The sequence below is a fragment of the Lissotriton helveticus genome, chromosome 8, assembly GCF_964261635.1.
Source record: "Lissotriton helveticus chromosome 8, aLisHel1.1, whole genome shotgun sequence".
Lineage (NCBI taxonomy): Eukaryota > Metazoa > Chordata > Amphibia > Caudata > Salamandridae > Lissotriton > Lissotriton helveticus.
Window position 1 is genome coordinate 825,526,407 of NC_136069.1, and position 144,179 is coordinate 825,670,585.

Genomic DNA, 144,179 nt, shown 5'->3' on the forward strand with positions numbered 1-144,179 from the left:
TCAGGTCGCGGGTCATCGGTTGTTTTGCATGAAAAATTGAACGTTCTCGCATGAACATTAATTTACTCTAAATGTTCTTTATATCTCTTCCCGCAGTGAATAAACACATTTTAAGCCCTCGAAGTGAGCATTTGGGTCCTTTTAAGTCACTTTTAACCATGAGCCAAATCTTGAGTTTTGGCTCCCTAGAAGCATGAAAATGACGATAACGATGCTCATTTTGTCTCCAAAAGTAATGATCCACCTCTGAGAGTCAAAATTAGTTGAAAGATGAAAATTTTCAAAACGGACCATTTTGGTCATCTCAGAGCAATTTCATCAGGACGCGGGTCATCGATCGTTTGGCATGAAAAATTGAACGTTCTCACATTAACAATAATTTACTCTAAATGTTGTTTATATCTCTTCCCGCAGTGAATAAACACGTTTTAAGCCCTCGAAGTGAGCATTTGGGTCCTTTTAAGTCACTTTTAACCATTAGCCAAATCTTGAGTTTTGGCTCCCCAGAAGCATAAAAATTACTATGAAGATGCTCATTTTATCTCCAAAAGTGAAGATCCACCTCTGAGAGTCAATATTAGTTAAAAGATGAACATTTTCAAAATGGACCATTTTGTTCACCTCAGAGCAATTTCATCAGATCGCGGGTCATCGATTGTTTTGCAGGATAAAATTGAACCTTCTCGCATGAACATTAATTTACTCTAAATGTTGCTTATATCTCTTCCCGCAGTGAATAAACACGTTTTAAGGCCTCGAAGTGAGCATTTGGGTCCTTTTAAGTCACTTTTAACCATGAGCCAAATCTTGAGTTTTGGCTCCCTAGAAGCATGAAAATGACGATAACGATGCTCATTTTATCTCCAAAAGTGATGATCCACCTCTGAGAGTCAAAATTAGTTGAAAGATGAAAACTTTCAAAACGGACCATTTTGGTCATCTCAGAGCAATTTCATCAGGTCGCGGGTCATCGATTGTTTTGCATGAAAAATTGAACGTTCTCGCATGAACATTAATTTACTCTAAATGTTCTTTATATCTCTTCCCGCAGTGAATAAACACGTTTTAAGCCCTCGAAGTGAGCATTTGGGTCCTTTTAAGTCACTTTTAACCATGAGCCAAATCTTGAGTTTTGGCTCCCTAGAAGCATGAAAATGATGATAACGATGCTCATTTTATCTCCAAAAGTGATGATCCACCTCTGAGAGTCAATATTAGTTGAAAGATGAAAACTTTCAAAACGGACCATTTTGTCATCTCATCGCAATTTCATCAGGACGCGGGTCATCGATCGTTTGGCATGAAAAATTGAACGTTCTCGCATTAACAATAATTTACTCTAAATGTTGTTTATATCTCTTCCCGCAGTGAATAAACACGTTTTAAGCCCTCGAAGTGAGCATTTGGGTCCTTTTAAGTCACTTTTAACCATTAGCCAAATCTTGAGTTTTGGCTCCCCAGAAGCATAAAAATTACTATGAAGATGCTCATTTTAAATCCAAAAGTGAAGGTCCACCTCTGAGAGTCCATATCAGTTAAAAGATGAACATTTTCAAAATGGACCATTTTGTTCACCTCAGAGCAATTTCATCAGGTCGCGGGTCATCGATTGTTTTGCATGAAAAATTGAACGTTCTCGCATGAACATTAATTTACTCTAAATGTTGTTTATATCTCTTACCGCAGTGAATAAACACGTTTTAAGCCCTCGAAGTGAGCATTTGGGTCCTTTTAAGTCACTTTTCACCATGAGCCAAATCTTGAGTTTTGGCTCCCTAGAAGCATGAAAATGACGATAACGATGCTCATTTTATCTCCAAAAGTGATGATCCACCTCTGAGAGTCAAAATTAGTTGAAAGATGAACATTTTCAAAACGGACCATTTTGGTCATCTCAGAGCAATTTCATCAGGTCTTCGATTGTTTTGCATGAAAAATTGAACGTTCTCGCATGAACATTAATTTACTCTAAATGTTGTTTATATCTCTTCCCGCAGTGAATAAACACGTTTTAAGCCCTCGAAGTGAGCATTTGGGTCCTTTTAAGTCACTTTTAACCATGAGCCAAATCTTGAGTTTTGGCTCCCCAGAAGCATAAAAATTACTATGAAGATGCTCATTTTATCTCCAAAAGTGAAGATCCACCTCTGAGAGTCAATATTAGTTGAAAGATGAACATTTTCAAAATGGACCATTTTGTTCACTTTAGAGCAATTTCATCAGGTCGCGGGTCATCGATTGTTTTGCATGAAAAATTGAACGTTCTCGCATGAACATTAATTTAATCTAAATGTTGTTTATATCTCTTCCCGCAGTGAATAAACACGTTTTAAGCCCTCGAAGTGAGCATTTGGGTCCTTTTAAGTCACTTTTAACCATGAGCCAAATCTTGAGATTTGGCTCCCCAGAAGCATAAAAATTACTATGAAGATGCTCATTTTATCTCCAAAAGTGAAGATCCACCTCTGAGAGTCAATATTAGTTGAAAGATGAACATTTTCAAAATGGACCATTTTGTTCACCTCAGAGCAATTTCATCAGGTCGCGGGTCATCGATTGTTTTGCATGAAAAATTGAACGTTCTCGCATGAACATTAATTTACTCTAAATGTTGTTTATATCTCTTACCGCAGTGAATAAACACGTTTTTAGCCCTCGAAGTGAGCATTTGGGTCCTTTTAAGTCACTTTTAACCATGAGCCAAATCTTGAGTTTTGGCTCCCTAGAAGCATGAAAATGACGATAACGATGCTCATTTTATCTCCAAAAGTGATGATCCACCTCTGAGAGTCAAAATTAGTTGAAAGATGAAAACTTTCAAAACGGACCGTTTTGGTCATCTCAGAGCAATTTCATCAGATCGCGGGTCATCGATTGTTTTGCATGAAAAATTGAACGTTCTCGCATTAACAATAATTTACTCTAAATGTTGTTTATATCTCTTCCCGCAGTGAATAAACACGTTTTAAGCCCTCGAAGTGAGCATTTGGGTCCTTTTAAGTCACTTTTAACCATTAGCCAAATCTTGAGTTTTGGCTCCCCAGAAGCATAAAAATTACTATGAAGATGCTCATTTTAACTCCAAAAGTGAAGGTCCACCTCTGAGAGTCAATATCAGTTAAAAGATGAACATTTTCAAAATGGACCATTTTGTTCACCTCAGAGCAATTTCATCAGGTCGAGGGTCATCGATTGTTTTGCATGAAAAATTGAACGTTCTCGCATGAACATTAATTTACTCTAAATGTTGTTTATATCTCTTCCCGCAGTGAATAAACACGTTTTAAGCCCTCGAAGTGAGCATTTGGGTCCTTTTAAGTCACTTTTCACCATGAGCCAAATCTTGAGTTTTGGCTCCCTAGAAGCATGAAAATGACGATAACGATGCTCATTTTATCTCCAAAAGTGATGATCCACCTCTGAGAGTCAAAATTAGTTGAAAGATGAACATTTTCAAAACGGACCATTTTGGTCATCTCAGAGCAATTTTCTCAGGTCTTCGATTGTTTTGCATGAAAAATTGAACGTTCTCGCATGAACATTAATTTACTCTAAATGTTGTTTATATCTCTTACCGCAGTGAATAAACACGTTTTTAGCCCTCGAAGTGAGCATTTGGGTCCTTTTAAGTCACTTTTAACCATGAGCCAAATCTTGAGTTTTGGCTCCCTAGAAGCATGAAAATGACGATAAGGATGCTCATTTTATCTCCAAAAGTGATGATCCACCTCTGAGAGTCAAAATTAGTTGAAAGATGAAAACTTTCAAAACAGACCATTTTGTCATCTCAGAGCAATTTCATCAGGACGCGGGTCATCGATCGTTTGGCATGAAAAATTGAACGTTCTCGCATTAACAATAATTTACTCTAAATGTTGTTTATATCTCTTCCCGCAGTGAATAAACACGTTTTAAGCCCTCGAAGTGAGCATTTGGGTCCTTTTAAGTCACTTTTCACCATGAGCCAAATCTTGAGTTTTGGCTCCCCAGAAGCATAAAAATTACTATGAAGATGCTCATTTTATCTCCAAAAGTGAAGATCCACCTCTGAGAGTCAATATTAGTTGAAAGATGAACATTTTCAAAATGGACCATTTTGTTCACTTTAGAGCAATTTCATCAGGTCGCGGGTCATCGATTGTTTTGCATGAAAAATTGAACGTTCTCGCATGAACATTAATTTAATCTAAATGTTGTTTATATCTCTTCCCGCAGTGAATAAACACGTTTTAAGCCCTCGAAGTGAGCATTTGGGTCCTTTTAAGTCACTTTTAACCATGAGCCAAATCTTGAGATTTGGCTCCCCAGAAGCATAAAAATTACTATGAAGATGCTCATTTTATCTCCAAAAGTGATGATCCACCTCTGAGAGTCAAAATTAGTTGAAAGATGAAAACTTTCAAAACGGACCATTTTGGTCATCTCAGAGCAATTTCATCAGGTCGCGGGTCATCGATTGTTTTGCATGAAAAATTGAACGTTCTCGCATGAACATTAATTTACTCTAAATGTTGTTTATATCTCTTCCCGCAGTGAATAAACACGTTTTAAGCCCTCGAAGTGAGCATTTGGGTCCTTTTAAGTCACTTTTCACCATGAGCCAAATCTTGAGTTTTGGCTCCCTAGAAGCATGAAAATGACGATAATGATGCTCATTTTATCTCCAAAAGTGATGATCCACCTCTGAGAGTCAAAATTAGTTGAAAGATGAAAACTTTCAAAACGGACCATTTTGGTCATCTCAGAGCAATTTCATCAGGTCGCGGGTCATCGGTTGTTTTGCATGAAAAATTGAACGTTCTCGCATGAACATTAATTTACTCTAAATGTTCTTTATATCTCTTCCCGCAGTGAATAAACACGTTTTAAGCCCTCGAAGTGAGCATTTGGGTCCTTTTAAGTCACTTTTAACCATGAGCCAAATCTTGAGTTTTGGCTCCCTAGAAGCATGAAAATGACGATAACGATGCTCATTTTGTCTCCAAAAGTAATGATCCACCTCTGAGAGTCAAAATTAGTTGAAAGATGAAAATTTTCAAAACGGACCATTTTGGTCATCTCAGAGCAATTTCATCAGGACGCGGGTCATCGATCGTTTGGCATGAAAAATTGAACGTTCTCACATTAACAATAATTTACTCTAAATGTTGTTTATATCTCTTCCCGCAGTGAATAAACACGTTTTAAGCCCTCGAAGTGAGCATTTGGGTCCTTTTAAGTCACTTTTAACCATTAGCCAAATCTTGAGTTTTGGCTCCCCAGAAGCATAAAAATTACTATGAAGATGCTCATTTTATCTCCAAAAGTGAAGATCCACCTCTGAGAGTCAATATTAGTTAAAAGATGAAAACTTTCAAAACGGACCATTTTGGTCATCTCAGAGCAATTTCATCAGATCGCGGGTCATCGATTGTTTTGCAGGATAAAATTGAACCTTCTCGCATGAACATTAATTTACTCTAAATGTTCTTTATATCTCTTCCCGCAGTGAATAAACACGTTTTAAGGCCTCGAAGTGAGCATTTGGGTCCTTTTAAGTCACTTTTAACCATGAGCCAAATCTTGAGTTTTGGCTCCCTAGAAGCATGAAAATGACGATAACGATGCTCATTTTATCTCCAAAAGTGATGATCCACCTCTGAGAGTCAAAATTAGTTGAAAGATGAAAACTTTCAAAACGGACCATTTTGGTCATCTCAGAGCAATTTCATCAGGTCGCGGGTCATCGATTGTTTTGCATGAAAAATTGAACGTTCTCGCATGAACATTAATTTACTCTAAATGTTCTTTATATCTCTTCCCGCAGTGAATAAACACGTTTTAAGCCCTCGAAGTGAGCATTTGGGTCCTTTTAAGTCACTTTTAACCATGAGCCAAATCTTGAGTTTTGGCTCCCTAGAAGCATGAAAATGATGATAACGATGCTCATTTTATCTCCAAAAGTGATGATCCACCTCTGAGAGTCAATATTAGTTGAAAGATGAAAACTTTCAAAACGGACCATTTTGTCATCTCATCGCAATTTCATCAGGACGCGGGTCATCGATCGTTTGGCATGAAAAATTGAACGTTCTCGCATTAACAATAATTTACTCTAAATGTTGTTTATATCTCTTCCCGCAGTGAATAAACACGTTTTAAGCCCTCGAAGTGAGCATTTGGGTCCTTTTAAGTCACTTTTAACCATTAGCCAAATCTTGAGTTTTGGCTCCCCAGAAGCATAAAAATTACTATGAAGATGCTCATTTTAAATCCAAAAGTGAAGGTCCACCTCTGAGAGTCCATATCAGTTAAAAGATGAACATTTTCAAAATGGACCATTTTGTTCACCTCAGAGCAATTTCATCAGGTCGCGGGTCATCGATTGTTTTGCATGAAAAATTGAACGTTCTCGCATGAACATTAATTTACTCTAAATGTTGTTTATATCTCTTACCGCAGTGAATAAACACGTTTTAAGCCCTCGAAGTGAGCATTTGGGTCCTTTTAAGTCACTTTTCACCATGAGCCAAATCTTGAGTTTTGGCTCCCTAGAAGCATGAAAATGACGATAACGATGCTCATTTTATCTCCAAAAGTGATGATCCACCTCTGAGAGTCAAAATTAGTTGAAAGATGAACATTTTCAAAACGGACCATTTTGGTCATCTCAGAGCAATTTCATCAGGTCTTCGATTGTTTTGCATGAAAAATTGAACGTTCTCGCATGAACATTAATTTACTCTAAATGTTGTTTATATCTCTTCCCGCAGTGAATAAACACGTTTTAAGCCCTCGAAGTGAGCATTTGGGTCCTTTTAAGTCACTTTTAACCATGAGCCAAATCTTGAGTTTTGGCTCCCCAGAAGCATAAAAATTACTATGAAGATGCTCATTTTATCTCCAAAAGTGAAGATCCACCTCTGAGAGTCAATATTAGTTGAAAGATGAACATTTTCAAAATGGACCATTTTGTTCACTTTAGAGCAATTTCATCAGGTCGCGGGTCATCGATTGTTTTGCATGAAAAATTGAACGTTCTCGCATGAACATTAATTTAATCTAAATGTTGTTTATATCTCTTCCCGCAGTGAATAAACACGTTTTAAGCCCTCGAAGTGAGCATTTGGGTCCTTTTAAGTCACTTTTAACCATGAGCCAAATCTTGAGATTTGGCTCCCCAGAAGCATAAAAATTACTATGAAGATGCTCATTTTATCTCCAAAAGTGAAGATCCACCTCTGAGAGTCAATATTAGTTGAAAGATGAACATTTTCAAAATGGACCATTTTGTTCACCTCAGAGCAATTTCATCAGGTCGCGGGTCATCGATTGTTTTGCATGAAAAATTGAACGTTCTCGCATGAACATTAATTTACTCTAAATGTTGTTTATATCTCTTACCGCAGTGAATAAACACGTTTTTAGCCCTCGAAGTGAGCATTTGGGTCCTTTTAAGTCACTTTTAACCATGAGCCAAATCTTGAGTTTTGGCTCCCTAGAAGCATGAAAATGACGATAACGATGCTCATTTTATCTCCAAAAGTGATGATCCACCTCTGAGAGTCAAAATTAGTTGAAAGATGAAAACTTTCAAAACGGACCGTTTTGGTCATCTCAGAGCAATTTCATCAGATCGCGGGTCATCGATTGTTTTGCATGAAAAATTGAACGTTCTCGCATTAACAATAATTTACTCTAAATGTTGTTTATATCTCTTCCCGCAGTGAATAAACACGTTTTAAGCCCTCGAAGTGAGCATTTGGGTCCTTTTAAGTCACTTTTAACCATTAGCCAAATCTTGAGTTTTGGCTCCCCAGAAGCATAAAAATTACTATGAAGATGCTCATTTTAACTCCAAAAGTGAAGGTCCACCTCTGAGAGTCAATATCAGTTAAAAGATGAACATTTTCAAAATGGACCATTTTGTTCACCTCAGAGCAATTTCATCAGGTCGCGGGTCATCGATTGTTTTGCATGAAAAATTGAACGTTCTCGCATGAACATTAATTTACTCTAAATGTTGTTTATATCTCTTCCCGCAGTGAATAAACACGTTTTAAGCCCTCGAAGTGAGCATTTGGGTCCTTTTAAGTCACTTTTCACCATGAGCCAAATCTTGAGTTTTGGCTCCCTAGAAGCATGAAAATGACGATAACGATGCTCATTTTATCTCCAAAAGTGATGATCCACCTCTGAGAGTCAAAATTAGTTGAAAGATGAACATTTTCAAAACGGACCATTTTGGTCATCTCAGAGCAATTTTCTCAGGTCTTCGATTGTTTTGCATGAAAAATTGAACGTTCTCGCATGAACATTAATTTACTCTAAATGTTGTTTATATCTCTTACCGCAGTGAATAAACACGTTTTTAGCCCTCGAAGTGAGCATTTGGGTCCTTTTAAGTCACTTTTAACCATGAGCCAAATCTTGAGTTTTGGCTCCCTAGAAGCATGAAAATGACGATAAGGATGCTCATTTTATCTCCAAAAGTGATGATCCACCTCTGAGAGTCAAAATTAGTTGAAAGATGAAAACTTTCAAAACAGACCATTTTGTCATCTCAGAGCAATTTCATCAGGACGCGGGTCATCGATCGTTTGGCATGAAAAATTGAACGTTCTCGCATTAACAATAATTTACTCTAAATGTTGTTTATATCTCTTCCCGCAGTGAATAAACACGTTTTAAGCCCTCGAAGTGAGCATTTGGGTCCTTTTAAGTCACTTTTCACCATGAGCCAAATCTTGAGTTTTGGCTCCCCAGAAGCATAAAAATTACTATGAAGATGCTCATTTTATCTCCAAAAGTGAAGATCCACCTCTGAGAGTCAATATTAGTTGAAAGATGAACATTTTCAAAATGGACCATTTTGTTCACTTTAGAGCAATTTCATCAGGTCGCGGGTCATCGATTGTTTTGCATGAAAAATTGAACGTTCTCGCATGAACATTAATTTAATCTAAATGTTGTTTATATCTCTTCCCGCAGTGAATAAACACGTTTTAAGCCCTCGAAGTGAGCATTTGGGTCCTTTTAAGTCACTTTTAACCATGAGCCAAATCTTGAGATTTGGCTCCCCAGAAGCATAAAAATTACTATGAAGATGCTCATTTTATCTCCAAAAGTGATGATCCACCTCTGAGAGTCAAAATTAGTTGAAAGATGAAAACTTTCAAAACGGACCATTTTGGTCATCTCAGAGCAATTTCATCAGGTCGCGGGTCATCGATTGTTTTGCATGAAAAATTGAACGTTCTCGCATGAACATTAATTTACTCTAAATGTTGTTTATATCTCTTCCCGCAGTGAATAAACACGTTTTAAGCCCTCGAAGTGAGCATTTGGGTCCTTTTAAGTCACTTTTCACCATGAGCCAAATCTTGAGTTTTGGCTCCCTAGAAGCATGAAAATGACGATAACGATGCTCATTTTATCTCCAAAAGTGATGATCCACCTCTGAGAGTCAAAATTAGTTGAAAGATGAAAACTTTCAAAACGGACCATTTTGGTCATCTCAGAGCAATTTCATCAGGTCGCGGGTCATCGGTTGTTTTGCATGAAAAATTGAACGTTCTCGCATGAACATTAATTTACTCTAAATGTTCTTTATATCTCTTCCCGCAGTGAATAAACACGTTTTAAGCCCTCGAAGTGAGCATTTGGGTCCTTTTAAGTCACTTTTAACCATGAGCCAAATCTTGAGTTTTGGCTCCCTAGAAGCATGAAAATGACGATAACGATGCTCATTTTGTCTCCAAAAGTAATGATCCACCTCTGAGAGTCAAAATTAGTTGAAAGATGAAAATTTTCAAAACGGACCATTTTGGTCATCTCAGAGCAATTTCATCAGGACGCGGGTATTCGATCGTTTGGCATGAAAAATTGAACGTTCTCACATTAACAATAATTTACTCTAAATGTTGTTTATATCTCTTCCCGCAGTGAATAAACACGTTTTAAGCCCTCGAAGTGAGCATTTGGGTCCTTTTAAGTCACTTTTAACCATTAGCCAAATCTTGAGTTTTGGCTCCCCAGAAGCATAAAAATTACTATGAAGATGCTCATTTTATCTCCAAAAGTGAAGATCCACCTCTGAGAGTCAATATTAGTTAAAAGATGAACATTTTCAAAATGGACCATTTTGTTCACCTCAGAGCAATTTCATCAGGTCGCGGGTCATCGATTGTTTTGCATGAAAAATTGAACGTTCTCACATTAACATTAATTTACTCTAAATGTTGTTTATATCTCTTCCCGCAGTGAATAAACACGTTTTAAGCCCTCGAAGTGAGCATTTGGGTCCTTTTAAGTCACTTTTCACCATGAGCCAAATCTTGAGTTTTGGCTCCCTAGAAGCATGAAAATGACGATAACGATGCTCATTTTATCTCCAAAAGTGATGATCCACCTCTGAGAGTCAAAATTAGTTGAAAGATGAAAACTTTCAAAACGGACCATTTTGGTCATCTCAGAGCAATTTCATCAGATCGCGGGTCATCGATTGTTTTGCAGGATAAAATTGAACCTTCTCGCATGAACATTAATTTACTCTAAATGTTCTTTATATCTCTTCCCGCAGTGAATAAACACGTTTTAAGGCCTCGAAGTGAGCATTTGGGTCCTTTTAAGTCACTTTTAACCATGAGCCAAATCTTGAGTTTTGGCTCCCTAGAAGCATGAAAATGACGATAACGATGCTCATTTTATCTCCAAAAGTGATGATCCACCTCTGAGAGTCAAAATTAGTTGAAAGATGAAAACTTTCAAAACGGACCATTTTGGTCATCTCAGAGCAATTTCATCAGGTCGCGGGTCATCGATTGTTTTGCATGAAAAATTGAACGTTCTCGCATGAACATTAATTTACTCTAAATGTTCTTTATATCTCTTCCCGCAGTGAATAAACACGTTTTAAGCCCTCGAAGTGAGCATTTGGGTCCTTTTAAGTCACTTTTAACCATGAGCCAAATCTTGAGTTTTGGCTCCCTAGAAGCATGAAAATGATGATAACGATGCTCATTTTATCTCCAAAAGTGATGATCCACCTCTGAGAGTCAATATTAGTTGAAAGATGAAAACTTTCAAAACGGACCATTTTGTCATCTCATCGCAATTTCATCAGGACGCGGGTCATCGATCGTTTGGCATGAAAAATTGAACGTTCTCGCATTAACAATAATTTACTCTAAATGTTGTTTATATCTCTTCCCGCAGTGAATAAACACGTTTTAAGCCCTCGAAGTGAGCATTTGGGTCCTTTTAAGTCACTTTTAACCATTAGCCAAATCTTGAGTTTTGGCTCCCCAGAAGCATAAAAATTACTATGAAGATGCTCATTTTAAATCCAAAAGTGAAGGTCCACCTCTGAGAGTCCATATCAGTTAAAAGATGAACATTTTCAAAATGGACCATTTTGTTCACCTCAGAGCAATTTCATCAGGTCGCGGGTCATCGATTGTTTTGCATGAAAAATTGAACGTTCTCGCATGAACATTAATTTACTCTAAATGTTGTTTATATCTCTTACCGCAGTGAATAAACACGTTTTAAGCCCTCGAAGTGAGCATTTGGGTCCTTTTAAGTCACTTTTCACCATGAGCCAAATCTTGAGTTTTGGCTCCCTAGAAGCATGAAAATGACGATAACGATGCTCATTTTATCTCCAAAAGTGATGATCCACCTCTGAGAGTCAAAATTAGTTGAAAGATGAACATTTTCAAAACGGACCATTTTGGTCATCTCAGAGCAATTTCATCAGGTCTTCGATTGTTTTGCATGAAAAATTGAACGTTCTCGCATGAACATTAATTTACTCTAAATGTTGTTTATATCTCTTCCCGCAGTGAATAAACACGTTTTAAGCCCTCGAAGTGAGCATTTGGGTCCTTTTAAGTCACTTTTAACCATGAGCCAAATCTTGAGTTTTGGCTCCCCAGAAGCATAAAAATTACTATGAAGATGCTCATTTTATCTCCAAAAGTGAAGATCCACCTCTGAGAGTCAATATTAGTTGAAAGATGAACATTTTCAAAATGGACCATTTTGTTCACTTTAGAGCAATTTCATCAGGTCGCGGGTCATCGATTGTTTTGCATGAAAAATTGAACGTTCTCGCATGAACATTAATTTAATCTAAATGTTGTTTATATCTCTTCCCGCAGTGAATAAACACGTTTTAAGCCCTCGAAGTGAGCATTTGGGTCCTTTTAAGTCACTTTTAACCATGAGCCAAATCTTGAGATTTGGCTCCCCAGAAGCATAAAAATTACTATGAAGATGCTCATTTTATCTCCAAAAGTGAAGATCCACCTCTGAGAGTCAATATTAGTTGAAAGATGAACATTTTCAAAATGGACCATTTTGTTCACCTCAGAGCAATTTCATCAGGTCGCGGGTCATCGATTGTTTTGCATGAAAAATTGAACGTTCTCGCATGAACATTAATTTACTCTAAATGTTGTTTATATCTCTTACCGCAGTGAATAAACACGTTTTTAGCCCTCGAAGTGAGCATTTGGGTCCTTTTAAGTCACTTTTAACCATGAGCCAAATCTTGAGTTTTGGCTCCCTAGAAGCATGAAAATGACGATAACGATGCTCATTTTATCTCCAAAAGTGATGATCCACCTCTGAGAGTCAAAATTAGTTGAAAGATGAAAACTTTCAAAACGGACCGTTTTGGTCATCTCAGAGCAATTTCATCAGATCGCGGGTCATCGATTGTTTTGCATGAAAAATTGAACGTTCTCGCATTAACAATAATTTACTCTAAATGTTGTTTATATCTCTTCCCGCAGTGAATAAACACGTTTTAAGCCCTCGAAGTGAGCATTTGGGTCCTTTTAAGTCACTTTTAACCATTAGCCAAATCTTGAGTTTTGGCTCCCCAGAAGCATAAAAATTACTATGAAGATGCTCATTTTAACTCCAAAAGTGAAGGTCCACCTCTGAGAGTCAATATCAGTTAAAAGATGAACATTTTCAAAATGGACCATTTTGTTCACCTCAGAGCAATTTCATCAGGTCGCGGGTCATCGATTGTTTTGCATGAAAAATTGAACGTTCTCGCATGAACATTAATTTACTCTAAATGTTGTTTATATCTCTTCCCGCAGTGAATAAACACGTTTTAAGCCCTCGAAGTGAGCATTTGGGTCCTTTTAAGTCACTTTTCACCATGAGCCAAATCTTGAGTTTTGGCTCCCTAGAAGCATGAAAATGACGATAACGATGCTCATTTTATCTCCAAAAGTGATGATCCACCTCTGAGAGTCAAAATTAGTTGAAAGATGAACATTTTCAAAACGGACCATTTTGGTCATCTCAGAGCAATTTTCTCAGGTCTTCGATTGTTTTGCATGAAAAATTGAACGTTCTCGCATGAACATTAATTTACTCTAAATGTTGTTTATATCTCTTACCGCAGTGAATAAACACGTTTTTAGCCCTCGAAGTGAGCATTTGGGTCCTTTTAAGTCACTTTTAACCATGAGCCAAATCTTGAGTTTTGGCTCCCTAGAAGCATGAAAATGACGATAAGGATGCTCATTTTATCTCCAAAAGTGATGATCCACCTCTGAGAGTCAAAATTAGTTGAAAGATGAAAATTTTCAAAACTGACCATTTTGGTCATCTCAGAGCAATTTCATCAGGTCGCGGGTCATCGATTGTTTTGCATGAAAAATTGAACGTTCTCGCATGAACATTCATTTACTCTAAATTTTCTTTATATCTCTTCCCGCAGTGAATAAACACGTTTTAAGCCCTCGAATTGAGCATTTGGTCCTTTTAAGTCACTTTCAACCATGATTCAAATCTTGAGTTTTGGCTCCCTAGAAGCATGAAAATGACGATAACGATGCTCATTTTATCTCCAAAAGTGATGATCCACCTCTGAGAGTCAATATTAGTTGAAAGATGAACATTTTCAAAATGGACCATTTTGTTCACCTCAGAGCAATTTCATCAGGTCGCGGGGTCATCGATTGTTTTGCATGAAAAATTTAACGTTCTCGCATGAACATTAATTTACTCTAAATGTTCTTTATATCTCTTCCCGCAGTGAATAAACACGTTTTAAGCCCTCGAAGTGAGCATTTGGGTCCTTTTAAGTCACTTTTAACCCTTAGCCAAATCTTGAGTTTTGGCTCCCCAGAAGCATAAAAATTACTATGAAGATGCTCATTTTAACTCCAAAAGTGAAGGTCCACCTCTGAGAGTCAATATCAGTTAAAAGATGAACATTTTCAAAATGGACCATTTTGTTCACCTCAGAGCAATTTCATCAGGTCGCGGGTCATCGATTGTTTTGCATGAAAAATTGAACGTTCTCGCATGAACATTAATTTACTCTAAATGTTGTCTATATCTCTTCCCGCAGTGAATAAACACGTTTTAAGCCCTCGAAGTGAGCATTTGGGTCCTTTTAAGTCACTTTTCACCATGAGCCAAATCTTGAGTTTTGGCTCCCTAGAAGCATGAAAATGACGATAACGATGCTCATTTTATCTCCAAAAGTGATGATCCACCTCTGAGAGTCAAAATTAGTTGAAAGATGAACATTTTCAAAACGGACCATTTTGGTCATCTCAGAGCAATTTCATCAGGTCTTCGATTGTTTTGCATGAAAAATTGAACGTTCTCGCATGAACATTAATTTACTCTAAATGTTGTTTATATCTCTTCCCGCAGTGAATAAACACGTTTTAAGCCCTCGAAGTGAGCATTTGGGTCCTTTTAAGTCACTTTTAACCATGAGCCAAATCTTGAGTTTTGGCTCCCCAGAAGCATAAAAATTACTATGAAGATGCTCATTTTATCTCCAAAAGTGAAGATCCACCTCTGAGAGTCAATATTAGTTGAAAGATGAACATTTTCAAAATGGACCATTTTGTTCACCTCAGAGCAATTTCATCAGGTCGCGGGTCATCGATTGTTTTGCATGAAAAATTGAACGTTCTCGCATGAACATTAATTTACTCTAAATGTTGTTTATATCTCTTACCGCAGTGAATAAACACGTTTTTAGCCCTCGAAGTGAGCATTTGGGTCCTTTTAAGTCACTTTTAACCATGAGCCAAATCTTGAGTTTTGGCTCCCTAGAAGCATGAAAATGACGATAACGATGCTCATTTTATCTCCAAAAGTGATGATCCACCTCTGAGAGTCAAAATTAGTTGAAAGATGAAAATTTTCAAAACTGACCATTTTGGTCATCTCAGAGCAATTTCATCAGGTCGCGGGTCATCGATTGTTTTGCATGAAAAATTGAACGTTCTCGCATGAACATTCATTTACTCTAAATTTTCTTTATATCTCTTCCCGCAGTGAATAAACACGTTTTAAGCCCTCGAAGTGAGCATTTGGTCCTTTTAAGTCACTTTCAACCATGATTCAAATCTTGAGTTTTGGCTCCCTAGAAGCATGAAAATGACGATAACGATGCTCATTTTATCTCCAAAAGTGATGATCCACCTCTGAGAGTCAAAATTAGTTGAAAGATGAAAACTTTCAAAACTGACCATTTTGGTCATCTCAGAGCAATTTCATCAGGTCGCGGGTCATCGATTGTTTTGCATGAAAAATTGAACGTTCTCGCATGAACATTAATTTACTCTAAATGTTCTTTATATCTCTTCCCGCAGTGAATAAACACGTTTTAAGCCCTCGAAGTGAGCATTTGGGTCCTTTTAAGTCACTTTTAACCATTAGCCAAATCTTGAGTTTTGGCTCCCCAGAAGCATAAAAATTACTATGAAGATGCTCATTTTATCTCCAAAAGTGAAGATCCACCTCTGAGAGTCAATATTAGTTAAAAGATGAACATTTTCAAAATGGACCATTTTGTTCACCTCAGAGCAATTTCATCAGGTCGCGGGTCATCGATTGTTTTGCATGAAAAATTGAACGTTCTCACATGAACATTAATTTACTCTAAATGTTGTTTATATCTCTTCCCGCAGTGAATAAACACGTTTTAAGCCCTCGAAGTGAGCATTTGGGTCCTTTTAAGTCACTTTTCACCATGAGCCAAATCTTGAGTTTTGGCTCCCTAGAAGCATGAAAATGACGATAACGATGCTCATTTTATCTCCAAAAGTGATGATCCACCTCTGAGAGTCAAAATTAGTTGAAAGATGAAAACTTTCAAAACGGACCATTTTGGTCATCTCAGAGCAATTTCATCAGATCGCGGGTCATCGATTGTTTTGCATGAAAAATTGAACGTTCTCGCATTAACAATAATTTACTCTAAATGTTGTTTATATCTCTTCCCGCAGTGAATAAACACGTTTTAAGCCCTCAAAGTAAGCATTTGGGTCCTTTTAAGTCACTTTTAACCATTAGCCAAATCTTGAGTTTTGGCTCCCCAGAAGCATAAAAATTACTATGAAGATGCTCATTTTAACTCCAAAAGTGAAGGTCCACCTCTGAGAGTCAATATCAGTTAAAAGATGAACATTTTCAAAATGGACCATTTTGTTCACCTCGGAGCAATTTCATCAGGTCGCGGGTCATCGATTGTTTTGCATGAAAAATTGAACGTTCTCGCATGAACATTAATTTACTCTAAATGTTGTTTATATCTCTTCCCGCAGTGAATAAACACGTTTTAAGCCCTCGAAGTGAGCATTTGGGTCCTTTTAAGTCACTTTTCACCATGTGCCAAATCTTGAGTTTTGGCTCCCTAGAAGCATGAAAATGACGATAACGATGCTCATTTTATCTCCAAAAGTGATGATCCACCTCTGAGAGTCAAAATTAGTTGAAAGATGAACATTTTCAAAACGGACCATTTTGGTCATCTCAGAGCAATTTCATCAGGTCTTCGATTGTTTTGCATGAAAAATTGAACGTTCTCGCATGAACATTAATTTACTCTAAATGTTGTTTATATCTCTTACCGCAGTGAATAAACACGTTTTTAGCCCTCGAAGTGAGCATTTGGGTACTTTTAAGTCACTTTTAACCATGAGCCAAATCTTGAGTTTTGGCTCCCTAGAAGCATGAAAATGACGATAAGGATGCTCATTTTATCTCCAAAAGTGATGATCCACCTCTGAGAGTCAAAATTAGTTGAAAGATGAAAATTTTCAAAACTGACCATTTTGGTCATCTCAGAGCAATTTCATCAGGTCGCGGGTCATCGATTGTTTTGCATGAAAAATTGAACGTTCTCTCATGAACATTCATTTACTCTAAATTTTCTTTATATCTCTTCCCGCAGTGAATAAACACGTTTTAAGCCCTCGAAGTGAGCATTTGGTCCTTTTAAGTCACTTTCAACCATGATTCAAATCTTGAGTTTTGGCTCCCTAGAAGCATGAAAATGACGATAACGATGCTCATTTTATCTCCAAAAGTGATGATCCACCTCTGAGAGTCAATATTAGTTGAAAGATGAACATTTTCAAAATGGACCATTTTGTTCACCTCAGAGCAATTTCATCAGGTCGCGGGGTCATCGATTGTTTTGCATGAAAAATTGAACGTTCTCGCATGAACATTAATTTACTCTAAATGTTCTTTATATCTCTTCCCGCAGTGAATAAACACGTTTTAAGCCCTCGAAGTGAGCATTTGGGTCATTTTAAGTCACTTTCAACCATGAGCCAAATCTTGAGTTTTGGCTCCCTAGAAGCATGAAAATGACGATAACGATGCTCATTTTATCTCCAAAAGTGATGATCCACCTCTGAGAGTCAAAATTAGTTGAAAGATGAAAATTTTCAAAACGGACCATTTTGGTCATCTCAGAGCAATTTCATCAGGTCGCGGGTCTTCGATTGTTTTGCATGAAAAATTGAACGTTCTCGCATGAACATTAATTTACTCTAAATGTTGTTTATATCTCTTCCCGCAGTGAATAAACACGTTTTAAGCCCTCAAAGTGATCATTTGGGTCCTTTTAGGTCACTTTTAACAATGAGCCAAATCTTGAGTTTTGGCTCCCTAGAAGCATGAAAATGACGATAACGCTGCTCATTTTATCTCCAAAAGTGATGATCCACCTCTGAGAGTCAAAAATTAGTTGAAAGATGAAAATTTACAAAACGGACCATTTTGGTCATCTCAGAGCAATTTCATCAGCACGCGGGTCATCGATCGTTTGGCATGAAAAATTGAACGTTCTCGCATTAACAATAATTTACTCTAAATGTTGTTTATATCTCTTCCCGCAGTGAATAAACACGTTTTAAGCCCTCGAAGTGAGCATTTGGGTCCTTTTAAGTCACTTTTAACCATTAGCCAAATCTTGAGTTTTGGCTCCCCAGAAGCATAAAAATTACTATGAAGATGCTCATTTTATCTCCAAAAGTGAAGATCCACCTCTGAGAGTCAATATTAGTTAAAAGATGAACATTTTCAAAATGGACCATTTTGTTCACCTCAGAGCAATTTCATCAGGTCGCGGGTCATCGATTGTTTTGCATGAAAAATTGAACGTTCTCACATGAACATTAATTTACTCTAAATGTTGTTTATATCTCTTCCCGCATTGAATAAACACGTTTTAAGCCCTCGAAGTGAGCATTTGGGTCCTTTTAAGTTACTTTTCACCATGAGCCAAATCTTGAGTTTTGGCTCCCTAGAAGCATGAAAATGACAATAACGATGCTCATTTTATCTCCAAAAGTGATGATCCACCTCTGAGAGTCAAAATTAGTTGAAAGATGAAAACTTTCGAAACGGACCATTTTGGTCATCTCAGAGCAATTTCATCAGATCGCGGGTCATCGATCGTTTGGTATGAAAAATTGAACGTTCTCGCATTAACAATAATTTACTCTAAATGTTGTTTATATCTCTTCCCGCAGTGAATAAACACGTTTTAAGCCCTCGAAGTGAGCATTTGGGTCCTTTTAAGTCACTTTTAACCATTAGCCAAATCTTGAGTTTTGGCTCCCCAGAAGCATAAAAATTACTATGAAGATGCTCATTTTAACTCCAAAAGTGAAGGTCCACCTCTGAGAGTCAATATTAGTTAAAAGATGAAAATTTTCAAAATGGACCATTTTGTTCACCTCAGAGCAATTTCATCAGGTCGCGGGTCATCGATTGTTTTGCATGAAAAATTGAACGTTATCGCATGAACATTAATTTACTCTAAATGTTGTTTATATCTCTTCCCGCAGTGAATAAACACGTTTTAAGCCCTCGAAGTGAGCATTTGGGTCCTTTTAAGTCACTTTTAACCATGAGCCAAATCTTGAGTTTTGGCTCCCCAGAAGCATAAAAATTACTATGAAGATGCTCATTTTATCTCCAAAAGTGAAGATCCAAATCTGAGAGTCAATATTAGTTGAAAGATGAACATTTTCAAAATGGACCATTTTGTTCACCTCAGAGCAATTTCATCAGGTCGCGGGTCATCGATTGTTTTGCATGAAAAATTGAACGTTCTCGCATGAACATTAATTTACTCTAAATGTTGTTTATATCTCTTCCCGCAGTGAATAAACACGTTTTTAGCCCTCGAAGCGAGCATTTGGGTCCTTTTAAGTCACTTTTAACCATGAGCCAAATCTTGAGTTTTTGCTCCCCAGAAGCATAAAAATTACTATGAAGATGCTCATTTTATCTCCAAAAGTGAAGATCCACCTCTGAGAGTCAATATTAGTTGAAAGATGAACATTTTCAAAATGGACCATTTTGTTCACCTCAGAGCAATTTCATCAGGTCGCGGGTCATCGATTGTTTTGCATGAAAAATTGAACGTTCTCGCATGAACATTAATTTACTCTAAATGTTGTTTATATCTCTTACCGCAGTGAATAAACACGTTTTAAGCCCTTGAAGTGAGCATTTGGGTCCTTTTAAGTCACTTTTAACCATGAGCCAAATCTTGAGTTTTGGCTCCCTAGAAGCATGAAAATGACGATAACGATGCTCATTTTATCTCCAAAAGTGATGATCCACCTCTGAGAGTCAAAATTAGTTGAAAGATGAAAATTTTCAAAACAGACCATTTTGGTCATCTCAGAGCAATTTCATCAGGTCGCGGGTCATCGATTGTTTTGCATGAAAAATTGAACGTTCTCGCATGACCATTCATTTACTCTAAATTTTCTTTATATCTCTTCCCGCAGTGAATAAACACGTTTTAAGCCCTCGAAGTGAGCATTTGGTCCTTTTAAGTCACTTTCAACCATGATTCAAATCTTGAGTTTTGGCTCCCTAGAAGCATGAAAATGACGATAACGATGCTCATTTTATCTCCAAAAGTGATGATCCACCTCTGAGAGTCAAAATTAGTTGAAAGATGAAAACTTTCAAAACGGACCATTTTGGTCATCTCAGAGCAATTTCATCAGGTCGCGGGTCATCGATTGTTTTGCATGAAAAATTGAACTTTCTCGCATGAACATTAATTTACTCTAAATGTTCTTTATATCTCTTCCCGCAGTGAATAAACACGTTTTAAGCCCTCGAAGTGAGCATTTGGGTCCTTTTAAGTCACTTTTAACCATGAGCCAAATCTTGAGTTTTGGCTCCCTAGAAGCATGAAAATGACAATAACGATGCTCATTTTATCTCCAAAATTGATGATCCACCTCTGAGAGTAAAAATTAGTTGAAAGATGAAAATTTTCAAAACGGACCATTTTGGTCATCTCAGAGGAATTTCATCAGGACGCGGGTTATCGATCGTTTGGCATGAAAAATTGAACGTTCTCGCATTAACAATAATTTACTCTAAATGTTGTTTATATCTCTTCCCGCAGTGAATAAACACATTTTAAGCCCTCGAAGTGAGCATTTGGATCCTTTTAAGTCACTTTTAACCATTAGCCAAATCTTGAGTTTTGGCTCCCCAGAAGCATAAAAATTACTATGAAGATGCTCATTTTATCTCCAAAAGTGAAGATCCACCTCTGAGAGTCAATATTAGTTAAAAGATGAACATTTTCAAAATGGACCATTTTGTTCACCTCAGAGCAATTTCATCAGGTCGCGGGTCATCGATTGTTTTGCATGAAAAATTGAACGTTCTCACATGAACATTAATTTACTCTAAATGTTGTTTATATCTCTTCCCGCAGTGAATAAACACGTTTTAAGCCCTCGAAGTGAGCATTTGGGTCCTTTTAAGTCACTTTTCACCATGAGCCAAATCTTGAGTTTTGGCTCCCTAGAAGCATGAAAATGACGATAACGATGCTCATTTTATCTCCAAAAGTGAAGATCCACCTCTGAGAGTCAAAATTAGTTAAAAGATGAAAATTTTCAAAACGGACCATTTTGGTCATCTCAGAGCAATTTCATCAGGTCGCGGGTCATCGATTGTTTGGCATGAAAAATTGAACGTTCTCGCATTAACAATAATTTACTCTAAATGTTCTTTATATCTCCTCCCGCAGTGAATAAACACGTTTTAAGCCATCGAAGTGAGCATTTGGACCCTTGTAAGTCACTTTTAACCATGAGCCAAATCTTGAGTTTTGGCTCCCTAGAAGCATGAAAATGACGATAACGATGCTCATTTTATCTCCAAAAGTGATGATTCACCTCTGAGAGTCAAAATTAGTTGAAAGATGAAAACTTTCAAAACGGACCATTTTGGTCATCTCAGAGCAATTTCATCAGATCGCGGGTCAACGATTGTTTTGCAGGATAAAATTGAACCTTCTCGCATGAACATTAATTTACTCTAAATGTTCTTTATATCTCTTCCCGCAGTGAATAAACACGTTTTAAGGCCTCGAAGTGAGCATTTGGGTCCTTTTAAGTCACTTTTAACCATGAGCCAAATCTTGAGTTTTGGCTCCCTAGAAGCATGAAAATGACGATAACGATGCTCATTTTATCTCCAAAAGTGATGATCCACCTCTGAGAGTCAAAATTAGTTGAAAGATGAAAACTTTCAAAACGGACCATTTTGGTAATCTCAGAGCAATTTCATCAGGTCGCGGGTCATCGATTGTTTTGCATGAAAAATTGAACGTTCTCGCATGAACATTAATTTACTCTAAATGTTCTTTATATCTCTTCCCGCAGTGAATAAACACGTTTTAAGCCCTCGAAGTGAGCATTTGGGTCCTTTTAAGTCACTTTTAACCATGAGCCAAATCTTGAGTTTTGGCTCCCTAGAAGCATGAAAATGACGATAACGATGCTCATTTTATCTCCAAAAGTGATGATCCACCTCTGAGAGTCAAAATTAGTTGAAAGATGAAAATTTTCAAAACGGACCATTTTGGTCATCTCAGAGCAATTTCATCAGGTCGCGGGTCATCGATTGTTTTGCATGAAAAATTGAACGTTCTCGCATGAACATTAATTTACTCTAAATGTTGTTTATATCTCTTCCCGCAGTGAATAAACACATTTTAAGCCCTCGAAGTGAGCATTTGGGTCCTTTTAAGTCACTTTTAACCATGAGCCAAATCTTGAGTTTGGGCTCCCCAGAAGCATAAAAATTACTATGAAGATGCTCATTTTATCTCCAAAAGTGAAGATCCACCTCTGAGAGTCAATATTAGTTGAAAGATGAACATTTTCAAAATGGACCATTTTGTTCACCTCAGAGCAATTTCATCAGGTCGCGGGTCATCGATTGTTTTGCATGAAAAATTGAACGTTCTCGCATGAACATTAATTTACTCTAAATTTTCTTTATATCTCTTCCCGCAGTGAATAAACACGTTTTAAGCCCTCGAAGTGAGCATTTGGTCCTTTTAAGTCACTTTCAACCATGAGTCAAATCTTGAGTTTTGGCTCCCTAGAAGCTGGGAAAATGACGATACCGATGCTCATTTTATCTCCAAAAGTGATGATCCACCTCTGAGAGTCAAAATTAGTTGAAAGATGAAAATTTTCAAAACTGACCATTTTGGTCATCTCAGAGCAATTTCATCAGGTCGCGGGTCATCGATTGTTTTGCATGAAAAATTGAACGTTCTCGCATGAACATTCATTTACTCTAAATGTTGTTTATATCTCTTCCCGCAGTGAATAAACACGTTTTAAGCCCTCGAAGTGAGCATTTGGTCCTTTTAAGTCACTTTCAACCATGATTCAAATCTTGAGTTTTGGCTCCCTAGAAGCATGAAAATGACGATAACGATGCTCATTTTATCTCCAAAAGTGATGATCCACCTCTGAGAGTCAAAATTAGTTGAAAGATGAAAACTTTCAAAACGGACCATTTTGGTCATCTCAGAGCAATTTCATCAGGTCGCGGGTCATCGATTGTTTTGCATGAAAAATTGAACGTTTTCGCATGAACATTAATTTACTCTAAATGTTCTTTATATCTCTTCCCGCAGTGAATAAACACGTTTTAAGCCCTCGAAGTGAGCATTTGGGTCCTTTTAAGTCACTTTTAACCATGAGCCAAATCTTGAGTTTTGGCTCCCTAGAAGCATGAAAATGACGATAACGATGCTCATTTTATCTCCAAAAGTGATGATCCACCTCTGAGAGTCAAAATTAGTTGAAAGATGAAAATTTTCAAAACGGACCATTTTGGTCATCTCAGAGCAATTTCATCAGGTCGCGGGTCATCGATCGTTTGGCATGAAAAATTGAACATTCTCGCATTAACAATAGTTTACTCTAAATGTTCTTTATATCTCCTCCCGCAGTGAATAAACACGTTTTAAGCCATCGAAGTGAGCATTTGGACCCTTGTAAGTCACTTTTAACCATGAGCCAAATCTTGAGTTTTGGCTCCCTAGAAGCATGAAAATGACGATAACGATGCTCATTTTATCTCCAAAAGTGATGATCCACCTCTGAGAGTCAAAATTAGTTGAAAGATGAAAACTTTCAAAACTGACCATTTTGGTCATCTCAGAGCAATTTCATCAGGTCGCGGGTCTTCGATTGTTTTGCATGAAAAATTGAACCTTCTCGCATGAACATTAATTTACTCTAAATGTTGTTTATATCTCTTCCCGCAGTGAATAAACACGTTTTAAGCCCTCAAAGTGATCATTTGGGTCCTTTTAGGTCACTTTTAACCATGAGCCAAATCTTGAGTTTTGGCTCCCTAGAAGCATGAAAATGACGATAACGCTGCTCATTTTATCTCCAAAAGTGATGATCCACCTCTGAGAGTCAAAAATTAGTTGAAAGATGAAAATTTACAAAACGGACCATTTTGGTCATCTCAGAGCAATTTCATCAGGACGCGGGTCATCGATCGTTTGGCATGAAAAATTGAACGTTCTCGCATTAACAATAATTTACTCTAATGTTCTTTATATCTCCTCCCGCAGTGAATAAACACGTTTTAAGGCCTCGAAGTGAGCATTTGGGTCCTTTTAAGTCACTTTTAACCATGAGCCAAATCTTGAGTTTTGGCTCCCTAGAAGCATGAAAATGACGATAACGATGCTCATTTTATCTCCAAAAGTGATGATCCACCTCTGAGAGTCAAAATTAGTTGAAAGATGAAAATTTTCAAAACGGACCATTTTGGTCATCTCAGAGCAATTTCATCAGGTCGCGGGTCATCGATTGTTTTGCATGAAAAATTGAATGTTCTCGCATGAACATTAATTTACTCTAAATGTTGTTTATATCTCTTCCCGCAGTGAATAAACACGTTTTAAGCCCTCGAAGTGAGCATTTGGGTCCTTTTAAGTCACTTTTAACCATGAGCCAAATCTTGAGTTTTGGCTCCCCAGAAGCATAAAAATTACTATGAAGATGCTCATTTTATCTCCAAAAGTGAAGATCCACCTCTGAGAGTCAATATTAGTTGAAAGATGAACATTTTCAAAATGGACCATTTTGTTCACCTCAGAGCAATTTCATCAGGTCGCGGGTCATCGATTGTTTGGCATGAAAAATTGAACGTTCTCGCATGAACATTAATTTACTCTAAATTTTCTTTATATCTCTTCCCGCAGTGAATAAACACGTTTTAAGCCCTCGAAGTGAGCATTTGGTCCTTTTAAGTCACTTTCAACCATGAGTCAAATCTTGAGTTTTGGCTCCCTAGAAGCATGAAAATGACGATACCCATGCTCATTTTATCTCCAAAAGTGATGATCCACCTCTGAGAGTCAAAATTAGTTGAAAGATGAAAACTTTCAAAACGGACCATTTTGGTCACCTCAGAGCAATCTCATCAGGTCGCGGGTCACCGATTGTTTTGCATGAAAAATTGAACGTTCTCGCATGAACATTAATTTACTCTAAATGATGTTTATATCTCTTCCCGCAGTGAATAAACACATTTTAAGCCCTCGAAGTGAGCATTTGGGTCATTTTAAGTCACTTTTAACCATGAGCCAAATCTTGCGTTTTGGCTCCCTAGAAGCATGAAAATGACGATAACGCTGCTCATTTTATCTCCAAAAGTGATGATCCACCTCTGAGAGTCAAAATTAGTTGAAAGATGAAAATTTTCAAAACGGACCATTTTGGTCATCTCAGAGCAATTTCATCAGGACGCGGGTCATCGATCGTTTGGTATGAAAAATTGAACGTTCTCGCATTAACAATAATTTACTCTAAATGTTGTTTATATCTCTTCCCGCAGTGAATAAACACGTTTTAAGCCCTCGAAGTGAGCATTTGGGTCCTTTTAAGTCACTTTTAACCATTAGCCAAATCTTGAGTTTTGGCTCCCCAGAAGCATAAAAATTACTATGAAGTTGCTCATTTTAACTCCAAAAGTGAAGGTCCACCTCTGAGAGTCAATATTAGTTAAAAGATGAAAATTTTCAAAATGGACCATTTTGTTCACCTCAGAGCAATTTCATCAGGTCGCGGGTCATCGATTGTTTTGCATGAAAAATTGAACGTTATCGCATGAACATTAATTTACTCTAAATGTTGTTTATATCTCTTCCCGCAGTGAATAAACACGTTTTAAGCCCTCGAAGTGAGCATTTGGGTCCTTTTAAGTCACTTTTAACCATGAGCCAAATCTTGAGTTTTGGCTCCCCAGAAGCATAAAAATTACTATGAAGATGCTCATTTTATCTCCAAAAGTGAAGATCCACCTCTGAGAGTCAATATTAGTTGAAAGATGAACATTTTCAAAATGGACCATTTTGTTCACCTCAGAGCAATTTCATCAGGTCGCGGGTCATCGATTGTTTTGCATGAAAAATTGAACGTTCTCGCATGAACATTAATTTACTCTAAATGTTGTTTATATCTCTTCCCGCAGTGAATAAACACGTTTTTAGCCCTCGAAGCGAGCATTTGGGTCCTTTTAAGTCACTTTTAACCATGAGCCAAATCTTGAGTTTTGGCTCCCCAGAAGCATAAAAATTACTATGAAGATGCTCATTTTATCTCCAAAAGTGAAGATCCACCTCTGAGAGTCAATATTAGTTGAAAGATGAACATTTTCAAAATGGACCATTTTGTTCACCTCAGAGCAATTTCATCAGGTCGCGGGTCATCGATTGTTTTGCATGAAAAATTGAACGTTCTCGCATGAACATTAATTTACTCTAAATGTTGTTTATATCTCTTACCGCAGTGAATAAACACGTTTTAAGCCCTTGAAGTGAGCATTTGGGTCCTTTTAAGTCACTTTTAACCATGAGCCAAATCTTGAGTTTTGGCTCCCTAGAAGCATGAAAATGACGATAACGATGCTCATTTTATCTCCAAAAGTGATGATCCACCTCTGAGAGTCAAAATTAGTTGAAAGATGAAAATTTTCAAAACAGACCATTTTGGTCATCTCAGAGCAATTTCATCAGGTCGCGGGTCATCGATTGTTTTGCATGAAAAATTGAACGTTCTCGCATGACCATTCATTTACTCTAAATTTTCTTTATATCTCTTCCCGCAGTGAATAAACACGTTTTAAGCCCTCGAAGTGAGCATTTGGTCCTTTTAAGTCACTTTCAACCATGATTCAAATCTTGAGTTTTGGCTCCCTAGAAGCATGAAAATGACGATAACGATGCTCATTTTATCTCCAAAAGTGATGATCCACCTCTGAGAGTCAAAATTAGTTGAAAGATGAAAATTTTCAAAACGGACCATTTTGGTCATCTCAGAGCAATTTCATCAGGTCGCGGGTCATCGATCGTTTGGCATGAAAAATTGAACGTTCTCGCATTAACAATAATTTACTCTAAATGTTCTTTATATCTCCTCCCGCAGTGAATAAACACGTTTTAAGCCATCGAAGTGAGCATTTGGACCCTTGTAAGTCACTTTTAACCATGAGCCAAATCTTGAGTTTTGGCTCCCTAGAAGCATGAAAATGACGATAACGATGCTCATTTTATCTCCAAAAGTGATGATCCACCTCTGAGAGTCAAAATTAGTTGAAAGATGAAAACTTTCAAAACGGACCATTTTGGTCATCTCAGAGCAATTTCATCAGGTCGCGGGTCTTCGATTGTTTTGCATGAAAAATTGAACGTTCTCGCATGAACATTAATTTACTCTAAATGTTGTTTATATCTCTTCCCGCAGTGAATAAACACGTTTTAAGCCCTCAAAGTGATCATTTGGGTCCTTTTAGGTCACTTTTAACCATGAGCCAAATCTTGAGTTTTGGCTCCCTAGAAGCATGAAAATGACGATAACGCTGCTCATTTTATCTCCAAAAGTGATGATCCACCTCTGAGAGTCAAAAATTAGTTGAAAGATGAAAATTTACAAAACGGACCATTTTGGTCATCTCAGAGCAATTTCATCAGGACGCGGGTCATCGATCGTTTGGCATGAAAAATTGAACGTTCTCGCATTAACAATAATTTACTCTAAATGTTCTTTATATCTCCTCCCGCAGTGAATAAACACGTTTTAAGGCCTCGAAGTGAGCATTTGGGTCCTTTTAAGTCACTTTTAACCATGAGCCAAATCTTGAGTTTTGGCTCCCTAGAAGCATGAAAATGACGATAACGATGCTCATTTTATCTCCAAAAGTGATGATCCAACTCTGAGAGTCAAAATTAGTTGAAAGATGAAAATTTTCAAAACGGACCATTTTGGTCATCTCAGAGCAATTTCATCAGGTCGCGGGTCATCGATTGTTTTGCATGAAAAATTGAACGTTCTCGCATGAACATTAATTTACTCTAAATGTTGTTTATATCTCTTCCCGCAGTGAATAAACACGTTTTAAGCCCTCGAAGTGAGCATTTGGGTCCTTTTAAGTCACTTTTAACCATGAGCCAAATCTTGAGTTTTGGCTCCCCAGAAGCATAAAAATTACTATGAAGATGCTCATTTTATCTCCAAAAGTGAAGATCCACCTCTGAGAGTCAATATTAGTTGAAAGATGAACATTTTCAAAATGGACCATTTTGTTCACCTCAGAGCAATTTCATCAGGTCGCGGGTCATCGATTGTTTGGCATGAAAAATTGAACGTTCTCGCATGAACATTAATTTACTCTAAATTTTCTTTATATCTCTTCCCGCAGTGAATAAACACGTTTTAAGCCCTCGAAGTGAGCATTTGGTCCTTTTAAGTCACTTTCAACCATGAGTCAAATCTTGAGTTTTGGCTCCCTAGAAGCATGAAAATGACGATACCCATGCTCATTTTATCTCCAAAAGTGATGATCCACCTCTGAGAGTCAAAATTAGTTGAAAGATGAAAACTTTCAAAACGGACCATTTTGGTCACCTCAGAGCAATCTCATCAGGTCGCGGGTCACCGATTGTTTTGCATGAAAAATTGAACGTTCTCGCATGAACATTAATTTACTCTAAATGATGTTTATATCTCTTCCCGCAGTGAATAAACACATTTTAAGCCCTCGAAGTGAGCATTTGGGTCATTTTAAGTCACTTTTAACCATGAGCCAAATCTTGCGTTTTGGCTCCCTAGAAGCATGAAAATGACGATAACGCTGCTCATTTTATCTCCAAAAGTGATGACCCACCTCTGAGAGTCAAAATTAGTTGAAAGATGAAAATTTTCAAAACGGACCATTTTGGTCATCTCAGAGCAATTTCATCAGGACGCGGGTCATTGATCGTTTGGTATGAAAAATTGAACGTTCTCGCATTAACAATAATTTACTCTAAATGTTGTTTATATCTCTTCCCGCAGTGAATAAACACGTTTTAAGCCCTCGAAGTGAGCATTTGGGTCCTTTTAAGTCACTTTTAACCATTAGCCAAATCTTGAGTTTTGGCTCCCCAGAAGCATAAAAATTACTATGAAGATGCTCATTTTAACTCCAAAAGTGAAGGTCCACCTCTGAGAGTCAATATTAGTTAAAAGATGAACATTTTCAAAATGGACCATTTTGTTCACCTCAGAGCAATTTCATCAGGTCGCGGGTCATCGATTGTTTTGCATGAAAAATTGAACGTTATCGCATGAACATTAATTTACTCTAAATGTTGTTTATATCTCTTCCCGCAGTGAATAAACACGTTTTAAGCCCTCGAAGTGAGCATTTGGGTCCTTTTAAGTCACTTTTAACCATGAGCCAAATCTTGAGTTTTGGCTCCCCAGAAGCATAAAAATTACTATGAAGATGCTCATTTTATCTCCAAAAGTGAAGATCCACCTCTGAGAGTCAATATTAGTTGAAAGATGAACATTTTCAAAATGGACCATTTTGTTCACCTCAGAGCAATTTCATCAGGTCGCGGGTCATCGATTGTTTTGCATGAAAAATTGAACGTTCTCGCATGAACATTAATTTACTCTAAATGTTGTTTATATCTCTTCCCGCAGTGAATAAACACGTTTTTAGCCCTCGAAGCGAGCATTTGGGTCCTTTTAAGTCACTTTTAACCATGAGCCAAATCTTGAGTTTTTGCTCCCCAGAAGCATAAAAATTACTATGAAGATGCTCATTTTATCTCCAAAAGTGAAGATCCACCTCTGAGAGTCAATATTAGTTGAAAGATGAACATTTTCAAAATGGACCATTTTGTTCACCTCAGAGCAATTTCATCAGGTCGCGGGTCATCGATTGTTTTGCATGAAAAATTGAACGTTCTCGCATGAACATTAATTTACTCTAAATGTTGTTTATATCTCTTACCGCAGTGAATAAACACGTTTTAAGCCCTTGAAGTGAGCATTTGGGTCCTTTTAAGTCACTTTTAACCATGAGCCAAATCTTGAGTTTTGGCTCCCTAGAAGCATGAAAATGACGATAACGATGCTCATTTTATCTCCAAAAGTGATGATCCACCTCTGAGAGTCAAAATTAGTTGAAAGATGAAAATTTTCAAAACAGACCATTTTGGTCATCTCAGAGCAATTTCATCAGGTCGCGGGTCATCGATTGTTTTGCATGAAAAATTGAACGTTCTCGCATGACCATTCATTTACTCTAAATTTTCTTTATATCTCTTCCCGCAGTGAATAAACACGTTTTAAGCCCTCGAAGTGAGCATTTGGTCCTTTTAAGTCACTTTCAACCATGATTCAAATCTTGAGTTTTGGCTCCCTAGAAGCATGAAAATGACGATAACGATGCTCATTTTATCTCCAAAAGTGATGATCCACCTCTGAGAGTCAAAATTAGTTGAAAGATGAAAACTTTCAAAACGGACCATTTTGGTCATCTCAGAGCAATTTCATCAGGTCGCGGGTCATCGATTGTTTTGCATGAAAAATTGAACTTTCTCGCATGAACATTAATTTACTCTAAATGTTCTTTATATCTCTTCCCGCAGTGAATAAACACGTTTTAAGCCCTCGAAGTGAGCATTTGGGTCCTTTTAAGTCACTTTTAACCATGAGCCAAATCTTGAGTTTTGGCTCCCTAGAAGCATGAAAATGACAATAACGATGCTCATTTTATCTCCAAAATTGATGATCCACCTCTGAGAGTAAAAATTAGTTGAAAGATGAAAATTTTCAAAACGGACCATTTTGGTCATCTCAGAGGAATTTCATCAGGACGCGGGTTATCGATCGTTTGGCATGAAAAATTGAACGTTCTCGCATTAACAATAATTTACTCTAAATGTTGTTTATATCTCTTCCCGCAGTGAATAAACACATTTTAAGCCCTCGAAGTGAGCATTTGGATCCTTTTAAGTCACTTTTAACCATTAGCCAAATCTTGAGTTTTGGCTCCCCAGAAGCATAAAAATTACTATGAAGATGCTCATTTTATCTCCAAAAGTGAAGATCCACCTCTGAGAGTCAATATTAGTTAAAAGATGAACATTTTCAAAATGGACCATTTTGTTCACCTCAGAGCAATTTCATCAGGTCGCGGGTCATCGATTGTTTTGCATGAAAAATTGAACGTTCTCACATGAACATTAATTTACTCTAAATGTTGTTTATATCTCTTCCCGCAGTGAATAAACACGTTTTAAGCCCTCGAAGTGAGCATTTGGGTCCTTTTAAGTCACTTTTCACCATGAGCCAAATCTTGAGTTTTGGCTCCCTAGAAGCATGAAAATGACGATAACGATGCTCATTTTATCTCCAAAAGTGAACATCCACCTCTGAGAGTCAAAATTAGTTGAAAGATGAAAATTTTCAAAACGGACCATTTTGGTCATCTCAGAGCAATTTCATCAGGTCGCGGGTCATCGATTGTTTGGCATGAAAAATTGAACGTTCTCGCATTAACAATAATTTACTCTAAATGTTCTTTATATCTCCTCCCGCAGTGAATAAACACGTTTTAAGCCATCGAAGTGAGCATTTGGACCCTTGTAAGTCACTTTTAACCATGAGCCAAATCTTGAGTTTTGGCTCCCTAGAAGCATGAAAATGACGATAACGATGCTCATTTTATCTCCAAAAGTGATGATTCACCTCTGAGAGTCAAAATTAGTTGAAAGATGAAAACTTTCAAAACGGACCATTTTGGTCATCTCAGAGCAATTTCATCAGGTCGCGGGTCATCGATTGTTTTGCATGAAAAATTGAACGTTCTCGCATGAACATTAATTTACTCTAAATGTTCTTTATATCTCTTCCCGCAGTGAATAAACACGTTTTAAGCCCTCGAAGTGAGCATTTGGGTCCTTTTAAGTCACTTTTAACCATGAGCCAAATCTTGAGTTTTGGCTCCCTAGAAGCATGAAAATGACGATAACGATGCTCATTTTATCTCCAAAAGTGATGATCCACCTCTGAGAGTCAAAATTAGTTGAAAGATGAAAACTTTCAAAACGGACCATTTTGGTCACCTCAGAGCAATCTCATCAGGTCGCGGGTCACCGATTGTTTTGCATGAAAAATTGAACGTTCTCGCATGAACATTAATTTACTCTAAATGATGTTTATATCTCTTCCCGCAGTGAATAAACACATTTTAAGCCCTCGAAGTGAGCATTTGGGTCATTTTAAGTCACTTTTAACCATGAGCCAAATCTTGTGTTTTGGCTCCCTAGAAGCATGAAAATGACGATAACGCTGCTCATTTTATCTCCAAAAGTGATGATCCACCTCTGAGAGTCAAAATTAGTTGAAAGATGAACATTTTCAAAACGGACCATTTTGGTCATCTCAGAGCAATTTCATCAGGACGCGGGTCATCAATCGTTTGGTATGAAAAATTGAACGTTCTCGCATTAACAATAATTTACTCTAAATGTTGTTTATATCTCTTCCCGCAGTGAATAAACACGTTTTAAGCCCTCGAAGTGAGCATTTGGGTCCTTTTAAGTCACTTTTAACCATTAGCCAAATCTTGAGTTTTGGCTCCCCAGAAGCATAAAAATTACTATGAAGTTGCTCATTTTAACTCCAAAAGTGAAGGTCCACCTCTGAGAGTCAATATTAGTTAAAAGATGAAAATTTTCAAAATGGACCATTTTGTTCACCTCAGAGCAATTTCATCAGGTCGCGGGTCATCGATTGTTTTGCATGAAAAATTGAACGTTATCGCATGAACATTAATTTACTCTAAATGTTGTTTATATCTCTTCCCGCAGTGAATAAACACGTTTTAAGCCCTCGAAGTGAGCATTTGGGTCCTTTTAAGTCACTTTTAACCATGAGCCAAATCTTGAGTTTTGGCTCCCCAGAAGCATAAAAATTACTATGAAGATGCTCATTTTATCTCCAAAAGTGAAGATCCACCTCTGAGAGTCAATATTAGTTGAAAGATGAACATTTTCAAAATGGACCATTTTGTTCACCTCAGAGCAATTTCATCAGGTCGCGGGTCATCGATTGTTTTGCATGAAAAATTGAACGTTCTCGCATGAACATTAATTTACTCTAAATGTTGTTTATATCTCTTCCCGCAGTGAATAAACACGTTTTTAGCCCTCGAAGCGAGCATTTGGGTCCTTTTAAGTCACTTTTAACCATGAGCCAAATCTTGAGTTTTGGCTCCCCAGAAGCATAAAAATTACTATGAAGATGCTCATTTTATCTCCAAAAGTGAAGATCCACCTCTGAGAGTCAATATTAGTTGAAAGATGAACATTTTCAAAATGGACCATTTTGTTCACCTCAGAGCAATTTCATCAGGTCGCGGGTCATCGATTGTTTTGCATGAAAAATTGAACGTTCTCGCATGAACATTAATTTACTCTAAATGTTGTTTATATCTCTTACCGCAGTGAATAAACACGTTTTAAGCCCTTGAAGTGAGCATTTGGGTCCTTTTAAGTCACTTTTAACCATGAGCCAAATCTTGAGTTTTGGCTCCCTAGAAGCATGAAAATGACGATAACGATGCTCATTTTATCTCCAAAAGTGATGATCCACCTCTGAGAGTCAAAATTAGTTGAAAGATGAAAATTTTCAAAACAGACCATTTTGGTCATCTCAGAGCAATTTCATCAGGTCGCGGGTCATCGATTGTTTTGCATGAAAAATTGAACGTTCTCGCATGACCATTCATTTACTCTAAATTTTCTTTATATCTCTTCCCGCAGTGAATAAACACGTTTTAAGCCCTCGAAGTGAGCATTTGGTCCTTTTAAGTCACTTTCAACCATGATTCAAATCTTGAGTTTTGGCTCCCTAGAAGCATGAAAATGACGATAACGATGCTCATTTTATCTCCAAAAGTGATGATCCACCTCTGAGAGTCAAAATTAGTTGAAAGATGAAAATTTTCAAAACGGACCATTTTGGTCATCTCAGAGCAATTTCATCAGGTCGCGGGTCATCGATCGTTTGGCATGAAAAATTGAACGTTCTCGCATTAACAATAATTTACTCTAAATGTTCTTTATATCTCCTCCCGCAGTGAATAAACACGTTTTAAGCCATCGAAGTGAGCATTTGGACCCTTGTAAGTCACTTTTAACCATGAGCCAAATCTTGAGTTTTGGCTCCCTAGAAGCATGAAAATGACGATAACGATGCTCATTTTATCTCCAAAAGTGATGATCCACCTCTGAGAGTCAAAATTAGTTGAAAGATGAAAACTTTCAAAACGGACCATTTTGGTCATCTCAGAGCAATTTCATCAGGTCGCGGGTCTTCGATTGTTTTGCATGAAAAATTGAACGTTCTCGCATGAACATTAATTTACTCTAAATGTTGTTTATATCTCTTCCCGCAGTGAATAAACACGTTTTAAGCCCTCAAAGTGATCATTTGGGTCCTTTTAGGTCACTTTTAACCATGAGCCAAATCTTGAGTTTTGGCTCCCTAGAAGCATGAAAATGACGATAACGCTGCTCATTTTATCTCCAAAAGTGATGATCCACCTCTGAGAGTCAAAAATTAGTTGAAAGATGAAAATTTACAAAACGGACCATTTTGGTCATCTCAGAGCAATTTCATCAGGACGCGGGTCATCGATCGTTTGGCATGAAAAATTGAACGTTCTCGCATTAACAATAATTTACTCTAAATGTTCTTTATATCTCCTCCCGCAGTGAATAAACACGTTTTAAGGCCTCGAAGTGAGCATTTGGGTCCTTTTAAGTCACTTTTAACCATGAGCCAAATCTTGAGTTTTGGCTCCCTAGAAGCATGAAAATGACGATAACGATGCTCATTTTATCTCCAAAAGTGATGATCCACCTCTGAGAGTCCAAATTAGTTGAAAGATGAAAATTTTCAAAACGGACCATTTTGGTCATCTCAGAGCAATTTCATCAGGTCGCGGGTCATCGATTGTTTTGCATGAAAAATTTAACGTTCTCGCATGAACATTAATTTACTCTAAATGTTGTTTATATCTCTTCCCGCAGTGAATAAACACGTTTTAAGCCCTCGAAGTGAGCATTTGGGTCCTTTTAAGTCACTTTTAACCATGAGCCAAATCTTGAGTTTTGGCTCCCCAGAAGCATAAAAATTACTATGAAGATGCTCATTTTATCTCCAAAAGTGAAGATCCACCTCTGAGAGTCAATATTAGTTGAAAGATGAACATTTTCAAAATGGACCATTTTGTTCACCTCAGAGCAATTTCATCAGGTCGCGGGTCATCGATTGTTTGGCATGAAAAATTGAACGTTCTCGCATGAACATTAATTTACTCTAAATTTTCTATATATCTCTTCCCGCAGTGAATAAACACGTTTTAAGCCCTCGAAGTGAGCATTTGGTCCTTTTAAGTCACTTTCAACCATGAGTCAAATCTTGAGTTTTGGCTCCCTAGAAGCATGAAAATGACGATACCCATGCTCATTTTATCTCCAAAAGTGATGATCCACCTCTGAGAGTCAAAATTAGTTGAAAGATGAAAACTTTCAAAACGGACCATTTTGGTCACCTCAGAGCAATCTCATCAGGTCGCGGGTCACCGATTGTTTTGCATGAAAAATTGAACGTTCTCGCATGAACATTAATTTACTCTAAATGATGTTTATATCTCTTCCCGCAGTGAATAAACACATTTTAAGCCCTCGAAGTGAGCATTTGGGTCATTTTAAGTCACTTTTAACCATGAGCCAAATCTTGCGTTTTGGCTCCCTAGAAGCATGAAAATGACGATAACGCTGCTCATTTTATCTCCAAAAGTGATGACCCACCTCTGAGAGTCAAAATTAGTTGAAAGATGAAAATTTTCAAAACGGACCATTTTGGTCATCTCAGAGCAATTTCATCAGGACGCGGGTCATCGATCGTTTGGTATGAAAAATTGAACGTTCTCGCATTAACAATAATTTACTCTAAATGTTGTTTATATCTCTTCCCGCAGTGAATAAACACGTTTTAAGCCCTCGAAGTGAGCATTTGGGTCCTTTTAAGTCACTTTTAACCATTAGCCAAATCTTGAGTTTTGGCTCCCCAGAAGCATAAAAATTACTATGAAGTTGCTCATTTTAACTCCAAAAGTGAAGGTCCACCTCTGAGAGTCAATATTAGTTAAAAGATGAAAATTTTCAAAATGGACCATTTTGTTCACCTCAGAGCAATTTCATCAGGTCGCGGGTCATCGATTGTTTTGCATGAAAAATTGAACGTTATCGCATGAACATTAATTTACTCTAAATGTTGTTTATATCTCTTCCCGCAGTGAATAAACACGTTTTAAGCCCTCGAAGTGAGCATTTGGGTCCTTTTAAGTCACTTTTAACCATGAGCCAAATCTTGAGTTTTGGCTCCCCAGAAGCATAAAAATTACTATGAAGATGCTCATTTTATCTCCAAAAGTGAAGATCCACCTCTGAGAGTCAATATTAGTTGAAAGATGAACATTTTCAAAATGGACCATTTTGTTCACCTCAGAGCAATTTCATCAGGTCGCGGGTCATCGATTGTTTTGCATGAAAAATTGAACGTTCTCGCATGAACATTAATTTACTCTAAATGTTGTTTATATCTCTTCCCGCAGTGAATAAACACGTTTTTAGCCCTCGAAGCGAGCATTTGGGTCCTTTTAAGTCACTTTTAACCATGAGCCAAATCTTGAGTTTTGGCTCCCCAGAAGCATAAAAATTACTATGAAGATGCTCATTTTATCTCCAAAAGTGAAGATCCACCTCTGAGAGTCAATATTAGTTGAAAGATGAACATTTTCAAAATGGACCATTTTGTTCACCTCAGAGCAATTTCATCAGGTCGCGGGTCATCGATTGTTTTGCATGAAAAATTGAACGTTCTCGCATGAACATTAATTTACTCTAAATGTTGTTTATATCTCTTACCGCAGTGAATAAACACGTTTTAAGCCCTTGAAGTGAGCATTTGGGTCCTTTTAAGTCACTTTTAACCATGAGCCAAATCTTGAGTTTTGGCTCCCTAGAAGCATGAAAATGACGATAACGATGCTCATTTTATCTCCAAAAGTGATGATCCACCTCTGAGAGTCAAAATTAGTTGAAAGATGAAAATTTTCAAAACAGACCATTTTGGTCATCTCAGAGCAATTTCATCAGGTCGCGGGTCATCGATTGTTTTGCATGAAAAATTGAACGTTCTCGCATGACCATTCATTTACTCTAAATTTTCTTTATATCTCTTCCCGCAGTGAATAAACACGTTTTAAGCCCTCGAAGTGAGCATTTGGTCCTTTTAAGTCACTTTCAACCATGATTCAAATCTTGAGTTTTGGCTCCCTAGAAGCATGAAAATGACGATAACGATGCTCATTTTATCTCCAAAAGTGATGATCCACCTCTGAGAGTCAAAATTAGTTGAAAGATGAAAATTTTCAAAACGGACCATTTTGGTCATCTCAGAGCAATTTCATCAGGTCGCGGGTCATCGATCGTTTGGCATGAAAAATTGAACGTTCTCGCATTAACAATAATTTACTCTAAATGTTCTTTATATCTCCTCCCGCAGTGAATAAACACGTTTTAAGCCATCGAAGTGAGCATTTGGACCCTTGTAAGTCACTTTTAACCATGAGCCAAATCTTGAGTTTTGGCTCCCTAGAAGCATGAAAATGACGATAACGATGCTCATTTTATCTCCAAAAGTGATGATCCACCTCTGAGAGTCAAAATTAGTTGAAAGATGAAAACTTTCAAAACGGACCATTTTGGTCATCTCAGAGCAATTTCATCAGGTCGCGGGTCTTCGATTGTTTTGCATGAAAAATTGAACGTTCTCGCATGAACATTAATTTACTCTAAATGTTGTTTATATCTCTTCCCGCAGTGAATAAACACGTTTTAAGCCCTCAAAGTGATCATTTGGGTCCTTTTAGGTCACTTTTAACCATGAGCCAAATCTTGAGTTTTGGCTCCCTAGAAGCATGAAAATGACGATAACGCTGCTCATTTTATCTCCAAAAGTGATGATCCACCTCTGAGAGTCAAAAATTAGTTGAAAGATGAAAATTTACAAAACGGACCATTTTGGTCATCTCAGAGCAATTTCATCAGGACGCGGGTCATCGATCGTTTGGCATGAAAAATTGAACGTTCTCGCATTAACAATAATTTACTCTAAATGTTCTTTATATCTCCTCCCGCAGTGAATAAACACGTTTTAAGGCCTCGAAGTGAGCATTTGGGTCCTTTTAAGTCACTTTTAACCATGAGCCAAATCTTGAGTTTTGGCTCCCTAGAAGCATGAAAATGACGATAACGATGCTCATTTTATCTCCAAAAGTGATGATCCACCTCTGAGAGTCAAAATTAGTTGAAAGATGAAAACTTTCAAAACGGACCATTTTGGTCATCTCAGAGCAATTTCATCAGGTCGCGGGTCTTCGATTGTTTTGCATGAAAAATTTAACGTTCTCGCATGAACATTAATTTACTCTAAATGTTGTTTATATCTCTTCCCGCAGTGAATAAACACGTTTTAAGCCCTCGAAGTGAGCATTTGGGTCCTTTTAAGTCACTTTTAACCATGAGCCAAATCTTGAGTTTTGGCTCCCTAGAAGCATGAAAATGACGATACCCATGCTCATTTTATCTCCAAAAGTGATGATCCACCTCTGAGAGTCAAAATTAGTTGAAAGATGAAAACTTTCAAAATGGACCATTTTGTTCACCTCAGAGCAATTTCATCAGGTCGCGGGTCATCGATTGTTTGGCATGAAAAATTGAACGTTCTCGCATGAACATTAATTTACTCTAAATTTTCTATATATCTCTTCCCGCAGTGAATAAACACGTTTTAAGCCCTCGAAGTGAGCATTTGGTCCTTTTAAGTCACTTTCAACCATGAGTCAAATCTTGAGTTTTGGCTCCCCAGAAGCATAAAAATTACTATGAAGATGCTCATTTTATCTCCAAAAGTGAAGATCCACCTCTGAGAGTCAATATTAGTTGAAAGATGAACATTTTCAAAATGGACCATTTTGTTCACCTCAGAGCAATTTCATCAGGTCGCGGGTCATCGATTGTTTGGCATGAAAAATTGAACGTTCTCGCATGAACATTAATTTACTCTAAATTTTCTATATATCTCTTCCCGCAGTGAATAAACACGTTTTAAGCCCTCGAAGTGAGCATTTGGTCCTTTTAAGTCACTTTCAACCATGAGTCAAATCTTGAGTTTTGGCTCCCTAGAAGCATGAAAATGACGATACCCATGCTCATTTTATCTCCAAAAGTGATGATCCACCTCTGAGAGTCAAAATTAGTTGAAAGATGAAAACTTTCAAAACGGACCATTTTGGTCACCTCAGAGCAATCTCATCAGGTCGCGGGTCACCGATTGTTTTGCATGAAAAATTGAACGTTCTCGCATGAACATTAATTTACTCTAAATGATGTTTATATCTCTTCCCGCAGTGAATAAACACATTTTAAGCCCTCGAAGTGAGCATTTGGGTCATTTTAAGTCACTTTTAACCATGAGCCAAATCTTGCGTTTTGGCTCCCTAGAAGCATGAAAATGACGATAACGCTGCTCATTTTATCTCCAAAAGTGATGACCCACCTCTGAGAGTCAAAATTAGTTGAAAGATGAAAATTTTCAAAACGGACCATTTTGGTCATCTCAGAGCAATTTCATCAGGACGCGGGTCATCGATCGTTTGGTATGAAAAATTGAACGTTCTCGCATTAACAATAATTTACTCTAAATGTTGTTTATATCTCTTCCCGCAGTGAATAAACACGTTTTAAGCCCTCGAAGTGAGCATTTGGGTCCTTTTAAGTCACTTTTAACCATTAGCCAAATCTTGAGTTTTGGCTCCCCAGAAGCATAAAAATTACTATGAAGATGCTCATTTTAACTCCAAAAGTGAAGGTCCACCTCTGAGAGTCAATATTAGTTAAAAGATGAACATTTTCAAAATGGACCATTTTGTTCACCTCAGAGCAATTTCATCAGGTCGCGGGTCATCGATTGTTTTGCATGAAAAATTGAACGTTATCGCATGAACATTAATTTACTCTAAATGTTGTTTATATCTCTTCCCGCAGTGAATAAACACGTTTTAAGCCCTCGAAGTGAGCATTTGGGTCCTTTTAAGTCACTTTTAACCATGAGCCAAATCTTGAGTTTTGGCTCCCCAGAAGCATAAAAATTACTATGAAGATGCTCATTTTATCTCCAAAAGTGAAGATCCACCTCTGAGAGTCAATATTAGTTGAAAGATGAACATTTTCAAAATGGACCATTTTGTTCACCTCAGAGCAATTTCATCAGGTCGCGGGTCATCGATTGTTTTGCATGAAAAATTGAACGTTCTCGCATGAACATTAATTTACTCTAAATGTTGTTTATATCTCTTCCCGCAGTGAATAAACACGTTTTTAGCCCTCGAAGCGAGCATTTGGGTCCTTTTAAGTCACTTTTAACCATGAGCCAAATCTTGAGTTTTTGCTCCCCAGAAGCATAAAAATTACTATGAAGATGCTCATTTTATCTCCAAAAGTGAAGATCCACCTCTGAGAGTCAATATTAGTTGAAAGATGAACATTTTCAAAATGGACCATTTTGTTCACCTCAGAGCAATTTCATCAGGTCGCGGGTCATCGATTGTTTTGCATGAAAAATTGAACGTTCTCGCATGAACATTAATTTACTCTAAATGTTGTTTATATCTCTTACCGCAGTGAATAAACACGTTTTAAGCCCTTGAAGTGAGCATTTGGGTCCTTTTAAGTCACTTTTAACCATGAGCCAAATCTTGAGTTTTGGCTCCCTAGAAGCATGAAAATGACGATAACGATGCTCATTTTATCTCCAAAAGTGATGATCCACCTCTGAGAGTCAAAATTAGTTGAAAGATGAAAATTTTCAAAACAGACCATTTTGGTCATCTCAGAGCAATTTCATCAGGTCGCGGGTCATCGATTGTTTTGCATGAAAAATTGAACGTTCTCGCATGACCATTCATTTACTCTAAATTTTCTTTATATCTCTTCCCGCAGTGAATAAACACGTTTTAAGCCCTCGAAGTGAGCATTTGGTCCTTTTAAGTCACTTTCAACCATGATTCAAATCTTGAGTTTTGGCTCCCTAGAAGCATGAAAATGACGATAACGATGCTCATTTTATCTCCAAAAGTGATGATCCACCTCTGAGAGTCAAAATTAGTTGAAAGATGAAAACTTTCAAAACGGACCATTTTGGTCATCTCAGAGCAATTTCATCAGGTCGCGGGTCATCGATTGTTTTGCATGAAAAATTGAACTTTCTCGCATGAACATTAATTTACTCTAAATGTTCTTTATATCTCTTCCCGCAGTGAATAAACACGTTTTAAGCCCTCGAAGTGAGCATTTGGGTCCTTTTAAGTCACTTTTAACCATGAGCCAAATCTTGAGTTTTGGCTCCCTAGAAGCATGAAAATGACAATAACGATGCTCATTTTATCTCCAAAATTGATGATCCACCTCTGAGAGTAAAAATTAGTTGAAAGATGAAAATTTTCAAAACGGACCATTTTGGTCATCTCAGAGGAATTTCATCAGGACGCGGGTTATCGATCGTTTGGCATGAAAAATTGAACGTTCTCGCATTAACAATAATTTACTCTAAATGTTGTTTATATCTCTTCCCGCAGTGAATAAACACATTTTAAGCCCTCGAAGTGAGCATTTGGATCCTTTTAAGTCACTTTTAACCATTAGCCAAATCTTGAGTTTTGGCTCCCCAGAAGCATAAAAATTACTATGAAGATGCTCATTTTATCTCCAAAAGTGAAGATCCACCTCTGAGAGTCAATATTAGTTAAAAGATGAACATTTTCAAAATGGACCATTTTGTTCACCTCAGAGCAATTTCATCAGGTCGCGGGTCATCGATTGTTTTGCATGAAAAATTGAACGTTCTCACATGAACATTAATTTACTCTAAATGTTGTTTATATCTCTTCCCGCAGTGAATAAACACGTTTTAAGCCCTCGAAGTGAGCATTTGGGTCCTTTTAAGTCACTTTTCACCATGAGCCAAATCTTGAGTTTTGGCTCCCTAGAAGCATGAAAATGACGATAACGATGCTCATTTTATCTCCAAAAGTGAAGATCCACCTCTGAGAGTCAAAATTAGTTGAAAGATGAAAATTTTCAAAACGGACCATTTTGGTCATCTCAGAGCAATTTCATCAGGTCGCGGGTCATCGATTGTTTGGCATGAAAAATTGAACGTTCTCGCATTAACAATAATTTACTCTAAATGTTCTTTATATCTCCTCCCGCAGTGAATAAACACGTTTTAAGCCATCGAAGTGAGCATTTGGACCCTTGTAAGTCACTTTTAACCATGAGCCAAATCTTGAGTTTTGGCTCCCTAGAAGCATGAAAATGACGATAACGATGCTCATTTTATCTCCAAAAGTGATGATTCACCTCTGAGAGTCAAAATTAGTTGAAAGATGAAAACTTTCAAAACGGACCATTTTGGTCATCTCAGAGCAATTTCATCAGGTCGCGGGTCATCGATTGTTTTGCATGAAAAATTGAACGTTCTCGCATGAACATTAATTTACTCTAAATGTTCTTTATATCTCTTCCCGCAGTGAATAAACACGTTTTAAGCCCTCGAAGTGAGCATTTGGGTCCTTTTAAGTCACTTTTAACCATGAGCCAAATCTTGAGTTTTGGCTCCCTAGAAGCATGAAAATGACGATAACGATGCTCATTTTATCTCCAAAAGTGATGATCCACCTCTGAGAGTCAAAATTAGTTGAAAGATGAAAATTTTCAAAACGGACCATTTTGGTCATCTCAGAGCAATTTCATCAGGTCGCGGGTCATCGATTGTTTTGCATGAAAAATTGAACGTTCTCGCATGAACATTAATTTACTCTAAATGTTGTTTATATCTCTTCCCGCAGTGAATAAACACATTTTAAGCCCTCGAAGTGAGCATTTGGGTCCTTTTAAGTCACTTTTAACCATGAGCCAAATCTTGAGTTTTGGCTCCCCAGAAGCATAAAAATTACTATGAAGATGCTCATTTTATCTCCAAAAGTGAAGATCCACCTCTGAGAGTCAATATTAGTTGAAAGATGAACATTTTCAAAATGTACCATTTTGTTCACCTCAGAGCAATTTCATCAGGTCGCAGGTCATCGATTGTTTTGCATGAAAAATTGAACGTTCTCGCATGAACATTAATTTACTCTAAATTTTCTTTATATCTCTTCCCGCAGTGAATAAACACGTTTTAAGCCCTCGAAGTGAGCATTTGGTCCTTTTAAGTCACTTTCAACCATGAGTCAAATCTTGAGTTTTGGCTCCCTAGAAGCTGGGAAAATGACGATACCGATGCTCATTTTATCTCCAAAAGTGATGATCCACCTCTGAGAGTCAAAATTAGTTGAAAGATGAAAATTTTCAAAACGGACCATTTTGGTCATCTCAGAGGAATTTCATCAGGACGCGGGTTATCGATCGTTTGGCATGAAAAATTGAACGTTCTCACATGAACATTAATTTACTCTAAATGTTGTTTATATCTCTTCCCGCAGTGAATAAACACGTTTTAAGCCCTCGAAGTGAGCATTTGGGTCCTTTTAAGTCACTTTTCACCATGAGCCAAATCTTGAGTTTTGGCTCCCTAGAAGCATGAAAATGACGATAACGATGCTCATTTTATCTCCAAAAGTGAAGATCCACCTCTGAGAGTCAAAATTAGTTGAAAGATGAAAATTTTCAAAACGGACCATTTTGGTCATCTCAGAGCAATTTCATCAGGTCGCGGGTCATCGATTGTTTGGCATGAAAAATTGAACGTTCTCGCATTAACAATAATTTACTCTAAATGTTCTTTATATCTCCTCCCGCAGTGAATAAACACGTTTTAAGCCATCGAAGTGAGCATTTGGACCCTTGTAAGTCACTTTTAACCATGAGCCAAATCTTGAGTTTTGGCTCCCTAGAAGCATGAAAATGACGATAACGATGCTCATTTTATCTCCAAAAGTGATGATTCACCTCTGAGAGTCAAAATTAGTTGAAAGATGAAAACTTTCAAAACGGACCATTTTGGTCATCTCAGAGCAATTTCATCAGATCGCGGGTCAACGATTGTTTTGCAGGATAAAATTGAACCTTCTCGCATGAACATTAATTTACTCTAAATGTTCTTTATATCTCTTCCCGCAGTGAATAAACACGTTTTAAGGCCTCGAAGTGAGCATTTGGGTCCTTTTAAGTCACTTTTAACCATGAGCCAAATCTTGAGTTTTGGCTCCCTAGAAGCATGAAAATGACGATAACGATGCTCATTTTATCTCCAAAAGTGATGATCCACCTCTGAGAGTCAAAATTAGTTGAAAGATGAAAACTTTCAAAACGGACCATTTTGGTAATCTCAGAGCAATTTCATCAGGTCGCGGGTCATCGATTGTTTTGCATGAAAAATTGAACGTTCTCGCATGAACATTAATTTACTCTAAATGTTCTTTATATCTCTTCCCGCAGTGAATAAACACGTTTTAAGCCCTCGAAGTGAGCATTTGGGTCCTTTTAAGTCACTTTTAACCATGAGCCAAATCTTGAGTTTTGGCTCCCTAGAAGCATGAAAATGACGATAACGATGCTCATTTTATCTCCAAAAGTGATGATCCACCTCTGAGAGTCAAAATTAGTTGAAAGATGAAAATTTTCAAAACGGACCATTTTGGTCATCTCAGAGCAATTTCATGTTATGTTATGTTATGTTACGTCTATTTATTGTGCGCGCAGCGACTCCAGCCAAGGAGCGTCCCGGCGCAAAGACAAGGTAGCTCGTAACACAACGGGATGTAAAAAGAGGCAACTAAACGACTAAAACAGGAGCAGGGATACAGACAACTAAAACAGGAAGGTTTTTATCGCCTTCCGGAAGGTCAGAAGGTCCTCAAGCAAGCGGATTTCAACAGGCAAGGAGTTCCATGCTGACGCAGCCAGTACCCGAAACGAGCGGCCTCCCATGCGGCTAAGCCTGAATCTGGGAACCACCGCAAGGGCCAGACCTTGGGAGCGGAGGCAACGGGCAGGAACGTAGAAAGACAAACAATTCGACAGGATTTCCGGGCCTGTACCTCTCAAGATTTTAAAAGCGAGGCACAGGACTTTAAAGAGAATACGCTTCCTAACCGGAAGCCAGTGTAGGGAGCGAAGGACACCTGTCACTGAGCAAAATCTTGGTAAGCCGACGATCGCCCTCGCCGCAGCATTCTGAACCCGTTGTAATCGGGTTAGTTCAGCCTGATTGGCCCCGGCCAGGAGAGAGCTGGCATAATCCAGGCGAGAGATGATAGTGGCCTGGATCACCAGCTGCCTGGTCGGGGCGTCAAAGAACTTGAGAACAGGTCTCAAGCCCCTCAGGAGACCGAAACAGCAGGCCGCAGTTCTTTTCGTATGGCCTATAAAAGAGAGGCCCGCATCCAGCCATATCCCCAGATTTTTCACTTCCGATACCGGGATCGGAGTGGGACCCAACTCTGGAGGCCACCAGTGGTCACCCCACAGCTCCACTCCCTTCCCGACGACCAACACCTCTGTTTTAGTGGCGTTTAGCTGAAGGCAGTTGCCTGTCAGCCAACTAGCCACCGCCTTCAGTCCGGACTGAAACCTGGGGGCCTCAATTTCCGCATCCCCGCTGAGCGTAACCGCCAGCTGAGTGTCGTCGGCATACGAGACCAGGGTAAGGCCCCACTGCCTGGCGACATCAGCCAGCGGCCTCACGTAAAGATTGAACAACGTGGGACTCAGCGAGGACCCTTGCGGAACCCCCATGGCCAGTGGATGGTAACTGGACTTGAAGGGAGGGATAGCAACACAGAAGGAGCGGTCGTCTAAGAAGGAGCGGAACCATTGCAATACCACACCGCCAATGCCGGTCTCCTCGAGCCGGCGCAGGAGGATGCTGTGGTCTACCGTATCAAAGGCGGCGCTGAGATCTAACAGAATAAGCGCCGCCGTTTGACCAGCATCCAACCTTGCCCGGAGATGTTCCACCATCACAAGTAACGCAGTTTCCGTACTGTGCCCAGCACGGAATCCGTTTTGTGTGGGGTCGAGGGCATTGGTCCGAGTCAGATGTTCAGACAGGGCCAAATTGACGTGGGCTTCAGTGATCTTGGCTGGCCAGGGTAGCAGCGAGATGGGGCGATAGCTTTCAGGCTTAGAGGGGTCCAGGGTAGGCTTTTTAATAATCGGGGATACCACGGCTTGTTTCCACTTAGATGGTACAATTCCCGATTCCAAGGAGAGATTGACAAGGGAGCATACAACTGTACGCCCCATAAAAGCCTGGTCTCGAAAGAGAGCAGGCCTTACTGGGTCAGATGGAGACCCAGATTCAACTTGCAACGCAAGTTTGTCAAAACCGTCCAAGGCAAGGGGGGGGAAAACAAGCAGTGTGGTCTGATGGTGAACCCGATTAATACTTTCCACAGTGGACCCTATGCTAGGGAATGTCCTATAGATGGCTAGGACCTTCCCCAAAAAATAAGAGGCAAGGGATTCACATTGGGAAAGGGAGCTTACGGTTGTAGTGGTAGTCCGCTTCGCCATAAGTTGTTTTACGGCCTTAAAAATAGCCTTTGACGGATTTGGGCTGTTCCGGAATTCGGTAGCATAGAAGGCCGCACGAGCCCTGCAGATAGCTCGATGGTAGAGCTTAACGGACCTGGTATATGCGGCTTTTAAATCAGCCGCATAGGTTTTCCTCCAGGCCCTCTCTGCTCGTCTACAGGCGCCCTTTAGGGCCCGAAGTGCGCCATCGTACCAGGGACTGGACTCTCTAGAGTTGATTTTAGTTGATACAATAGGTATCAGAGAGTCCAAGGCCCTGGTGATCCAAGAACAGAAGAGGTCATACCCCTTTTCCACATCCGTCAAAAGGTCCAGCGGCTCCTCTAATAGAAGACGATGGAAGTCTTCTAACCTAAGCTTTTTCCAAGCCCTCTTCTGAACCCATCTAGCCGACGAGATGGAAGGAGTGGCAGAGACAGGGCATAGAATGGACACCAAGAAGTGATCTGTCCACTCCACCGGAGAAACAGAAGTAATTTGAATCCCCGGCAGATTGGTGAACAAGGGATCCAAAATATGCCCCCCCGAGTGGGTAGGCTGGGACACCATCTGAGGGAGTTGAAAGGCCTCAAGGTCAGAGGAGATGGAACGCACTGTCAAGCCAGAGAGGGTGTCGAAATGCAGATTTAAGTCACCCATGATAGAAAAGTTGGCACAATCTGCAACCAGAGGGCCAACAATATCGGGGAAAGCATTTCTGAACGCCACCTCACTGCCGGGTGGACGATAAACGACCATCCCGGACAGGGTAAACTCCGGGCTGACAGAGACCTTGAACATGGCACTTTCGCACCCAGAGATGGTTAGGGCGCTCCAGACGCAAGGGTAGATAGTTTTTACCACTAACGCGATACCTCCGCCCCTAGACAGCCTATTCAAGGTGTATATTGAATAGCCGGGTGGGCAGGCTAGATTGGTAATAGCGGTATCAGCGTCCTGCAGCCATGTTTCCGTCATGGCGAGTACGTCGGGAGCTTCCTCCTCAATAAGGTCATAAATATGCTGATAATGCTTCAGCGCGGACCTGACATTTAGGTTCAGGATCCTCAAAGTAGTAGGAATGCCTATAATGCGGTGCGTCTCCGAGGAAACCGTCCTTGAGAGGGGGCGCGGGGAGTCTAGAGCCCACCCATTACAGAGGCAATGATAAGGGCCACGCAGTGGGTGTACCGGGGGCAGGGTGCAACAGCGGCTTACCTGACCGATGGAAAGCAGGCAGTCCCGCGAGTACGTCAGCATGGTAGAGCCGGGATAGAATGATGCTCCCTAGCCAGAGTACCGCGACGTCCAGCGCGTCCTTAGCGCGGACGGGCGCAGACGGGCAGGACTCTGGCACGACTCCGGCCACGCGAGGACGCGCCCGCTGCGCGATCCCGCTGCGCTAGGGGAGGAGCTTTAAATAGGTGTTCCAGGTCCGCACATGCGCAGTAAAGCGCAGGCAGATCGAGCTACCTCTAACCAAAACCCCACTCCAAAATGGCGACCAAGATGAAATAAAGCACCCACCCCAGAACCAGACCCGCCCAAACGGCGGTGGGGGCCACAAATTACAGTGCAAGTGAGGGGGAGATTAAAAACAGGGTCCAAGTGACCAAAATAAAGCCAGCACAATTAAAAAAGCACTTTTAACACAGCGCGCTAAGCGCTCGCGCTGCAGTCAGTCAGCTACCTTGTCAGGGGCGAGGTGAGGAAGGACTCGCCTTAAATAGGTGTTCCAGGTCCGCACATGCGCAGTAAAGCGCAGGCAGATCGAGCTGCCTCTAAACAAAACCCCACTCCAAAATGGCGACCAAGATGAAATAAAGCACCCACCCCAGAACCAGACCCGCCCAAACGGCGGTGGGGGCCACAAATTACAGTGCAAGTGAGGGGGAGATTAAAAACAGGGTCCAAGTGACCAAAATAAAGCCAGCACAATTAAAAAAGCACTTTTAACACAGCGCGCTAAGCGCTCGCGCTGCAGTCAGTCAGCTACCTTGTCATCAGGTCGCGGGTCATCGATTGTTTTGCATGAAAAATTGAACGTTCTCGCATGAACATTAATTTACTCTAAATGTTGTTTATATCTCTCCCCGCAGTGAATAAACACATTTTAAGCCCTCGAAGTGAGCATTTGGGTCCTTTTAAGTCACTTTTAACCATGAGCCAAATCTTGAGTTTTGGCTCCCCAGAAGCATAAAAATTACTATGAAGATGCTCATTTTATCTCCAAAAGTGAAGATCCACCTCTGAGAGTCTATATTAGTTGAAAGATGAACATTTTCAAAATGGACCATTTTGTTCACCTCAGAGCAATTTCATCAGGTCGCGGGTCATCGATTGTTTTGCATGAAAAATTGAACGTTCTCGCATGAACATTAATTTACTCTAAATTTTCTTTATATCTCTTCCCGCAGTGAATAAACACGTTTTAAGCCCTCGAAGTGAGCATTTGGTCCTTTTAAGTCACTTTCAACCATGAGTCAAATCTTGAGTTTTGGCTCCCTAGAAGCTGGGAAAATGACGATACCGATGCTCATTTTATCTCCAAAAGTGATGATCCACCTCTGAGAGTCAAAATTAGTTGAAAGATGAAAATTTTCAAAACTGACCATTTTGGTCATCTCAGAGCAATTTCATCAGGTCGCGGGTCATCGATTGTTTTGCATGAAAAATTGAACGTTCTCGCATGAACATTCATTTACTCTAAATGTTCTTTATATCTCTTCCCGCAGTGAATAAACACGTTTTAAGCCCTCGAAGTGAGCATTTGGGTCCTTTTAAGTCACTTTTAACCATGAGCCAAATCTTGAGTTTTGGCTCCCTAGAAGCATGAAAATGACGATAACGATGCTCATTTTATCTCCAAAAGTGATGATCCACCTCTGAGAGTCAAAATTAGTTGAAAGATGAAAATTTTCAAAACGGACCATTTTGGTCATCTCAGAGCAATTTCATCAGGTCGCGGGTCATCGATCGTTTGGCATGAAAAATTGAACGTTCTCGCATGAACATTAATTTACTCTAAATGTTGTTTATATCTCTTCCCGCAGTGAATAAACACGTTTTAAGCCCTCAAAGTGATCATTTGGGTCCTTTTAGGTCACTTTTAACCATGAGCCAAATCTTGAGTTTTGGCTCCCTAGAAGCATGAAAATGACGATAACGCTGCTCATTTTATCTCCAAAAGTGATGATCCACCTCTGAGAGTCAAAAATTAGTTGAAAGATGAAAATTTACAAAACAGACCATTTTGGTCATCTCAGAGCAATTTCATCAGGACGCGGGTCATCGATCGTTTGGCATGAAAAATTGAACGTTCTCGCATTAACAATAATTTACTCTAAATGTTCTTTATATCTCCTCCCGCAGTGAATAAACACGTTTTAAGGCCTCGAAGTGAGCATTTGGGTCCTTTTAAGTCACTTTTAACCATGAGCCAAATCTTGAGTTTTGGCTCCCTAGAAGCATGAAAATGACGATAACGATGCTCATTTTATCTCCAAAAGTGATGATCCACCTCTGAGAGTCAAAATTAGTTGAAAGATGAAAATTTTCAAAACGGACCATTTTGGTCATCTCAGAGCAATTTCATCAGGTCGCGGGTCATCGATTGTTTTGCATGAAAAATTGAACGTTCTCGCATGAACATTAATTTACTCTAAATGTTGTTTATATCTCTTCCCGCAGTGAATAAACACGTTTTAAGCCCTCGAAGTGAGCATTTGGGTCCTTTTAAGTCACTTTTAACCATGAGCCAAATCTTGAGTTTTGGCTCCCCAGAAGCATAAAAATTACTATGAAGATGCTCATTTTATCTCCAAAAGTGAAGATCCACCTCTGAGAGTCAATATTAGTTGAAAGATGAACATTTTCAAAATGGACCATTTTGTTCACCTCAGAGCAATTTCATCAGGTCGCGGATCATCGATTGTTTGGCATGAAAAATTGAACGTTCTCGCAGGAACATTAATTTACTCTAAATTTTCTTTATATCTCTTCCCGCAGTGAATAAACACGTTTTAAGCCCTCGAAGTGAGCATTTGGTCCTTTTAAGTCACTTTCAACCATGAGTCAAATCTTGAGTTTTGGCTCCCTAGAAGCATGAAAATGACGATACCCATGCTCATTTTATCTCCAAAAGTGATGATCCACCTCTGAGAGTCAAAATTAGTTGAAAGATGAAAACTTTCAAAACGGACCATTTTGGTCACCTCAGAGCAATCTCATCAGGTCGCGGGTCACCGATTGTTTTGCATGAAAAATTGAACGTTCTCGCATGAACATTAATTTACTCTAAATGATGTTTATATCTCTTCCCGCAGTGAATAAACACATTTTAAGCCCTCGAAGTGAGCATTTGGGTCATTTTAAGTCACTTTTAACCATGAGCCAAATCTTGCGTTTTGGCTCCCTAGAAGCATGAAAATGACGATAACGCTGCTCATTTTATCTCCAAAAGTGATGATCCACCTCTGAGAGTCAAAATTAGTTGAAAGATGAAAATTTTCAAAACGGACCATTTTGGTCATCTCAGAGCAATTTCATCAGGACGCGGGTCATCGATCGTTTGGCATGAAAAATTGAACGTTCTCGCATTAACAATAATTTACTCTAAATGTTCTTTATATCTCCTCCCGCAGTGAATAAACACGTTTTAAGGCCTCGAAGTGAGCATTTGGGTCCTTTTAAGTCACTTTTAACCATGAGCCAAATCTTGAGTTTTGGCTCCCTAGAAGCATGAAAATGACGATAACGATGCTCATTTTATCTCCAAAAGTGATGATCCACCTCTGAGAGTCAAAATTAGTTGAAAGATGAAAATTTTCAAAACGGACCATTTTGGTCATCTCAGAGCAATTTCATCAGGTCGCGGGTCATCGATTGTTTTGCATGAAAAATTGAACGTTCTCGCATGAACATTAATTTACTCTAAATGTTGTTTATATCTCTTCCCGCAGTGAATAAACACGTTTTAAGCCCTCGAAGTGAGCATTTGGGTCCTTTTAAGTCACTTTTAACCATGAGCCAAATCTTGAGTTTTGGCTCCCCAGAAGCATAAAAATTACTATGAAGATGCTCATTTTATCTCCAAAAGTGAAGATCCACCTCTGAGAGTCAATATTAGTTGAAAGATGAACATTTTCAAAATGGACCATTTTGTTCACCTCAGAGCAATTTCATCAGATCGCGGGTCATCGATTGTTTGGCATGAAAAATTGAACGTTCTCGCATGAACATTAATTTACTCTAAATTTTCTTTATATCTCTTCCCGCAGTGAATAAACACGTTTTAAGCCCTCGAAGTGAGCATTTGGTCCTTTTAAGTCACTTTCAACCATGAGTCAAATCTTGAGTTTTGGCTCCCTAGAAGCATGAAAATGACGATACCCATGCTCATTTTATCTCCAAAAGTGATGATCCACCTCTGAGAGTCAAAATTAGTTGAAAGATGAAAACTTTCAAAACGGACCATTTTGGTCACCTCAGAGCAATCTCATCAGGTCGCGGGTCACCGATTGTTTTGCATGAAAAATTGAACGTTCTCGCATGAACATTAATTTACTCTAAATGATGTTTATATCTCTTCCCGCAGTGAATAAACACGTTTTAAGCCCTCGAAGTGAGCATTTGGGTCCTTTTAAGTCACTTTTAACCATTAGCCAAATCTTGAGTTTTGGCTCCCCAGAAGCATAAAAATTACTATGAAGATGCTCATTTTAACTCCAAAAGTGAAGGTCCACCTCTGAGAGTCAATATTAGTTAAAAGATGAACATTTTCAAAATGGACCATTTTGTTCACCTCAGAGCAATTTCATCAGGTCGCGGGTCATCGATTGTTTTGCATGAAAAATTGAACGTTATCGCATGAACATTAATTTACTCTAAATGTTGTTTATATCTCTTCCCGCAGTGAATAAACACGTTTTAAGCCCTCGAAGTGAGCATTTGGGTCCTTTTAAGTCACTTTTAACCATGAGCCAAATCTTGAGTTTTGGCTCCCCAGAAGCATAAAAATTACTATGAAGATGCTCATTTTATCTCCAAAAGTGAAGATCCACCTCTGAGAGTCAATATTAGTTGAAAGATGAACATTTTCAAAATGGACCATTTTGTTCACCTCAGAGCAATTTCATCAGGTCGCGGGTCATCGATTGTTTTGCATGAAAAATTGAACGTTCTCGCATGAACATTAATTTACTCTAAATGTTGTTTATATCTCTTCCCGCAGTGAATAAACACGTTTTTAGCCCTCGAAGCGAGCATTTGGGTCCTTTTAAGTCACTTTTAACCATGAGCCAAATCTTGAGTTTTGGCTCCCCAGAAGCATAAAAATTACTATGAAGATGCTCATTTTATCTCCAAAAGTGAAGATCCACCTCTGAGAGTCAATATTAGTTGAAAGATGAACATTTTCAAAATGGACCATTTTGTTCACCTCAGAGCAATTTCATCAGGTCGCGGGTCATCGATTGTTTTGCATGAAAAATTGAACGTTCTCGCATGAACATTAATTTACTCTAAATGTTGTTTATATCTCTTACCGCAGTGAATAAACACGTTTTAAGCCCTTGAAGTGAGCATTTGGGTCCTTTTAAGTCACTTTTAACCATGAGCCAAATCTTGAGTTTTGGCTCCCTAGAAGCATGAAAATGACGATAACGATGCTCATTTTATCTCCAAAAGTGATGATCCACCTCTGAGAGTCAAAATTAGTTGAAAGATGAAAATTTTCAAAACAGACCATTTTGGTCATCTCAGAGCAATTTCATCAGGTCGCGGGTCATCGATTGTTTTGCATGAAAAATTGAACGTTCTCGCATGACCATTCATTTACTCTAAATTTTCTTTATATCTCTTCCCGCAGTGAATAAACACGTTTTAAGCACTCGAAGTGAGCATTTGGTCCTTTTAAGTATCTTTCAACCATGATTCAAATCTTGAGTTTTGGCTCCCTAGAAGCATGAAAATGACGATAACGATGCTCATTTTATCTCCAAAAGTGATGATCCACCTCTGAGAGTCAAAATTAGTTGAAAGATGAAAATTTTCAAAACGGACCATTTTGGTCATCTCAGAGCAATTTCATCAGGTCGCGGGTCATCGATCGTTTGGCATGAAAAATTGAACGTTCTCGCATTAACAATAATTTACTCTAAATGTTCTTTATATCTCCTCCCGCAGTGAATAAACACGTTTTAAGCCATCGAAGTGAGCATTTGGACCCTTGTAAGTCACTTTTAACCATGAGCCAAATCTTGAGTTTTGGCTCCCTAGAAGCATGAAAATGACGATAACGATGCTCATTTTATCTCCAAAAGTGATGATCCACCTCTGAGAGTCAAAATTAGTTGAAAGATGAAAACTTTCAAAACGGACCATTTTGGTCATGTCAGAGCAATTTCATCAGATCGCGGGTCATCGATTGTTTTGCAGGATAAAATTGAACCTTCTCGCATGAACATTAATTTACTCTAAATGTTCTTTATATCTCTTCCCGCAGTGAATAAACACGTTTTAAGGCCTCGAAGTGAGCATTTGGGTCCTTTTAAGTCACTTTTAACCATGAGCCAAATCTTGAGTTTTGGCTCCCTAGAAGCATGAAAATGACGATAACGATGCTCATTTTATCTCCAAAAGTGATGATCCACCTCTGAGAGTCAAAATTAGTTGAAAGATGAAAACTTTCAAAACGGACCATTTTGGTCATCTCAGAGCAATTTCATCAGGTCGCGGGTCTTCGATTGTTTTGCATGAAAAATTGAACGTTCTCGCATGAACATTAATTTACTCTAAATGTTGTTTATATCTCTTCCCGCAGTGAATAAACACGTTTTAAGCCCTCAAAGTGATCATTTGGGTCCTTTTAGGTCACTTTTAACCATGAGCCAAATCTTGAGTTTTGGCTCCCTAGAAGCATGAAAATGACGATAACGCTGCTCATTTTATCTCCAAAAGTGATGATCCACCTCTGAGAGTCAAAAATTAGTTGAAAGATGAAAATTTACAAAACGGACCATTTTGGTCATCTCAGAGCAATTTCATCAGGACGCGGGTCATCGATCGTTTGGCATGAAAAATTGAACGTTCTCGCATTAACAATAATTTACTCTAAATGTTCTTTATATCTCCTCCCGCAGTGAATAAACACGTTTTAAGGCCTCGAAGTGAGCATTTGGGTCCTTTTAAGTCACTTTTAACCATGAGCCAAATCTTGAGTTTTGGCTCCCTAGAAGCATGAAAATGACGATAACGATGCTCATTTTATCTCCAAAAGTGATGATCCACCTCTGAGAGTCAAAATTAGTTGAAAGATGAAAATTTTCAAAACGGACCATTTTGGTCATCTCAGAGCAATTTCATCAGGTCGCGGGTCATCGATTGTTTTGCATGAAAAATTGAACGTTCTCGCATGAACATTAATTTACTCTAAATGTTGTTTATATCTCTTCCCGCAGTGAATAAACACGTTTTAAGCCCTCGAAGTGAGCATTTGGGTCCTTTTAAGTCACTTTTAACCATGAGCCAAATCTTGAGTTTTGGCTCCCCAGAAGCATAAAAATTACTATGAAGATGCTCATTTTATCTCCAAAAGTGAAGATCCACCTCTGAGAGTCAATATTAGTTGAAAGATGAACATTTTCAAAATGGACCATTTTGTTCACCTCAGAGCAATTTCATCAGGTCGCGGGTCATCGATTGTTTGGCATGAAAAATTGAACGTTCTCGCATGAACATTAATTTACTCTAAATTTTCTTTATATCTCTTCCCGCAGTGAATAAACACGTTTTAAGCCCTCGAAGTGAGCATTTGGTCCTTTTAAGTCACTTTCAACCATGAGTCAAATCTTGAGTTTTGGCTCCCTAGAAGCATGAAAATGACGATACCCATGCTCATGTTATCTCCAAAAGTGATGATCCACCTCTGAGAGTCAAAATTAGTTGAAAGATGAAAACTTTCAAAACGGACCATTTTGGTCACCTCAGAGCAATCTCATCAGGTCGCGGGTCACCGATTGTTTTGCATGAAAAATTGAACGTTCTCGCATGAACATTAATTTACTCTAAATGATGTTTATATCTCTTCCCGCAGTGAATAAACACATTTTAAGCCCTCGAAGTGAGCATTTGGGTCATTTTAAGTCACTTTTAACCATGAGCCAAATCTTGCGTTTTGGCTCCCTAGAAGCATGAAAATGACGATAACGCTGCTCATTTTATCTCCAAAAGTGATGATCCACCTCTGAGAGTCAAAATTAGTTGAAAGATGAAAATTTTCAAAATGGACCATTTTGTTCACCTCAGAGCAATTTCATCAGGTCGCGGGTCATCGATTGTTTTGCATGAAAAATTGAACGTTATCGCATGAACATTAATTTACTCTAAATGTTGTTTATATCTCTTCCCGCAGTGAATAAACACGTTTTAAGCCCTCGAAGTGAGCATTTGGGTCCTTTTAAGTCACTTTTAACCATGAGCCAAATCTTGAGTTTTGGCTCCCCAGAAGCATAAAAATTACTATGAAGATGCTCATTTTATCTCCAAAAGTGAAGATCCACCTCTGAGAGTCAATATTAGTTGAAAGATGAACATTTTCAAAATGGACCATTTTGTTCACCTCAGAGCAATTTCATCAGGTCGCGGGTCATCGATTGTTTTGCATGAAAAATTGAACGTTCTCGCATGAACATTAATTTACTCTAAATGTTGTTTATATCTCTTCCCGCAGTGAATAAACACGTTTTTAGCCCTCGAAGCGAGCATTTGGGTCCTTTTAAGTCACTTTTAACCATGAGCCAAATCTTGAGTTTTGGCTCCCCAGAAGCATAAAAATTACTATGAAGATGCTCATTTTATCTCCAAAAGTGAAGATCCACCTCTGAGAGTCAATATTAGTTGAAAGATGAACATTTTCAAAATGGACCATTTTGTTCACCTCAGAGCAATTTCATCAGGTCGCGGGTCATCGATTGTTTTGCATGAAAAATTGAACGTTCTCGCATGAACATTAATTTACTCTAAATGTTGTTTATATCTCTTACCGCAGTGAATAAACACGTTTTAAGCCCTTGAAGTGAGCATTTGGGTCCTTTTAAGTCACTTTTAACCATGAGCCAAATCTTGAGTTTTGGCTCCCTAGAAGCATGAAAATGACGATAACGATGCTCATTTTATCTCCAAAAGTGATGATCCACCTCTGAGAGTCAAAATTAGTTGAAAGATGAAAATTTTCAAAACAGACCATTTTGGTCATCTCAGAGCAATTTCATCAGGTCGCGGGTCATCGATTGTTTTGCATGAAAAATTGAACGTTCTCGCATGACCATTCATTTACTCTAAATTTTCTTTATATCTCTTCCCGCAGTGAATAAACACGTTTTAAGCCCTCGAAGTGAGCATTTGGTCCTTTTAAGTATCTTTCAACCATGATTCAAATCTTGAGTTTTGGCTCCCTAGAAGCATGAAAATGACGATAACGCTGCTCATTTTATCTCCAAAAGTGATGATCCACCTCTGAGAGTCAAAAATTAGTTGAAAGATGAAAATTTACAAAACGGACCATTTTGGTCATCTCAGAGCAATTTCATCAGGACGCGGGTCATCGATCGTTTGGCATGAAAAATTGAACGTTCTCGCATTAACAATAATTTACTCTAAATGTTCTTTATATCTCCTCCCGCAGTGAATAAACACGTTTTAAGGCCTCGAAGTGAGCATTTGGGTCCTTTTAAGTCACTTTTAACCATGAGCCAAATCTTGAGTTTTGGCTCCCTAGAAGCATGAAAATGACGATAACGATGCTCATTTTATCTCCAAAAGTGATGATCCACCTCTGAGAGTCAAAATTAGTTGAAAGATGAAAATTTTCAAAACGGACCATTTTGGTCATCTCAGAGCAATTTCATCAGGTCGCGGGTCATCGATTGTTTTGCATGAAAAATTGAACGTTCTCGCATGAACATTAATTTACTCTAAATGTTGTTTATATCTCTTCCCGCAGTGAATAAACACGTTTTAAGCCCTCGAAGTGAGCATTTGGGTCCTTTTAAGTCACTTTTAACCATGAGCCAAATCTTGAGTTTTGGCTCCCCAGAAGCATAAAAATTACTATGAAGATGCTCATTTTATCTCCAAAAGTGAAGATCCACCTCTGAGAGTCAATATTAGTTGAAAGATGAACATTTTCAAAATGGACCATTTTGTTCACCTCAGAGCAATTTCATCAGGTCGCGGGTCATCGATTGTTTGGCATGAAAAATTGAACGTTCTCGCATGAACATTAATTTACTCTAAATTTTCTTTATATCTCTTCCCGCAGTGAATAAACACGTTTTAAGCCCTCGAAGTGAGCATTTGGTCCTTTTAAGTCACTTTCAACCATGAGTCAAATCTTGAGTTTTGGCTCCCTAGAAGCATGAAAATGACGATACCCATGCTCATTTTATCTCCAAAAGTGATGATCCACCTCTGAGAGTCAAAATTAGTTGAAAGATGAAAACTTTCAAAACGGACCATTTTGGTCACCTCAGAGCAATCTCATCAGGTCGCGGGTCACCGATTGTTTTGCATGAAAAATTGAACGTTCTCGCATGAACATTAATTTACTCTAAATGATGTTTATATCTCTTCCCGCAGTGAATAAACACATTTTAAGCCCTCGAAGTGAGCATTTGGGTCATTTTAAGTCACTTTTAACCATGAGCCAAATCTTGCGTTTTGGCTCCCTAGAAGCATGAAAATGACGATAACGCTGCTCATTTTATCTCCAAAAGTGATGATCCACCTCTGAGAGTCAAAATTAGTTGAAAGATGAAAATTTTCAAAATGGACCATTTTGTTCACCTCAGAGCAATTTCATCAGGTCGCGGGTCATCGATTGTTTTGCATGAAAAATTGAACGTTATCGCATGAACATTAATTTACTCTAAATGTTGTTTATATCTCTTCCCGCAGTGAATAAACACGTTTTAAGCCCTCGAAGTGAGCATTTGGGTCCTTTTAAGTCACTTTTAACCATGAGCCAAATCTTGAGTTTTGGCTCCCCAGAAGCATAAAAATTACTATGAAGATGCTCATTTTATCTCCAAAAGTGAAGATCCACCTCTGAGAGTCAATATTAGTTGAAAGATGAACATTTTCAAAATGGACCATTTTGTTCACCTCAGAGCAATTTCATCAGGTCGCGGGTCATCGATTGTTTTGCATGAAAAATTGAACGTTCTCGCATGAACATTAATTTACTCTAAATGTTGTTTATATCTCTTCCCGCAGTGAATAAACACGTTTTTAGCCCTCGAAGCGAGCATTTGGGTCCTTTTAAGTCACTTTTAACCATGAGCCAAATCTTGAGTTTTGGCTCCCCAGAAGCATAAAAATTACTATGAAGATGCTCATTTTATCTCCAAAAGTGAAGATCCACCTCTGAGAGTCAATATTAGTTGAAAGATGAACATTTTCAAAATGGACCATTTTGTTCACCTCAGAGCAATTTCATCAGGTCGCGGGTCATCGATTGTTTTGCATGAAAAATTGAACGTTCTCGCATGAACATTAATTTACTCTAAATGTTGTTTATATCTCTTACCGCAGTGAATAAACACGTTTTAAGCCCTTGAAGTGAGCATTTGGGTCCTTTTAAGTCACTTTTAACCATGAGCCAAATCTTGAGTTTTGGCTCCCTAGAAGCATGAAAATGACGATAACGATGCTCATTTTATCTCCAAAAGTGATGATCCACCTCTGAGAGTCAAAATTAGTTGAAAGATGAAAATTTTCAAAACAGACCATTTTGGTCATCTCAGAGCAATTTCATCAGGTCGCGGGTCATCGATTGTTTTGCATGAAAAATTGAACGTTCTCGCATGACCATTCATTTACTCTAAATTTTCTTTATATCTCTTCCCGCAGTGAATAAACACGTTTTAAGCCCTCGAAGTGAGCATTTGGTCCTTTTAAGTATCTTTCAACCATGATTCAAATCTTGAGTTTTGGCTCCCTAGAAGCATGAAAATGACGATAACGCTGCTCATTTTATCTCCAAAAGTGATGATCCACCTCTGAGAGTCAAAAATTAGTTGAAAGATGAAAATTTACAAAACGGACCATTTTGGTCATCTCAGAGCAATTTCATCAGGACGCGGGTCATCGATCGTTTGGCATGAAAAATTGAACGTTCTCGCATTAACAATAATTTACTCTAAATGTTCTTTATATCTCCTCCCGCAGTGAATAAACACGTTTTAAGGCCTCGAAGTGAGCATTTGGGTCCTTTTAAGTCACTTTTAACCATGAGCCAAATCTTGAGTTTTGGCTCCCTAGAAGCATGAAAATGACGATAACGATGCTCATTTTATCTCCAAAAGTGATGATCCACCTCTGAGAGTCAAAATTAGTTGAAAGATGAAAATTTTCAAAACGGACCATTTTGGTCATCTCAGAGCAATTTCATCAGGTCGCGGGTCATCGATTGTTTTGCATGAAAAATTGAACGTTCTCGCATGAACATTAATTTACTCTAAATGTTGTTTATATCTCTTCCCGCAGTGAATAAACACGTTTTAAGCCCTCGAAGTGAGCATTTGGGTCCTTTTAAGTCACTTTTAACCATGAGCCAAATCTTGAGTTTTGGCTCCCCAGAAGCATAAAAATTACTATGAAGATGCTCATTTTATCTCCAAAAGTGAAGATCCACCTCTGAGAGTCAATATTAGTTGAAAGATGAACATTTTCAAAATGGACCATTTTGTTCACCTCAGAGCAATTTCATCAGGTCGCGGGTCATCGATTGTTTGGCATGAAAAATTGAACGTTCTCGCATGAACATTAATTTACTCTAAATTTTCTTTATATCTCTTCCCGCAGTGAATAAACACGTTTTAAGCCCTCGAAGTGAGCATTTGGTCCTTTTAAGTCACTTTCAACCATGAGTCAAATCTTGAGTTTTGGCTCCCTAGAAGCATGAAAATGACGATACCCATGCTCATTTTATCTCCAAAAGTGATGATCCACCTCTGAGAGTCAAAATTAGTTGAAAGATGAAAACTTTCAAAACGGACCATTTTGGTCACCTCAGAGCAATCTCATCAGGTCGCGGGTCACCGATTGTTTTGCATGAAAAATTGAACGTTCTCGCATGAACATTAATTTACTCTAAATGATGTTTATATCTCTTCCCGCAGTGAATAAACACATTTTAAGCCCTCGAAGTGAGCATTTGGGTCATTTTAAGTCACTTTTAACCATGAGCCAAATCTTGCGTTTTGGCTCCCTAGAAGCATGAAAATTACTATGAAGATGCTCATTTTATCTCCAAAAGTGAAGATCCACCTCTGAGAGTCAATATTAGTTGAAAGATGAACATTTTCAAAATGGACCATTTTGTTCACCTCAGAGCAATTTCATCAGGTCGCGGGTCATCGATTGTTTTGCATGAAAAATTGAACGTTCTCGCATGAACATTAATTTACTCTAAATGTTGTTTATATCTCTTACCGCAGTGAATAAACACGTTTTAAGCCCTTGAAGTGAGCATTTGGGTCCTTTTAAGTCACTTTTAACCATGAGCCAAATCTTGAGTTTTGGCTCCCTAGAAGCATGAAAATGACGATAACGATGCTCATTTTATCTCCAAAAGTGATGATCCACCTCTGAGAGTCAAAATTAGTTGAAAGATGAAAATTTTCAAAACAGACCATTTTGGTCATCTCAGAGCAATTTCATCAGGTCGCGGGTCATCGATTGTTTTGCATGAAAAATTGAACGTTCTCGCATGACCATTCATTTACTCTAAATTTTCTTTATATCTCTTCCCGCAGTGAATAAACACGTTTTAAGCCCTCGAAGTGAGCATTTGGTCCTTTTAAGTCACTTTCAACCATGATTCAAATCTTGAGTTTTGGCTCCCTAGAAGCATGAAAATGACGATAACGATGCTCATTTTATCTCCAAAAGTGATGATCCACCTCTGAGAGTCAAAATTAGTTGAAAGATGAAAACTTTCAAAACGGACCATTTTGGTCATCTCAGAGCAATTTCATCAGGTCGCGGGTCATCGATTGTTTTGCATGAAAAATTGAACTTTCTCGCATGAACATTAATTTACTCTAAATGTTCTTTATATCTCTTCCCGCAGTGAATAAACACGTTTTAAGCCCTCGAAGTGAGCATTTGGGTCCTTTTAAGTCACTTTTAACCATGAGCCAAATCTTGAGTTTTGGCTCCCTAGAAGCATGAAAATGACGATAACGATGCTCATTTTATCTCCAAAATTGATGATCCACCTCTGAGAGTCAAAATTAGTTGAAAGATGAAAATTTTCAAAACGGACCATTTTGGTCATCTCAGAGGAATTTCATCAGGACGCGGGTTATCGATCGTTTGGCATGAAAAATTGAACGTTCTCGCATTAACAATAATTTACTCTAAATGTTGTTTATATCTCTTCCCGCAGTGAATAAACACATTTTTAGCCCTCGAAGTGAGCATTTGGATCCTTTTAAGTCACTTTTAACCATTAGCCAAATCTTGAGTTTTGGCTCCCCAGAAGCATAAAAATTACTATGAAGATGCTCATTTTATCTCCAAAAGTGAAGATCCACCTCTGAGAGTCAATATTAGTTAAAAGATGAACATTTTCAAAATGGACCATTTTGTTCACCTCAGAGCAATTTCATCAGGTCGCGGGTCATCGATTGTTTTGCATGAAAAATTGAACGTTCTCACATGAACATTAATTTACTCTAAATGTTGTTTATATCTCTTCCCGCAGTGAATAAACACGTTTTAAGCCCTCGAAGTGAGCATTTGGGTCCTTTTAAGTCACTTTTCACCATGAGCCAAATCTTGAGTTTTGGCTCCCTAGAAGCATGAAAATGACGATAACGATGCTCATTTTATCTCCAAAAGTGAAGATCCACCTCTGAGAGTCAAAATTAGTTGAAAGATGAAAATTTTCAAAACGGACCATTTTGGTCATCTCAGAGCAATTTCATCAGGTCGCGGGTCATCGATTGTTTGGCATGAAAAATTGAACGTTCTCGCATTAACAATAATTTACTCTAAATGTTCTTTATATCTCCTCCCGCAGTGAATAAACACGTTTTAAGCCATCGAAGTGAGCATTTGGACCCTTGTAAGTCACTTTTAACCATGAGCCAAATCTTGAGTTTTGGCTCCCTAGAAGCATGAAAATGACGATAACGATGCTCATTTTATCTCCAAAAGTGATGATTCACCTCTGAGAGTCAAAATTAGTTGAAAGATGAAAACTTTCAAAACGGACCATTTTGGTCATCTCAGAGCAATTTCATCAGATCGCGGGTCAACGATTGTTTTGCAGGATAAAATTGAACCTTCTCGCATGAACATTAATTTACTCTAAATGTTCTTTATATCTCTTCCCGCAGTGAATAAACACGTTTTAAGGCCTCGAAGTGAGCATTTGGGTCCTTTTAAGTCACTTTTAACCATGAGCCAAATCTTGAGTTTTGGCTCCCTAGAAGCATGAAAATGACGATAACGATGCTCATTTTATCTCCAAAAGTGATGATCCACCTCTGAGAGTCAAAATTAGTTGAAAGATGAAAACTTTCAAAACGGACCATTTTGGTAATCTCAGAGCAATTTCATCAGGTCGCGGGTAATCGATTGTTTTGCATGAAAAATTGAACGTTCTCGCATGAACATTAATTTACTCTAAATGTTCTTTATATCTCTTCCCGCAGTGAATAAACACGTTTTAAGCCCTCGAAGTGAGCATTTGGGTCCTTTTAAGTCACTTTTAACCATGAGCCAAATCTTGAGTTTTGGCTCCCTAGAAGCATGAAAATGACGATAACGATGCTCATTTTATCTCCAAAAGTGATGATCCACCTCTGAGAGTCAAAATTAGTTGAAAGATGAAAATTTTCAAAACGGACCATTTTGGTCATCTCAGAGCAATTTCATCAGGTCGCGGGTCATCGATTGTTTTGCATGAAAAATTGAACGTTCTCGCATGAACATTAATTTACTCTAAATGTTGTTTATATCTCTTCCCGCAGTGAATAAACACATTTTAAGCCCTCGAAGTGAGCATTTGGGTCCTTTTAAGTCACTTTTAACCATGAGCCAAATCTTGAGTTTTGGCTCCCCAGAAGCATAAAAATTACTATGAAGATGCTCATTTTATCTCCAAAAGTGAAGATCCACCTCTGAGAGTCAATATTAGTTGAAAGATGAACATTTTCAAAATGGACCATTTTGTTCACCTCAGAGCAATTTCATCAGGTCGCGGGTCATCGATTGTTTTGCATGAAAAATTGAACGTTCTCGCATGAACATTAATTTACTCTAAATTTTCTTTATATCTCTTCCCGCAGTGAATAAACACGTTTTAAGCCCTCGAAGTGAGCATTTGGTCCTTTTAAGTCACTTTCAACCATGAGTCAAATCTTGAGTTTTGGCTCCCTAGAAGCTGGGAAAATGACGATACCGATGCTCATTTTATCTCCAAAAGTGATGATCCACCTCTGAGAGTCAAAATTAGTTGAAAGATGAAAATTTTCAAAACTGACCATTTTGGTCATCTCAGAGCAATTTCATCAGGTCGCGGGTCATCGATTGTTTTGCATGAAAAATTGAACGTTCTCGCATGACCATTCATTTACTCTAAATGTTGTTTATATCTCTTCCCGCAGTGAATAAACACGTTTTAAGCCCTCGAAGTGAGCATTTGGTCCTTTTAAGTCACTTTCAACCATGATTCAAATCTTGAGTTTTGGCTCCCTAGAAGCATGAAAATGACGATAACGATGCTCATTTTATCTCCAAAAGTGATGATCCACCTCTGAGAGTCAAAATTAGTTGAAAGATGAAAACTTTCAAAACGGACCATTTTGGTCATCTCAGAGCAATTTCATCAGGTCGCGGGTCATCGATTGTTTTGCATGAAAAATTGAACGTTTTCGCATGAACATTAATTTACTCTAAATGTTCTTTATATCTCTTCCCGCAGTGAATAAACACGTTTTAAGCCCTCGAAGTGAGCATTTGGGTCCTTTTAAGTCACTTTTAACCATGAGCCAAATCTTGAGTTTTGGCTCCCTAGAAGCATGAAAATGACGATAACGATGCTCATTTTATCTCCAAAAGTGATGATCCACCTCTGAGAGTCAAAATTAGTTGAAAGATGAAAATTTTCAAAACGGACCATTTTGGTCATCTCAGAGCAATTTCATCAGGTCGCGGGTCATCGATTGTTTGGCATGAAAAATTGAACCTTCTCGCATGAACATTAATTTACTCTAAATGTTCTTTATATCTCTTCCCGCAGTGAATAAACACGTTTTAAGGCCTCGAAGTGAGCATTTGGGTCCTTTTAAGTCACTTTTAACCATGAGCCAAATCTTGAGTTTTGGCTCCCTAGAAGCATGAAAATGACGATAACGATGCTCATTTTATCTCCAAAAGTGATGATCCACCTCTGAGAGTCAAAATTAGTTGAAAGATGAAAACTTTCAAAACGGACCATTTTGGTAATCTCAGAGCAATTTCATCAGGTCGCGGGTCATCGATTGTTTTGCATGAAAAATTGAACGTTTTCGCATGAACATTAATTTACTCTAAATGTTCTTTATATCTCCTCCCGCAGTGAATAAACACGTTTTAAGCCATCGAAGTGAGCATTTGGACCCTTGTAAGTCACTTTTAACCATGAGCCAAATCTTGAGTTTTGGCTCCCTAGAAGCATGAAAATGACGATAACGATGCTCATTTTATCTCCAAAAGTGATGATTCACCTCTGAGAGTCAAAATTAGTTGAAAGATGAAAACTTTCAAAACGGACCATTTTGGTCATCTCAGAGCAATTTCATCAGATCGCGGGTCAACGATTGTTTTGCAGGATAAAATTGAACCTTCTCGCATGAACATTAATTTACTCTAAATGTTCTTTATATCTCTTCCCGCAGTGAATAAACACGTTTTAAGGCCTCGAAGTGAGCATTTGGGTCCTTTTAAGTCACTTTTAACCATGAGCCAAATCTTGAGTTTTGGCTCCCTAGAACCATGAAAATGACGATAACGATGCTCATTTTATCTCCAAAAGTGATGATCCACCTCTGAGAGTCAAAATTAGTTGAAAGATGAAAACTTTCAAAACGGACCATTTTGGTAATCTCAGAGCAATTTCATCAGGTCGCGGGTCATCGATTGTTTTGCATGAAAAATTGAACGTTCTCGCATGAACATTAATTTACTCTAAATGTTCTTTATATCTCTTCCCGCAGTGAATAAACACGTTTTAAGCCCTCGAAGTGAGCATTTGGGTCCTTTTAAGTCACTTTTAACCATGAGCCAAATCTTGAGTTTTGGCTCCCTAGAAGCATGAAAATGACGATAACGATGCTCATTTTATCTCCAAAAGTGATGATCCACCTCTGAGAGTCAAAATTAGTTGAAAGATGAAAATTTTCAAAACGGACCATTTTGGTCATCTCAGAGCAATTTCATCAGGTCGCGGGTCATCGATTGTTTTGCATGAAAAATTGAACGTTCTCGCATGAACATTAATTTACTCTAAATGTTGTTTATATCTCTTCCCGCAGTGAATAAACACATTTTAAGCCCTCGAAGTGAGCATTTGGGTCCTTTTAAGTCACTTTTAACCATGAGCCAAATCTTGAGTTTTGGCTCCCCAGAAGCATAAAAATTACTATGAAGATGCTCATTTTATCTCCAAAAGTGAAGATCCACCTCTGAGAGTCAATATTAGTTGAAAGATGAACATTTTCAAAATGGACCATTTTGTTCACCTCAGAGCAATTTCATCAGGTCGCGGGTCATCGATTGTTTTGCATGAAAAATTGAACGTTCTCGCATGAACATTAATTTACTCTAAATTTTCTTTATATCTCTTCCCGCAGTGAATAAACACGTTTTAAGCCCTCGAAGTGAGCATTTGGTCCTTTTAAGTCACTTTCAACCATGAGTCAAATCTTGAGTTTTGGCTCCCTAGAAGCTGGGAAAATGACGATACCGATGCTCATTTTATCTCCAAAAGTGATGATCCACCTCTGAGAGTCAAAATTAGTTGAAAGATGAAAATTTTCAAAACTGACCATTTTGGTCATCTCAGAGCAATTTCATCAGGTCGCGGGTCATCGATTGTTTTGCATGAAAAATTGAACGTTCTCGCATGAACATTCATTTACTCTAAATGTTGTTTATATCTCTTCCCGCAGTGAATAAACACGTTTTAAGCCCTCGAAGTGAGCATTTGGTCCTTTTAAGTCACTTTCAACCATGATTCAAATCTTGAGTTTTGGCTCCCTAGAAGCATGAAAATGACGATAACGATGCTCATTTTATCTCCAAAAGTGATGATCCACCTCTGAGAGTCAAAATTAGTTGAAAGATGAAAACTTTCAAAACGGACCATTTTGGTCATCTCAGAGCAATTTCATCAGGTCGCGGGTCATTGATTGTTTTGCATGAAAAATTGAACGTTTTCGCATGAACATTAATTTACTCTAAATGTTCTTTATATCTCTTCCCGCAGTGAATAAACACGTTTTAAGCCCTCGAAGTGAGCATTTGGGTCCTTTTAAGTCACTTTTAACCATGAGCCAAATCTTGAGTTTTGGCTCCCTAGAAGCATGAAAATGACGATAACGATGCTCATTTTATCTCCAAAAGTGATGATCCACCTCTGAGAGTCAAAATTAGTTGAAAGATGAAAACTTTCAAAACGGACCATTTTGGTCATCTCAGAGCAATTTCATCAGGTCGCGGGTCATCGATTGTTTTGCATGAAAAATTGAACGTTTTCGCATGAACATTAATTTACTCTAAATGTTCTTTATATCTCCTCCCGCAGTGAATAAACAAGTTTTAAGCCATCGAAGTGAGCATTTGGACCCTTGTAAGTCACTTTTAACCATGAGCCAAATCTTGAGTTTTGGCTCCCTAGAAGCATGAAAATGACGATAACGATGCTCATTTTATCTCCAAAAGTGATGATCCACCTCTGAGAGTCAAAATTAGTTGAAAGATGAAAACTTTCAAAACGGACCATTTTGGTCATCTCAGAGCAATTTCATCAGATCGCGGGTCATCGATTGTTTTGCAGGATAAAATTGAACCTTCTCGCATGAACATTAATTTACTCTAAATGTTCTTTATATCTCTTCCCGCAGTGAATAAACACGTTTTAAGGCCTCGAATTGAGCATTTGGGTCCTTTTAAGTCACTTTTAACCATGAGCCAAATCTTGAGTTTTGGCTCCCTAGAAGCATGAAAATGACGATAACGATGCTCATTTTATCTCCAAAAGTGATGATCCACCTCTGAGAGTCAAAATTAGTTGAAAGATGAAAACTTTCAAAACGGACCATTTTGGTCATCTCAGAGCAATTTCATCAGGTCGCGGGTCATCGATTGTTTTGCATGAAAAATTGAACGTTCTCGCATGAACATTAATTTACTCTAAATGTTGTTTATATCTCTTCCCGCAGTGAATAAACACGTTTTAAGCCCTCGAAGTGAGCATTTGGGTCCTTTTAAGTCACTTTTAACCATGAGCCAAATCTTGAGTTTTGGCTCCCAGAAGCATAAAAATTACTATGAAGATGCTAATTTTATCTCCAAAAGTAAAGATCCACCTCTGAGAGTCAATATTAATTGAAAGATGAACATTTTCAAAATGGACCATTTTGTTCACCTCAGAGCAATTTCATCAGGTCGCGGGTCATCGATTGTTTTGCATGAAAAATTGAACGTTCTCGCATGAACATTAATTTACTCTAAATTTTCTTTATATCTCTTCCCGCAGTGAATAAACACGTTTTAAGCCCTCGAAGTGAGCATTTGGTCCTTTTAAGTCACTTTCAACCATGAGTCAAATCTTGAGTTTTGGCTCCCTAAAGCATGAAAATGACGATACCGATGCTCATTTTATCTCCAAAAGTGATGATCCACCTCTGAGAGTCAAAATTAGTTGAAAGATGAAAACTTTCAAAACGGACCATTTTGGTCGCCTCAGAGCAATCTCATCAGGTCGCGGGTCATCGATTGTTTTGCATGAAAAATTGAACGTTCTCGCATGAACATAAATTTACTCTAAATGATGTTTATATCTCTTCCCGCAGTGAATAAACACATTTTAAGCCCTCGAAGTGAGCATTTGGGTCCTTTTAAGTCACTTTTAACCATGAGCCAAATCTTGAGTTTTGGCTCCCTAGAAGCATGAAAATGACGATAACGCTGCTCATTTTATCTCCTAAAGTGATGATCCACCTCTGAGAGTCAAAATTAGTTGAAAGATGAAAATTTTCAAAACGGACCATTTTGGTCATCTCAGAGCAATTTCATCAGGACGCGGGTCATCGATCATTTGGCATGAAAAATTGAACGTTCTCGCATTAACAATAATTTACTCTAAATGTTGTTTATATCTCTTCCCGCAGTGATTAAACACGTTTTAAGCCCTCGAAGTGAGCATTTGGGTCCTTTTAAGTCACTTTTAACCATTAGCCAAATCTTGAGTTTTGGCTCCCCAGAAGCATAAAAATTACTATGAAGATGCTCATTTTAACTCCAAAAGTGAAGGTCCACCTCTGAGAGTCAATATTAGTTAAAAGATGAACATTTTCAAAATGGACCATTTTGTTCACCTCAGAGCAATTTCATCAGGTCGCGGGTTATCGATTGTTTTGCATGAAAAATTGAACGTTCTCGCATGAACATTAATTTACTCTAAATGTTATTTATATCTCTTCCCGCAGTGAATAAACACGTTTTAAGCCCTCGAAGTGAGCATTTGGGTCCTTTTAAGTCACTTTTCACCATGAGCCAAATCTTGAGTTTTGGCTCCCTAGAAGCATGAAAATGACGATAACGATGCTCATTTTATCTCCAAAAGTGATGATCCACCTCTGAGAGTCAAAATTAGTTTAAAGATGAAAATTTTCAAAACGGACCATTTTGGTCATCTCAGAGCAATTTCATCAGGTCATCGATTGTTTTGCATGAAAAATTGAACGTTCTCGCATGAACATTCATTTACTCTAAATGTTGTTTATATCTCTTACCGCAGTGAATAAACACGTTTTAAGCCCTCGAAGTGAGCATTTGGGTCCTTTTAAGTCACTTTTAACCATTAGCCAAATCTTGAGTTTTGGCTCCCCAGAAGCATAAAAATTACTATGAAGATGCTCATTTTATCTCCAAAAGTGAAGATCCACCTCTGAGAGTCAATATTAGTTAAAAGATGAACATTTTCAAAATGGACCATTTTGTTCACCTCAGAGCAATTTCATCAGGTCGCGGGTCATCGATTGTTTTGCATGAAAAATTGAACGTTCTCACATGAACATTAATTTACTCTAAATGTTGTTTATATCTCTTCCCGCAGTGAATAAACACGTTTTAAGCCCTCGAAGTGAGCATTTGGGTCCTTTTAAGTCACTTTTCACCATGAGCCAAATCTTGAGTTTTGGCTCCCTAGAAGCATGAAAATGACGATAACGATGCTCATTTTATCTCCAAAAGTGAAGATCCACCTCTGAGAGTCAAAATTAGTTGAAAGATGAAAATTTTCAAAACGGACCATTTTGGTCATCTCAGAGCAATTTCATCAGGTCGCGGGTCATCGATTGTTTGGCATGAAAAATTGAACGTTCTCGCATTAATAATAATTTACTCTAAATGTTCTTTATATCTCCTCCCGCAGTGAATAAACACGTTTTAAGCCATCGAAGTGAGCATTTGGACCCTTGTAAGTCACTTTTAACCATGAGCCAAATCTTGAGTTTTGGCTCCCTAGAAGCATGAAAATGACGATAACGATGCTCATTTTATCTCCAAAAGTGATGATCCACCTCTGAGAGTCAAAATTAGTTGAAAGATGAAAATTTTCAAAACGTACCATTTTGGTCATCTCAGAGCAATTTCATCAGGTCGCGGGTCTTCGATTGTTTTGCATGAAAAATTGAACGTTCTCGCATGAAAATTAATTTACTCTAAATGTTGTTTATATCTCTTCCCGCAGTGAATAAACACGTTTTAAGCCCTCAAAGTGAGCATTTGGGTCCTTTTAAGTCACTTTTAACCATGAGCCAAATCTTGAGTTTTGGCTCCCTAGAAGCATGAAAATGACGATAACGCTGCTCATTTTATCTCCAAAAGTGATGATCCACCTCTGAGAGTCAAAAATTAGTTGAAAGATGAAAATTTACAAAACGGACCATTTTGGTCATCTCAGAGCAATTTCATCAGGACGCGGGTCATCGATCGTTTGGCATGAAAAATTGAACGTTCTCGCATTAACAATAATTTACTCTAAATGTTGTTTATATCTCTTCCCGCAGTGAATAAACACGTTTTAAGCCCTCGAAGTGAGCATTTGGGTCCTTTTAAGTCACTTGTAACCATTAGCCAAATCTTGAGTTTTGGCTCCCCAGAAGCATAAAAATTACTATGAAGATGCTCATTTTATCTCCAAAAGTGAAGATCCACCTCTGAGAGTCAATATTAGTTAAAAGATGAACATTTTCAAAATGGACCATTTTGTTCACCTCAGAGCAATTTCATCAGGTCGCGGGTCATCGATTGTTTTGCATGAAAAATTGAACGTTCTCACATGAACATTAATTTACTCTAAATGTTGTTTATATCTCTTCCCGCAGTGAATAAACACGTTTTAAGCCCTCGAAGTGAGCATTTGGGTCCTTTTAAGTCACTTTTCACCATGAGCCAAATCTTGAGTTTTGGCTCCCTAGAAGCATGAAAATGACGATAACGATGCTCATTTTATCTCCAAAAGTGAAGATCCACCTCTGAGAGTCAAAATTAGTTGAAAGATGAAAATTTTCAAAACGGACCATTTTGGTCATCTCAGAGCAATTTCATCAGGTCGCGGGTCATCGATTGTTTGGCATGAAAAATTGAACGTTCTCGCATTAACAATAATGTACTCTAAATGTTCTTTATATCTCCTCCCGCAGTGAATAAACACGTTTTAAGCCATCGAAGTGAGCATTTGGACCCTTGTAAGTCACTTTTAACCATGAGCCAAATCTTGAGTTTTGGCTCCCTAGAAGCATGAAAATGATGATAACGATGCTCATTTTATCTCCAAAAGTGATGATTCACCTCTGAGAGTCAAAATTAGTTGAAAGATGAAAACTTTCAAAACGGACCATTTTGGTCATCTCAGAGCAATTTCATCAGATCGCGGGTCATCGATTGTTTTGCAGGATAAAATTGAACCTTCTCGCATGAACATTAATTTACTCTAAATGTTCTTTATATCTCTTCCCGCAGTGAATAAACACGTTTTAAGGCCTCGAAGTGAGTATTTGGGTCCTTTTAAGTCACTTTTAACCATGAGCCAAATCTTGAGTTTTGGCTCCCTAGAAGCATGAAAATGACGATAACGATGCTCATTTTATCTCCAAAAGTGATGATCCACCTCTGAGAGTCAAAATTAGTTGAAAGATGAAAACTTTCAAAATGGACCATTTTGGTAATCTCAGAGCAATTTCATCAGGTCGCGGGTCATCGATTGTTTTGCATGAAAAATTGAACGTTCTCGCATGAACATTAATTTACTCTAAATGTTCTTTATATCTCTTCCCGCAGTGAATAAACACGTTTTAAGCCCTCGAAGTGAGCATTTGGGTCTTTTTAAGTCACTTTTAACCATGAGCCAAATCTTGAGTTTTGGCTCCCTAGAAGCATGAAAATGACGATAACGATGCTCATTTTATCTCCAAAAGTGATGATCCACCTCTGAGAGTCAAAATTAGTTGAAAGATGAAAATTTTCAAAACGGACCATTTTGGTCATCTCAGAGCAATTTCATCAGGTCGCGGGTCATCGATTGTTTTGCATGAAAAATTGAACGTTCTCGCATGAACATTAATTTACTCTAAATGTTGTTTATATCTCTTCCCGCAGTGAATAAACACGTTTTAAGCCCTCGAAGTGAGCATTTGGGTCCTTTTAAGTCACTTTTAACCATGAGCCAAATCTTGAGTTTTGGCTCCCAGAAGCATAAAAATTACTATGAAGATGCTCATTTTATCTCCAAAAGTGAAGATCCACCTCTGAGAGTCAATATTAGTTGAAAGATGAACATTTTCAAAATGGACCATTTTGTTCACCTCAGAGCAATTTCATCAGGTCGCGGGTCATCGATTGTTATGCATGAAAAATTGAACGTTCTCGCATGAACATTAATTTACTCTAAATTTTCTTTATATCTCTTCCCGCAGTGAATAAACACGTTTTAAGCCCTCGAAGTGAGCATTTGGTCCTTTTAAGTCACTTTCAACCATGAGTCAAATCTTGAGTTTTGGCTCCCTAGAAGCATGAAAATGACGATACCGATGCTCATTTTATCTCCAAAAGTGATGATCCACCTCTGAGAGTCAAAATTAGTTGAAAGATGAAAATTTTCAAAACTGACCATTTTGGTCATCTCAGAGCAATTTCATCAGGTCGCGGGTCATCAATTGTTTTGCATGAAAAATTGAACGTTTTCGCATGAACATTAATTTACTCTAAATGTTCTTTATATCTCTTCCCGCAGTGAATAAACACGTTTTAAGCCCTCGAAGTGAGCATTTGGGTCCTTTTAAGTCACTTTTAACCATGAGCCAAATCTTGAGTTTTGGCTCCCTAGAAGCATGAAAATGATGATAACGATGCTCATTTTATCTCCAAAAGTGATGATTCACCTCTGAGAGTCAAAATTAGTTGAAAGATGAAAACTTTCAAAACGGACCATTTTGGTCATCTCAGAGCAATTTCATCAGATCGCGGGTCATCGATTGTTTTGCAGGATAAAATTGAACCTTCTCGCATGAACATTAATTTACTCTAAATGTTCTTTATATCTCTTCCCGCAGTGAATAAACACGTTTTAAGGCCTCGAAGTGAGCATTTGGGTCCTTTTAAGTCACTTTTAACCATGAGCCAAATCTTGAGTTTTGGCTCCCTAGAAGCATGAAAATGACGATAACGATGCTCATTTTATCTCCAAAAGTGATGATCCACCTCTGAGAGTCAAAATTAGTTGAAAGATGAAAACTTTCAAAATGGACCATTTTGGTAATCTCAGAGCAATTTCATCAGGTCGCGGGTCATCGATTGTTTTGCATGAAAAATTGAACGTTCTCGCATGAACATTAATTTACTCTAAATGTTCTTTATATCTCTTCCCGCAGTGAATAAACACGTTTTAAGCCCTCGAAGTGAGCATTTGGGTCTTTTTAAGTCACTTTTAACCATGAGCCAAATCTTGAGTTTTGGCTCCCTAGAAGCATGAAAATGACGATAACGATGCTCATTTTATCTCCAAAAGTGATGATCCACCTCTGAGAGTCAAAATTAGTTGAAAGATGAAAATTTTCAAAACGGACCATTTTGGTCATCTCAGAGCAATTTCATCAGGTCGCGGGTCATCGATTGTTTTGCATGAAAAATTGAACGTTCTCGCATGAACATTAATTTACTCTAAATGTTGTTTATATCTCTTCCCGCAGTGAATAAACACGTTTTAAGCCCTCGAAGTGAGCATTTGGGTCCTTTTAAGTCACTTTTAACCATGAGCCAAATCTTGAGTTTTGGCTCCCCAGAAGCATAAAAATTACTATGAAGATGCTCATTTTATCTCCAAAAGTGAAGATCCACCTCTGAGAGTCAATATTAGTTGAAAGATGAACATTTTCAAAATGGACCATTTTGTTCACCTCAGAGCAATTTCATCAGGTCGCGGGTCATCGATTGTTATGCATGAAAAATTGAACGTTCTCGCATGAACATTAATTTACTCTAAATTTTCTTTATATCTCTTCCCGCAGTGAATAAACACGTTTTAAGCCCTCGAAGTGAGCATTTGGTCCTTTTAAGTCACTTTCAACCATGAGTCAAATCTTGAGTTTTGGCTCCCTAGAAGCATGAAAATGACGATACCGATGCTCATTTTATCTCCAAAAGTGATGATCCACCCCTGAGAGTCAAAATTAGTTGAAAGATGAAAATTTTCAAAACTGACCATTTTGGTCATCTCAGAGCAATTTCATCAGGTCGCGGGTCATCGATTGTTTTGCATGAAAAATTGAACGTTTTCGCATGAACATTAATTTACTCTAAATGTTCTTTATATCTCTTCCCGCAGTGAATAAACACGTTTTAAGGCCTCGAAGTGAGCATTTGGGTCCTTTTAAGTCACTTTTAACCATGAGCCAAATCTTGAGTTTTGGCTCCCTAGAAGCATGAAAATGACGATAACGATGCTCATTTTATCTCCAAAAGTGATGATCCACCTCTGGGAGTCAAAATTAGTTGAAAGATGAAAACTTTCAAAATGGACCATTTTGGTAATCTCAGAGCAATTTCATCAGGTCGCGGGTCATCGATTGTTTTGCATGAAAAATTTAAAATTCTCGCATGAACATTAATTTACTCTAAATGTTCTTTATATCTCTTCCCGCAGTGAATAAACACGTTTTAAGCCCTCGAAGTGAGCATTTGGGTCTTTTTAAGTCACTTTTAACCATGAGCCAAATCTTTAGTTTTGGCTCCCTAGAAGCATGAAAATGACGATAACGATGCTCATTTTATCTCCAAAAGTGATGATCCACCTCTGAGAGTCAAAATTAGTTGAAAGATGAAAATTTTCAAAACGGACCATTTTGGTCATCTCAGAGCAATTTCATCAGGTCGCGGGTCATCGATTGTTTTGCATGAAAAATTGAACGTTCTCGCATGAACATTAATTTACTCTAAATGTTGTTTATATCTCTTCCCGCAGTGAATAAACACGTTTTAAGCCCTCGAAGTGAGCATTTGGGTCCTTTTAAGTCACTTTTAACCATGAGCCAAATCTTGAGTTTTGGCTCCCCAGAAGCATAAAAATTACTATGAAGATGCTCATTTTATCTCCAAAAGTGAAGATCCACCTCTGAGAGTCAATATTAGTTGAAAGATGAACATTTTCAAAATGGACCATTTTGTTCACCTCAGAGCAATTTCATCAGGTCGCGGGTCATCGATTGTTATGCATGAAAAATTGAACGTTCTCGCATGAACATTAATTTACTCTAAATTTTCTTTATATCTCTTCCCGCAGTGAATAAACACGTTTTAAGCCCTCGAAGTGAGCATTTTAGTCCTTTTAAGTCACTTTCAACCATGAGTCAAATCTTGAGTTTTGGCTCCCTAGAAGCATGAAAATGACGATACCGATGCTCATTTTATCTCCAAAAGTGATGATCCACCCCTGAGAGTCAAAATTAGTTGAAAGATGAAAATTTTCAAAACTGACCATTTTGGTCATCTCAGAGCAATTTCATCAGGTCGCGGGTCATCGATTGTTTTGCATGAAAAATTGAACGTTTTCGCATGAACATTAATTTACTCTAAATGTTCTTTATATCTCTTCCCGCAGTGAATAAACACGTTTTAAGCCCTCGAAGTGAGCATTTGGGTCCTTTTAAGTCACTTTTAACCATGAGCCAAATCTTGAGTTTTGGCTCCCTAGAAGCATGAAAATGACGATAACGCTGCTCATTTTATCTCCAAAAGTGATGATCCACCTCTGAGAGTCAAAAATTAGTTGAAAGATGAAAATTTACAAAACGGACCATTTTGGTCATCTCAGAGCAATTTCATCAGGACGCGGGTCATCGATCGTTTGGCATGAAAAATTGAACGTTCTCGCATTAACAATAATTTACTCTAAATGTTGTTTATATCTCTTCCCGCAGTGAATAAACACGTTTTAAGCCCTCGAAGTGAGCATTTGGGTCCTTTTAAGTCACTTTTCACCATGAGCCAAATCTTGAGTTTTGGCTCCCTAGAAGCATGAAAATGACGATAACGATGCTCATTTTATCTCCAAAAGTGAAGATCCACCTCTGAGAGTCAAAATTAGTTGAAAGATGAAAATTTTCAAAACGGACCATTTTGGTCATCTCAGAGCAATTTGATCAGGTCGCGGGTCATCGATTGTTTGGCATGAAAAATTGAACGTTCTCGCATTAACAATAATTTACTCTAAATGTTCTTTATATCTCCTCCCGCAGTGAATAAACACGTTTTAAGCCATCGAAGTGAGCATTTGGACCCTTGTAAGTCACTTTTAACCATGAGCCAAATCTTGAGTTTTGGCTCCCTAGAAGCATGAAAATGACGATAACGATGCTCATTTTATCTCCAAAAGTGATGATCCACCTCTGAGAGTCAAAATTAGTTGAAAGATGAAAATTTTCAAAACGGACCATTTTGGTCATCTCAGAGCAATTTCATCAGGTCGCGGGTCTTCGATTGTTTTGCATGAAAAATTGAACGTTCTCGCATGAAAATTAATTTACTCTAAATGTTGTTTATATCTCTTCCCGCAGTGAATAAACACGTTTTAAGCCCTCGAAGTGAGCATTTGGGTCCTTTTAAGTCACTTTTAACCATGAGCCAAATCTTGAGTTTTGGCTCCCTAGAAGCATGAAAATGACGATAACGCTGCTCATTTTATCTCCAAAAGTGATGATCCACCTCTGAGAGTGAAAAATTAGTTGAAAGATGAAAATTTACAAAACGGACCATTTTGGTCATCTCAGAGCAATTTCATCAGGACGCGGGTCATCGATCGTTTGGCATGAAAAATTGAACGTTCTCGCATTAACAATAATTTACTCTAAATGTTGTTTATATCTCTTCCCGCAGTGAATAAACACGTTTTAAGCCCTCGAAGTGAGCATTTGGGTCCTTTTAAGTCACTTTTAACCATTAGCCAAATCTTGAGTTTTGGCTCCCCAGAAGCATAAAAATTACTATGAAGATGCTCATTTTATCTCCAAAAGTGAAGATCCACCTCTGAGAGTCAATATTAGTTAAAAGATGAACATTTTCAAAATGGACCATTTTGTTCACCTCTGAGCAATTTCATCAGGTCGCGGGTCATCGATTGTTTTGCATGAAAAATTGAACGTTCTCACATGAACATTAATTTACTCTAAATGTTGTTTATATCTCTTCCCGCAGTGAATAAACATGTTTTAAGCCCTCGAAGTGAGCATTTGGGTCCTTTTAAGTCACTTTTCACCATGAGCCAAATCTTGAGTTTTGGCTCCCTAGAAGCATGAAAATGACGATAACGATGCTCATTTTATCTCCAAAAGTGAAGATCCACCTCTGAGAGTCAAAATTAGTTGAAAGATGAAAATTTTCAAAACGGACCATTTTGGTCATCTCAGACCAATTTCATCAGGTCGCGGGTCATCGATTGTTTGGCATGAAAAATTGAACGTTCTCGCATTAACAATAATTTACTCTAAATGTTCTTTATATCTCCTCCCGCAGTGAATAAACACGTTTTAAGCCATCGAAGTGAGCATTTGGACCCTTGTAAGTCACTTTTAACCATGAGCCAAATCTTGAGTTTTGGCTCCCTAGAAGCATGAAAATGATGATAACGATGCTCATTTTATCTCCAAAAGTGATGATTCACCTCTGAGAGTCAAAATTAGTTGAAAGATGAAAACTTTCAAAACGGACCATTTTGGTCATCTCAGAGCAATTTCATCAGATCGCGGGTCATCGATTGTTTTGCAGGATAAAATTGAACCTTCTCGCATGAACATTAATTTACTCTAAATGTTCTTTATATCTCTTCCCGCAGTGAATAAACACGTTTTAAGGCCTCGAAGTGAGCATTTGGGTCCTTTTAAGTCACTTTTAACCATGAGCCAAATCTTGAGTTTTTCGCTCCCTAGAAGCATGAAAATGACGATAACGATGCTCATTTTATCTCCAAAAGTGATGATCCACCTCTGAGAGTCAAAATTAGTTGAAAGATGAACATTTTCAAAACTGACCATTTTGGTCATCTCAGAGCAATTTCATCAGGTCGCGGGTCATCGATTGTTTTGCATGAAAAATTGAACGTTCTCGCATGAACATTAATTTACTCTAAATGTTGTTTATATCTCTTCCCGCAGTGAATAAACACGTTTTAAGCCCTCGAAGTGAGCATTTGGGTCCTTTTAAGTCACTTTTAACCATGAGCCAAATCTTGAGTTTTGGCTCCCCAGAAGCATAAAAATTACTATGAAGATGCTCATTTTATCTCCAAAAGTGAAGATCCACCTCTGAGAGTCAATATTAGTTGAAAGATGAACATTTTCAAAATGGACCATTTTGTTCACCTCAGAGCAATTTCATCAGGTCGCGGGTCATCGATTGTTTTGCATGAAAAATTGAACGTTCTCGCATGAACATTAATTTACTTTAAATTTTCTTTATATCTCTTCCCGCAGTGAATAAACACGTTTTAAGCCCTCGAAGTGAGCATTTGGTCCTTTTAAGTCACTTTCAACCATGAGTCAAATCTTGAGTTTTGGCTCCCTAGAAGCATGAAAATGACGATACCGATGCTCATTTTATCTCCAAAAGTGATGATCCACCTCTGAGTGTCAAAATTAGTTGAAAGATGAAAATTTTCAAAACTGACCATTTTGGTCATCTCAGAGCAATTTCATCAGGTCGCGGGTCATCGATTGTTTTGCATGAAAAATTGAACGTTTTCGCATGAACATTAATTTACTCTAAATGTTCTTTATATCTCTTCCCGCAGTGAATAAACACGTTTTAAGCCCTCGAAGTGAGCATTTGGGTCCTTTTAAGTCACTTTTAACCATGAGCCAAATCTTGAGTTTTGGCTCCCTAGAAGCATGAAAATGACGATAACGATGCTCATTTTATCTCCAAAAGTGATGATCCACCTCTGAGAGTCAAAATTAGTTGAAAGATGAAAATTTTCAAAACGGACCATTTTGGTCATCTCAGAGCAATTTCATCAGGTCGCGGGTCTTCGATTGTTTTGCATGAAAAATTGAACGTTCTCGCATGAACATTAATTTACTCTAAATGTTGTTTATATCTCTTCCCGCAGTGAATAAACACGTTTTAAGCCCTCGAAGTGAGCATTTGGGTCCTTTTAAGTCACTTTCAACCATGAGTCAAATCTTGAGTTTTGGCTCCCTAGAAGCATGAAAATGACGATAACGCTGCTCATTTTATCTCCAAAAGTGATGATCCACCTCTGAGAGTCAAAAATTAGTTGAAAGATGAAAATTTACAAAACGGACCATTTTGGTCATCTCAGAGCAATTTCATCAGGACGCGGGTCATCGATCGTTTGGCATGAAAAATTGAACGTTCTCGCATTAACAATAATTTACTCTAAATGTTGTTTATATCTCTTCCCGCAGTGAATAAACACGTTTTAAGCCCTCGAAGTGAGCATTTGGGTCCTTTTAAGTCACTTTTAACCATGAGCCAAATCTTGAGTTTTGGCTCCCTAGAAGCATGAAAATGACGATAACGATGCTCATTTTATCTCCAAAAGTGAAGATCCACCTCTGAGAGTCAAAATTAGTTGAAAGATGAAAATTTTCAAAACGGACCATTTTGGTCATCTCAGAGCAATTTGATCAGGTCGCGGGTCATCGATTGTTTGGCATGAAAAATTGAACGTTCTCGCATTAACAATAATTTACTCTAAATGTTCTTTATATCTCCTCCCGCAGTGAATAAACACGTTTTAAGCCATCGAAGTGAGCATTTGGACCCTTGTAAGTCACTTTTAACCATGAGCCAAATCTTGAGTTTTGGCTCCCTAGAAGCATGAAAATGACGATAACGATGCTCATTTTATCTCCAAAAGTGATGATCCACCTCTGAGAGTCAAAATTAGTTGAAAGATGAAAATTTTCAAAACGGACCATTTTGGTCATCTCAGAGCAATTTCATCAGGTCGCGGGTCTTCGATTGTTTTGCATGAAAAATTGAACGTTCTCGCATGAAAATTAATTTACTCTAAATGTTGTTTATATCTCTTCCCGCAGTGAATAAACACGTTTTAAGCCCTCGAAGTGAGCATTTGGGTCCTTTTAAGTCACTTTTAACCATGAGCCAAATCTTGAGTTTTGGCTCCCTAGAAGCATGAAAATGACGATAACGCTGCTCATTTTATCTCCAAAAGTGATGATCCACCTCTGAGAGTCAAAAATTAGTTGAAAGATGAAAATTTACAAAACTGACCATTTTGGTCATCTCAGAGCAATTTCATCAGGACGCGGGTCATCGATCGTTTGGCATGAAAAATTGAACGTTCTCGCATTAACAATAATTTACTCTAAATGTTGTTTATATCTCTTCCCGCAGTGAATAAACACGTTTTAAGCCCTCGAAGTGAGCATTTGGGTCCTTTTAAGTCACTTTTAACCATTAGCCAAATCTTGAGTTTTGGCTCCCCAGAAGCATAAAAATTACTATGAAGATGCTCATTTTATCTCCAAAAGTGAAGATCCACCTCTGAGAGTCAATATTAGTTAAAAGATGAACATTTTCAAAATGGACCATTTTGTTCACCTCTGAGCAATTTCATCAGGTCGCGGGTCATCGATTGTTTTGCATGAAAAATTGAACGTTCTCACATGAACATTAATTTACTCTAAATGTTGTTTATATCTCTTCCCGCAGTGAATAAACACGTTTTAAGCCCTCGAAGTGAGCATTTGGGTCCTTTTAAGTCACTTTTCACCATGAGCCAAATCTTGAGTTTTGGCTCCCTAGAAGCATGAAAATGACGATAACGATGCTCATTTTATCTCCAAAAGTGAAGATCCACCTCTGAGAGTCAAAATTAGTTGAAAGATGAAAATTTTCAAAACGGACCATTTTGGTCATCTCAGAGCAATTTCATCAGGTCGCGGGTCATCGATTGTTTGGCATGAAAAATTGAACGTTCTCGCATTAACAATAATTTACTCTAAATGTTCTTTATATCTCCTCCCGCAGTGAATAAACACGTTTTAAGCCATCGAAGTGAGTATTTGGACCCTTGTAGGTCACTTTTAACCATGAGCCAAATCTTGAGTTTTGGCTCCCTAGAAGCATGAAAATGATGATAACGATGCTCATTTTATCTCCAAAAGTGATGATTCACCTCTGAGAGTCAAAATTAGTTGAAAGATGAAAACTTTCAAAACGGACCATTTTGGTCATCTCAGAGCAATTTCATCAGATCGCGGGTCATCGATTGTTTCGCAGGATAAAATTGAACCTTCTCGCATGAACATTAATTTACTCTAAATGTTCTTTATATCTCTTCCCGCAGTGAATAAACACGTTTTAAGGCCTCGAAGTGAGCATTTGGGTCCTTTTAAGTCACTTTTAACCATGAGCCAAATCTTGAGTTTTTCGCTCCCTAGAAGCATGAAAATGACGATAATGATGCTCATTTTATCTCCAAAAGTGATGATCCACCTCTGAGAGTCAAAATTAGTTGAAAGATGAAAACTTTCAAAATGGACCATTTTGGTAATCTCAGAGCAATTTCATCAGGTCGCGGGTCATCGATTGTTTTGCATGAAAAATTGAACGTTCTCGCATGAACATTAATTTACTCTAAATGTTCTTTATATCTCTTCCCGCAGTGAATAAACACGTTTTAAGCCCTCGAAGTGAGCATTTGGGTCTTTTTAAGTCACTTTTAACCATGAGCCAAATCTTGAGTTTTGACTCCCTAGAAGCATGAAAATGACGATAACGATGCTCATTTTATCTCCAAAAGTGATGATCCACCTCTGAGAGTCAAAATTAGTTGAAAGATGAAAATTTTCAAAACTGACCATTTTGGTCATCTCAGAGCAATTTCATCAGGTCGCGGGTCATCGATTGTTTTGCATGAAAAATTGAACGTTCTCGCATGAACATTAATTTACTCTAAATGTTGTTTATATCTCTTCCCGCAGTGAATAAACACGTTTTAAGCCCTCGAAGTGAGCATTTGGGTCCTTTTAAGTCACTTTTAACCATGAGCCAAATCTTGAGTTTTGGCTCCCCAGAAGCATAAAAATTACTATGAAGATGCTCATTTTATCTCCAAAAGTGAAGATCCACCTCTGAGAGTCAATATTAGTTGAAAGATGAACATTTTCAAAATGGACCATTTTGTTCACCTCAGAGCAATTTCATCAGGTCGCGGGTCATCGATTGTTTTGCATGAAAAATTGAACGTTCTCGCATGAACATTAATTTACTTTAAATTTTCTTTATATCTCTTCCCGCAGTGAATAAACACGTTTTAAGCCCTCGAAGTGAGCATTTGGTCCTTTTAAGTCACTTTCAACCATGAGTCAAATCTTGAGTTTTGGCTCCCTAGAAGCATGAAAATGACGATACCGATGCTCATTTTATCTCCAAAAGTGATGATCCACCTCTGAGAGTCAAAATTAGTTGAAAGATGAAAATTTTCAAAACTGACCATTTTGGTCATCTCAGAGCAATTTCATCAGGTCGCGGGTCATCGATTGTTTTGCATGAAAAATTGAACGTTTTCGCATGAACATTAATTTACTCTAAATGTTCTTTATATCTCTTCCCGCAGTGAATAAACACGTTTTAAGCCCTCGAAGTGAGCATTTGGGTCCTTTTAAGTCACTTTTAACCATGAGCCAAATCTTGAGTTTTGGCTCCCTAGAAGCATGAAAATGACGATAACGATGCTCATTTTATCTCCAAAAGTGATGATCCACCTCTGAGAGTCAAAATTAGTTGAAAGATGAAAATTTTCAAAACGGACCATTTTGGTCATCTCAGAGCAATTTCATCAGGTCGCGGGTCTTCGATTGTTTTGCATGAAAAATTGAACGTTCTCGCATGAACATTAATTTACTCTAAATGTTGTTTATATCTCTTCCCGCAGTGAATAAACACGTTTTAAGCCCTCGAAGTGAGCATTTGGGTCCTTTTAAGTCACTTTTAACCATGAGCCAAATCTTGAGTTTTGGCTCCCTAGAAGCATGAAAATGACGATAACGATGCTCATTTTATCTCCAAAAGTGATGATCCACCTCTGAGAGTCAAAATTAGTTGAAAGATGAAAATTTTCAAAACGGACCATTTTGGTCATCTCAGAGCAATTTCATCAGGTCGCGGGTCTACGATCGTTTGGCATGGAAAATTGAACGTTCTCGCATTAACAATAATTTACTCTAAATGTTGTTTATATCTCTTCCCGCAGTGAATAAACACGTTTTAAGCCCTCGAAGTGAGCATTTGGGTCCTTTTAAGTCACTTTTAACCATGAGCCAAATCTTGAGTTTTGGCTCCCTAGAAGCATGAAAATGACGATAACGCTGCTCATTTTATCTCCAAAAGTGATGATCCACCTCTGAGAGTCAAAAATTAGTTGAAAGATGAAAATTTACAAAACGGACCATTTTGGTCATCTCAGAGCAATTTCATCAGGACGCGGGTCATCGATCGTTTGGCATGAAAAATTGAACGTTCTCGCATTAACAATAATTTACTCTAAATGTTGTTTATATCTCTTCCCGCAGTGAATAAACACGTTTTAAGCCCTCGAAGTGAGCATTTGGGTCCTTTTAAGTCACTTTTCACCATGAGCCAAATCTTGAGTTTTGGCTCCCTAGAAGCATGAAAATGACGATAACGATGCTCATTTTATCTCCAAAAGTGAAGATCCACCTCTGAGAGTCAAAATTAGTTGAAAGATGAAAATTTTCAAAACGGACCATTTTGGTCATCTCAGAGCAATTTGATCAGGTCGCGGGTCATCGATTGTTTGGCATGAAAAATTGAACGTTCTCGCATTAACAATAATTTACTCTAAATGTTCTTTATATCTCCTCCCGCAGTGAATAAACACGTTTTAAGCCATCTAAGTGAGCATTTGGACCCTTGTAAGTCACTTTTAACCATGAGCCAAATCTTGAGTTTTGGCTCCCTAGAAGCATGAAAATGACGATAACGATGCTCATTTTATCTCCAAAAGTGATGATCCACCTCTGAGAGTCAAAATTAGTTGAAAGATGAAAATTTTCAAAACGGACCATTTTGGTCATCTCAGAGCAATTTCATCAGGTCGCGGGTCTTCGATTGTTTTGCATGAAAAATTAAACGTTCTCGCATGAAAATTAATTTACTCTAAATGTTGTTTATATCTCTTCCCGCAGTGAATAAACACGTTTTAAGCCCTCGAAGTGAGCATTTGGGTCCTTTTAAGTCACTTTTAACCATGAGCCAAATCTTGAGTTTTGGCTCCCTAGAAGCATGAAAATGACGATAACGCTGCTCATTTTATCTCCAAAAGTGATGATCCACCTCTGAGAGTCAAAAATTAGTTGAAAGATGAAAATTTACAAAACGGACCATTTTGGTCATCTCAGAGCAATTTCATCAGGACGCGGGTCATCGATCGTTTGGCATGAAAAATTGAACGTTCTCGCATTAACAATAATTTACTCTAAATGTTGTTTATATCTCTTCCCGCAGTGAATAAACACGTTTTAAGCCCTCGAAGTGAGCATTTGGGTCCTTTTAAGTCACTTTTAACCATTAGCCAAATCTTGAGTTTTGGCTCCCCAGAAGCATAAAAATTACTATGAAGATGCTCATTTTATCTCCAAAAGTGAAGATCCACCTCTGAGAGTCAATATTAGTTAAAAGATGAACATTTTCAAAATGGACCATTTTGTTCACCTCAGAGCAATTTCATCAGGTCGCGGGTCATCGATTGTTTTGCATGAAAAATTGAACGTTCTCACATGAACATTAATTTACTCTAAATGTTGTTTATATCTCTTCCCGCAGTGAATAAACACGTTTTAAGCCCTCGAAGTGAGCATTTGGGTCCTTTTAAGTCACTTTTCACCATGAGCCAAATCTTGAGTTTTGGCTCCCTAGAAGCATGAAAATGACGATAACGATGCTCATTTTATCTCCAAAAGTGAAGATTCACCTCTGAGAGTCAAAATTAGTTGAAAGATGAAAACTTTCAAAACGGACCATTTTGGTCATCTCAGAGCAATTTCATCAGGTCGCGGGTCATCGATTGTTTGGCATGAAAAATTGAACGTTCTCGCATTAACAATAATTTACTCTAAATGTTCTTTATATCTCCTCCCGCAGTGAATAAACACGTTTTAAGCCATCGAAGTGAGTATTTGGACCCTTGTAAGTCACTTTTAACCATGAGCCAAATCTTGAGTTTTGGCTCCCTAGAAGCATGAAAATGATGATAACGATGCTCATTTTATCTCCAAAAGTGATGATTCACCTCTGAGAGTCAAAATTAGTTGAAAGATGAAAACTTTCAAAACGGACCATTTTGGTCATCTCAGAGCAATTTCATCAGATCGCGGGTCATCGATTGTTTTGCAGGATAAAATTGAACCTTCTCGCATGAACATTAATTTACTCTAAATGTTCTTTATATCTCTTCCCGCAGTGAATAAACACGTTTTAAGGCCTCGAAGTGAGCATTTGGGTCCTTTTAAGTCACTTTTAACCATGAGCCAAATCTTGAGTTTTTCGCTCCCTAGAAGCATGAAAATGACGATAATGATGCTCATTTTATCTCCAAAAGTGATGATCCACCTCTGAGAGTCAAAATTAGTTGAAAGATGAAAACTTTCAAAATGGACCATTTTGGTAATCTCAGAGCAATTTCATCAGGTCGCGGGTCATCGATTGTTTTGCATGAAAAATTGAACGTTCTCGCATGAACATTAATTTACTCTAAATGTTCTTTATATCTCTTCCCGCAGTGAATAAACACGTTTTAAGCCCTCGAAGTGAGCATTTGGGTCTTTTTAAGTCACTTTTAACCATGAGCCAAATCTTGAGTTTTGACTCCCTAGAAGCATGAAAATGACGATAACGATGCTCATTTTATCTCCAAAAGTGATGATCCACCTCTGAGAGTCAAAATTAGTTGAAAGATGAAAATTTTCAAAACTGACCATTTTGGTCATCTCAGAGCAATTTCATCAGGTCGCGGGTCATCGATTGTTTTGCATGAAAAATTGAACGTTCTCGCATGAACATTAATTTACTCTAAATGTTGTTTATATCTCTTCCCGCAGTGAATAAACACGTTTTAAGCCCTCGAAGTGAGCATTTGGGTCCTTTTAAGTCACTTTTAACCATGAGCCAAATCTTGAGTTTTGGCTCCCCAGAAGCATAAAAATTACTATGAAGATGCTCATTTTATCTCCAAAAGTGAAGATCCACCTCTGAGAGTCAATATTAGTTGAAAGATGAACATTTTCAAAATGGACCATTTTGTTCACCTCAGAGCAATTTCATCAGGTCGCGGGTCATCGATTGTTTTGCATGAAAAATTGAACGTTCTCGCATGAACATTAATTTACTTTAAATTTTCTTTATATCTCTTCCCGCAGTGAATAAACACGTTTTAAGCCCTCGAAGTGAGCATTTGGTCCTTTTAAGTCACTTTCAACCATGAGTCAAATCTTGAGTTTTGGCTCCCTAGAAGCATGAAAATGACGATACCGATGCTCATTTTATCTCCAAAAGTGATGATCCACCTCTGAGAGTCAAAATTAGTTGAAAGATGAAAATTTTCAAAACTGACCATTTTGGTCATCTCAGAGCAATTTCATCAGGTCGCGGGTCATCGATTGTTTTGCATGAAAAATTGAACGTTTTCGCATGAACATTAATTTACTCTAAATGTTCTTTATATCTCTTCCCGCAGTGAATAAACACGTTTTAAGCCCTCGAAGTGAGCATTTGGGTCCTTTTAAGTCACTTTTAACCATGAGCCAAATCTTGAGTTTTGGCTCCCTAGAAGCATGAAAATGACGATAACGATGCTCATTTTATCTCCAAAAGTGATGATCCACCTCTGAGAGTCAAAATTAGTTGAAAGATGAAAATTTTCAAAACGGACCATTTTGGTCATCTCAGAGCAATTTCATCAGGTCGCGGGTCTTCGATTGTTTTGCATGAAAAATTGAACGTTCTCGCATGAACATTAATTTACTCTAAATGTTGTTTATATCTCTTCCCGCAGTGAATAAACACGTTTTAAGCCCTCGAAGTGAGCATTTGGGTCCTTTTAAGTCACTTTTAACCATGAGCCAAATCTTGAGTTTTGGCTCCCTAGAAGCATGAAAATGACGATAACGCTGCTCATTTTATCTCCAAAAGTGATGATCCACCTCTGAGAGTCAAAAATTAGTTGAAAGATGAAAATTTACAAAACGGACCATTTTGGTCATCTCAGAGCAATTTCATCAGGACGCGGGTCATCGATCGTTTGGCATGAAAAATTGAACGTTCTCGCATTAACAATAATTTACTCTAAATGTTGTTTATATCTCTTCCCGCAGTGAATAAACACGTTTTAAGCCCTCGAAGTGAGCATTTGGGTCCTTTTAAGTCACTTTTAACCATTAGCCAAATCTTGAGTTTTGGCTCCCCAGAAGCATAAAAATTACTATGAAGATGCTCATTTTATCTCCAAAAGTGAAGATCCACCTCTGAGAGTCAATATTAGTTAAAAGATGAACATTTTCAAAATGGACCATTTTGTTCACCTCAGAGCAATTTCATCAGGTCGCGGGTCATCGATTGTTTTGCATGAAAAATTGAACGTTCTCACATGAACATTAATTTACTCTAAATGTTGTTTATATCTCTTCCCGCAGTGAATAAACACGTTTTAAGCCCTCGAAGTGAGCATTTGGGTCCTTTTAAGTCACTTTTCACCATGAGCCAAATCTTGAGTTTTGGCTCCCTAGAAGCATGAAAATGACGATAACGATGCTCATTTTATCTCCAAAAGTGAAGATTCACCTCTGAGAGTCAAAATTAGTTGAAAGATGAAAACTTTCAAAACGGACCATTTTGGTCATCTCAGAGCAATTTCATCAGATCGCGGGTCATCGATAGTTTTGCAGGATAAAATTGAACGTTCTCGCATGAACATTAATTTACTCTAAATGTTCTTTATATCTCTTCCCGCAGTGAATAAACACGTTTTAAGCCCTCGAAGTGAGCATTTGGGTCGTTTTAAGTCACTTTTAACCATGAGCCAAATCTTGAGTTTTGGCTCCCTAGAAGCATGAAAATGACGATAACGATGCTCATTTTATCTCCAAAAGTGATGATCCACCTCTGAGAGTCAAAATTAGTTGAAAGATGCAAATTTTCAAAACGGACCATTTTGGTCATCTCAGAGCAATTTCATCAGGTCGCGGGTCATCGATTGTTTTGCATGAAAAATTGAACGTTCTCGCATGAACATTAATTTACTCTAAATGTTGTTTATATCTCTTCCCGCAGTGAATAAACACGTTTTAAGCCCTCGAAGTGAGCATTTGGGTCCTTTTAAGTCACTTTTAACCATGAGCCAAATCTTGAGTTTTGGCTCCCTAGAAGCATGAAAATGACGATAACACTGCTCATTTTATCTCCAAAAGTGATGATCCACCTCTGAGAGTCAAAAATTAGTTGAAAGATAAAAATTTACAAAACGGACCATTTTGGTCATCTCAGAGCAATTTCATCAGGTCGCGGGTCATCGATTGTTTTGCATGAAAAATTGAACGTTCTCGCATGAACATTAATTTACTCTAAATGTTGTTTATATCTCTTCCCGCAGTGAATAAACACGTTTTAAGCCCTCGAAGTGAGCATTTGGGTCCTTTTAAGTCACTTTTAACCATGAGCCAAATCTTGAGTTTTGGCTCCCTAGAAGCATGAAAATGACGATAACACTGCTCATTTTATCTCCAAAAGTGATGATCCACCTCTGAGAGTCAAAAATTAGTTGAAAGATAAAAATTTACAAAACGGACCATTTTGGTCATCTCAGAGCAATTTCATCAGGACGCGGGTCATCGATCGTTTGGCATGAAAAATTGAACGTTCTCGCATTAACAATAATTTACTCTAAATGTTGTTTATATCTCTTCCCGCAGTGAATAAACACGTTTTAAGCCCTCGAAGTGAGCATTTGGGTCCTTTTAAGTCACTTTTAACCATTAGCCAAATCTTGAGTTTTGGCTCCCCAGAAGCATAAAAATTACTATGAAGATGCTCATTTTATCTCCAAAAGTGAAGATCCACCTCTGAGAGTCAATATTAGTTAAAAGATGAACATTTTCAAAATGGACCATTTTGTTCACCTCAGAGCAATTTCATCAGGTCGCGGGTCATCGATTGTTTTGCATGAAAAATTGAACGTTCTCACATGAACATTAATTTACTCTAAATGTTGTTTATATCTCTTCCCGCAGTGAATAAACACGTTTTAAGCCCTCGAAGTGAGCATTTGGGTCCTTTTAAGTCACTTTTCACCATGAGCCAAATCTTGAGTTTTGGCTCCCTAGAAGCATGAAAATGACGATAACGATGCTCATTTTATCTCCAAAAGTGAAGATTCACCTCTGAGAGTCAAAATTAGTTGAAAGATGAAAACTTTCAAAACGGACCATTTTGGTCATCTCAGAGCAATTTCATCAGATCGCGGGTCATCGATTGTTTTGCAGGATAAAATTGAACCTTCTCGCATGAACATTAATTTACTCTAAATGTTCTTTATATCTCTTCCCGCAGTGAATAAACACGTTTTAAGGCCTCGAAGTGAGCATTTGGGTCCTTTTAAGTCACTTTTAACCATGAGCCAAATCTTGAGTTTTGGCTCCCTAGAAGCATGAAAATGACGATAACGATGCTCATTTTATCTCCAAAAGTGATGATCCACCTCTGAGAGTCAAAATTAGTTGAAAGATGAAAACTTTCAAAACGGACCATTTTGGTCATCTCAGAGCAATTTCATCAGGTCGCGGGTCATCGATTGTTTTGCATGAAAAATTGAACGTTCTAGCATGAACATTAATTTACTCTAAATGTTCTTTATATCTCTTCCCGCAGTGAATAAACACGTTTTAAGCCCTCGAAGTGAGCATTTGGGTCCTTTTAAGTCACTTTTAACCATGAGCCAAATCTTGAGTTTTGGCTCCCTAGAAGCATGAAAATGACGATAACGATGCTCATTTTATCTCCAAAAGTGATGATCCACCTCTGAGAGTCAAAATTAGTTGAAAGATGAAAATTTTCAAAACGGACCATTTTGGTCATCTCAGAGCAATTTCATCAGGTCGCGGGTCATCGATTGTTTTGCATGAAAAATTGAACGTTCTTGCATGAACATTAATTTACTCTAAATGTTGTTTATATCTCTTCCCGCAGTGAATAAACACGTTTTAAGCCCTCGAAGTGAGCATTTGGGTCCTTTTAAGTCACTTTTAACCATGAGCCAAATCTTGAGTTTTGGCTCCCCAGAAGCATAAAAATTACTATGAAGATGCTCATTTTATCTCCAAAAGTGAAGATCCACCTCTGAGAGTCAATATTAGTTGAAAGATGAACATTTTCAAAATGGACCATTTTGTTCACCTCAGAGCAATTTCATCAGGTCGCGGGTCATCGATTGTTTTGCATGAAAAATTGAACATTCTCGCATGAACATTAATTTACTCAAAATTTTCTTTATATCTCTTCCCGCAGTGAATAAACACGTTTTAAGCCCTCGAAGTGAGCATTTGGTCCTTTTAAGTCACTTTCAACCATGAGTCAAATCTTGAGTTTTGGCTCCCTAGAAGCATGAAAATGACGATACCGATGCTCATTTTATCTCCAAAAGTGATGATCCACCTCTGAGAGTCAAAATTAGTTGAAAGATGAAAACTTTCAAAACGGACCATTTTGGTCACCTCAGAGCAATCTCATCAGGTCGCGGGTCATCGATTGTTTTGCATAAAAAATTGAACGTTCTCGCATGAACATTAATTTACTCTAAATGATGTTTACATCTCTTCCCGCAGTGAATAAACACATTTTAAGCCCTCGAAGTGAGCATTTGGGTCCTTTTAAGTCACTTTTAACCATGAGCCAAATCTTGAGTTTTGGCTCCCTAGAAGCATGAAAATGACGATAACGCTGCTCATTTTATCTCCAAAAGTGATGATCCACCTCTGAGAGTCAAAATTAGTTGAAAGATGAAAATTTTCAAAACGGACCATTTTGGTCATCTCAGAGCAATTTCATCAGAACGCGGGTCATCGATCGTTTGGCATGAAAAATTGAACGTTCTCGCATTAACAATAATTTACTCTAAATGTTGTTTATATCTCTTCCCGCAGTGAATAAACACGTTTTAAGCCCTCGAAGTGAGCATTTGGGTCCTTTTAAGTCACTTTTAACCATTAGCCAAATCTTGAGTTTTGGCTCCCCAGAAGCATAAAAATTACTATGAAGATGCTCATTTTAACTCCAAAAGTGAAGGTCCACCTCTGAGAGTCAATATTAGTTAAAAGATGAAAATTTTCAAAATGGACCATTTTGTTCACCTCAGAGCAATTTCATCAGGTCGCGGGTCATCGATTGTTTTGCATGAAAAATTGAACGTTCTCGCATGAACATTAATTTACTCTAAATGTTGTTTATATCTCTTCCCGCAGTGAATAAACACGTTTTAAGCCCTCGAAGTGAGCATTTGGGTCCTTTTAAGTCACTTATAACCATGAGCCAAATCTTGAGTTTTGGCTCCCCAGAAGCATAAAAATTACTATGAAGATGCTCATTTTATCTCCAAAAGTGAAGATCCACCTCTGAGAGTCAATATTAGTTGAAAGATGAACATTTTCAAAATGGACCATTTTGTTCACCTCAGAGCAATTTCATCAGGTCGCGGGTCTTCGATTGTTTTGCATGAAAAATTTGAACGTTCTCGCATGAACATTAATTTACTCTAAATGTTGTTTATATCTCTTCCCGCAGTGAATAAACACGTTTTAAGCCCTCGAAGTGAGCATTTGGGTCCTTTTAAGTCACTTTTAACCATTAGCCAAATCTTGAGTTTTGGCTCCCTAGAAGCATGAAAATGACGATAACGCTGCTCATTTTATCTCCAAAAGTGATGATCCACCTCTGAGAGTCAAAAATTAGTTAAAAGATGAAAATTTACAAAACGGACCATTTTGGTCATCTCAGAGCAATTTCATCAGGACGCGGGTCATCGATCGTTTGGCATGAAAAATTGAACGTTCTCGCATTAACAATAATTTACTCTAAATGTTGTTTATATCTCTTCCCGCAGTGAATAAACACGTTTTAAGCCCTCGAAGTGAGCATTTGGGTCCTTTTAAGTCACTTTTAACCATTAGCCAAATCTTGAGTTTTGGCTCCCCAGAAGCATAAAAATTACTATGAAGATGCTCATTTTATCTCCAAAAGTGAAGATCCACCTCTGAGAGTCTATATTAGTTAAAAGATGAACATTTTCAAAATGGACCATTTTGTTCACCTCAGAGCAATTTCATCAGGTCGCGGGTCATCGATTGTTTTGCATGAAAAATTGAACGTTCTCACATGAACATTAATTTACTCTAAATGTTGTTTATATCTCTTCCCGCAGTGAATAAACACGTTTTAAGCCCTCGAAGTGAGCATTTGGGTCCTTTTAAGTCACTTTTCACCATGAGCCAAATCTTGAGTTTTGGCTCCCAAGAAGCATGAAAATGACGATAACGATGCTCATTTTATCTCCAAAAGTGAAGATCCACCTCTGAGAGTCAAAATTAGTTGAAAGATGAAAATTTTCAAAACGGACCATTTTGGTCATCTCAGAGCAATTTCATCAGGTCGCGAGTCATCGATCGTTTGGCATGAAAAATTGAACGTTCTCGCATTAACAATAATTTACTCTAAATGTTCTTTATATCTCCTCCCGCAGTGAATAAACACGTTTTAAGCCATCGAAGTGAGCATTTGGACCCTTGTAAGTCACTTTTAACCATGAGCCAAATCTTGAGTTTTGGCTCCCTAGAAGCATGAAAATGACGATAACGATGCTCATTTTATCTCCAAAAGTGATGATTCACCTCTGAGAGTCAAAATTAGTTGAAAGATGAAAACTTTCAAAACGGACCATTTTGGTCATCTCAGAGCAATTTCATCAGATCGCGGGTCATCGATTGTTTTGCAGGATAAAATTGAACCTTCTCGCATGAACATTAATTTACTCTAAATGTTCTTTATATCTCTTCCCGCAGTGAATAAACACGTTTTAAGGCCTCGAAGTGAGCATTTGGGTCCTTTTAAGTCACTTTTAACCATGAGCCAAATCTTGAGTTTTGGCTCCCTAGAAGCATGAAAATGACGATAACGATGCTCATTTTATCTCCAAAAGTGATGATCCACCTCTGAGAGTCAAAATTAGTTGAAAGATGAAAACTTTCAAAACGGACCATTTTGGTCATCTCAGAGCAATTTCATTAGGTCGCGGGTCATCGATTGTTTTGCATGAAAAATTGAACGTTCTCGCATGAACATTAATTTACTCTAAATGTTCTTTATATCTCTTCCCGCAGTGAATAAACACGTTTTAAGGCCTCGAAGTGAGCATTTGGGTCCTTTTAAGTCACTTTTAACCATGAGCCAAATCTTGAGTTTTTCGCTCCCTAGAAGCATGAAAATGACGATAATGATGCTCATTTTATCTCCAAAAGTGATGATCCACCTCTGAGAGTCAAAATTAGTTGAAAGATGAAAACTTTCAAAATGGACCATTTTGGTAATCTCAGAGCAATTTCATCAGGTCGCGGGTCATCGATTGTTTTGCATGAAAAATTGAACGTTCTCGCATGAACATTAATTTACTCTAAATGTTCTTTATATCTCTTCCCGCAGTGAATAAACACGTTTTAAGCCCTCGAAGTGAGCATTTGGGTCTTTTTAAGTCACTTTTAACCATGAGCCAAATCTTGAGTTTTGACTCCCTAGAAGCATGAAAATGACGATAACGATGCTCATTTTATCTCCAAAAGTGATGATCCACCTCTGAGAGTCAAAATTAGTTGAAAGATGAAAATTTTCAAAACTGACCATTTTGGTCATCTCAGAGCAATTTCATCAGGTCGCGGGTCATCGATTGTTTTACATGAAAAATTGAACGTTCTCGCATGAACATTAATTTACTCTAAATGTTGTTTATATCTCTTCCCGCAGTGAATAAACACGTTTTAAGCCCTCGAAGTGAGCATTTGGGTCCTTTTAAGTCACTTTTAACCATGAGCCAAATCTTGAGTTTTGGCTCCCCAGAAGCATAAAAATTACTATGAAGATGCTCATTTTATCTCCAAAAGTGAAGATCCACCTCTGAGAGTCAATATTAGTTGAAAGATGAACATTTTCAAAATGGACCATTTTGTTCACCTCAGAGCAATTTCATCAGGTCGCGGGTCATCGATTGTTTTGCATGAAAAATTGAACGTTCTCGCATGAACATTAATTTACTTTAAATTTTCTTTATATCTCTTCCCGCAGTGAATAAACACGTTTTAAGCCCTCGAAGTGAGCATTTGGTCCTTTTAAGTCACTTTCAACCATGAGTCAAATCTTGAGTTTTGGCTCCCTAGAAGCATGAAAATGACGATACCGATGCTCATTTTATCTCCAAAAGTGATGATCCACCTCTGAGAGTCAAAATTAGTTGAAAGATGAAAATTTTCAAAACTGACCATTTTGGTCATCTCAGAGCAATTTCATCAGGTCGCGGGTCATCGATTGTTTTGCATGAAAAATTGAACGTTTTCGCATGAACATTAATTTACTCTAAATGTTCTTTATATCTCTTCCCGCAGTGAATAAACACGTTTTAAGCCCTCGAAGTGAGCATTTGGGTCCTTTTAAGTCACTTTTAACCATGAGCCAAATCTTGAGTTTTGGCTCCCTAGAAGCATGAAAATGACGATAACGATGCTCATTTTATCTCCAAAAGTGATGATCCACCTCTGAGAGTCAAAATTAGTTGAAAGATGAAAATTTTCAAAACGGACCATTTTGGTCATCTCAGAGCAATTTCATCAGGTCGCGGGTCTTCGATTGTTTTGCATGAAAAATTGAACGTTCTCGCATGAACATTAATTTACTCTAAATGTTGTTTATATCTCTTCCCGCAGTGAATAAACACGTTTTAAGCCCTCGAAGTGAGCATTTGGGTCCTTTTAAGTCACTTTTAACCATGAGCCAAATCTTGAGTTTTGGCTCCCTAGAAGCATGAAAATGACGATAACGATGCTCATTTTATCTCCAAAAGTGATGATCCACCTCTGAGAGTCAAAATTAGTTGAAAGATGAAAATTTTCAAAACGGACCATTTTGGTCATCTCAGAGCAATTTCATCAGGTCGCGGGTCTTCGATCGTTTGGCATGGAAAATTGAACGTTCTCGCATTAACAATAATTTACTCTAAATGTTGTTTATATCTCTTCCCGCAGTGAATAAACACGTTTTAAGCCCTCGAAGTGAGCATTTGGGTCCTTTTAAGTCACTTTTAACCATGAGCCAAATCTTGAGTTTTGGCTCCCTAGAAGCATGAAAATGACGATAACGCTGCTCATTTTATCTCCAAAAGTGATGATCCACCTCTGAGAGTCAAAAATTAGTTGAAAGATGAAAATTTACAAAACGGACCATTTTGGTCATCTCAGAGCAATTTCATCAGGACGCGGGTCATCGATCGTTTGGCATGAAAAATTGAACGTTCTCGCATTAACAATAATTTACTCTAAATGTTGTTTATATCTCTTCCCGCAGTGAATAAACACGTTTTAAGCCCTCGAAGTGAGCATTTGGGTCCTTTTAAGTCACTTTTAACCATGAGCCAAATCTTGAGTTTTGGCTCCCTAGAAGCATGAAAATGACGATAACGCTGCTCATTTTATCTCCAAAAGTGATGATCCACCTCTGAGAGTCAAAAATTAGTTGAAAGATGAAAATTTACAAAACGGACCATTTTGGTCATCTCAGAGCAATTTCATCAGGACGCGGGTCATCGATCGTTTGGCATGAAAAATTGAACGTTCTCGCATTAACAATAATTTACTCTAAATGTTGTTTATATCTCTTCCCGCAGTGAATAAACACGTTTTAAGCCCTCGAAGTGAGCATTTGGGTCCTTTTAAGTCACTTTTAACCATTAGCCAAATCTTGAGTTTTGGCTCCCCAGAAGCATAAAAATTACTATGAAGATGCTCATTTTATCTCCAAAAGTGAAGATCCACCTCTGAGAGTCAATATTAGTTAAAAGATGAACATTTTCAAAATGGACCATTTTGTTCACCTCAGAGCAATTTCATCAGGTCGCGGGTCATCGATTGTTTTGCATGAAAAATTGAACGTTCTCACATGAACATTAATTTACTCTAAATGTTGTTTATATCTCTTCCCGCAGTGAATAAACACGTTTTAAGCCCTCGAAGTGAGCATTTGGGTCCTTTTAAGTCACTTTTCACCATGAGCCAAATCTTGAGTTTTGGCTCCCTAGAAGCATGAAAATGACGATAACGATGCTCATTTTATCTCCAAAAGTGAAGATTCACCTCTGAGAGTCAAAATTAGTTGAAAGATGAAAACTTTCAAAACGGACCATTTTGGTCATCTCAGAGCAATTTCATCAGGTCGCGGGTCATCGATTGTTTGGCATGAAAAATTGAACGTTCTCGCATTAACAATAATTTACTCTAAATGTTCTTTATATCTCCTCCCGCAGTGAATAAACACGTTTTAAGCCATCGAAGTGAGTATTTGGACCCTTGTAAGTCACTTTTAACCATGAGCCAAATCTTGAGTTTTGGCTCCCTAGAAGCATGAAAATGATGATAACGATGCTCATTTTATCTCCAAAAGTGATGATTCACCTCTGAGAGTCAAAATTAGTTGAAAGATGAAAACTTTCAAAACGGACCATTTTGGTCATCTCAGAGCAATTTCATCAGATCGCGGGTCATCGATTGTTTTGCAGGATAAAATTGAACCTTCTCGCATGAACATTAATTTACTCTAAATGTTCTTTATATCTCTTCCCGCAGTGAATAAACACGTTTTAAGGCCTCGAAGTGAGCATTTGGGTCCTTTTAAGTCACTTTTAACCATGAGCCAAATCTTGAGTTTTTCGCTCCCTAGAAGCATGAAAATGACGATAATGATGCTCATTTTATCTCCAAAAGTGATGATCCACCTCTGAGAGTCAAAATTAGTTGAAAGATGAAAACTTTCAAAATGGACCATTTTGGTAATCTCAGAGCAATTTCATCAGGTCGCGGGTCATCGATTGTTTTGCATGAAAAATTGAACGTTCTCGCATGAACATTAATTTACTCTAAATGTTCTTTATATCTCTTCCCGCAGTGAATAAACACGTTTTAAGCCCTCGAAGTGAGCATTTGGGTCTTTTTAAGTCACTTTTAACCATGAGCCAAATCTTGAGTTTTGACTCCCTAGAAGCATGAAAATGACGATAACGATGCTCATTTTATCTCCAAAAGTGATGATCCACCTCTGAGAGTCAAAATTAGTTGAAAGATGAAAATTTTCAAAACTGACCATTTTGGTCATCTCAGAGCAATTTCATCAGGTCGCGGGTCATCGATTGTTTTGCATGAAAAATTGAACGTTCTCGCATGAACATTAATTTACTCTAAATGTTGTTTATATCTCTTCCCGCAGTGAATAAACACGTTTTAAGCCCTCGAAGTGAGCATTTGGGTCCTTTTAAGTCACTTTTAACCATGAGCCAAATCTTGAGTTTTGGCTCCCCAGAAGCATAAAAATTACTATGAAGATGCTCATTTTATCTCCAAAAGTGAAGATCCACCTCTGAGAGTCAATATTAGTTGAAAGATGAACATTTTCAAAATGGACCATTTTGTTCACCTCAGAGCAATTTCATCAGGTCGCGGGTCATCGATTGTTTTGCATGAAAAATTGAACGTTCTCGCATGAACATTAATTTACTTTAAATTTTCTTTATATCTCTTCCCGCAGTGAATAAACACGTTTTAAGCCCTCGAAGTGAGCATTTGGTCCTTTTAAGTCACTTTCAACCATGAGTCAAATCTTGAGTTTTGGCTCCCTAGAAGCATGAAAATGACGATACCGATGCTCATTTTATCTCCAAAAGTGATGATCCACCTCTGAGAGTCAAAATTAGTTGAAAGATGAAAATTTTCAAAACTGACCATTTTGGTCATCTCAGAGCAATTTCATCAGGTTGCGGGTCATCGATTGTTTTGCATGAAAAATTGAACGTTTTCGCATGAACATTAATTTACTCTAAATGTTCTTTATATCTCTTCCCGCAGTGAATAAACAAGTTTTAAGCCCTCGAAGTGAGCATTTGGGTCCTTTTAAGTCACTTTTAACCATGAGCCAAATCTTGAGTTTTGGCTCCCTAGAAGCATGAAAATGACGATAACGATGCTCATTTTATCTCCAAAAGTGATGATCCACCTCTGAGAGTCAAAATTAGTTGAAAGATGAAAATTTTCAAAACGGACCATTTTGGTCATCTCAGAGCAATTTCATCAGGTCGCGGGTCTTCGATTGTTTTGCATGAAAAATTGAACGTTCTCGCATGAACATTAATTTACTCTAAATGTTGTTTATATCTCTTCCCGCAGTGAATAAACACGTTTTAAGCCCTCGAAGTGAGCATTTGGGTCCTTTTAAGTCACTTTTAACCATGAGCCAAATCTTGAGTTTTGGCTCCCTAGAAGCATGAAAATGACGATAACGCTGCTCATTTTATCTCCAAAAGTGACGATCCACCTCTGAGAGTCAAAAATTAGTTGAAAGATGAAAATTTACAAAACGGACCATTTTGGTCATCTCAGAGCAATTTCATCAGGACGCGGGTCATCGATCGTTTGGCATGAAAAATTGAACGTTCTCGCATTAACAATAATTTACTCTAAATGTTGTTTATATCTCTTCCCGCAGTGAATAAACACGTTTTAAGCCCTCGAAGTGAGCATTTGGGTCCTTTTAAGTCACTTTTAACCATTAGCCAAATCTTGAGTTTTGGCTCCCCAGAAGCATAAAAATTACTATGAAGATGCTCATTTTATCTCCAAAAGTGAAGATCCACCTCTGAGAGTCAATATTAGTTAAAAGATGAACATTTTCAAAATGGACCATTTTGTTCACCTCAGAGCAATTTCATCAGGTCGCGGGTCATCGATTGTTTTGCATGAAAAATTGAACGTTCTCACATGAACATTAATTTACTCTAAATGTTGTTTATATCTCTTCCCGCAGTGAATAAACACGTTTTAAGCCCTCGAAGTGAGCATTTGGGTCCTTTTAAGTCACTTTTCACCATGAGCCAAATCTTGAGTTTTGGCTCCCTAGAAGCATGAAAATGACGATAACGATGCTCATTTTATCTCCAAAAGTGAAGATTCACCTCTGAGAGTCAAAATTAGTTGAAAGATGAAAACTTTCAAAACGGACCATTTTGGTCATCTCAGAGCAATTTCATCAGATCGCGGGTCATCGATAGTTTTGCAGGATAAAATTGAACGTTCTCGCATGAACATTAATTTACTCTAAATGTTCTTTATATCTCTTCCCGCAGTGAATAAACACGTTTTAAGCCCTCGAAGTGAGCATTTGGGTCGTTTTAAGTCACTTTTAACCATGAGCCAAATCTTGAGTTTTGGCTCCCTAGAAGCATGAAAATGACGATAACGATGCTCATTTTATCTCCAAAAGTGATGATCCACCTCTGAGAGTCAAAATTAGTTGAAAGATGCAAATTTTCAAAACGGACCATTTTGGTCATCTCAGAGCAATTTCATCAGGTCGCGGGTCATCGATTGTTTTGCATGAAAAATTGAACGTTCTCGCATGAACATTAATTTACTCTAAATGTTGTTTATATCTCTTCCCGCAGTGAATAAACACGTTTTAAGCCCTCGAAGTGAGCATTTGGGTCCTTTTAAGTCACTTTTAACCATGAGCCAAATCTTGAGTTTTGGCTCCCTAGAAGCATGAAAATGACGATAACACTGCTCATTTTATCTCCAAAAGTGATGATCCACCTCTGAGAGTCAAAAATTAGTTGAAAGATAAAAATTTACAAAACGGACCATTTTGGTCATCTCAGAGCAATTTCATCAGGTCGCGGGTCATCGATTGTTTTGCATGAAAAATTGAACGTTCTCGCATGAACATTAATTTACTCTAAATGTTGTTTATATCTCTTCCCGCAGTGAATAAACACGTTTTAAGCCCTCGAAGTGAGCATTTGGGTCCTTTTAAGTCACTTTTAACCATGAGCCAAATCTTGAGTTTTGGCTCCCTAGAAGCATGAAAATGACGATAACACTGCTCATTTTATCTCCAAAAGTGATGATCCACCTCTGAGAGTCAAAAATTAGTTGAAAGATAAAAATTTACAAAACGGACCATTTTGGTCATCTCAGAGCAATTTCATCAGGACGCGGGTCATCGATCGTTTGGCATGAAAAATTGAACGTTCTCGCATTAACAATAATTTACTCTAAATGTTGTTTATATCTCTTCCCGCAGTGAATAAACACGTTTTAAGCCCTCGAAGTGAGCATTTGGGTCCTTTTAAGTCACTTTTAACCATTAGCCAAATCTTGAGTTTTGGCTCCCCAGAAGCATAAAAATTACTATGAAGATGCTCATTTTATCTCCAAAAGTGAAGATCCACCTCTGAGAGTCAATATTAGTTAAAAGATGAACATTTTCAAAATGGACCATTTTGTTCACCTCAGAGCAATTTCATCAGGTCGCGGGTCATCGATTGTTTTGCATGAAAAATTGAACGTTCTCACATGAACATTAATTTACTCTAAATGTTGTTTATATCTCTTCCCGCAGTGAATAAACACGTTTTAAGCCCTCGAAGTGAGCATTTGGGTCCTTTTAAGTCACTTTTCACCATGAGCCAAATCTTGAGTTTTGGCTCCCTAGAAGCATGAAAATGACGATAACGATGCTCATTTTATCTCCAAAAGTGAAGATTCACCTCTGAGAGTCAAAATTAGTTGAAAGATGAAAACTTTCAAAACGGACCATTTTGGTCATCTCAGAGCAATTTCATCAGATCGCGGGTCATCGATTGTTTTGCAGGATAAAATTGAACCTTCTCGCATGAACATTAATTTACTCTAAATGTTCTTTATATCTCTTCCCGCAGTGAATAAACACGTTTTAAGGCCTCGAAGTGAGCATTTGGGTCCTTTTAAGTCACTTTTAACCATGAGCCAAATCTTGAGTTTTGGCTCCCTAGAAGCATGAAAATGACGATAACGATGCTCATTTTATCTCCAAAAGTGATGATCCACCTCTGAGAGTCAAAATTAGTTGAAAGATGAAAACTTTCAAAACGGACCATTTTGGTCATCTCAGAGCAATTTCATCAGGTCGCGGGTCATCGATTGTTTTGCATGAAAAATTGAACGTTCTAGCATGAACATTAATTTACTCTAAATGTTCTTTATATCTCTTCCCGCAGTGAATAAACACGTTTTAAGCCCTCGAAGTGAGCATTTGGGTCCTTTTAAGTCACTTTTAACCATGAGCCAAATCTTGAGTTTTGGCTCCCTAGAAGCATGAAAATGACGATAACGATGCTCATTTTATCTCCAAAAGTGATGATCCACCTCTGAGAGTCAAAATTAGTTGAAAGATGAAAATTTTCAAAACGGACCATTTTGGTCATCTCAGAGCAATTTCATCAGGTCGCGGGTCATCGATTGTTTTGCATGAAAAATTGAACGTTCTTGCATGAACATTAATTTACTCTAAATGTTGTTTATATCTCTTCCCGCAGTGAATAAACACGTTTTAAGCCCTCGAAGTGAGCATTTGGGTCCTTTTAAGTCACTTTTAACCATGAGCCAAATCTTGAGTTTTGGCTCCCCAGAAGCATAAAAATTACTATGAAGATGCTCATTTTATCTCCAAAAGTGAAGATCCACCTCTGAGAGTCAATATTAGTTGAAAGATGAACATTTTCAAAATGGACCATTTTGTTCACCTCAGAGCAATTTCATCAGGTCGCGGGTCATCGATTGTTTTGCATGAAAAATTGAACATTCTCGCATGAACATTAATTTACTCAAAATTTTCTTTATATCTCTTCCCGCAGTGAATAAACACGTTTTAAGCCCTCGAAGTGAGCATTTGGTCCTTTTAAGTCACTTTCAACCATGAGTCAAATCTTGAGTTTTGGCTCCCTAGAAGCATGAAAATGACGATACCGATGCTCATTTTATCTCCAAAAGTGATGATCCACCTCTGAGAGTCAAAATTAGTTGAAAGATGAAAACTTTCAAAACGGACCATTTTGGTCACCTCAGAGCAATTTCATCAGGTCGCGGGTCATCGATTGTTTTGCATGAAAAATTGAACGTTCTCACATGAACATTAATTTACTCTAAATGTTGTTTATATCTCTTCCCGCAGTGAATAAACACGTTTTAAGCCCTCGAAGTGAGCATTTGGGTCCTTTTAAGTCACTTTTCACCATGAGCCAAATCTTGAGTTTTGGCTCCCTAGAAGCATGAAAATGACGATAACGATGCTCATTTTATCTCCAAAAGTGAAGATTCACCTCTGAGAGTCAAAATTAGTTGAAAGATGAAAACTTTCAAAACGGACCATTTTGGTCATCTCAGAGCAATTTCATCAGATCGCGGGTCATCGATTGTTTTGCAGGATAAAATTGAACCTTCTCGCATGAACATTAATTTACTCTAAATGTTCTTTATATCTCTTCCCGCAGTGAATAAACACGTTTTAAGGCCTCGAAGTGAGCATTTGGGTCCTTTTAAGTCACTTTTAACCATGAGCCAAATCTTGAGTTTTGGCTCCCTAGAAGCATGAAAATGACGATACCGATGCTCATTTTATCTCCAAAAGTGATGATCCACCTCTGAGAGTCAAAATTAGTTGAAAGATGAAAACTTTCAAAACGGACCATTTTGGTCATCTCAGAGCAATTTCATCAGGTCGCGGGTCATCGATTGTTTTGCATGAAAAATTGAACGTTCTAGCATGAACATTAATTTACTCTAAATGTTCTTTATATCTCTTCCCGCAGTGAATAAACACGTTTTAAGCCCTCGAAGTGAGCATTTGGGTCCTTTTAAGTCACTTTTAACCATGAGCCAAATCTTGAGTTTTGGCTCCCTAGAAGCATGAAAATGACGATAACGATGCTCATTTTATCTCCAAAAGTGATGATCCACCTCTGAGAGTCAAAATTAGTTGAAAGATGAAAATTTTCAAAACGGACCATTTTGGTCATCTCAGAGCAATTTCATCAGGTCGCGGGTCATCGATTGTTTTGCATGAAAAATTGAACGTTCTTGCATGAACATTAATTTACTCTAAATGTTGTTTATATCTCTTCCCGCAGTGAATAAACACGTTTTAAGCCCTCGAAGTGAGCATTTGGGTCCTTTTAAGTCACTTTTAACCATGAGCCAAATCTTGAGTTTTGGCTCCCCAGAAGCATAAAAATTACTATGAAGATGCTCATTTTATCTCCAAAAGTGAAGATCCACCTCTGAGAGTCAATATTAGTTGAAAGATGAACATTTTCAAAATGGACCATTTTGTTCACCTCAGAGCAATTTCATCAGGTCGCGGGTCATCGATTGTTTTGCATGAAAAATTGAACATTCTCGCATGAACATTAATTTACTCAAAATTTTCTTTATATCTCTTCCCGCAGTGAATAAACACGTTTTAAGCCCTCGAAGTGAGCATTTGGTCCTTTTAAGTCACTTTCAACCATGAGTCAAATCTTGAGTTTTGGCTCCCTAGAAGCATGAAAATGACGATACCGATGCTCATTTTATCTCCAAAAGTGATGATCCACCTCTGAGAGTCAAAATTAGTTGAAAGATGAAAACTTTCAAAACGGACCATTTTGGTCACCTCAGAGCAATCTCATCAGGTCGCGGGTCATCGATTGTTTTGCATAAAAAATTGAACGTTCTCGCATGAACATTAATTTACTCTAAATGATGTTTACATCTCTTCCCGCAGTGAATAAACACATTTTAAGCCCTCGAAGTGAGCATTTGGGTCCTTTTAAGTCACTTTTAACCATGAGCCAAATCTTGAGTTTTGGCTCCCTAGAAGCATGAAAATGACGATAACGCTGCTCATTTTATCTCCAAAAGTGATGATCCACCTCTGAGAGTCAAAATTAGTTGAAAGATGAAAATTTTCAAAACGGACCATTTTGGTCATCTCAGAGCAATTTCATCAGAACGCGGGTCATCGATCGTTTGGCATGAAAAATTGAACGTTCTCGCATTAACAATAATTTACTCTAAATGTTGTTTATATCTCTTCCCGCAGTGAATAAACACGTTTTAAGCCCTCGAAGTGAGCATTTGGGTCCTTTTAAGTCACTTTTAACCATTAGCCAAATCTTGAGTTTTGGCTCCCCAGAAGCATAAAAATTACTATGAAGATGCTCATTTTAACTCCAAAAGTGAAGGTCCACCTCTGAGAGTCAATATTAGTTAAAAGATGAAAATTTTCAAAATGGACCATTTTGTTCACCTCAGAGCAATTTCATCAGGTCGCGGGTCATCGATTGTTTTGCATGAAAAATTGAACGTTCTCGCATGAACATTAATTTACTCTAAATGTTGTTTATATCTCTTCCCGCAGTGAATAAACACGTTTTAAGCCCTCGAAGTGAGCATTTGGGTCCTTTTAAGTCACTTATAACCATGAGCCAAATCTTGAGTTTTGGCTCCCCAGAAGCATAAAAATTACTATGAAGATGCTCATTTTATCTCCAAAAGTGAAGATCCACCTCTGAGAGTCAATATTAGTTGAAAGATGAACATTTTCAAAATGGACCATTTTGTTCACCTCAGAGCAATTTCATCAGGTCGCGGGTCTTCGATTGTTTTGCATGAAAAATTTGAACGTTCTCGCATGAACATTAATTTACTCTAAATGTTGTTTATATCTCTTCCCGCAGTGAATAAACACGTTTTAAGCCCTCGAAGTGAGCATTTGGGTCCTTTTAAGTCACTTTTAACCATTAGCCAAATCTTGAGTTTTGGCTCCCTAGAAGCATGAAAATGACGATAACGCTGCTCATTTTATCTCCAAAAGTGATGATCCACCTCTGAGAGTCAAAAATTAGTTAAAAGATGAAAATTTACAAAACGGACCATTTTGGTCATCTCAGAGCAATTTCATCAGGACGCGGGTCATCGATCGTTTGGCATGAAAAATTGAACGTTCTCGCATTAACAATAATTTACTCTAAATGTTGTTTATATCTCTTCCCGCAGTGAATAAACACGTTTTAAGCCCTCGAAGTGAGCATTTGGGTCCTTTTAAGTCACTTTTAACCATTAGCCAAATCTTGAGTTTTGGCTCCCCAGAAGCATAAAAATTACTATGAAGATGCTCATTTTATCTCCAAAAGTGAAGATCCACCTCTGAGAGTCTATATTAGTTAAAAGATGAACATTTTCAAAATGGACCATTTTGTTCACCTCAGAGCAATTTCATCAGGTCGCGGGTCATCGATTGTTTTGCATGAAAAATTGAACGTTCTCACATGAACATTAATTTACTCTAAATGTTCTTTATATCTCTTCCCGCAGTGAATAAACACGTTTTAAGGCCTCGAAGTGAGCATTTGGGTCCTTTTAAGTCACTTTTAACCATGAGCCAAATCTTGAGTTTTGGCTCCCTAGAAGCATGAAAATGACGATAACGATGCTCATTTTATCTCCAAAAGTGATGATCCACCTCTGAGAGTCAAAATTAGTTGAAAGATGAAAACTTTCAAAACGGACCATTTTGGTCATCTCAGAGCAATTTCATTAGGTCGCGGGTCATCGATTGTTTTGCATGAAAAATTGAACGTTCTCGCATGAACATTAATTTACTCTAAATGTTCTTTATATCTCTTCCCGCAGTGAATAAACACGTTTTAAGCCCTCGAAGTGAGCATTTGGGTCCTTTTAAGTCACTTTTAACCATGAGCCAAATCTTGAGTTTTGGCTCCCTAGAAGCATGAAAATGACGATAACGATGCTCATTTTATCTCCAAAAGTGAAGATCCACCTCTGAGAGTCAAAATTAGTTGAAAGATGAAAATTTTCAAAACGGACCATTTTGGTCATCTCAGAGCAATTTCATCAGGTCGCGAGTCATCGATCGTTTGGCATGAAAAATTGAACGTTCTCGCATTAACAATAATTTACTCTAAATGTTCTTTATATCTCCTCCCGCAGTGAATAAACACGTTTTAAGCCATCGAAGTGAGCATTTGGACCCTTGTAAGTCACTTTTAACCATGAGCCAAATCTTGAGTTTTGGCTCCCTAGAAGCATGAAAATGACGATAACGATGCTCATTTTATCTCCAAAAGTGATGATTCACCTCTGAGAGTCAAAATTAGTTGAAAGATGAAAACTTTCAAAACGGACCATTTTGGTCATCTCAGAGCAATTTCATCAGATCGCGGGTCATCGATTGTTTTGCAGGATAAAATTGAACCTTCTCGCATGAACATTAATTTACTCTAAATGTTCTTTATATCTCTTCCCGCAGTGAATAAACACGTTTTAAGGCCTCGAAGTGAGCATTTGGGTCCTTTTAAGTCACTTTTAACCATGAGCCAAATCTTGAGTTTTGGCTCCCTAGAAGCATGAAAATGACGATAACGATGCTCATTTTATCTCCAAAAGTGATGATCCACCTCTGAGAGTCAAAATTAGTTGAAAGATGAAAACTTTCAAAACGGACCATTTTGGTCATCTCAGAGCAATTTCATTAGGTCGCGGGTCATCGATTGTTTTGCATGAAAAATTGAACGTTCTCGCATGAACATTAATTTACTCTAAATGTTCTTTATATCTCTTCCCGCAGTGAATAAACACGTTTTAAGCCCTCGAAGTGAGCATTTGGGTCCTTTTAAGTCACTTTTAACCATGAGCCAAATCTTGAGTTTTGGCTCCCTAGAAGCATGAAAATGACGATAACGATGCTCATTTTATCTCCAAAAGTGATGATCCACCTCTGAGAGTCAAAATTAGTTGAAAGATGAAAATTTTCAAAACGGACCATTTTGGTCATCTCAGAGCAATTTCATCAGGTCGCGGGTCATCGATTGTTTTGCATGAAAAATTGAACGTTCTCGCATGAACATTAATTTACTCTAAATGTTGTTTATATCTCTTCCCGCAGTGAATAAACACGTTTTAAGCCCTCGAAGTGAGCATTTGGGTCCTTTTAAGTCACTTTTAACCATGAGCCAAATCTTGAGTTTTGGCTCCCCAGAAGCATAAAAATTACTATGAAGATGCTCATTTTATCTCCAAAAGTGAAGATCCACCTCTGAGAGTCAATATTAGTTGAAAGATGAACATTTTCAAAATGGACCATTTTGTTCACCTCAGAGCAATTTCATCAGGTCGCGGGTCATCGATTGTTTTGCATGAAAAATTGAACGTTCTAGCATGAACATTAATTTACTCTAAATTTTCTTTATATCTCTTCCCGCAGTGAATAAACACGTTTTAAGCCCTCGAAGTGAGCATTTGGTCCTTTTAAGTCACTTTCAACCATGAGTCAAATCTTGAGTTTTGGCTCCCTAGAAGCATGAAAATGACGATACCGATGCTCATTTTATCTCCAAAAGTGATGATCCACCTCTGAGAGTCAAAATTAGTTGAAAGATGAAAACTTTCAAAACGGACCATTTTGGTCACCTCAGAGCAATCTCATCAGGTCGCGGGTCATCGATTGTTTTGCATGAAAAATTGAACGTTCTCGCATGAACATTAATTTACTCTAAATGATGTTTATATCTCTTCCCGCAGTGAATAAACACATTTTAAGCCCTCGAAGTGAGCATTTGGGTCCTATTAAGTCACTTTTAACCATGAGCCAAATCTTGAGTTTTGGCTCCCCAGAAGCATAAAAATTACTATGAAGATGCTCATTTTATCTCCAAAAGTGAAGATCCACCTCTGAGAGTCAATATTAGTTGAAAGATGAACATTTTCAAAATGGACCATTTTGTTCACCTCAGAGCAATTTCATCAGGTCGCGGGTCATCTATTGTTTTGCATGAAAAATTGAACGTTCTCGCATGAACATTAATTTACTCTAAATGTTGTTTATATCTCTTACCGCAGTGAATAAACACGTTTTAAGCCCTTGAAGTGAGCATTTGGGTCCTTTTAAGTCACTTATAACCATGAGCCAAATCTTGAGTTTTGGCTCCCTAGAAGCATGAAAATGACGATAACGATGCTCATTTTATCTCCAAAAGTGATGATCCACCTCTGAGAGTCAAAATTAGTTGAAAGATGAAAATTTTCAAAACTGACCATTTTGGTCATCTCAGAGCAATTTCATCAGGTCGCGGGTCTTCGATTGTTTTGCATGAAAAATTGAACGTTCTCGCATGAACATTAATTTACTCTAAATGTTGTTTATATCTCTTCCCGCAGTGAATAAACACGTTTTAAGCCCTCGAAGTGAGCATTTGGGTCCTTTTAAGTCACTTGTAACCATGAGCCAAATCTTGAGTTTTGGCTCCCTAGAAGCATGAAAATGACGATAACGCTGCTCATTTTATCTCCAAAAGTGATGATCCACCTCTGGGAGTCAAAAATTAGTTGAAAGATGAAAATTTACAAAACGGACCATTTTGGTCATCTCAGAGGAATTTCATCAGGACGCGGGTCATCGATCGTTTGGCATGAAAAATTGAACGTTCTCGCATTAACAATAATTTACTCTAAATGTTGTTTATATCTCTTCCCGCAGTGAATAAACACGTTTTAAGCCCTCGAAGTGAGCATTTGGGTCCTTTTAAGTCACTTTTAACCATTAGCGAAATCTTGAGTTTTGGCTCCCCAGAAGCTTAAAAATTACTATGAAGATGCTCATTTTATCTCCAAAAGTGAAGATCCACCTCTGAGAGTCAATATTAGTTAAAATATTAACATTTTCAAAATGGACCATTTTGTTCACCTCAGAGCAATTTCATCAGGTCGCGGGTCATCGATTGTTTTGCATGAAAAATTGAACGTTCTCACATGAACATTAATTTACTCTAAATGTTGTTTATATCTCTTCCCGCAGTGAATAAACACGTTTTAAGCCCTCGAAGTGAGCATTTGGGTCCTTTTAAGTCACTTTTCACCATGAGCCAAATCTTGAGTTTTGGCTCCCTAGAAGCATGAAAATGATGATAACGATGCTCATTTTATCTCCAAAAGTGATGATCCACCTCTGAGAGTCAAAATTAGTTGAAAGATGAACATTTTCAAAACGGACCATTTTGGTCATCTCAGAGCAATTTCATCAGGTCGCGGGTCATCGATCGTTTGGCATGAAAAATTGAACGTTCTCGCATTAACAATAATTTACTCTACATGTTCTTTATATCTCCTCCCGCAGTGAATAAACACGTTTTAAGCCATCGAAGTGAGCATTTGGACCCTTGTAAGTCACTTTTAACCATGAGCCAAATCTTGAGTTTTGGCTCCCTAGAAGCATGAAAATGACGATAACGATGCTCATTTTATCTCCAAAAGTGATGATCCACCTCTGAGAGTCAAAATTAGTTGAAAGATGAAAACTTTCAAAACGGACCGGTTTTGGTAATCTCAGAGCAATTTCATCAGATCGCGGGTCATCGATTGTTTTGCAGGATAAATTTGAACCTTCTCGCATGAACATTAATTTACTCTAAATGTTCTTTATATCTCTTCCCGCAGTGAATAAACACATTTTAAGGCCTCGAAGTGAGCATTTGGGTCCTTTTAAGTCACTTTTAACCATGAGCCAAATCTTGAGTTTTGGCTCCTCAGAAGCATAAAAATTACTATGAAGATGCTCATTTTAACTCCAAAAGTGAAGGTCCACCTCTGAGAGTCAATATTAGTTAAAAGATGAACATTTTCAAAATGGACCATTTTGTTCACCTCAGAGCAATTTCATCAGGTCGCGGGTCATCGACTGTTTTGCATGAAAAATTGAACGTTCTCGCATGAACATTAATTTACTCTAAATGTTGTTTATATCTCTTCCCGCAGTGAATAAACACGTTTTAAGCCCTCGAAGTGAGCATTTGGGTCCTTTTAAGTCACTTTTAACCATGAGCCAAATCTTGAGTTTTGGCTCCCCAGAAGCATAAAAATTACTATGAAGATGCTCATTTTATCTCCAAAAGTGAAGATCCACCTCTGAGAGTCAATATTAGTTGAAAGATGAACATTTTCAAAATGGACCATTTTGTTCACCTCAGAGCAATTTCATCAGGTCGCGGGTCATCGATTGTTTTGCATGAAAAATTGAACGTTCTCGCATGAACATTAATTTACTCTAAATGTTGTTTATATCTCTTCCCGCAGTGAATAAACACGTTTTAAGCCCTCGAAGTGAGCATTTGGGTCCTTTTAAGTCACTTTTAACCATGAGCCAAATCTTGAGTTTTGGCTCCCCAGAAGCATAAAAATTACTATGAAGATGCTCATTTTATCTCCAAAAGTGAAGATCCACCTCTGAGAGTCAATATTAGTTGAAAGATGAACATTTTCAAAATGGACCATTTTGTTCACCTCAGAGCAATTTTATCAGGTCGCGTGTCATCGATTGTTTTGCATGAAAAATTGAACGTTCTCGCATGAACATTAATTTACTCTAAATGTTGTTTATATCTCTTCCCGCAGTGAATAAACACGTTTTAAGCCCTCGAAGTGAGCATTTGGGTCCTTTTAAGTCACTTTTAACCATGAGCCAAATCTCAACCGCAGTGAATAAACACGTTTTAAGCCCTTGAAGTGAGCATTTGGGTCCTTTTAAGTCACTTTTAACCATGAGCCAAATCTTGAGTTTTGGCTCCCTAGAAGCATGAAAATGACGATAACGATGCTCATTTTATCTCCAAAAGTGATGATCCACCTCTGAGAGTCAAAATTAGTTGAAAGATGAAAATTTTCAAAACTGACCATTTTGGTCATCTCAGAGCAATTTCATCAGGTCGCGGGTCATCGATTGTTTTGCATGAAAAATTGAACGTTCTCGCATGAACATTCATTTACTCTAAATGTTGTTTATATCTCTTCCCGCAGTGAATAAACACGTTTTAAGCCCTCGAAGTGAGCATTTGGGTCCTTTTAAGTCACTTTTAACCATTAGCCAAATCTTGAGTTTTGGCTCCCCAGAAGCATAAAAATTACTATGAAGATGCTCATTTTAACTCCAAAAGTGAAGGTCCACCTCTGAGAGTCAATATTAGTTAAAAGATGAAAATTTTCAAAATGGACCATTTTGTTCACCTCAGAGCAATTTCATCAGGTCGCGGGTCATCGATTGTTTTGCATGAAAAATTGAACGTTCTCGCATGAACATTAATTTACTCTAAATGTTGTTTATATCTCTTCCCGCAGTGAATAAACACGTTTTAAGCCCTCGAAGTGAGCATTTGGGTCCTTTTAAGTCACTTATAACCATGAGCCAAATCTTGAGTTTTGGCTCCCCAGAAGCATAAAAATTACTATGAAGATGCTCATTTTATCTCCAAAAGTGAAGATCCACCTCTGAGAGTCAATATTAGTTGAAAGATGAACATTTTCAAAATGGACCATTTTGTTCACCTCAGAGCAATTTCATCAGGTCGCGGGTCTTCGATTGTTTTGCATGAAAAATTTGAACGTTCTCGCATGAACATTAATTTACTCTAAATGTTGTTTATATCTCTTCCCGCAGTGAATAAACACGTTTTAAGCCCTCGAAGTGAGCATTTGGGTCCTTTTAAGTCACTTTTAACCATTAGCCAAATCTTGAGTTTTGGCTCCCTAGAAGCATGAAAATGACGATAACGCTGCTCATTTTATCTCCAAAAGTGATGATCCACCTCTGAGAGTCAAAAATTAGTTAAAAGATGAAAATTTACAAAACGGACCATTTTGGTCATCTCAGAGCAATTTCATCAGGACGCGGGTCATCGATCGTTTGGCATGAAAAATTGAACGTTCTCGCATTAACAATAATTTACTCTAAATGTTGTTTATATCTCTTCCCGCAGTGAATAAACACGTTTTGAGCCCTCGAAGTGAGCATTTGGGTCCTTTTAAGTCACTTTTAACCATTAGCCAAATCTTGAGTTTTGGCTCCCCAGAAGCATAAAAATTACTATGAAGATGCTCATTTTATCTCCAAAAGTGAAGATCCACCTCTGAGAGTCTATATTAGTTAAAAGATGAACATTTTCAAAATGGACCATTTTGTTCACCTCAGAGCAATTTCATCAGGTCGCGGGTCATCGATTGTTTTGCATGAAAAATTGAACGTTCTCACATGAACATTAATTTACTCTAAATGTTGTTTATATCTCTTCCCGCAGTGAATAAACACGTTTTAAGCCCTCGAAGTGAGCATTTGGGTCCTTTTAAGTCACTTTTCACCATGAGCCAAATCTTGAGTTTTGGCTCCCAAGAAGCATGAAAATGACGATAACGATGCTCATTTTATCTCCAAAAGTGAAGATCCACCTCTGAGAGTCAAAATTAGTTGAAAGATGAAAATTTTCAAAACGGACCATTTTGGTCATCTCAGAGCAATTTCATCAGGTCGCGAGTCATCGATCGTTTGGCATGAAAAATTGAACGTTCTCGCATTAACAATAATTTACTCTAAATGTTCTTTATATCTCCTCCCGCAGTGAATAAACACGTTTTAAGCCATCGAAGTGAGCATTTGGACCCTTGTAAGTCACTTTTAACCATGAGCCAAATCTTGAGTTTTGGCTCCCTAGAAGCATGAAAATGACGATAACGATGCTCATTTTATCTCCAAAAGTGATGATTCACCTCTGAGAGTCAAAATTAGTTGAAAGATGAAAACTTTCAAAACGGACCATTTTGGTCATCTCAGAGCAATTTCATCAGATCGCGGGTCATCGATTGTTTTGCAGGATAAAATTGAACCTTCTCGCATGAACATTAATTTACTCTAAATGTTCTTTATATCTCTTCCCGCAGTGAATAAACACGTTTTAAGGCCTCGAAGTGAGCATTTGGGTCCTTTTAAGTCACTTTTAACCATGAGCCAAATCTTGAGTTTTGGCTCCCTAGAAGCATGAAAATGACGATAACGATGCTCATTTTATCTCCAAAAGTGATGATCCACCTCTGAGAGTCAAAATTAGTTGAAAGATGAAAACTTTCAAAACGGACCATTTTGGTCATCTCAGAGCAATTTCATTAGGTCGCGGGTCATCGATTGTTTTGCATGAAAAATTGAACGTTCTCGCATGAACATTAATTTACTCTAAATGTTCTTTATATCTCTTCCCGCAGTGAATAAACACGTTTTAAGCCCTCGAAGTGAGCATTTGGGTCCTTTTAAGTCACTTTTAACCATGAGCCAAATCTTGAGTTTTGGCTCCCTAGAAGCATGAAAATGACGATAACGATGCTCATTTTATCTCCAAAAGTGATGATCCACCTCTGAGAGTCAAAATTAGTTGAAAGATGAAAATTTTCAAAACGGACCATTTTGGTCATCTCAGAGCAATTTCATCAGGTCGCGGGTCATCGATTGTTTTGCATGAAAAATTGAACGTTCTCGCATGAACATTAATTTACTCTAAATGTTGTTTATATCTCTTCCCGCAGTGAATAAACACGTTTTAAGCCCTCGAAGTGAGCATTTGGGTCCTTTTAAGTCACTTTTAACCATGAGCCAAATCTTGAGTTTTGGCTCCCCAGAAGCATAAAAATTACTATGAAGATGCTCATTTTATCTCCAAAAGTGAAGATCCACCTCTGAGAGTCAATATTAGTTGAAAGATGAACATTTTCAAAATGGACCATTTTGTTCACCTCAGAGCAATTTCATCAGGTCGCGGGTCATCGATTGTTTTGCATGAAAAATTGAACGTTCTAGCATGAACATTAATTTACTCTAAATTTTCTTTATATCTCTTCCCGCAGTGAATAAACACGTTTTAAGCCCTCGAAGTGAGCATTTGGTCCTTTTAAGTCACTTTCAACCATGAGTCAAATCTTGAGTTTTGGCTCCCTAGAAGCATGAAAATGACGATACCGATGCTCATTTTATCTCCAAAAGTGATGATCCACCTCTGAGAGTCAAAATTAGTTGAAAGATGAAAACTTTCAAAACGGACCATTTTGGTCACCTCAGAGCAATCTCATCAGGTCGCGGGTCATCGATTGTTTTGCATGAAAAATTGAACGTTCTCGCATGAACATTAATTTACTCTAAATGATGTTTATATCTCTTCCCGCAGTGAATAAACACATTTTAAGCCCTCGAAGTGAGCATTTGGGTCCTATTAAGTCACTTTTAACCATGAGCCAAATCTTGAGTTTTGGCTCCCCAGAAGCATAAAAATTACTATGAAGATGCTCATTTTATCTCCAAAAGTGAAGATCCACCTCTGAGAGTCAATATTAGTTGAAAGATGAACATTTTCAAAATGGACCATTTTGTTCACCTCAGAGCAATTTCATCAGGTCGCGGGTCATCTATTGTTTTGCATGAAAAATTGAACGTTCTCGCATGAACATTAATTTACTCTAAATGTTGTTTATATCTCTTACCGCAGTGAATAAACACGTTTTAAGCCCTTGAAGTGAGCATTTGGGTCCTTTTAAGTCACTTATAACCATGAGCCAAATCTTGAGTTTTGGCTCCCTAGAAGCATGAAAATGACGATAACGATGCTCATTTTATCTCCAAAAGTGATGATCCACCTCTGAGAGTCAAAATTAGTTGAAAGATGAAAATTTTCAAAACTGACCATTTTGGTCATCTCAGAGCAATTTCATCAGGTCGCGGGTCTTCGATTGTTTTGCATGAAAAATTGAACGTTCTCGCATGAACATTAATTTACTCTAAATGTTGTTTATATCTCTTCCCGCAGTGAATAAACACGTTTTAAGCCCTCGAAGTGAGCATTTGGGTCCTTTTAAGTCACTTGTAACCATGAGCCAAATCTTGAGTTTTGGCTCCCTAGAAGCATGAAAATGACGATAACGCTGCTCATTTTATCTCCAAAAGTGATGATCCACCTCTGGGAGTCAAAAATTAGTTGAAAGATGAAAATTTACAAAACGGACCATTTTGGTCATCTCAGAGGAATTTCATCAGGACGCGGGTCATCGATCGTTTGGCATGAAAAATTGAACGTTCTCGCATTAACAATAATTTACTCTAAATGTTGTTTATATCTCTTCCCGCAGTGAATAAACACGTTTTAAGCCCTCGAAGTGAGCATTTGGGTCCTTTTAAGTCACTTTTAACCATTAGCGAAATCTTGAGTTTTGGCTCCCCAGAAGCTTAAAAATTACTATGAAGATGCTCATTTTATCTCCAAAAGTGAAGATCCACCTCTGAGAGTCAATATTAGTTAAAATATTAACATTTTCAAAATGGACCATTTTGTTCACCTCAGAGCAATTTCATCAGGTCGCGGGTCATCGATTGTTTTGCATGAAAAATTGAACGTTCTCACATGAACATTAATTTACTCTAAATGTTGTTTATATCTCTTCCCGCAGTGAATAAACACGTTTTAAGCCCTCGAAGTGAGCATTTGGGTCCTTTTAAGTCACTTTTCACCATGAGCCAAATCTTGAGTTTTGGCTCCCTAGAAGCATGAAAATGATGATAACGATGCTCATTTTATCTCCAAAAGTGATGATCCACCTCTGAGAGTCAAAATTAGTTGAAAGATGAAAATTTTCAAAACGGACCATTTTGGTCATCTCAGAGCAATTTCATCAGGTCGCGGGTCATCGATCGTTGGGCATGAAAAATTGAACGTTCTCGCATTAACAATAATTTACTCTACATGTTCTTTATATCTCCTCCCGCAGTGAATAAACACGTTTTAAGCCATCGAAGTGAGCATTTGGACCCTTGTAAGTCACTTTTAACCATGAGCCAAATCTTGAGTTTTGGCTCCCTAGAAGCATGAAAATGACGATAACGATGCTCATTTTATCTCCAAAAGTGATGATCCACCTCTGAGAGTCAAAATTAGTTGAAAGATGAAAACTTTCAAAACGGACCGGTTTTGGTAATCTCAGAGCAATTTCATCAGATCGCGGGTCATCGATTGTTTTGCAGGATAAATTTGAACCTTCTCGCATGAACATTAATTTACTCTAAATGTTCTTTATATCTCTTCCCGCAGTGAATAAACACATTTTAAGGCCTCGAAGTGAGCATTTGGGTCCTTTTAAGTCACTTTTAACCATGAGCCAAATCTTGAGTTTTGGCTCCTCAGAAGCATAAAAATTACTATGAAGATGCTCATTTTAACTCCAAAAGTGAAGGTCCACCTCTGAGAGTCAATATTAGTTAAAAGATGAACATTTTCAAAATGGACCATTTTGTTCACCTCAGAGCAATTTCATCAGGTCGCGGGTCATCGACTGTTTTGCATGAAAAATTGAACGTTCTCGCATGAACATTAATTTACTCTAAATGTTGTTTATATCTCTTCCCGCAGTGAATAAACACGTTTTAAGCCCTCGAAGTGAGCATTTGGGTCCTTTTAAGTCACTTTTAACCATGAGCCAAATCTTGAGTTTTGGCTCCCCAGAAGCATAAAAATTACTATGAAGATGCTCATTTTATCTCCAAAAGTGAAGATCCACCTCTGAGAGTCAATATTAGTTGAAAGATGAACATTTTCAAAATGGACCATTTTGTTCACCTCAGAGCAATTTCATCAGGTCGCGGGTCATCGATTGTTTTGCATGAAAAATTGAACGTTCTCGCATGAACATTAATTTACTCTAAATGTTGTTTATATCTCTTCCCGCAGTGAATAAACACGTTTTAAGCCCTCGAAGTGAACATTTGGGTCCTTTTAAGTCACTTTTAACCATGAGCCAAATCTTGAGTTTTGGCTCCCCAGAAGCATAAAAATTACTATGAAGATGCTCATTTTATCTCCAAAAGTGAAGATCCACCTCTGAGAGTCAATATTAGTTGAAAGATGAACATTTTCAAAATGGACCATTTTGTTCACCTCAGAGCAATTTTATCAGGTCGCGTGTCATCGATTGTTTTGCATGAAAAATTGAACGTTCTCGCATGAACATTAATTTACTCTAAATGTTGTTTATATCTCTTCCCGCAGTGAATAAACACGTTTTAAGCCCTCGAAGTGAGCATTTGGGTCCTTTTAAGTCACTTTTAACCATGAGCCAAATCTCAACCGCAGTGAATAAACACGTTTTAAGCCCTTGAAGTGAGCATTTGGGTCCTTTTAAGTCACTTTTAACCATGAGCCAAATCTTGAGTTTTGGCTCCCTAGAAGCATGAAAATGACGATAACGATGCTCATTTTATCTCCAAAAGTGATGATCCACCTCTGAGAGTCAAAATTAGTTGAAAGATGAAAATTTTCAAAACTGACCATTTTGGTCATCTCAGAGCAATTTCATCAGGTCGCGGGTCATCGATTGTTTTGCATGAAAAATTGAACGTTCTCGCATGAACATTCATTTACTCTAAATTTTCTTTATATCTCTTCCCGCAGTGAATAAACACGTTTTAAGCCCTCGAAGTGAGCATTTGGTCCTTTTAAGTCACTTTCAACCATGATTCAAATCTTGAGTTTTGGCTCCCTAGAAGCATGAAAATGACGATAACGATGCTCATTTTATCTCCAAAAGTGATGATCCACCTCTGAGAGTCAAAATTAGTTGAAAGATGAAAACTTTCAAAACGGACCATTTTGGTCATCTCAGAGCAATTTCATCAGGTCGCGGGTCATCGATTGTTTTGCATGAAAAATTGAACGTTCTCGCATGAACATTAATTTACTCTAAATGTTCTTTATATCTCTTCCCGCAGTGAATAAACACGTTTTAAGCCCTCGAAGTGAGCATTTGGGTCCTTTTAAGTCACTTTTAACCATGAGCCAAATCTTGAGTTTTGGCTCCCTAGAAGCATGAAAATGACGATAACGATGCTCATTTCATCTCCAAAAGTGATGATCCACCTCTGAGAGTCAAAATTAGTTGAAAGATGAAAATTTTCAAAACGGACCATTTTGGTCATCTCAGAGCAATTTCATCAGGTCGCGGGTCTTCGATTGTTTTGCATGAAAAATTGAACGTTCTCGCATGAACATTAATTTACTCTAAATGTTGTTTATATCTCTTCCCGCAGTGAATAAACACGTTTTAAGCCCTCGAAGTGAGCATTTGGGTCCTTTTAAGTCACTTTTAACCATGAGCCAAATCTTGAGTTTTGGCTCCCTAGAAGCATGAAAATGACGATAACGCTGCTCATTTTATCTCCAAAAGTGATGATCCACCTCTGAGAGTCAAAAATTAGTTGAAAGATGAAAATTTACAAAACGGACCATTTTGGTCATCTCAGAGGAATTTCATCAGGACGCGGGTCATCGATCGTTTGGCATGAAAAATTGAACGTTCTCGCATTAACAATAATTTACTCTAAATGTTGTTTATATCTCTTCCCGCAGTGAATAAACACGTTTTAAGCCCTCGAAGTGAGCATTTGGGTCCTTTTAAGTCACTTTTAACCATTAGCCAAATCTTGAGTTTTGGCTCCCCAGAAGCATAAAAATTACTATGAAGATGCTCATTTTATCTCCAAAAGTGAAGATCCACCTCTGAGAGTCAATATTAGTTAAAAGATGAACATTTTCAAAATGGACCATTTTGTTCACCTCAGAGCAATTTCATCAGGTCGCGGGTCATCGATTGTTTTGCATGAAAAATTGAACGTTCTCACATGAACATTAATTTACTCTAAATGTTGTTTATATCTCTTCCCGCAGTGAATAAACACGTTTTAAGCCCTCGAAGTGAGCATTTGGGTCCTTTTAAGCCACTTTTCACCATGAGCCAAATCTTGAGTTTTGGCTCCCTAGAAGCATGAAAATGACGATAACGATGCTCATTTTATCTCCAAAAGTGATGATCCACCTCTGAGAGTCGAAATTAGTTGAAAGATGAAAATTTTCAAAACGGACCATTTTGGTCATCTCAGAGCAATTTCATCAGGTCGCGGGTCATCGATCGTTTGGCATGAAAAATTGAACGTTCTCGCATTAACAATAATTTACTCTAAATGTTCTTTATATCTCCTCCCGCAGTGAATAAACACGTTTTAAGCCATCGAAGTGAGCATTTGGACCCTTGTAAGTCACTTTTAACCATGAGCCAAATCTTGAGTTTTGGCTCCCTAGAAGCATGAAAATGACGATAACGATGCTCATTTTATCTCCAAAAGTGATGATCCACCTCTGAGAGTCAAAATTAGTTGAAAGATGAAAACTTTCAAAACGGACCATTTTGGTCATCTCATAGCAATTTCATCAGATCGCAGGTCATCGATTGTTTTGCAGGATAAAATTGAACCTTCTCGCATGAACATTAATTTACTCTAAATGTTCTTTATATCTCTTCCCGCAGTGAATAAACACGTTTTAAGGCCTCGAAGTGAGCATTTGGGTCCTTCTAAGTCACTTTTAACCATGAGCCAAATCTTGAGTTTTGGCTCCCTAGAAGCATGAAAATGACGATAACGATGCTCATTTTATCTCCAAAAGTGATGATCCACCTCTGAGAGTCAAAATTAGTTGAAAGATGAAAACTTTCAAAACGGACCATTTTGGTCATCTCAGAGCAATTTCATCAGGTCGCGGGTCATCGATTGTTTTGCATGAAAAATTGAACGTTCTCGCATTAACATTAATTTACTCTAAATGTTCTTTATATCTCTTCCCGCAGTGAATAAACACGTTTTAAGCCCTCGAAGTGAGCATTTGGGTCCTTTTAAGTCACTTTTAACCATGAGCCATATCTTGAGTTTTGGCTCCCTAGAAGCATGAAAATGACGATAACGCTGCTCATTTTATCTCCAAAAGTGATGATCCACCTCTGAGAGTCAAAAATTAGTTGAAAGATGAAAATTTACAAAACGGACCATTTTGGTCATCTCAGAGGAATTTCATCAGGACGCGGGTCATCGATCGTTTGGCATGAAAAATTGAACGTTCTCGCATTAACAATAATTTACTCTAAATGTTGTTTATATCTCTTCCCGCAGTGAATAAACACGTTTTAAGCCCTCGAAGTGAGCATTTGGGTCCTTTTAAGTCACTTTTAACCATTAGCCAAATCTTGAGTTTTGGCTCCCCAGAAGCATAAAAATTACTATGAAGATGCTCATTTTATCTCCAAAAGTGAAGATCCACCTCTGAGAGTCAATATTAGTTAAAAGATGAACATTTTCAAAATGGACCATTTTGTTCACCTCAGAGCAATTTCATCAGGTCGCGGGTCATCGATTGTTTTGCATGAAAAATTGAACGTTCTCACATGAACATTAATTTACTCTAAATGTTGTTTATATCTCTTCCCGCAGTGAATAAACACGTTTTAAGCCCTCGAAGTGAGCATTTGGGTCCTTTTAAGTCACTTTTCACCATGAGCCAAATCTTGAGTTTTGGCTCCCTAGAAGCATGAAAATGACGATAACGATGCTCATTTTATCTCCAAAAGTGAAGATCCACCTCTGAGAGTCAATATTAGTTGAAAGATGAACATTTTCAAAATGGACCATTTTGTTCACCTCAGAGCAATTTCATCAGGTCGCGGGTCATCGATTGTTTTGCATGAAAAATTGAACGTTCTCGCATGAACATTAATTTACTCTAAATGATGTTTATATCTCTTCCCGCAGTGAATAAACACATTTTAAGTCCTCGAAGTGAGCATTTGGGTACTTTTAAGTCACTTTTAACCATGAGCCAAATCTTGAGTTTTGGCTCCCTAGAAGCATGAAAATGACGATAACGCTGCTCATTTTATCTCCAAAAGTGATGATCCACCACTGAGAGTCAAAATTAGTTGAAAGATGAAAATTTTCAAAACGGACCATTTTGGTCATCTCAGAGCAATTTCATCAGGACGCGGGTCATCGATCGTTTGGCATGAAAAATTGAACGTTCTCGCATTAACAATAATTTACTCTAAATGTTGTTTATATCTCTTCCCGCAGTGAATAAACACGTTTTAAGCCCTCGAAGTGAGCATTTGGGTCCTTTTAAGTCACTTTTAACCATTAGCCAAATCTTGAGTTTTGGCTCCCCAGAAGCATAAAAATTACTATGAAGATGCTCATTTTAACTCCAAAAGTGAAGGTCCACCTCTGAGAGTCAATATTAGTTAAAAGATGAACATTTTCAAAATGGACCAATTTGTTCACCTCAGAGCAATTTCATCAGGTCGCGGGTCATCGATTGTTTTGCATGAAAAATTGAACGTTCTCGCATGAACATTAATTTACTCTAAATGTTGTTTATATCTCTTCCCGCAGTGAATAAACACGTTTTAAGCCCTCGAAGTGAGCATTTGGGTCCTTTTAAGTCACTTTTCACCATGAGCCAAATCTTGAGTTTTGGCTCCCTAGAAGCATGAAAATGACGATAACGATGCTCATTTTATCTCCAAAAGTGATGATCCACCTCTGAGAGTCAAAATTAGTTGAAAGATGAAAATTTTCAAAACGGACCATTTTGGTCATCTCAGAGCAATTTCATCAGGTCTTCGATTGTTTTGCATGAAAAATTGAACGTTCTCGCATGAACATTAATTTACTCTAAATGTTGTTTATATCTCTTCCCGCAGTGAATAAACACGTTTCAAGCCCTCGAAGTGAGCATTTGGGTCCTTTTAAGTCACTTTTAACCATGAGCCAAATCTTGAGTTTTGGCTCCCCAGAAGCATTAAAATTACTATGAAGATGCTCATTTTATCTCCAAAAGTGAAGATCCACCTCTGAGAGTCAATATTAGTTGAAAGATGAACATTTTCAAAATGGACCATTTTGTTCACCTCAGAGCAATTTCATCAGGTCGCGGGTCATCGATTGTTTTGCATGAAAAATTGAACGTTCTCGCATGAACATTAATTTACTCGAAATTTTCTTTGTGTCTCTTCCCGCAGTGAATAAACCCGTTTTAAGCCCTCGAAGTGAGCATTTGGTCCTTTTAAGTCACTTTCAACCATGATTCAAATCTTGAGTTTTGGCTCCCTAGAAGCATGAAAATGATGATAAAGATGCTCATTTTATCTCCAAAAGTGATGATCCACCTCTGAGAGTCAAAATTAGTTGAAAGATGAAAATTTTCAAAACGGACCATTTTGGTCATCTCAGAGCAATTTCATCAGGTCTTCGATTGTTTTGCATGAAAAATTGAACGTTCTCGCATGAACATTAATTTACTCTAAATGTTGTTTATATCTCTTCCCGCAGTGAATAAACACGTTTCAAGCCCTCGAAGTGAGCATTTGGGTCCTTTTAAGTCACTTTTAACCATGAGCCAAATCTTGAGTTTTGGCTCCCCAGAAGCATTAAAATTACTATGAAGATGCTCATTTTATCTCCAAAAGTGAAAATCCACCTCTGAGAGTCAATATTATTTGAAAGATGAACATTTTCAAAACGGACCATTTTGGTCATCTCAGAGCAATTTCATCAGGTCGCGGGTCATCGATCGTTTGGCATGAAAAATTGAACGTTCTCGCATTAACAATAATTTACTCTAAATGTTCTTTATATCTCCTCCCGCAGTGAATAAACACGTTTTAAGCCCTCGAAGTGAGCATTTGGGTCCTTTTAAGTCACTTTTAACCATTAGCCAAATCTTGAGTTTTGGCTCCCCAGAACCATAAAAATTACTATGAAGATGCTCATTTTATCTCCAAAAGTGAAGATCCACCTCTGAGAGTCTATATTAGTTAAAAGATGAACATTTTCAAAATGGACCATTTTGTTCACCTCAGAGCAATTTCATCAGGTCGCGGGTCATCGATTGTTTTGCATGAAAAATTGAACGTTCTCACTTGAACATTAATTTACTCTAAATGTTGTTTATATCTCTTCCCGCAGTGAATAAACACGTTTTAAGCCCTCGAAGTGAGCATTTGGACCCTTGTAAGTCACTTTTAACCATGAGCCAAATCTTGAGTTTTGGCTCCCTAGAAGCATGAAAATGACGATAACGATGCTCATTTTATCTCCAAAAGTGATGATTCACCTCTGAGAGTCAAAATTAGTTGAAAGATGAAAACTTTCAAAACGGACCATTTTGGTCATCTCAGAGCAATTTCATCAGATCGCGGGTAAGCATGGGCGGATTTTGCGGATTGGCAATCCGCGAACTTGCGTATTTACGGATTCGCAATCCGCGAAGATCCGCGAACTCTAGCGGACTTGCGGATTTTTCCGTTTTTTGTGTTGGCGCGTGTTCGCGCCGATTTTGGGACAAGTTCGCAATTGCGAACTTACTTTTCGGCTTGCAACGGCCGCGACTATGTTGTTTCTACGTCTGGTTTATCATCACAGGTTCACAGCACCCTCTGTTTCACCACTGCCACCCTCTGGGACACCCATGCCACCCTCTAGTACATCCTCACAGGCACCTATTAGGTTTATTTATTACTGTAGATTATGGTGGTTGAAAAAAGCTAGCACACCTGCCCTTCTTCAACTGCCATCAATTAATTTGTGTTTCATTAATGTGTCAGTAATTTTGAAAGTTCCAGTCTGGCTGGCACCTGCTTCCTTCCTTATCTGTAATTTGCTATTTGTTGCAGTGATTTTTTTTTTTTACAGGACCTTTATGGTGCTATTCTATGAGCCTGCTGTTTGGGTCATAGCAGGGTCATAGAATTGTTGCAAACTCTGGAGGGGCCCATCAGGAAGCACTACCTTGAATGTTACTAATGTTAAGTTTGAACTTTTGCACCTGCTCATTGCTTTCATTTTAGCTAAAATCGTTTTTTTTGCAATTTCGCGCGTTATTTGGGGCGCGAATCCGTGCGAGATCGATTTCGGAAGCCGCGAATACGTGCGAATACAAAATTGTTTTTGTTGCGACGTGTATGTTCGCGTGATCTTGCGCGTGTTCGCGAGGCGCTTCTAGCTATTCGTTTGCCAAGTTACCCTATCGGTCGTACACGGGCGCGGCCATCTTGTTGGCGTGACGTAATTCCGTTTCCGCCCGCTATGTGTAATCTCGCAAAGTGTGCTGCTCGCGAGTACAAGTTCGCGCGTACTCGCAAGGAAAATCTCGCGCGAACTTACCCACGCGGTCGTGAACGGGCGCGGCCATCTTGTTTCTCATTCATTGCTATGGTTCTGGGCATGCTTTCTCTATCCTCTCTCAATCTCTGCCATCCTTTGCTTGTTTGAAGTTTTTTTGATCTAATTTTACTTATTATCTAACCCTCTATTTTTCTAGCTCTATATTTTTGTGTTTTCTGCAGCTTTTAGTTACTTTTAAACTACTTTTTTAAACTCTTTTATTTTCTTCTTCACTATTCTATTTCTTCTTTATCATTTAAGTTTATTTCTGCCCAGACCATGGTAAAGGGAGCCGGGAAGCACCCTGAGAAGGGGAAGGGTCCCGCACCCCGTGCCCGGCTCCCGTGCGGGCGTTTAAGGGGGGAGCAAGTGGTCCCGAGGGAGATCTTTAGCGCGGAGGAAGTGGCGGCACTGATCTTCCATGTCCAGCGCCGCCTCCCCAAGACGATCCTGGGAGGCGGCAAGATCGCGACCGGCTATGGCATCCGGGAGCGCCGCCAGCGGTGGGAGAAGGTGTGCCGGGCCATGTACAAGATCTCTGGGGTCCGGCGCACGTATAACCAGGCCACCCACCGCTGGACCGATGTCATGGACCGGGAGCGGGACTTGCTGGACGCGCTCGGCGTAGAGGTCCCCGGGCTTGGTGAGTAGTAGTAGTAGTACATTTACTACTCTGTTTTATCCGGCTCTGTTATTTGCAAATCTTTGTTCTTTACCAAGAGCAATAATGCTGCCGATTACATTGAGGTAAATTATATTTCAAAATCTTCTATGCATTTCATTTTCAGGTGCACTGCTCTCCTTCTCAGTAGCCTTGCTTGCTACTATGCTTCTTTGTTTTGTATGTTGTGTTCAGAAGCATTTCATTGGCCTGAGAAATTATGTATCAGTGTACTGTAAAGAAAAGAACTGCGTAATGCTAGACAGTAAGGGTCATATTTTCAATTACCGGCGCATCCCTGCAAAGTAGCAGGGATGCGGCAGTAATTGTGTGCCATGCCACCACCACCCATTGGCCCAAAACGTCACAGAAGCCTTACGCATCTGTGCCGTAAAGGCAGCGCATTGCTGGAGTTGCGTGCCAACGATGGCGCAGCTCCAGCAATGCTCTGGGGTACCCTATCTCCCCAATGCTGCATCAAGCCGTACGTCGGCTTCAAGCGCGCAGGGTTTGAGTCATGCATCATTGTCATAAAAATGACTGATTGACATCTTGTAGATTTCCCTCAGCCACTTTTAGGATTCGTTCCTGCGCATGTACGCCCTCCCTTGCGCCGGAACGCCCCCTGATGGCGCAGGGCTTTACAACGTGATGCATCGCCCATATGCCCATATGTGTTTTTTTTTTAATATATACGCCGCACCAACACCATGGCGAGTCTTTTGTTCTGCCGCTGCGTCAGAAAAGGCACGCAACAATGGAGGAAAATCAGCCGCAACTTCCGCAAGGGACTTATAAATCAGCCCCAACAGACTGAAGTCCAGTGTCCTTCCTTTAGACAGTCACATGGCTATCAGAAGAAATAGTGGCGGTGGTGGCGGGTGGATTGATAGTTTGAGTATTCACTGATCTGCAAGCAGGATGGACTTTGTCTGTCACGTGTTGTGCACTACTGCCTGCAGTGCCAGGCCTAGGCAAACCTCTTTAGTAGTCTGTTTATTGAGTTACATAGGAACTTTCTAAGTCAACGTTCCGCAAATCAGGCAATACGAATAACGTAGTATACCACATGAGATAGATCCCGTGGAATAGTTGTCTATCTATTTGCTATTTTTCCAAAATATGTTGTTATTGTTCTTTTGAAATGTTTGATTTGGTTGAAAAATCTCATCCATGTTTTATGGTTTTTCTTTCTTTCATGTTGTACATCAGCTCCCCCCAAGGGCAAGAGGACACAGGAGGAGGGTGCTGAGGATGCAGGCCAGGATCGGGCAGGCGAGGGCTCCTTTGCTGGCCCCAGTAAGTTTACATTTTACTAAACAGTACCTATTTTTTCCTAGCGTTCCTCATTCGATTTTTTCTAAATCGTCTTTGATCTTCTTGTAGACTGAATATAAATTCTTATCCTGCCTCGAATATGATGACTCCCTGTGGTATTACTAGACTATTTTTATTAGTCTGTCTGTGTAGCTAACTAAGATTGGACATTTGGCAATTCCATTGGACTCCCATTATATTCAGCAATACCTCTATGCACTGTCTCCTTACTGACTAGATAGTGTGGCAGAGTCATTCAGCTCCCGAAGTCACCGATTATAGATCCCCAATGATCTCTAGATTATCGTACGCAGGACAAGAGAGTAGTACGGAGTCACAGCACAGTCAAGAAGTGTCAGAGGCACTCATGCTTGCAAAAATTCCAAAACCTTTAGCTCATCCACTCTAGTCTAGAGGAACAAAAACCACAGAGTCTATTTAAGTGTAAAAGCTTTATTAAAAGTAAACACATTTATTGAAATCTACTTTGTCATAAAACTATTTAACTGTAAACGGAAAAGTGGTTAGTGCTGACGATTAATTGGACACATTTCTTGTGGTCGAGCCGAACTCTCACCTACTTTGAACTTGATCCTGGTCGTGTTCTTAGGACTCAGGAGTCAAGCTTCTGTCTGTTAGGAGAAAAAGTGGTGCGTGTTAAAAATCAAAAGCAAGCATTCATCAGTTGTGCATAAAAGTGCAGCAAGACAACAGCCTTCCCTGGAAAATGGGACATTTTTACTATGGAGTAGACAGTCACAAATTATTACATTGTATTCTGTTTTTTTAACATTTCTCCTAGACCAAATATTATATAGTAGTGAGTGGTGTATTCTAACTTTCTTAAATGTACTTTGTAGGTGTAACATCTGGTGACGGGGCCAGCGCGGAGGTGGCTGATGTGTTGGACTTGGACTCGGAGGCCTCTGGGGAGGATGCGGCGGTAGAAGAGCTGGTGGCCGTTCCTGTGGGGGATCAAACGGTGGTGGCGGAAACAGGTAAGCTATATATTCCTTACTTATTGAGATTGAAGACTGCATAGTGTGCTTTCTGCACGGGTGTATTACAATTACAAATCAACCAGGTAGTAGCCTCCTCGAAATGTACTTCGACTTAGCTGTGAAGTTTTTGGTGAGAAGAATCCCAATAAGTTCTTAGACGAACGTGATGGATGGGATGAACGAAAAGCGAAAGAAGGGTGTAAGTAAGTGGGACGCGAACTTGTATGATGGCTGGCAAAGAAGAACGATATGTGTTTGCTTGGACCCAGAGGTGGCTGGGAAGGAAAGAATATGGTATGGTGCATGGCTGGGTCAATGATGAAGCAAGGATGGGTGGAAGGACAGCAGCCTGGGTGGGTGAAACAGAAACTGTATGTGTGCGTATACTTTGAATGAATGGATGCCTGGAGCATGGTATTCTCTGACTCTTACATAGCAAATGTGTATCTAGAGAGAGTAGATGGTCGCCAGGTGAAGTAAGTGTTACCTTGAAGAGCATGTACCACCGCACCCGCACGTCCGTCCCAGTGCAGGGAAGGCAAGGAAAAGAAATTGTAAATGTGTCCAATACTTCCATGAATAGTAGCAGTACTTTGTATTGCGTTTGCATTCACAGCATATATCTGGTTATTACGGTGGACACTCCGTACCTCTCTTAATAACTTTAGTTTACTTGTAGTACGTCATTCATGTGTGGGTGTATCACTGTGTTCACTCAATATTAAGCAAAGCACCTAAAGTCATCTCATCTGTCATTAAATACGTCCCATGTGAAGTGATAGATAATCAAATTAGTTAGCTTCTTCAGTTTCCTTTTCTAGTACTCATTTGCACTGTAGGGTGAAAGGTAAATTAATTAAGCAGTAGCCCTTGTAACAGAGTATTCTCAGTGCCACCCGTAATAGAAAAGTAATAGCTTCACCACCTGCATGTACTGGACCGGTACAGTAACGCAAGTCTGTCTCCATCATCATGGTGTGCAACTTTTTTTCTCGGGTGCAACTTCACTGTGCTGTGTCCATGTCATTCTGCCGGCTTGCATAAGATAACGTACCCATTTCCCTAAACAAGAGAGAAGAAGAAGAATAAGACTGGTGTACTGTCATAGTCGACTGTAATGGAAGTCCATAGTGGTCGTAGAATTAGTTCATTAAACTACCACTACTGTTAGAGCAAGGATGCAGAAGTGGGAGGGTTACATAGATACTGTCCTCAATAGTTATGTACTGTGCTTTCAATTTGCTACTTGTACTCTGTGACCCAACTTTCGGCTCAATCACTTTGTGTTATTAATAAGGAGCATTGGTTACAGACTATGTCTTTCTTTCTTCATATAGTTGCTCCTTCTTCCAAATCAACAACAAGGAGGGAGCAGGCTAGATTGGCCCGGCAACGGAGGCTGGAGGCCACAGTCGCCGAGTATCGGCGGCTGGTGGCCCTGGAGGAGGAGGAGGACACGCAGTCGAGCGGGGCAACATCTTCGACTGCATCCTCCTCCGTGACTAAACCAGCGGGACCGAGCCGGGCTAAGAAAGCCGACCGCCACCGCCAAGCACCGGAAACACCAGCTGCCCCCCACAGGAGCTGCAAGGAACGCCAACACCGCCTCCGAGTCCGCATGTCCAACCTGGAGCAGGAGGTCCTGAGGTATAAGACCTTGGTTAAGGGCCTCCGCTCCGAGCTTGCCACCCTCCGCAAGGAGTATGATGCCCATGCCGCATCATGCACCAGCACCAGCACCAGCACCCTCCAGTAGTGGAGTGTCCCTTGCCCTTTTTTTATAGACTTTTGGGGGGTGGGATTTGGGAGTTGGGATCGTTTTGGGACGTTTCAGAGACAATCGTTGGGGTTAGGGTGGGTGAGGGAGATTATTTTGTTAGGGATAAATAAATATATTTTCCAACTACTTTATCTGACCATACCTGTTTTTTACTGCTTTTCAGTCTGGTGGGTGGGGGGCGGGGGTGTAACAGTAACTTTGTTTTCCTGAACAGTCGTAGGACTTTAGTAGTACAACCGTCAAACTCTTGTCTACTCCGAAATAATACTCCATTATACTACCTCCCACCAAACGCTTATCTTACCTGTAATTTGTGTTAGAAATTAGGGCTAGGCCCAGGGCTGGCTCCAGGTGAAATGGGGATTAACGTTGTCATTCCTGGGCGGGTGACATTTCCTCATTGCGGTGTTACTAGTGGTGTGACACAGTGGCAGTTGCATGCCTATGGAAAAAAAGAAAACGAAACCTTGTTTGTACTCCTTACTGTAGCATTACAACGGTTACGGTACGATCGAGAAAATAGCAGGTGACAGTACACTAGAACAGTGCCATAATGTAGCCTAACAAATGGTAAAGTATTGCAAGTATAACTAGTACTTGCGTTGAATTTATTTGACATTGGCTACTACTACTAGAAGATATAGTACTGAAGCTGAGTAAGTCTAGAAGATATCCTCGTATTCCTTCACCAGCCTGTTGCTGCTATCACCTTATCCTCCCCAGCAAGTGTGTGGAATTATTGATGTCATTTTAGTCAGACATCAAGCAAAACAACACAGCCCGGGGGAAGAGGGTTAGGGTTTGTAAAATGGATGGGAATGGGGGTTTCTTTTTGGGTAGGTTTTGTTGAGAGAAGAAAAAAAAAGCAGAGCATGGACAAACAATAATTGAAGATACAGAGTTTACAGACAATCTTTGGTTACAAAGTAAAGGTAAGCACATGCAGTCACACTCATAGAATAAAAGACAACAATGGATACTGTATCTGTATTGCGTATGTTGTTGGAGTTGTCCTGTTGAAATTGGTAAGTAAGTTGCATGCAGCAAACAATTCCTCCTATTGGCGGCACTCCTCCATTCCAGCTGACGCTTCGTCCATCAATGTGGTGGTGACCACTGACAGAAGAGACACCCTGTCCACTGCCTGCCTGGCGGATGTTGACTGAAACCCGGCCTGTAATTATTGAACGGAAAACAGGAAGTGCTATTACAATACCACTGATAAATAAATAAAAGGTATGTACGCTGTGTGGTTCAAAAAGTCACACTTTGATGATGCCTAGCAGAAAAATGGTTACAAAACGTACTTTGAAAGTAACAGTAGACCCAAATACAGACCGTGGATTGTATTCAAACCACTTGCCTGCAAGCAAAAGTATCCATAGCCAGCATCGCTCCAACAGTGCTCTACAACAACAGAACCGCGTTGCAATAGAACCCCCCTAAACACATGCAATCCTGCTGCTAGGGCTAACCCTAACGAACCCTAACTTACAAAGTGCCAAAACTGGTGTTTCCTTATGGATTTTGTCCAACTAACTTCTAGCCGGTATTAGACCTTCCCAGGAATGCCCCAGGCAAGACCCGCCAACCCACCCGCAAAAAAACACCCGACACAACACCACCAAACAGCGAAAAAGCTAAATCTCATACTTACAATGTCTCTCTCGGCCTTCGGTCCAAACGCGGCGCTGTGCAGCTAGGTCGTCATCATCATCAATCATCATAACTCCTGTTTTCCACCACGGATTTCCTGAAAAGCAAATGCAATCAAGATTAGACTGTCGCAGCAGTGCTTCGACAGAGACCCCGGCCGCAACCCACCCACGAACAGCAGGAAGCCCCCCAAAATGCTACATTGAGCAAGATGTCTGAAGAAATGGCAAAAAAAAGGCTGTTCCTTATGGATTTTGTCCAAAACACTTGTATCCGGTATTAGACCTTCCCAGGAAAGCCCCAGGCAAGACCCGCCGGCGCCAACCCACCCGCAAAAAAACACGCGACACAACACCACCAAACAGCGAAAAAGCTAAATCTCATACTTACAATGTCTCTCGGCCTTCGGTCCAAACGCGGCGCTGTGCAGCTAGGTCGTCATCATCATCAATCATCATAACTCCTGTTTTCCACCACGGATTTCCTGAAAAGCAAATGCAATCAAGATTAGACTGTCGCAGCAGTGCTTCGACAGAGACCCCGGCCGCAACCCACCCACGAACAGCAGGAAGCCCCCCAAAATGCTACATTGAGCAAGATGTCTGAAGAAATGGCAAAAAAAAGGCTGTTCCTTATGGATTTTGTCCAAAACACTTGTATCCGGTATTAGACCTTCCCAGGAAAGCCCCAGGCAAGACCCGCCGGCGCCAACCCACCCGCAAAAAAACACGCGACACAACACCACCAAACAGCGAAAAAGCTAAATCTCATACTTACAATGTCTCTCGGCCTTCGGTCCAAACGCGGCGCTGTGCAGCTAGGTCGTCATCATCATCAATCATCATAACTCCTGTTTTCCACCACGGATTTCCTGAAAAGCAAATGCAATCAAGATTAGACTGTCGCAGCAGTGCTTCGACAGAGACCCCGGCCGCAACCCACCCACGAACAGCAGGAAGCCCCCCAAAATGCTACATTGAGCAAGATGTCTGAAGAAATGGCAAAAAAAAGGCTGTTCCTTATGGATTTTGTCCAAAACACTTGTATCCGGTATTAGACCTTCCCAGGAAAGCCCCAGGCAAGACCCGCCGGCGCCAACCCACCCGCAAAAAAACACGCGACACAACACCACCAAACAGCGAAAAAGCTAAATCTCATACTTACAATGTCTCTCGGCCTTCGGTCCAAACGCGGCGCTGTGCAGCTAGGTCGTCATCATCATCAATCATCATAACTCCTGTTTTCCACCACGGATTTCCTGAAAAGCAAATGCAATCAAGATTAGACTGTCGCAGCAGTGCTTCGACAGAGACCCCGGCCGCAACCCACCCACGAACAGCAGGAAGCCCCCCAAAATGCTACATTGAGCAAGATGTCTGAAGAAATGGCAAAAAAAAGGCTGTTCCTTATGGATTTTGTCCAAAACACTTGTATCCGGTATTAGACCTTCCCAGGAATGCCCCAGGCAAGACCCGCCGGCGCCAACCCACCCGCAAAAAAACACCCGACAACACCCCCAAACAGCGAAAAAGCTAAATCTCATACTTACAATATCTCTCGGCCTTCGGTCCAAAGTAACGCGCTGTGCAGCTAGGTCATCATCAATCATCATAACTCCTGTTTTCCACCACGGATTTCCTGAAAAGCAAATGCAATCAAGATTAGACTGTCGCAGCAGTGCTTCGACAGACACCAAAAATTACACACAAACCCCCGGAACCCCGCCAAAGAGCACCTCAAAGGCAAGCAAGTCAGCAAAAACGGCAAGAAATTTTCACCTCATATTTGGTCCAAAACACTTTTGTCCATTATTAGAGCTTCACAGCAATGGGCCCAAAACCGTCAACTCACCCGCAAAGAAGTACAACACCCCCACAAGTGCTGAGTCTTTCTTCATTGTGCGTAATCCAGCACTCTGCTTGGAGGGAAATCGCAGTCTGGAGGAGGAGGATAGAGGAGCATGTTCTTCAGAACTTGTGAACCTGAGGAATGTAGACTGCGGCACCTTCAAATCAATAAGCAAACAAGTGAAGACAGTACTGATGATGGTCTTCTTTTTGGGATTAGGTGATTAAAGTTTGAATTAAATTAACTGTGCAAAACAAAGAAAGAGAGACACAAAGCACACAGGAATAAAAGTGAATAAGGACGAAAAAGAAAGTTCTTGATTGATTGTCTCATTTTCAGGGCTCGGTGTCAGGGAATAAGAACAAGATTTCGTCATCATACTCTGCGAATTCAGGCTGGATGAGGTCAGTGGCACCGAACAGAGAAAAAATCCCCTCATCTACGTTGCTGTCCTCATCGTCTTCATGTGGCGTGCTTTCTCGCACTTTGTAATCTGGTGGTATGAGGTGCTGATTCATCTTGATCATTGTCAGCCGCTCCACATTTTTGGGCGATAGGCGGCTCCGTTTGGCAGTTACAATGCCACCAGCAGCACTGAAAACACGTTCAGAAGACACACTTGCGAGTGGGCAAGACAAATAGTTTATAGCCAGGTTGTAGAGCTGTGGCCACAATTGTTTTTTGCCATGCCAATACTGCAATGGCTCCTCATTAAGAAAGACCACTGTTGAGTCATTCAGATAGTCCTGCACCATCGACTCAAGGTCATCAACTGTTCCTCCACTTTGCTTACTTTTTGCTGTGCCTGTGACATTTTTTAGAGAACCATACCCCATCAAACTTAGCCAATCCTCCTCCCCAGCCACTGTTAGTGTTGTCATTGTGTGTGGTGCAGATGATCCAGTTGCCGGTGTCTTTAACGGCTGAGAGGTCACTTGTGCCCCAGCCACAGGTGCAGAAGTGGATTCTTGTGACTGCGGATGGCCTGCTGATGCTGATGCTGATGTACTGGCTTCTCCTTCAATAACCTGCCGTTCTTTTTCAAACCTCTTGGCTGACCAGGCTAACCAATGTTTGTACTTTTGAACATCTGCATCAGCGAAAGGAAAGAATGCGTTGTCTGCCAGCGCCTTTTTGTAGCGTGGATCCAGAATAGTAGCACAAATGTAATGCTGATCTGAGTTGATGTTTTTAAGACGTTCATCACCACGTAGGCGATGTAATAATTTCTCAGACAAAATGAAATGGTTTTTTTTTTTTTCATCTTTTTCAAACTCAGAAGAAACCGCCATCAGTTGGTGCTCCAGTATGCACAACAATGGGATAGCTTTTCCCAAATTACAGTCCTCCTGGCTGACTGCACGCGTGAAGAACTCAAAAGGACGAAGCATGTCTGTCAGGCTTTTAACTATGGCCCATTGCGCCTTACTCATCCGCAGGTCCTCCTTCTGAGATGTAGCCTCTGTCAAGAAATAGTGATCGAGTACCGTATACTGCTCATGCAGACGCTCAAGCATGTAGAAGGTTGAGTTCCAACGTGTTGCCACCTCCTGGATGAGTGCTTTCACTGGCATTCCACGTTGAAGTAGCAGTCTCCGCAGATGCTTCCGGGCCTTAAAAGAATGGCTGAAATGGTTGCACATTTTGCGGCAGGTGGCCATTACCTCGAACGCTGGACTCTCTTTATCACTCAAGAATTTTTGAACTACCAGGTTGATACAGTGCGCCAAACACGGCACTCTAACATGGTGACCCTGTGACATGGCCTTAACTACATTGGCGCCATTATCCGTGGAAACATAACCAATCTTGCGTTTTAGGGGGGATAGCATTGACAACACCTTTTTGTCAAACTCTTCCAAAAGGTTTTCTGCTGTGTGACTTTTCTCCAAGGCAAACATGGCTAGTGTTGCATGTTTCCGAGCAGCTTTGAAAACTTGGTCCGGGTCAACACCTGCGTTTAGCTTTGCTATAACACCTGAAAAAGAGACCCAGTGTGCAGTGATGCACATGTAATCATCGCCTGGGCCACTGGTCCACATGTCTGTTGTCAGATGTATTGTGTGAACAGCACTCTTCTGCAAAGCTGCCCCAATCGCCTGCAGCACATCTTCATGTAGTGCTGGAACCGCAACTCTGGCAAAATAGAACCGGCTCGGAACCTTCCATTTAGGGCAGAGCGTTGCAACTAATTCAAGAAAACCTACCGCTTCTACAAAAGAAAAAGGTAGAAGGTCCACAGCTAGCATTTTAGCCAGCTTAGTGTTATACAGACGCGTCAGTGGGTGGTTGCGTTCATATGGCACGTCTGAAGTAAGCATTGTTCTAATGTTGCCCTGGACCAAGCATTTACGGGCTGATAATGACTTCGTTGACCCAATTTTGCTCGCTGGTGAACTTTTGTGCGTTGGTGTCTCACTCGCTCCAACACTCTTAGTGTGCCTCACATTGGGTGTGCTGCTGACAGGGGTACTGGGTGTAAGGGAAGTGTTTGACACGTCTTCTTCCTGCTCGTCATCATCAGATGAAACATCAACGTTTCCTTGAATTTGGCCTTTCTTGATCGCATCTAGGTGCGCAAACCATTTGACAGTGTGCTGTCTCCTAAGATGACCTCTCTGGCCTCCGGTACCATAGTTGGTACCTGGCTTACCACGACTAACTGCTTGCTTACAAATGGTACAAATGGCAAACTTTGGATTTTTTGGACAAACAGTAAAGAAGTCCCAAACGGGGGACTTGAAGTGTCTGTGGGACATGGAGGAGGCGGCGATACTGGTGGTGGTGGTCATGAAGCTAATGCCAGATGAAGTGGAGGATCTGGATTGCCCAACTTTTGTACGTTTTGCACTTTCACCGCCACTAATTAAGGTCGAGGTTGACGGAGGTCTCTTCTTGCCAGAAAGAAATATGGAAGCGGGACGAGTTGGTGTACTACTTAACTCCAATGATTGTGGTGTTTCCACTGCCTCCTCATCGACAACATCATCATCATCATCACGCTCAGCAGCTCTTCGGGCTAGGGTCAAAATGTCTGTTTGCTGCATGCCCGCTGGGGCTGCAGTGACCTTTATGATGACTGGGTCGTCGTTGGCAGAGTCTTCATCAGCAGCAGTATCCGCCACTTCTTGTTGAGCCTCATCACACTCCATAAGTCTGAGACTTTGGACGAGCTTCCTTTTACGCTTAAGTACCTTTGTTGGATCATGGTGTGCCTCACTCTCAGACGGCTGTGGTGCTGGTTCCCAAGTTTGATCCGTATCATCAGAAGGAGGTGTGCTTGAAGAGGATGTAGACACCACCCTTGATCTCTTCCTTGCTAGGGTTGTGGAAGACAATGAAGGATCATCAGGAGGAGTGGCTTCCTCAAATGATACCTCGCCTTGATTGTCGATTTCCTGATGTGCCCCTACTTCGGGAGGAACAACTATTGTGGGCACTTGTTGTGACCCTCCATGCACCTCTGCATGCGCATCTCCTTGCGCTGCCTCTCCTTCCACATGTACTTGGGCTTGTACTTGCACATGTGATTGTTGTTGCCGCTGTGGTTGTTCAACACTCGTCAGATGAGCTACAACAACCTGTGTTGATTGAGGGACATTGCTGCTGCTTTCTTGCGATGAGCCAACATCACTGGTCGATGGTGATTGAAGAAGTATACTGGCTGCCTCTGCAGCACTCAAGGGCTTGGACTTAAGTTGGCGTGGTGGTGGTGGTGGCACTGAGCCCAATGGAGCGGGGGTGCTGCTGCCAGCTTGGTCCCCAGCAGATCCCGCTGCAGCTGCTGCAGGCATACTTTTTTTTTTACTCACAAAAAAAGGGGCGGGCGGCACACCAGTGTCCTTGGTAACTTGCTTCTTCTGCTCCTTACTGGCACCTTTCTTGCTAGAGGAGCTACGGGTTACTTTTTTTGGGGCCATCTTCTTCAGAGCAGGTCAGCAGGCAGCAGTTGCACGAGTTGCAGAGGGTTCTGTGTCCAGACGTGACGTCGCGTGACGTTATGCTGCACACACCGCTGCAGGACTTCTTCCTGGCACTGGTGGTTCTATTGAGTCTTCTTGTGCACCTAAAAGCAATGGAAGACAGAGGAACATCAGTTCAGTTATACACCCCAAAAAATCGACAAAACACAGAAAAATGAGCACAATCCCATGCCATCCATGATGTTTACATTGAAGACACCCCACAGAAAGACTAGGGACATGCAAGTATGCAACACTCACTACCCCTGGGCATAAGGGATGAAAAGTAGGCAAAATAAGTGCAGGCCTCAGACACTGCCTCTCCTCAAAATGGCCCCCTTACACCCCAAGCACATGTTGCTGCCTGTACCAGCCAGCACTCAAGATGGCCACCACCACCACCCACATGGCCAGTCCACATCAACAGTACACCCCCAAAAAACAGAAAAACAGCCAGAAATCACCACAATCCAATGCCATCCATGATGTTTACATCAAAAAGAGTGAGACAACACCACAGGCACACTCAGTCCATGCACCACCACCACCCCTGGGCAAGCAAAAGGCCACACCAGCAGCCCCCCAAAAACGACAAAAAACAATAAAATAAGCACAATCCCAGCCCATCCATGGCCTCAATTATGTTTAAATTCAAGAAGACACCCCACAGAAAGACTAGGCCCATGCAACACTCACCACCCCTGGGCAAAGGGCCACACCAGCAGGCCCAAAAAAACGACAAAAAACAATAAAATCTGCACAATCCCAGCCCATCCATGGCCTCAATGGTGTTTAAATTCAAGAAGACACCCCTCAGAAACACTAGGCCCATGCAACACTCACTACCCCTGGGCATAAGGGATGAAAAGTAGGCAAAATAAGTGCAGGCCTCAGACACTGCCTCTCCTCAAAATGGCCCCCTTACACCCCAAGCACATGTTGCTGCCTGTACCAGCCAGCACTCAAGATGGCCACCACCACCACCCACATGGCCAGTCCACATCAACAGTACACCCCCAAAAAACAGAAAAACAGCCAGAAATCACCACAATCCAATGCCATCCATGATGTTTACATCAAAAAGAGTGAGACAACACCACAGGCACACTCAGTCCATGCACCACCACCACCCCTGGGCAAGCAAAAGGCCACACCAGCAGCCCCCCAAAAACGACAAAAAACAATAAAATAAGCACAATCCCAGCCCATCCATGGCCTCAATTATGTTTAAATTCAAGAAGACACCCCACAGAAAGACTAGGCCCATGCAACACTCACCACCCCTGGGCAAAGGGCCACACCAGCAGGCCCAAAAAAACGACAAAAAACAATAAAATCTGCACAATCCCAGCCCATCCATGGCCTCAATGGTGTTTAAATTCAAGAAGACACCCCACAGAAAGACTAGGCCCATGCAACACTCACCACCCCTGGGCAAAGGGCCACACCAGCAGGCCCAAAAAAACGACAAAAAACAATAAAATCTGCACAATCCCAGCCCATCCATGGCCTCAATGGTGTTTAAATTCAAGAAGACACCCCTCAGAAACACTAGGCACATGCAACACTCACTACCCCTGGGCATAAGGGATGAAAAGTAGGCAAAATAAGTGCAGGCCTCAGACACTGCCTCTCCTCAAAATGGCCCCCTTACACCCCAAGCACATGTTGCTGCCTGTACCAGCCAGCACTCAAGATGGCCACCACCACCACCCACATGGCCAGTCCACATCAACAGTACACCCCCAAAAAACAAAAAAACAGCCAGAAATCACCACAATCCAATGCCATCCATGATGTTTACATCAAAAAGAGTGAGACAACACCACAGGCACACTCAGTCCATGCACCACCACCACCCCTGGGCAAGCAAAAGGCCACACCAGCAGCCCCCCAAAAACGACAAAAAACAATAAAATAAGCACAATCCCAGCCCATCCATGGCCTCAATTATGTTTAAATTCAAGAAGACACCCCACAGAAAGACTAGGCCCATGCAACACTCACCACCCCTGGGCAAAGGGCCACACCAGCAGGCCCAAAAAAACGACAAAAAACAATAAAATCTGCACAATCCCAGCCCATCCATGGCCTCAATGGTGTTTAAATTCAAGAAGACACCCCACAGAAAGACTAGGCCCATGCAACACTCACCACCCCTGGGCAAAGGGCCACACCAGCAGGCCCAAAAAAACGACAAAAAACAATAAAATCTGCACAATCCCAGCCCATCCATGGCCTCAATGGTGTTTAAATTCAAGAAGACACCCCTCAGAAACACTAGGCACATGCAACACTCACTACCCCTGGGCATAAGGGATGAAAAGTAGGCAAAATAAGTGCAGGCCTCAGACACTGCCTCTCCTCAAAATGGCCCCCTTACACCCCAAGCACATGTTGCTGCCTGTACCAGCCAGCACTCAAGATGGCCACCACCACCACCCACATGGCCAGTCCACATCAACAGTACACCCCCAAAAAACAGAAAAACAGCCAGAAATCACCACAATCCAATGCCATCCATGATGTTTACATCAAAGAGAGTGAGACAACACCACAGGCACACTCAGTCCATGCACCACCACCACCCCTGGGCAAGCAAAAGGCCACACCAGCAGCCCCCCAAAAACGACAAAAAACAATAAAATAAGCACAATCCCAGCCCATCCATGGCCTCAATTATGTTTAAATTCAAGAAGACACCCCACAGAAACACTAGGCCCATGCAACACTCACTACCCCTGGGCATAAGGGATGAAAAGTAGGCAAAATAAGTGCAGGCCTCAGACACTGCCTCTCCTCAAAATGGCCCCCTTACACCCCAAGCACATGTTGCCTGTACCAGCCAGCACTCAAGATGGCCACCACCACCACCCACATGGCCAGTCCACATCAACAGTACACCCCCAAAAAACAGAAAAACAGCCAGAAATCACCACAATCCAATGCCATCCATGATGTTTACATCAAAGAGAGTGAGACAACACCACAGGCACACTCAGTCCATGCACCACCACCACCCCTGGGCAAGCAAAAGGCCACACCAGCAGCCCCCCAAAAACGACAAAAAACAATAAAATAAGCACAATCCCAGCCCATCCATGGCCTCAATTATGTTTAAATTCAAGAAGACACCCCACAGAAACACTAGGCCCATGCAACACTCACTACCCCTGGGCATAAGGGATGAAAAGTAGGCAAAATAAGTGCAGGCCTCAGACACTGCCTCTCCTCAAAATGGCCCCCTTACACCCCAAGCACATGTTGCCTGTACCAGCCAGCACTCAAGATGGCCACCACCACCACCCACATGGCCAGACCACATCAACAGTACACCCCCAAAAAACAGAAAAACAGCCAGAAATCACCACAATCCAATGCCATCCATGATGTTTACATCAAAGAGAGTGAGACAACACCACAGGCACACTCAGTCCATGCACCACCACCACCCCTGGGCAAGCAAAAGGCCACACCAGCAGCCCCCCAAAAACGACAAAAAACAATAAAATAAGCACAATCCCAGCCCATCCATGGCCTCAATTATGTTTAAATTCAAGAAGACACCCCACAGAAAGACTAGGCCCATGCAACACTCACCACCCCTGGGCAAAGGGCCACACCAGCAGGCCCAAAAAAACGACAAAAAACAATAAAATCTGCACAATCCCAGCCCATCCATGGCCTCAATGGTGTTTAAATTCAACAAAACAGTTGTATCATGCACCCATAACCAACCCTGGTCCTACTGGATACTGTGGCTACCCACAATATAATTTATTTAATTTTCTGAAAAAGTTCCAAAATTGTACTTGCAGCAACTGTAATGCCCCAAACAAACTTACTTGTGAAAGTTGATTTCTAATCCAAAAGTGATCCAAAGACAGTCAAAAAGGCCTCAAATCCAAATATCCAGCAGCACCCACAAAAAGTAATCCTTCCAGCTCCAGATCCAAATGAAAGTGACCAGGAGATGGACAAAGCACTGGGAGGAGCCTGCTGGACAGGAACAGGAAGTTGGAGACTGTGGGGCACTTCCTTCCTCCACCCCCCCCCAAAATGGACTCCTTGCAAAAAAAAAGGCCATGCAAATGTCAACCTGAGGAGTGATTCTGATAAAAATCATAATTTTCTGAAGGTTTATCCTGTTTGCTGGTGATTTTCTTGTGCGAAATTGCAAAATCTCTATTTCGCAAGTGCGAGATTGTTCCTTTCCGCCGCAACTACATGTTCGCAATTGCGAACTCTCGCGAGGTGTGCTGTGCAAGGTGGCAAGCCGCGAGTACGTATTCGCGGGCGACAAACTCCCGCGGGAACACGCAGCAAGATCTAAAATGGCGCGTCACTCGCAAAGAAAAACAACTCGGCAAACGCTAAAATGACGGAAAGTGAACGCCGTGCACCACGCCGCGCGCCGCAACCAAGCAAAAAATCCGCCGCGAGCGGATTCACGGATTTTCGACAAATTCGCGAGCGTTCGCGGATTGCGGATTTGCCGAAAATCCGAAAAATCCGCGAGCGGAGCGGATTTTACGCCCATGCTTAATCGCGGGTCATCGATTGTTTTGCATGAAAAATTGAACGTTCTCGCATGAACATTAATTTACTCTAAATGTTGTTTATATCTCTTCCCGCAGTGAATAAACATGTTTTAAGCCCTCGAAGTGAGCATTTGGGTCCTTTTAAGTCACTTTTAACCATGAGCCAAATCTTGAGTTTTGGCTCCCCAGAAGCATAAAAATTACTATGAAGATGCTCATTTTATCTCCAAAAGTGAAGATCCACCTCTGAGAGTCTATATTAGTTAAAAGATGAACATTTTCAAAATGGACCATTTTGTTCACCTCAGAGCAATTTCATCAGGTCGCGGGTCATCGATTGTTTTGCATGAAAAATTGAACATTCTCACATGAACATTAATTTACTCTAAATGTTGTTTATATCTCTTCCCGCAGTGAATAAACACGTTTTAAGCCCTCGAAGTGAGCATTTGGGTCCTTTTAAGTCACTTTTCACCATGAGCCAAATCTTGAGTTTTGGCTCCCAAGAAGCATGAAAATGACGATAACGATGCTCATTTTATCTCCAAAAGTGAAGATCCACCTCTGAGAGTCAAAATTAGTTGAAAGATGAAAATTTTCAAAACGGACCATTTTGGTCATCTCAGAGCAATTTCATCAGGTCGCGAGTCATCGATCGTTTGGCATGAAAAATTGAACGTTCTCGCATTAACAATAATTTACTCTAAATGTTCTTTATATCTCCTCCCGCAGTGAATAAACACGTTTTAAGCCATCGAAGTGAGCATTTGGACCCTTGTAAGTCACTTTTAACCATGAGCCAAATCTTGAGTTTTGGCTCCCTAGAAGCATGAAAATGACGATAACGATGCTCATTTTATCTCCAAAAGTGATGATTCACCTCTGAGAGTCAAAATTAGTTGAAAGATGAAAACTTTCAAAACGGACCATTTTGGTCATCTCAGAGCAATTTCATCAGATCGCGGGTCATCGATTGTTTTGCAGGATAAAATTGAACCTTCTCGCATGAACATTAATTTACTCTAAATGTTCTTTATATCTCTTCCCGCAGTGAATAAACACGTTTTAAGGCCTCGAAGTGAGCATTTGGGTCCTTTTAAGTCACTTTTAACCATGAGCCAAATCTTGAGTTTTGGCTCCCTAGAAGCATGAAAATGACGATAACGATGCTCATTTTATCTCCAAAAGTGATGATCCACCTCTGAGAGTCAAAATTAGTTGAAAGATGAAAACTTTCAAAACGGACCATTTTGGTCATCTCAGAGCAATTTCATTAGGTCGCGGGTCATCGATTGTTTTGCATGAAAAATTGAACGTTCTCGCATGAACATTAATTTACTCTAAATGTTCTTTATATCTCTTCCCGCAGTGAATAAACACGTTTTAAGCCCTCGAAGTGAGCATTTGGGTCCTTTTAAGTCACTTTTAACCATGAGCCAAATCTTGAGTTTTGGCTCCCTAGAAGCATGAAAATGACGATAACGATGCTCATTTTATCTCCAAAAGTGATGATCCACCTCTGAGAGTCAAAATTAGTTGAAAGATGAAAATTTTCAAAACGGACCATTTTGGTCATCTCAGAGCAATTTCATCAGGTCGCGGGTCATCGATTGTTTTGCATGAAAAATTGAACGTTCTCGCATGAACATTAATTTACTCTAAATGTTGTTTATATCTCTTCCCGCAGTGAATAAACACGTTTTAAGCCCTCGAAGTGAGCATTTGGGTCCTTTTAAGTCACTTTTAACCATGAGCCAAATCTTGAGTTTTGGCTCCCCAGAAGCATAAAAATTACTATGAAGATGCTCATTTTATCTCCAAAAGTGAAGATCCACCTCTGAGAGTCAATATTAGTTGAAAGATGAACATTTTCAAAATGGACCATTTTGTTCACCTCAGAGCAATTTCATCAGGTCGCGGGTCATCGATTGTTTTGCATGAAAAATTGAACATTCTCGCATGAACATTAATTTACTCAAAATTTTCTTTATATCTCTTCCCGCAGTGAATAAACACGTTTTAAGCCCTCGAAGTGAGCATTTGGTCCTTTTAAGTCACTTTCAACCATGAGTCAAATCTTGAGTTTTGGCTCCCTAGAAGCATGAAAATGACGATACCGATGCTCATTTTATCTCCAAAAGTGATGATCCACCTCTGAGAGTCAAAATTAGTTGAAAGATGAAAACTTTCAAAACGGACCATTTTGGTCACCTCAGAGCAATCTCATCAGGTCGCGGGTCATCGATTGTTTTGCATAAAAAATTGAACGTTCTCGCATGAACATTAATTTACTCTAAATGATGTTTACATCTCTTCCCGCAGTGAATAAACACATTTTAAGCCCTCGAAGTGAGCATTTGGGTCCTTTTAAGTCACTTTTAACCATGAGCCAAATCTTGAGTTTTGGCTCCCTAGAAGCATGAAAATGACGATAACGCTGCTCATTTTATCTCCAAAAGTGATGATCCACCTCTGAGAGTCAAAATTAGTTGAAAGATGAAAATTTTCAAAACGGACCATTTTGGTCATCTCAGAGCAATTTCATCAGAACGCGGGTCATCGATCGTTTGGCATGAAAAATTGAACGTTCTCGCATTAACAATAATTTACTCTAAATGTTGTTTATATCTCTTCCCGCAGTGAATAAACACGTTTTAAGCCCTCGAAGTGAGCATTTGGGTCCTTTTAAGTCACTTTTAACCATTAGCCAAATCTTGAGTTTTGGCTCCCCAGAAGCATAAAAATTACTATGAAGATGCTCATTTTAACTCCAAAAGTGAAGGTCCACCTCTGAGAGTCAATATTAGTTAAAAGATGAAAATTTTCAAAATGGACCATTTTGTTCACCTCAGAGCAATTTCATCAGGTCGCGGGTCATCGATTGTTTTGCATGAAAAATT